Raw genomic sequence first — 116,052 nt, 5'->3', positions numbered from 1 at the left:
GGGAGGAGAAGAAAGCCAGAGAGAGAGGGGGATTTGGGGATGTGAGGTGACAGAAAGAGAGAGAGAGAGAGAGACTGATAGAGAAGGACAGACAGGAGTAATAAAGATGAGAGTGGAGGTAATCAGAAAAAAAGATGTGGGAGCGACTGTACAGGAGGGAAACAAAAGAGCAAGTTGGAAAGAGGTGGAAGGAAATTAAAGTGACAGTAAAACAGGGGCGGACAAAGAAATACAATAAAATATATAACTATTCTCATTCTACTGTCATAATAAATCACAGACCAATGCCGGGGACCGCCCCCCCCCCTTCCCTCAGGAAAACTGGGATTTCTCGCCATATATGAATTTGATTTAAAAGCTGCTGCAATAATGTTTATATATTAACAATGCGTCAAATGACTATTTATAATATAATTAAACTGAATTAAAGTTAGTTACTAGCTGGTGAATACATGGAGCATTTCTGCAGCTAAAAGAGTCACATATTCCAAAAAGCAGAGCTAAAAGGAGTGCAGATGTTCATCAGGTAGGCAAAAGCTTGACTCCAAATAAATGCTAATATTGTTCTGTGTCTGCTGGATGTGTAAATAGGTAATTGTTGTTATTATTTGCCAACAGTTAAACCATATCAAGTTTATATAATGTTGTATTTACAGCTGGTTCTGTTGCCCCTAAGTGGCCCAAAAAAAAACACACATCTGATCATCTTTTTTTCAGCATCTCCTCATACTAGTTTGAGTATGTGTGAGTGGCTATATGAGGTTATTACTGCATGCAGTGGGGCAGAAAATAATACACAACATAGAGCCGTTTTTTGGCGGTTTGGGGTACAGGAGCATTGTTAGTTTATGTTAAGTTGTAATGTTGGGGCTGTCTCATGCACTTGGTGCTCCACCTGTTTAATGCTGCTCTGCACTCTAATTTGTCGGCGGAGGCCTGCATTGATTTGCATTGTCTGATTAAGCCATAGTTTTCATTTACAGATTTTGCACTCAATTTATTAGATTTTTTTAAAGATATTTTGCAACACTGCTAGACTGTAGGCTACCATTTTAGCAACAAAACTTTTGAAAAAAAAAAAAATTGAAAGAAAGTGCTGCATCTATAAAGTTGAAAAGTACCGCGATAAAAGCGTTTCAAGGTTGTTGTAGTTAGCAGTAATGAAGATGGAATCCGTGCCTTTGTTTCAGTATGCAACAGACACACACAAACATGTAGCAGTAGCGTGTATGTTGTGGCGCTATTTATGAATAGGACATTATATATCCCCTGAAAAATCTGATGTGGACTTTTATTTTAAAGGGTACAGGTTAACACTTGTTGCAAGTTTTATTTTACATATTGTATGTACTGGTGGTAATGGAATGCGATGCAGGAAGTGTGGTAAATAACAGTGGAAACCCACTAAACACACGCACGGTAGAAATCCTGTATCATACAGAAAGAGGTAGAAAAAGAGAGAGACAGAGAGGGACAGAGAGAAAGAGAGACATGGAGACAGCCGAGAAGGAGAAAATTAAATTAAAGAGTGAACGCTGTACAAACAGGGTTGAGAGGGAAACAGAACCAAAAATAACAGGGCAGAGAAGGGAGAGAAAGAAGTAGAGGGAGTCACAAACAGAGAGAGAAAATATAGATCTCTGCGTCAGAAACAAGTGCTTCATCTGTTCGACAACCAGTAGCTTCTCCAAAGAGGCTCACACTCACCGCAAGTCTACTTCAATGCTTTAGAACCCTCTATAAAAAAAAAGAACACAATGCCTTCTGCAAACTGTTCACTTCACAGGATGCCTATTTAAGCCTGTCCCCTCAGAAAAGCTTTAAAAAAGGTCAATGCATTCTTCATCAGGGCCCATTTTCACAGTTGATTGGATAGGTCTGTGATTGTCCATTTCACATCATGCATCCCATTCATGAATTCACAAGAGCAGATTGTGCTGAATATGGCCTCCGAGAGCGACTGAGAAAAGGACAAAAGCGGCTTTTTTTTTTTTATTTCCTCTATCTTTCAAAAATCATAACCACCTTATTCACTTTTCTCCACTTAGCAGTCTCATGCTGCCAAGCATCAAGCCATCCCCAAAATGTAATTTAAGACAACAAAAACATTGGTGACAATAATAACATCTCCGGGACAGTTTGCCCTGTGAATCATCACATACGGACGGATCACACAGACAGCTACAGACACAGTTACTATCACTCACACACGCTGCCGCCAGTTCAGGTGTGTGTGTGTGTGTGTGTGATAGGCTGAGGTTATTCATAAAACAAATGGCTCCAGTCCACCTTGGAGCTTTCTATTCTTAGCAGCAGCAGCTGGGCGAGCATCTCTGCATATCAATAAGCCAGCTTATCTTTAAACATCATCTGGTGGGGTGACAGTGATGATGGCGCCATCAAGTGTGTTTGTGTCTGTTTGTAAATGTACATCTGTCTGTGTGTGTGTGTGTGTGTGTGTGTGTGTGTGTGTGTGTGTGTGTGTGTGTGTGTGTGTGTGTGTGTGTGTGTGTGTGTGTTTGAATGTCGAGGATGTCTGCCTTTGTGTGATAACCTGGTAAAGGCGTCCTGGTAAAGTCTTGCATTGCCAGACCCATCTCCACAGCGCTGCATCAGTGCTACAGTATGGTCTGGCTACACCACATTTCTATTCTGGGATAGGGGGAAAAACTGCTCTGGCTTGTTTGAATTTCTTTAAACCAATCACAACCGTCCTGATAGCGTAGACAGCGAGAGGGGAGGAACATGCTTTGTTCCTGTCAGGCTTTATCCCAGCAAAGTACATCCGTTGAGCCAGACTACGTCCTGACAAATGGTCCTTCATGCCTGATTCTGCAGAGAAATCTTCAGCCAGTCACACGGAACTGGAGATTAACACGTTACATCTTAACGGGTAACTGTTCCATTTTTATGAAGGCATAAGCTAAAATGCATTTATCTGTTTGAAAAAAGTTTTGAAAAGTATGGGAATTATAGAACGCACCTTTGCTCAGTTCATTACATTGAGGGTCTTACTTGGCCTGGTATGACCAATAGCTTTAGAAAGCGAATGTAAGCAAACTTTACATATATTGCTGAATAACTGAAACTTACAGACTCTTTTCTTCTAACAGTGCTAAGTTTTAGCATTTTCAATTATCCTCTAATTGTAGCTACAGTAGCTGCTGTTAAGAAGTTAAAGACCCACTGGTAGTTTGCCCCATTTCATTGTCTATAGGACACGAGCAGTTGGCTTTAAACCCATGCAGGCCTTGCTGCTGCATTGCATCCTAATCTATTGAGGAGACATTGAGGACCTGCTATCACTGACTGTAATGGATTGTTCCTTGTTTGATTGATGAGCATTGGTGGATGCAATGTTATCTACATTTGCCATTAATAAGTAAAATACGGCATGACATAACAAAACTAACTCAGGATGTAATGCAAGGTATAATGCCACTGTAATGAAGCTATTAAAGTGGATTCCTCCTTTAGCACTCCCTTTTCAGCAACTACATCTAAACCTGCCCTCTCATTCATAAATATATGTATAAAATCTGGTGCTTTATGATCTTCACAATCCAAGAAGGTGTTCTTTCTTTACGGCTGTGCTTTATAGAGAAAAAACGTCACCCTCTGAATATGTTTACATATACTTAATGCAAGAGGCTTATACATGCGTGATAAATGGAGCAAGTTCAAACTATAAATTTACCCCTTCTTAGTGATTTAACTAGGGCTGTACAATTAATCAACTTTTGATTTTGGCTCCTAACAATCACAAAAACAATGTAATGTAGAAAAACAATTATTTTGCACATTACTTTTGCAAGAAAACTCATTTTGTCTTGTGTTCAGAATGAATAAAAAGAAGTTCAAACGGGAAAAGTATTAAGGGAAATTTCACAGTTCCAGGTGTTTTCATTTTTAATCCTTCTTTAACAGTTTCACGGTTTATTTTTTTTAAGTTCAGTAAATGCAAAATCTTTCCGAAAGTCAATGAGTAATCATATTTAATAATGTGGATTTCAATATTGACCAAAATAATTGTGATTATGGCACAAATACAAACTGAGAGGGGAGTAATACTGCAAGATCCCACTGTCTTCTCTGGTTTGGTCAATATGAGGACTAAGAAAATTGCTACAGGCTATTAACCCCGTGACGCCTGAATTTATTCACAATTATATAAAAACAATTATTATGTGTGTTTCTGGCTCCAAGCTGATGCTAAATTAAGTTGAGTTTGTTAATTTGTCTATAGCATATAGAATAGATATAAATTTAGGTATGATGCAAATTAGCGACAACAGGCATTCATGGTAAATTTCTTTACAAAATGGTAAAATTAATAAAACACATTTTCCCATCTCCGATATGTAGATTTTTTTCATGTCACAAAGTAATTGACAAATAAATTAATCTTGACAACAGCAAGAAAGAAAACACTCTCATACTCCCTAACATTGACAGTAGTCTTTTTAGGGTTAGGGTTAGGGGTTAGGGTTAATTTTGCTTCCGTGAACTGGATGTAGTTCCCACTCTGACCGGTCCTACGAGAAACCAGTGCGTGCAAAAGGTTCCTAGGTATGTGTTGAATGTAAACAAACCGGTATTGGGGGAATACACACGCTATCTCGCCTGCAGTCGGAATGGAAGGGGTTTGATGCAAATTAGCCACAGACGGCGTTAAGGGGTTAACAAATTAGTTCATCATTTGACGCTTTACCTCTGAAGGACTAAGTGAGGTACACAAGTTTGAGGGCCAAATCAGTCTGCCGTGCAAATGAGATCACTGTTGGTACATCAGAAACTGCCGCCCAGCTTAGAAATCACACCATTTGGCAGTAAACGTGTCAAATGAATCCCTGAGACGTGCTCTGGGAGTGATTGGAAACTGAGTGGAATGAATGATGTGAGAGGCCCGGCCAACCTGTTTGGCCCAGGAGAGAAATTAGGGTGGTATTAGGTCGGCACTACTCATCTTTATTGTTTTTTTTTTTTAACTCAGAGGGTGTTACACTCAGAATAAATCTGAAATTGATATTGTTCCAGCCCTCTGTGTAAGTCATTATTGACTTTTTTTTCAGCAGAGTATACTTTTCTTTAATACTTGATTGGGGTGCATTACTTTGTCACATTGTGTTAAACACATTTTTAACTTTTCTATCATATCAGGTGTTTCCCAACTGTTTCCAGGTAGGCTATATCAGGCTTTAGGTCATTTTCTAATTTTATGGCTGAATTTAACAAATTGCTGCAAAGACTGTAAAGTTTGAGGTTTGATAGTATAAGTACAACCCTTGGCTTTCATTCACAGTAGACTCTACTCCAACAGGTGACAATGTGTGATGTGGCACGTGGGCAGAGCTGGCAACATATTGAGCACTTTCCATGAATGTCAAACACTGCATAAAATAAAACAGGATAGGCCAACGACTTTGTGCCACAGCCAGAGAAGAGGTGAACACTATGATATATCACTGTCCTCACATTCTATTGTTATAGGGATTTAATTAATCAACCTGTAGGCAGGATGCCATGCTTTTTAAAGCCTTGAGGGAGGAATCACAGCTAGGTCGCAGTAAGATTAAAATGCCTCTCGACCTCCTCCTGATTAAAGTGGCAGTCTAAACAGATGAAGGAGATGCATTGGACTTTTTAAAATTTAGATTCAGGCCACTTTTCAAACACACACACAATTAAAATTTAGTTGGCGAGTCAGTCAGAAAGCTTGAGGTGAGAACTAAAAGTTTAATGATCACTCTGGGGAGAATGCATGGGGAAACAGGCTGATTTGCACTGCACGTGTCAGGCACATGGAGCCCCAAAGTGTTTAGGGTTAAATGAATTGATTGATGATTGAAGGATGCCTCTACTGGGCGCCTCCTATTGGAGGTCTTCCAGGCACGTCCAGCTGGGAGGAGACCCCAGGATGGACCCAAAACATGCTGGAGGGATTATATATCTCATCTGGCCTAGTAACGCCTTGGGATGCCTCAGGAGGAGTCGGAAACCATAGCTGGGAAGAAGGACGTCTGGGCTACCTTACTTACCTGTTCCCGGATTAAGCAGTTGACAATGGATGGATGATTGTTAGAGTTTTATTGGGGTACATTTTTATTTCATTATGGATTTTGTGAAAAACAAGGTAGAGATGGAGTGACCCTGCCCGGAGGAAGCCCGGGGCCCCCGTCTGGAGCCAGGCCCAGACGGCGGGCTCGTCGGCGAGCGCCTGGTGGCCGGGTTTGCCACGGAGCCCGGCCGGGGACAGCCCGAACAAGCTACGTGGCTCCCATCTCTCCAGCCCATGGGCCCACTACCTGTGGGAGGAACCGCTGGGGTCGGGTGCGCTGCCACATGGGTGGCAGTGAAGGTCAGGGGCCTCGACGGACCAGACCCGGGCGGCAGACGCTGGCTCTGGGGACGTGGAATGTCACCTCTCTGTGGGGGAAGGAGCCGGAACTGGTGCGGGAGGTGGAGCGCTACCGGTTAGATCTAGTGGGGCTTACCTCTACGCACAGTCTCGGTTCTGGAACCGTACTCCTGGATAGGGTTGAACTCTTTTCTTCTCCGGAGTTGCCCAGGGTGTGAGGCGCCGGGCGGGTGTGGGGATACTCACAAGCCCCCGGCTGAGCGCCGCTACGTTGGAGTTTACCCCGGTGGATGAGAGGGTCGCCTCCCTACCCCTGCGGGTTGTGGGGGGGAAAACTCTGACTGTTGTTTGTGCATATGCACCAAACAGGAGTTCGGAGTATTCGGCCTTTTTGGAGACCTTGAGTGGAGTCCTGCATGGGGCGCCAGTGGGGGACTCCATTGTTCTGCTGGGGGACTTCAACGCACATGTGGGCAATGATGGAGACACCTGGAGAGGCGTGATTGGGAGGAACGGCCTCCCTGATCTAAACCAGAGTGGTTGTTTGTTGTTGGACTTCTGTGCTAGTCATGGATTGTCTATAACAAACACCATGTTTGAACATAGGGATGCTCATAAGTGTACCTGGTACCAGAGCACCCTAGGCCGAAGGTCAATGATCGATTTCATAATCGTTTCATCTGATCTGAGGCCGTATGTTTTGGACACTCGGGTGAAGAGAGGGGCAGAGCTGTCAACCGATCACCATCTGGTGGTGAGTTGGGTCGGGGGGAAGACTCTGGACAGACCTGGTAAGCCAAAATGTGTAACGTCTGGAGGAGGCCCCTGTCCGACAGACTTTCAACTCACACCTCCGGCAGAGCTTTTCGTGCATCCCTGTGGTGGCTGGGGGCATTGAACCCGAGTGGACAATGTTCAAAGTTTCCATTGCTGAAGCTGCGGCGAGGAGCTGTGGTCTTAGGGTCTTAGGTGCGGTATTTCATTCAATCTATCGCACCGTTGTGACGAAAACAGAGCTGAGCCAGAAAGCAAAGCTCTCGATCTACCGGTCAGTTTTCGTTCCTACCCTCACCTATGGTCATGAAGGCTGGGTCATGACCGAAAGAACGAGATCCAGGGTACAAGCGGCCGAAATGGGTTTCCTCAGGAGGGTGGCTGGCGTCTCCCTTAGAGATAGGGTGAGAAGCTCAGTCATCCGTGAGGAGCTCGGAGTAGAGCCGCTGCTCCGTCGCGTCGAAAGGAGCCAGTTGAGGTGGTTCGGGCATCTGGTAAGGATGCCCCCTGGGCGCCTCCCTAGGGAGGTGTTCCAGGCACGTCCAGCTGGGAGGAGGCCTCGCGGAAGACCCAGGACTAGGTGGAGGGATTATATCTCCAACCTGGCCTGGGAACGCCTCGGGATCCCCCAGTCGGAGCTGGTTAATGTTGCTCGGGAAAGGGAAGTTTGGGGTCCCCTGCTGGAGATGCTCCCCCCGCGACCCGACACCGGATAAGCGGACGAAGATGGATTTTGTTTTCCAAAATGAACTTTTTCAAAAGTCTGTTTTTATTTTATAAAGCTATTTCCTTATTTTATAATGACATACGAGCGCGGAGTTCATCACCTTGTAACCTTTCAGCCAATTACTGTACATGCCCTCTGCCTCTCCCCTCATCGAGCTAGCTCAACAACTGCTATCCAATTTAGCCGTTTAGCTCCTGTTAGCTAGAGCAACAACAACGTCAAAGTAAATTTGAATTGACAATAGCCTATCTGAATGTAAAAATTATGACTTTTGAAATCAATAAGGTAATCCATCCATCAGGAACAGTTTAAGGCCAGGAGGCCATAAGGGGACCGTAAAAAATAATAGGTTAGACCTTAAAGATTTAAATGTTATGTATCATTCAATTAAAACACCTAAAACTATCATATATGCTATTGTCATTTCTCCTCTGGTAACCTTTACAGAAGCCTCCTGGCTAAATGAGTCATTCTTCTTCTATTTCTACTTCCCAGTCGTTATCAACATCCTCTTCCTCCTGAGACCTCTATCACCAAGACAATCCCCCACTGAGAGTCCTAACAGCATGTAACACACAAACACACACAGGAGAGAAGAGGATTATGACCACAGGGACTTTCCTGTCCCTCCCAGCTATTGGCCAGACACACTACGATGACAGTAGCGGGATCCATTGGGTCAGTAATCGTAACAGCACAAATAACCAGAGACCGGTGCCAGCTATACAGATTAACAAGGACAAGAATAGAGGCCAACATGTGGGTTACCACCTTCACCAGTGGGGAAGTCAGTGTGTTGTTTAAGTCATTAATGGATTAAATGAGGATACAGTCACTGGAAACGAAGGTACAGACAGAAAGAGAGTAGGTCTTGGATATTTTTGACGCCAGCACAAACACACGCAGCATGCATTATGTGCATACACAAAAGTGCATACAAATACCTAGTTGCAAACTATAAATGTAAAAGCCTGACCAAATCAATGTCAATATTGGCATTTCCAGGATTAGGCCTCTACCAAAATAATGAATAAATGTGTGTGGTGTTACTTCCAAACCCCTGGATTCTCCAGACTTTATTTACAGACACAGCTCCCCCAGGATGAATTACTGGACGGATGGAACAAAATCCGGCAGAGAGGCCCAAAACATACTGCTGCTGCATCCGAATTAGTTGAAAGCACAAATACATACATGAAATGAGTGGGTTGTCTTTTTTATAAATTCAAACTGATGCTAATGGAAATTTACTCTGAATCATCAACAAAGATTAATCTTGTCTTGTGTCTGTGTCATGGCTTATAAACAAAGATTTGACTCAAAAAATGTGTCTTTTTACTTCCCTTTAATCAATATATCATATAATCCTGCTGCGACCAAAAATCGGAAGACATTTTTGACTCTTTGCTGGTTACTGAAAATTGCTTTGCGTGTCTGAATTGTCCAAAATGTTGCCTCATGTATCACCACCCTGCAGACATGGCCCACATTGGCTCTTGCAGTTCGTAAATGCCCAAAGCTGCTTAACACAAAGACTTATTTTTGCTGGTGGAAGCTGAAAAATGGTTTGAGATATGCAAATTAGTCTATAGCCTACATTTCCTTAGACAGATTGCGTGTTTGAATTATTGAGAGGGTGACATATCTTTATGTTAATTATTTATCCTTGATAAAAAGGCCTCATCATCATCATCATCATGCTGCCATGAGCCTATTATTTTAAAACTACCACTGTCGTCATCATCAAACCTTTTACCATATGCCATCATTATCATCAGCGTCGTTAACATTAATGTTAATATAATTTCATCCCCATTACAATGCTGCTTATTATCAAAAAAAGTAGCTTGACCATCATTCTGCTCCTCCTCCTCATCACCACCTGCACACCACCCATTTCCACCAATCAATAAAACAGTATCATAAGAAGGTGCAAGTGTAAACGATTATAGGACGACTGTACACGAGACATAAAAAGGATGAAAATGTAATAAACCATTTAAAACCAGTACCATCGTCATCAAAACTCCAACCACCACCATCATTATCATCATCATCATCATCATCACCACCAGTAACATCATCCTCATTATGACCAGCATCAACATCATCACCATAACTCCCAGCAAACCCATCATCAGCATTTACACATAATCATTATTATCCCTATAATAAAAGTACGGCTTTAATCTGTATAAAATACATATTATACAAATAACTACTATTGTGCATTTCAATTTCATCATCATCGTTAATCCCGCCAGACCGTTATTTCCTTCTTCAACATCACATTCTCATACATATCCTATTTGGCTTCAATTGTTTGCATTGCCTATAGCCTCTCGTGCACCCTGACCGGGTGCGCAGTCCCTCCAGACCCGGATGCGTTCACTCTCCCTGACCCTATAATTTCATTCTCCCTCCCCGGCCACCGGCATTACAGCCTGCGCGCTCCACAGCCCCGCTCGACGCGGTTCAAGGGTTATAGCCTACTCCTGCAGCTTTTTGGGGGGGGGACATGTCACGCACCGTTCTCCCGCGAGCCTCTCTGGTGGAGACTGTGCGTTGGCTAAATGCTTAATTGGAGCGGTATACTGAACAGGGACAGGGCAGGGCTCCGCGGTGTCGCACGCACCTGAGAGAGTCCCCCGGTGTAGCCTACGCATGGCTGTCCGGTTGATCCCTTCGCGATCTCTCCCTGAGCTACTCGATCACTTTCTCCCCTCTCCCGTTCACCCTCTGCCGGATCTCACCCTGACAGGCTCCGTGCTCCTTATTTACGCACGCATGCACCGATCTGTGCAAATTGCACCACCCGCTGCAATTAACGGGATTGGCAAAATCCTCGCGCTTCACATATGTGTACACTTAGCGATTGTCTCCTGACACACACACACACACACACAACACACACACACACACACACACACACACACACACACACACACACACACACACACACACACACACACACGGTTCACGTAGGGCAATACGACAATAAAACAATCACAATAAATGCATAATCAATTCAAATTAATAACAATAGTAGAATACACACGTTGTTTGTGTCTTCTCACCGACTCGGTACTCTGGAAGAAGCCCAGGTTGGGATCCGTTCATTCACTCACTCACTCACTCACTCACTCATCCCTCTGTCTGTTCATAGGTCCCTCCGTTCCGTCCCTCATTCAGAAGCTGAATAAACGGCTTCTCTCCTCTGAAGCAGCAGCGGCGGTGACAAAGCACGCGCACTTCACCCGTTGGCTCGCTTGCGCGCTCTTGCGTCCTCCCCAGTGTGTGTGTGTGTGTGTGTGTGTGTGTGTGTGTGTGTGTGTGTGTGTGTGTGTGTGTGTCTCTCTCTCTCTCCCCCCCCCTCTCTCTCTCCCCCCTCATTCTTTCCCTCACTCTCTCTCTCCCTCTCTCTGTCACACACACTCTCTCACAATCTCTCTCACTCTCTCTCCCTGGCTAGGAGCATCTCCCCCCTCTTTCTCTTGCTCGCAGAACAACAAGACAGAGAGGAGGAGAGGAAGATGTGGAACTGAGAAAGAAAAAAAATTGGAGACTGGAGGAAGATGAGCTGATGTGAGCAGGACTAGAGTGATAAGGCAGAGAGCTAGACAGCGGCTATTACTGTGTGTGTTTGTGCCCGTGCGTAAGTGTGTGTTTGGGGGGGTGTAGAGGATAAATGTGAACCAAAGGAGCATGCACTCCCAGCAGCACCACCCCTGCACTGATAAACGCAGATCATTGTAGGGAGAGAGGAGAGAAAATAACTAGTGTAAAAGTTCAGGGTTGCAACCAGAGATTGCTTACATTATCAATCTTTTTTTTTGATTAATCAATTAATTGTATACTATATTAAATGTAAAAAAAAATAATAACAGTGACAGATGTCAGATGTCATGTTAAATTGCATGTCTTGTCCAATGGTACGTCTAAACCCCAAATATATTAAATTTACAATGATATAAAACAAAGGAAAGCATCAAATACTCATTTGAGAGAATTGTTTGGAAACGGCTCACTGGTGGCCAAACTGAACAAGTTTCACCAGAGACCTAAAAATAATGCCGTTTAGATGGATTTATTTGCTTTCTAAGGAAGCAGGAGGAGGCAAAGCAGGATAGCCTGCGATAAGATGAGATAGATGGGGGGTGAGGGGGTGAGAGATGGATGAGGGAAAAAAGGGCAGTGAGAACATTGGAAAAGTGGACATAGAGAGACGAAAGAACAGAGGAGGGGTGGGAGGGATGGTAGCTGTGGAGATGGGAAAAGGAGAGGGAGGGAGGAGGAGGAGGAGGGCAGGAGTCGATGTAAATAATGAGAGAGGGGAGAGGAGAAGTTTTACATTATCCGTCTTTTCGACACAGTTGATCAGAGTTCTGTCTCAGCGTGAAGCATGGCCTCTACACCGCAAGCTAATTCATACCCGGAGGGGACATGACACACACACACACACACACACACACACACACACACACACACACACACACAGAAAGAACAATTCCAACCAAACTGTTATATTCGCTGAGAGAACACACACACAACCATGCACATCCAAACGCATTCCAACTAAATGCATAATTGCAAATTCATAGCTGGACAAGCAAGCACATTTACACACACATGGGTACAAAATGTGCATGAAAGAGCAATACACATAGGCACGTGTGCAGACATACAGATGCCAACACATCCACCGCGCCCACACACAGATTTCGATTACAGCTCCTGCTGAGAGTAAAGTCTACAAGTGAACCAAGGATTCTGTGAATGGTTGTGCATGTAATATTAAAGCATGTTATTAATGAATAACATAGCCGCCTGGATAAACCTAGCAATATTCTCTATTTTTTAAGAAATCCCATGAAAAGACCAAAAGCAAAAGTTTGTCAGTTTGCCTCTCCTTTTGAGACTTCCACAACCTATCTGTGGCACTCAGCCACAAAAGCAGTACAGCACTAGCAGGATGTACGTTGGATCAACTCATTATAAACTACAGTGCCCTTGTTTATAAAGGGACATGTCACCCAATACAACAGCGTGACTCCCTAATGTGTTTTAATAGTTTTTGGACAATGGCGGCACTCTGGAGCACAGAGGAATGAGCTATATAGCTATATCATGCTGTGGCTACACAGACAATACGTGTCCACAAAGGGAGGTAGTCAAACTGGATGGATGGGTCAACAAAACGTTGATCATTAACATGGGAGGTGGATGTTCATTTTCTGTTTCCTACCGACAGCCAATGTTGGCCGCGGTCGTTCCCTTACCTTAACCAAGACAGTGTATTGTTTGTCAGACACGATGACAAAGATCCCCTTACCTTAACGATGTAGTGATTTAAACCCAAAAAACGTTGTTTCCCTATTCTTAACCAAGTTGTTTTTGTGCCTAAACCTAACCAAACCTTAACAATAGCGGCATCAGATCGGAAAATGCCTCTATGTGTTGTTATGGAGGGCATGGACCTACAACTTATTGTATTGTATTCTCCTTGTACTGTACTCCATCTGTAAAGTGTCCTGAGATAACTCCTGTTATGATTTGATACTATAAATAAAAAGTGAATTGAATATACCAGTCTGTTATAATCCAAAAAAACTAATCGTATATCCTCATTTTACTTAGAAATTAGGTATAATTCATGTAAATGAGGTCTGTTGACCATGAATGCAAAATATAAGTGTAAAGCTAATGAGTGGAATGAAGTTGGATAAAAGGGGTAACCCAGAATTGAGTGATAAATTACTTCATGCTTTATGAAATGGTCAATTTTGTTATGCCAATAACATTTAAAATGACCCAATTTATAAGACAACACAAGGGCTAAACCACTTGACCACTTACCGGTAAATTTTTACTTTTTATTGCAACTCTGCAGAATATTCATGTGATATGGTTGACCAACTTAACTACCATTACAGTTTTTTACAATCACTTTGGCACTCATTTCAGAACCTTGACGTCATTTTTCAAAACTCTAGACACAAAACTCAAAACCAATGATCAAAATGCACATTTTTCAAAACTCTATCACTTCTTTCAATTGCTTGGATACTATACACATAAACCAAAGATCATTTGTTCATTTAACAAAGATCACCTGTTCAATAAGACATAACTTAACATCAAAGTACTACTATTTCAAAAAGCAATTCACACATTACATTTCAGATGATTGTCTATTCATTTCATTACAATCATCTTACTATCAATTGATACAACTGCTCAAAATGATAAGTAACTGTTGCATTACTCTGAATGCATAGTTGTATGGAAACAGACAAACAATATTCCATGTTTAGATCATGAACGTTTCAAGATAACGAGATTCATTGTCACCAATTAGCGTGGAGCATGAACCAATTAGACTACATGATCTATGGATGTAATATTTCATCATCCTTCTTTACTGTAATGTACTACTGTTTACTGTATCAGTCACTGTTTCTATGCTCCCATGTACCACCTTTTCAGACTATTTACAGTATTGACAGTACTGCACTGTATGGATGCAGGCCCTTGGAACTCGTTACTGATGATTGAGATATATACTTTATATATACTTTATATATACTGTAAAGTACTGTGTCTATATTATATATATATATATATATATATATATATATATATATATATATATATATATATATATATATATATATATATATATATATATATATATATATATACATATACACACACACTCGTACCACATTGTTTGCCATGCCCGAAGGTTTTTTCCAAGATGTTTGGCTAATGAAAACATCCATTGTGATGTAGATGAGAACCTGCGGCCAAAACCACAAGACAGAGTTGATGAAGATGTAGAATACAGTAATCTCTCCTTTGTTTGTTTTTACAGTACAAGCAAGTTGAGGAACACTGCATTTGATGTCTACAGTAACAGTACTACAGTCTTTTCTTTTCTATTTCCTAGCTAATTATTTTGCTTTGATTCAAATAAGCCTATGTTGTGATCGTACTTTTTCATTGATAAATTTCAGATTTTGTTCAATGATTCCACTGTGTCTGTAGTATTCTCTCTACTACTGCAGTACTTTTACAGGGATATATTTATATGTACAGTGGGGGAAATAAGTATTTGACCCCTTGCTGATTTTGCAGGTTTGCCCACTTACAAAGAATGCAAAAATCTACAATTGTAATCATATGTACATTCTAACAGTGAAAGACAGAATCCCAAAGAAAATTCCAGAAAATCACATCATATGAATTTATTAAAATTGATAACCATCTGATGAGGAAAAACAAGTATTTGACCCCCTGGACAAACGGCAAGTATTCTGGCTCCTACAAGCCAGTTAGTCTTTCTTTAAGACACAGCCCCAATCCAAACCAATTATCTACATCAAATACACCTGCCTTACCTCGTTACCTGTATAAAAGACACCTGTCAACACCCAAACAACCAGCATCCAACATCACCACCATGGGCAAGACCAAAGAGCTTTCTACGGACATCAGGGACAAGATTGTTGATCTGCACAAGGCTGGGATGGGCTACAAGAGAATCGGAAAGCAACTTGAGAGAAAAGATCAACTGTCGGTGCAGTTATCAGGAAATGGAAGAAGCACCACACCACCGCCAACCTCCCTCGGTCTGGGCCTCCACACAAGATCTTGCCTCGTGGGGTGTCCCTGATCATGCGAACGGTGAGGAATCATCCCAAAACCACAAGGGGGTAACTGATGAATCAACTGAAGGCAGCTGGGACCACAGTTACAAAAGAAACGGTTGGTAACACACTACGCCGTCATGGATTGAAATCCTGCAGCGCACGCAAGGTCCCCCTGCTCAAGAAGAAACATGTACAGGCCCGCATGAAGTTCGCCATTCACCACCTGGACGACTCAGAAGAGGCCTGGAAGAAGGTGATGTGGTCAGATGAGACCAAAATAGAACTTTTGGCCTCAACTCGTCGTGTTTGGAGGGCAAAGAACACCGAGTACAACCCAAAGAACACCATCCCCACCGTCAAGCATGGTGGTGGCAACATCATGCTTTGGGGGTGCTTTTCAGCCAAGGGGACGGGACAACTCCATCGTACTGAGGGGAGGATGGACGGGGCCATGTATCGTGGAATTCTGGACCGACATCTCCTTCCCTCAGTGAGAGAGCTGAAGATGGGTCGAGGATGGGTGTTTCAGCACGACAACGACCCTAAGCACACCGCCAAAGCAACAAAAGAGTGGCTGAAGAAGAAGCACATCAAGGTTCTGGAGTGGCCTAGCCAGTCTCCAGACCTGAATCCGATTGAAAATCTTTGGAGGGAACTTAAAATTCGAGTTGCCAGGCAACAACCTTGGAACCTGAATGATTTGGAGGCTGTCTGCAGGGAGGAGTGGGCCAACATCCCTGCCGAAATGTGCACAAACCTTGTCACCAACTATAAAAACCGTTTGACATCTGTGCTGGCCAATAATGGCTTTTTTACAAAATATTAACATGCTGTTTGTCCAGGGGGTCAAATACTTGTTTTTCCTCATCAGATGGTTATCAATTTTAATAAATTCATATGATGTGATTTTCTGGAATTTTCTTTGGGATTCTGTCTTTCACTGTTAGAATGTACATATGATTAAAATTGTAGATTTTTGCATTCTTTGTAAGTGGGCAAACCTGCAAAATCAGCAAGGGGTCAAATACTTATTTCCCCCACTGTAGTACCATAATGAAACATGTATCACCTATTTTGTACTACAATATTTAATGATTGTACGAACAATGACCCAGTGAAACTATGGGTAGCTTGTGTGTGGGGGATCTAAAGTAACGTTTCCATGGTGTTTCACCATAAATTAGTCTTTTGAACCAATGATTGTGCAAGTGCAAGATTTCTTTAAAGATATGAATGCACAATGCAATGTTTTGAACATTGGACAGCCTGTGTTACAAGTGATGACCGTTTTGAGTTTTGTGTCTAGAGTTTTGAAAAATGACATCAAGGTTCTGAAATTAGTGATTGTAAAAAACTGTAATTTGAGTGTGATGAAGAACTCCTGCAGATACAACTGGGCCACATTGCAAACCTCTCATCATATTAGTGAGGAAGCTGCCATGTTGCTTCTCTCATCCTGGTCTCCTCAAGCCCTGCGGACCGGACCACACTTGTGGTTTACTGCTAGAATATTACAGTAGGCCACTTTGCGGATTCAGATTTGCCACTTGAGTCCAGAGCACCATACAATATATGATAAACATGCACCAGCCTTTGTGAAAGTGTAAGTTCAGAGAGAGAGAGAGAGAGAGAGAGAGAGAGAGAGAGAGAGAGAGAGAGAGAGAGAGAGAGAGATCTCGGTTTTAACATTAAACGTTTGCATGATTCTGTGCCATCTGCTGCTGCTCCAACAATACAATGGCAGTGAATATTTATATTGCTTACCAGGAGATGTCAGTTATCTTGATCAGAAAAATAATAAATAATAATAATAATAATAATAATAATAATAATAATAATAATAATAATAATAATAAATAAGTCAGGACTGGTACCAATTATTTTATTTACAACACACACACATGCACACATGCGCACAGCAGCACATATATTTTGTTATTTAGTTCTTTGAGTTTGATGTTGTTTTGGTGTTATGTTCTAAGCCATATGTGCTTTAGTTCACTTGTTCATTACATTAAATGACATGTTCTTTAGCTGGCGCTTTCATCCAAAGCGACTTACAATTAAGTGAAAGGGAGAGGGAAACCGGAGCACCTGGAGAAAACCCCATGCAGACAACGGGAAGAACATGCAAACTCCAAACAGAAAGGCCCCGGGCCACCAGGATTCCAACCCAGTAGCTTCTTGCTGTGAGGACACAGTGCTTACCATTGACCATTTCTTATTGTAATTCAACCACACAATACCTATCATGTATTATATTTCATTATCCAATATTGGCCAACTACTGTTTCAAGGGCTTATTATGAGGAGTGAGCATCTCACGAGCTGGGTGATCCAGGCACAGGCCCAGCAGCGAGGAGGTCTACCATGCTCACCATCTCACCTCTGGTCCAGTCTGCAGGGCCTGAGGAGACCAGACCAGAATGAGAGAGTCTCCAGTACACTTGAACTTGTTAATTTATGTTCTTCATCACATTGACATGTATATTCTGCAGAGCAATTTAAAAAAGCCCTTATATTTTTTGCCTTTTTTTACTGGCTGATGTAAGATTAGAGTAAAAGTAGTCAATAACGCCACACATAATGCTAGAGGAATGCAGATTTTATTTAAAATGTGATTTAAAAATTATTATAATCCTATTTCTATTTTAAAACAATATCCATTCTTACTCGCTTTCTGGCTATTAATGAATGTTGCTCAATTAAATACTTTATATAACCTTAAATAATTAACTGTAGTTTAATCTGACAAGCTACAGGCAAAAGCTAAAGTACGTTCTTCTGGCAGTTATTACAGCTCTCATACTTTTATTTTGACACGTTAATGTTACTTCCTGTCCAGAGCGCATTGGTTTTAGTCAACTTTGATCTCAACACGTAAGACCAAAATTAACATTATAAACGAGATCTGTGTTCCATCAGATTTTCAGTGATTATGCACATTATACATTTTTTTTCATTTTTGGGTTTAAAACGAAAAACGGATTATACTTTAGTACTCTGACTGATAATATGGCCACTTTAATATACAGTCCATGCATTCAACTGGAAATGCCAATTTGCTTACCCCTAGGGTAAGTCATAGTTGATTTGAAAGTAAAGGTAATAGATCACTACAAATAATTGTCATTGTCAATTATTCAAAGTAATTTAACATCAAAATACTTTCAAAGTGAAAAGTGAAAATAATAATAAGTGTATGAGTATACTACAAAATAGCAGCAAAAGTCTGGCAATGTACCAGATTCTAGCTCCCAATATCTTCTATTGAGATTACTAGGACTCCACCACATACCATTCCTAACGCTGCTGAAATCTCCAAACAAGAATTTGTAAAAATGTGGAAATTGTTTCAATTAAGAATTGACATATAACATGATTATTTCACGGATTGTCATGATTTCACAATAGAATCAAAATCACGTAGTGGTAGCTCAATACGTTTGGGCATCTAGACATGGTCAAGACGATCGGCTGAAGTTCAAACCAAGGTTCAGAATGGAGAAGAAAGGTGATATAAGTGACTTTTTCACACTGCATAGTTGTTGGTGCCAGATGGGCTGGTTTGAGCATTTCAGAAACTGCCGATCTACAGAGATTTTCCCGCACAAACATCTCTAGGGTTTACAGAGAATGGTCCATATAAAGAGGAAATATCCAGTGAGCGGTAGTACTCTGAGCTAAAATCTCTTTTTGATGGTAGATGTCAGAGGAGAATGGCAAAACTGGTTCAAGCTGATAAGGCAACGGTAACTTAAAGAACTTTAAAGTAGAAAGACTACAGCAGCAGAAGAGCACACTTGATGCAACTCCTGTCAGCTATGAACAGGAAACTAAGGCTACAACTGACATGGTCTCTCCAAAATCGGACAATAGAAGACTGGAAAAATTCTGCCTCGTCTAATGACTCTCAATTTCTGCTGCAACATTCAGACGGTTGGGTCAGAATATGGAGTGAATATTAAACCATGCATCCATCCTGCACTGTATATACGGTTCAGACTGCTGCTAGTGGTGGTGGTGGTGGTGTAATGGTGTGAGGGATATTTTCTTGGCACACTTTGGGCCCCTCAGTACCAATTGAGCATTGTTTAAATGCCACAGCCTACTTGAGTATTGTTGCTGACTATGTCCATCCCTTTCTTTACTACCACAGTGTACCCATCTCCTAATGGCTACTTCCAGCAGGATAATGTGCCATGTCACAAAGCTCAAACTGGTTTCTGAAACATGACAATGAGTCCACTCTTCTCACAGTCACCAGATATCAATCCAATAGAGCACCTTTGGGATGTGGTGGAACATCATAGATATGCTGCCGATAGATATGCTGCCGACAAATCTGCAGCGACTGCGTGATGCTATCACGTCAATATGGACCAAAATATCTGAGAAATGTTTTCAGCACCTTATTGAATCTATGCCACAAATAATTGAAGCAGTTCTGAAGGCAAAAGGGGATCCATCATGTCTATATACTGTATATACACTGTATATACACCCACACACTCCACTTCAGAAAAGGCTAACTTTCTAGAGACCATATTTCATATAAATATTTTTACATTACACTTTGTCACTTCACGCTAGTAAACAAGCTCCAATTAAAGAGAACTTTTGCCTTTTAAGCTCTATTTCTACTGATGCTCATAGCTAAGCTTTGAATTGCATGAGTAAAAACAGCCTTTTATCTGATCAAACCTACACATTAGAGTACATTGCACACCTACTATAACCAATTGGTATGTGAGACTGTTGGTCCTGGCCTCAGGTTCTATGGTGTCAGGTGTAAGACAAAATGTACGTTTCTTCTCCAATTTACGCAAACAAATTATCTGGTTGTTAATCTTTCTTAATCAATTCCTTTTTCCCGAGAAATACTGAGAATTTCCACATGTTCCACAGATATATCTTATCACATATCTTAATTATCCACTTTTTTGAGGTGATGCCAATTAGTTGGTGCCAATATGACAGCAGCCTTCCAAATACACACTCAAATCCAAGTTACCTCAGCCTCGGCCGGAAAATTAAAGGTTAGGAAGTAAATCAAGGTTTCTTTTGGTAGCAAGGCTGCAGGCTGTGACACCTGAACACTTCTTAAGAGCCGTAGTTTGGAAGCTGCCTTTGGACTGACTCCCTGGGTGAGCAATACATGCTGCCTTCTGTCATGTATTCCACACTCTTTGGCAGACAAATAGTTGGCGCAGCACAAAAGTCAGTGAAAACTAGGCTAGTTCACACTGATTTGGCCCCCTTTTGCTGTTGTTCCCTACACCCGTCCCCTTTGTAATCCCTTTGTAAGAGAAAAGAGGCAAATCTCCCTAAATTTGTCCTTTATAGCCAAGATGACCGATAACATGTTGACCTTGTTAGATCGTTTTCCATATTACAGCATACACCAAGTTCACAATATGTTAAAAACAAAACACTTCCAGTTTTTTACTGCAACCACATCATTTTCACTTCTTGGAATAGCACATTCTAGTGCTTTCAGTGCCTGAAATGGGACAGTACTCACCAGTCCAGAGTACTGGCACTTCTGACTTTTGTCCAATATGAGTACCCTTCCTTCTAATTGTTATTAACAGTATAAATAATAGGCTTATATTTATACCAAAATAGGCTATATGCAATGACATATTGGGAAAATCCAAGGATTTTCTATGTTCTAGCTTAAAGGAACACGCAGACTTATTGGGAATTTAGCTTATTCACCGTAACCCCCAGAGTTAGATAAGTCGATACATACCCTTCTCATCTCCGTGCGTGCTGTAATGCTGTCTGACGGCTCCAGCGGCATCAGGCCAGCACAGAACATGCAAGTGAATGGTTCCAGCAATCCTACTGCTCCGAATAAGTGACAAAATAACGCCAACATGTTCCTATTTATGTTGTGATTTATAGAGTCACAGCGTGTACAAAAAACAACGTAACATGAGACACAGCCGTCTTCTAACTGTAAACAAACCGGGAACTATATTCTCAGGCGGAAGAATATAGTACTTGGGCGGAGTGATATGCTCGCAGCAAGCCTGTCTGAGAATATAGTTCCCGGTTTGTTTACTGTTAGAAGATGGCTGTGTCTCATGTTACGTTGTTTTTTGTACACGCCAGACTTCTACAAATCACAACATGTAAATAGGAACATGTTGGCGTTATTTTGTCACTTTTCTCACAATTGGGAGCAGTAGGCTAGTTGGAACCAGTTACCTGCAGGATCGGTGCTGGGCTAAGCTAATGCTGGAGCCGTCAGGCAGCGTTACAGCACGCACGGAGATGAAAAGGGTATGTATCGACTTGTCTTACTCTGGGGGTTACGGTGAATAAGCTAAATTCCCAATAAGTCGGCGTGTTCCTTTAATACTAGCACAGATGGATATGAGTTTGACTTAGACTATGCTTCTCTTTATTGATCCTTTTGGGATGACTCTCACAAGGAAATTAGATTTCCAGCAGCGGTTTTCAGCAGCTTACAAAAAGACTTATAGACACGTACACATATAGAAAATACAGTATAAGAATAACAATAAACTTTTAGCTAAATATTTGTATTTATTTGTATTTAAGTTTGTAGCAAGGTGCTGCTGGAAAGGAGCCAGTGTGAATAGAGTAAACTATCTTCAGTAAATAAAGGCTAATAGAGGCCAGATCCCCAAATCCCATTTCAGAATCCTCTCATGTACTCGTGAAGAAAGCTCAAATATTGGACATGATTACACAGTAGCCCACTAATCAAGCCATTCTGCTTCATCTCTAATCTTATAAAGCATTGTTGGCTCCTGATTATTATTGAGCCAGACTCATTGTGTCCGGCCACCGAGCAATTGAAAGTCATGCTTAGTATGGTCCATAGGGGAGCTGTAAAACACAACTAAATGATGAGGAGGAGGAGGATTGCCAGCAAATGAGCCTTGATAATTTGAAAGGGAAAAGATGAATGCCACTGCCACACGACACGGTTTCTCTCTCACACCAGCTAAAATATGCAAGATAATACATTCTTTCCTGCTTGTACATACACCCACAGGCATGCCCTGACATATGAAACCGCACACATGGATTCAAGAATCACAGAAACACGCATGTTCCCACTCCTGCTGCTTGACTGTTTTCTGTCCACTCAAGGTTTTTACAGTACTAATGGCCGCACATGTGCATCACAGCATCTGTCGCTGTGGAGTCCTGGCGATAGGCACGTCATCAATCACAACCAAAGTCGATTGCTAAGTGCTTAAGGGCTCTGGGGGCGATTCTTATGTGCACAAACATTTACCCATATAATTTAGATACCTTGGCTGTGTCTATCCACTGAAAACAAAAACGAACATTTTTAGCAGATTCATACATTCAAACTGGCACGGCCTGATGCTCCAACATACAAAGACACACTCAAACACACTCAAACACACACACACACTTTGTCAGCCTGCTTGGTTGTTGATGAGCCTGGAAATAGAGTTAACAAAGATGGCACTGAGCGGTTATCTGAAACTGAAAGCTAACAGCTTACAATCAGTCATCGATCGGTTCAGTACATCTTCACCACAGCATTCATAAGAATATTTCCTGTTTGAGCTTCTTCTGCCCTTTCTTGCTGTTGTGTATTTCATTAAAAGAAATCATAAAGGAGAAGTTGCTGCAAGTGAAACCAGTCACAGGGTTGAGTTCAACTTTACAGTTGCCACTATGACCATGAGAACATGTTGTGGGATTGCAAAACATGCACAGGCATTTTTGAAAGTTCCCCTAAAGAAGCCCAAATCCAACGCATTGTGTGTATTTCACGGTACACGTCTAGCACTCAGCTTCAAATTGTGAGCCAACACACACAATTTTCATTAATGCTGAAACTTGTTTACATACACTTGACAAAATAAATATATCGCCTTGAACTTTGTCTGCTCATCCACAAACAGAAAAAACACACAAAAATATTAAACAGAAACATGTATACAGGCGCAAAATATCTTACTCACATGCACAAGTATGCGTGCACCTGCGCTCTTTCTCTCTGTGTCACACACACACACACACAAACACACACACACAGTTCAATATAACCTGGGGTGTTGCAAGGAAAATGGTCCTGACGTGCAATTCACCACTTCTGTTTCCTCCGTTTCTTCTCCCCTCAAGCAATACCGACCTTTCCCTATGATTCATATGACTACACACAATCAAACACACACATATAAGCATACAGACACACACATCCTGCGTTGTTATATGCATGTCTTATGTTAACTTGGCAATTTGGGGCTTTATGCTTTTGTAAAACTTGATGGAAACGTCCAACAGCCTGCAGCAGGGACTAGACCCACAAGGATACAGTAGAAATATGTAATGGGCTTTAAGGAGCAGAAGTGGGATGACAAATACGTTGGGTTATTGGCAAACGTATTCCAATTCCTTTCCTTGTAATGATGGCCATCTATCACAGCCTTTATTCTATAATTTTTATGCAGATTTGCATTGTTATGCTAATGTTAGAGTTACTTATCCCACTGCTGTTCTGCTGACTGGGACTTGCTGGAGCCAGCAGTCAGTGTAAGTTCTCATTAGCCTTCCATGGTTTGCTAACGTAATTGTGCTGCTCCCTCAACAGTGTTCAACAGCACTATTCTAACTTTGAGAAGAAAAGTGCTATCCGGGTAGAGCAAAAGTTGTACACGGTATGAGACTGAAGTCTGATCACTAATGTATTGCACACCATTGCGTGTCTCCAAACAACTTACGTGATGGAGAGCTTTTTATCTCCACACAAAACCAAATGGGAAATCACAGTCACGCCAAAATGTTTTAGCTGCCTCTTGGTTTTTAGCGCATTCTTGTTTCTGATCAGGCTCTTAAGATTTTTTTTGCCAGCTGACTGAGTCCAACAGCTTGTTTCTATCAAAACACATCAATTAAACAGGAGCAATGACGCTATCAGCTAGCAAGCTTGACATGAACTAGTTCAGTCAGCAACCCAGATACACAATGGGGGGAGGCGGAATTTAAACTGCAAGAATGGGAAGTAGAGAGAGAGAGAGAGAGCACGGGGCAGGAATGATGAAGAAAAAGTGATTGAGGCACAGAAATGGAAGAGACACAATGAATGAATAAAAAGGGGAAATGCCGACAGTCTGTGAGTAGGTGAAATGAGAAAGAGGGAGGAGAGGATTAAGGCAATGAGAAAGACGGATCTACTAATGCAGATACCATGTATTCTCATCTGTGCAGAAAATGTGTCTTGTTTTCTACCATGTTGCGCCTCTCCATCCAATTTCCTGCCTCTCATCACTGTCCAAGTAAAACAAATAAAATCTGTAAGGAGGATGGATTACCTACTCTTCTTGTGAAGGATGGAAGAGGAAAACAGAGACTTGGAGCAAAGCTAAGAGTGTCACCTTAGTATAACTTCGTTATACTTTTTTACATTACAATACATGTCATTTAGCTGACGCTTTTATCCAAAGCGACTTATAAATGCTATATATGTCAGAGGTCACATGCCTCTGGAGCAACTATGGGTTAAGTGTCTTACTCAGGGACACATTGGTTGATGTATCGCAGGGGGAATCAAACCCAGGTCTCCCACACCAAAGGCATGTGTCATATCCACTGCACCATCACCACCACTTTTACATGTGTGTCGTGGCAGTGACAACAATTTAACTGCCGGTTTTAAATTTGGACACTAAAACAAATAATTTTGTCTTTTACGATTACATTTGCTTCTATGTAATATAATAAGATAGTGATAAAAGATTTCAGCATTATAGTAAGAGCGTCGATAATGGCTTTACTGTATCAATCTTTATTTGTATAGCACTTTTCATACAAGTCATGTAACACAAAGTGCTTTATAAAAACAAAGACAATGTCACCCCTAGCCGCCAAACACACACACACACACACACACACACACACACACACACACACGTTTGGCTGCAGGCAGAGCTTAACAGTGGTACACATATGCTGATTAGCCAACAAAAGCTAAATTAACTGCAGACAATTAAAGCAGCATTGTGATAATGACTATATTGTGATTATAGTGATTATATAGACTTAATGATCTATTATTAAGTTGCATCAAACTGTGAACAATTAAAAAACTAAACATGTGCACATCTAAATTTCAGGATGCATTGAAATGAAGGCGAAGGGTCTGAGGAACAGGACATCACACCCATACCATGAGCCACAGCCTGGGCCAGTCAAAGACTACACTACAACTATCAATGAACTATCATTAGACAACATAATGACAGGCATGTACCAGTGTGCACCTTAAAGTTCACATATGGAGTACATATGTTTCAGACCAACATGTATAGATAGCTACATCAGCTCTCAGAGCACACACATACCACTCCAAACACATGAAAACAGCCCAACCCTAATTGATAATATTAAAGGGTTGAAAGAAGGGCAGGACGAGAGCTTGTGTGTGGCTTGTAAGTTGACAAAATAGAGAAGTTTGAAGTTTCTTTCAGACTGGCTTTAAGCAACAAAAATAGAGCCGACCAACCACAATGCATTTACAAATTATATTAGCAGTCTGAAACAGGTGTAGGCTGAATCTCTTGCTTATATTGCCTACCCTTTTTAAACAACTCATGTTTGAGAAAAAAAATTATAAATAATCATTGTTTTACTTCCGTCTGTTGTAAACAAACAAGAATAAACCAATACAAAACATTAGTGTGGCCTATACAACACAGTAGCACAATCCAAATTACAACAAACACAGCTTATTCACTTATCAATATTTTTTTTTACTTTTTGCTCAAGTATTTTCATATTGTTTTAGTACATTATTTTTAAATATTTATTTTAACTTACTGAGTGTCCCACATGTTTTTAATTCCTCCTGACTGCTGTTCCATAGATTTACTCCTTTAACTGAAATACAATGGTATTTTGCATTGGTCCTCATTAAGATTTTTTTTTTTTTTTAAATATACAAGTTCCCCTTGAGTCATGTTGGCATCCTCTTATTGTAAACAACTTTTGGATACGTTATGGTAATTTATGTGCTTTTGCTTTGTACATGATTTGTAATGTTTTTAGTTAGTTAGAGCCTTTAATTCAGTGAAAAAAGTTTGTTGGTTCCCTGTAGGTGGATTTCTTTACAATTCGTATGGCTCTCTTTTGAAGCATAAAGATTGGATTGGTGTTTGTTTTATATGTATTTCCCCATACTTCCACACAGTAAGTAATGTATGGAAGCATGAGGGAACAATACAGCGTATATAATGATTTTTCATTTAAACAATCTTTTACTTTATATACTATTTCACTTGATTTTGAAATCTTGTTCTTAGTATAAGTTACATGGGGCTTCCAGTTTAATTTATTGTCTATAATCACAATCACAACCTTTCTATTTCAACTTCATTAATCATTAGTTTACTTAATAAATTTGATAAACGATTACCAAATATAATACATTTTGATTTACTTACATTTAGTGTTAATAATCAAACCATTTTTTTAGCAATACCACTTAATTTCCCACTGTATCCAAAAGTTGCATCAAATTCTCACCGGAACAAAATTAATTTGTATCATCCGCAAATAAAATCAGTTTTAAGTACTTTGGAAACCTCACAAATATCATTAATGTTTAACAGAAAAACTAATGGACCCAACATTGATCCTTGGAGAACCCCACACGTAATCTGCAGAAATTGTGATTTGCAATGATCAATTTGGACATATTGATGGCTTTTCTCCAAATAACTAATTAACCAAGAGTGAGCTACCCCTCTAATTCCATATATTTTCAGTTTCTCTAATAGAATGTCATGGTCAACAGTATCAAATGCTTTTTTAAGATCTAAAAATACCCTGACTGTGTATTCTTTATTTTCTATTGCAATAGATATTTCCTTTACAAATTATATTAATGCATGTGAGGTTGTTTTCTTAGTTCTAAACCCATATTGATTATTGCTTAGTATCTTGTGTTTTGTGACAAAGTCTTTTCATCTTGTATAAAATAATTTTGAAAACAATATTTTTGAAAACTGTGAAAGCAAAGAAACAGGCCTACAATTTGAGAGTGCATTTCTAACTCCAGTTTTATATATATATATATATATATATATATATATATATATATATATAAAATATGTTTCTAGGAAATACACCTTTTTGAAGGGACACGTTGCATATACGCTATGTACCAGGGGTTTCCCAACACACTCAATAATATCTTTTACCAAAGACATATCCATGTCATTCCAGTCAGCTGACTTCTTACTTTTAAATTATTTAACAATATCATTTTTCTTTCTTCATTTGTTCCTCTTATAATAGATTGCTTACTTACGTTACTAGATTTTCTTTCCGTACTACCTTTACTACCAGTCCTTACAATCCCTCTGGCTATATTGGGACCAACGTGTGTGTGTGTGTGTGTGTGTGTGTGTGTGTGTGTGTGTGTGTGTGTGTGTGTGTGTGTGTGTGTGTGTGTGTGTGTGTGTGTGTGTGTGTGTGTGTGTGTGTGTGTGTGTGTGTCTCCACTAAAATCAAGGCAGGGGTTGATTACTGTTTTTTAACCTTTAGCAAAGCCAGGACTGGGAAGGTAGAAGAGTTATTTTGTCTATTTTAGTCTATTTCTGTAAAGGAATAGTTCAACATTTTGGGAGACATGCTTACTCACTTTGTTGTGGAGAGATAGAAGAGAAGATTAATACCACAACGATGACTGTACGCTAAATATGAAGCTAGAGCCATAAAACAGCAATCTTCAGCTAGCTTAGTTTATAGCTTTGGGTTAGGTTTTTTTTGGCTTTAGGTTGAAATGGGAAAACAGCTAGCCTGGCTCTGTCCAAAGGTAACAAAATCCTCTTACCAGTACACCTCTAAAGCTCACTTATTAACAAGTTATATCTCATTTGTTTAATACATACAAACATCGAAGTGTAAAAATGTCAAATTGTGGTTTTACATGTGGTTATGTGCCAAACAATTTCTTTGCCAAGAGCACTGGCTTCCCTGTAATTGCTAATTTTTACACTAAATAGACAGATATCATGTTTTCATTACAGAGCATTAGAGGTGGACCTACCTTAGGACAGAGCCAGGCAAGCTGTTTCCACATCAACAGTCTTTATGCCAAGTTAAGCTAGCTGCTGCTAACGGTCGCTTTGTATTTAGCATACAGACATTAGAGTGATTTTGGCAAGAAAGTGCATCCCCCAAAAATGTCTAACTATTCCTTTAACGATTAAGGATATTCAATGGAAAAGAGCTTCTTGAAACTTTATTTGCACTGGGGGAAAGGACAGTTTTCTCAACCCAATGACAGACTTTTCACTTGTCATAGGAAGAGAAAGATTTAAACACCAGTCCTATTTCAAATGTCTTGTTGAGCTGAGCATTTTTGTATTTTTTCATATACTGGAGAGAAAGTCAGCAACCCATTTTTAGTCCCAAAATTTCAGTTTAAGGAGAGCTGGGTTGAAAGACCGGCATGCTGCACAAGGGTGGGGTGGATCGAATTAGAAAGCTGCCATATGTCGGCCTTGTGATCACAGAGTGTCTTAGTTATACAGCGAGGGAGCGGTCAGAGGATAATGAGCATGTACTGAGAGCAATGACGAAAGCACACAAGTTAAATGAGTGGGCTGCTGGAGGAGCGGATTCACTCTGATGTAGGTTAAGTTTGCTCTTTCCATGTTCCTGTCTCTCTCACCTTTTCTGCTCTTCTATTACCTTAACTCTCCCTCTGCACTCTCAGACACCTCTCTCATCTTTTGGTCGGCCTTAACTTTTGATCTGTTGCTTTTCCAGTTACTTTGTCTGCATCTCTTCCTCTCTTTATTTGTCTGGTACACACCGTCATGTACTTATCATTCTTTTTTCACACCATCTTTCTTTTTTCTAAGCTCTCATTCAAATAATTCAAAACCTGCTCTGCATCTTCCTCATGTCCGACATGGACTGAACTATGGTCTGCAGAGAGGGGGAAATCTTTGAAACGACAGTGAGTGAAGCTGCTGCGGGGGCAGCAGACAGACAGGCGGTGTCCTGGCATTAAATTGGAAGGAACGTTTTGGGAGCCGCTTGAAAACGCTGCTACATTTGCTCTCAAACAGCCACATACACACACACACACACACACACACACACACAACAAACACTGAGTGGTGGTTTAGAGACAGTGTGGGAGTGCATACGCCTCCGTTTCCCAAAATAACTGCCAGATGAGGGGCAGGGAGGCAGGGCGAGGTTGGTACAGGAAGATATAAATGGATGCTAATTGTATGGCTCCTTCAGACTTAAACACAAACACACAGGCACACACTCTCAGTCCGTGTGTCGGTGTATGTATGTGAAAATGATCCTGCTTTTTCGAAAAACTGTATTCTCTCTCTCTCTCTCTCTCTCTCTCTCTCTCTCTCTCTCTCTCTCTCTCTCTCTCTCTCTCTCTCTCTCTCTCTCTCTCTCTCTCTCTCTCTCTGCTCTTAAATGCTACACACACACACACACAGATTAAAAATTCTATGGTTCTCAAATGGCACGCGGATCCAACTAAAACGAGAACTCCCATGTATTATTTCTATAATCCCTCCAAAAATAGAGTCATTTTCTAGAGCTGCTCCATCCTTACACCAAAAGCTGACTGTGCGGACTCTGCCTGTTTGTCTGAGCTTAGAAACTCACATTAGTTCTATTTGGCTACACTGAATTAGAGGAAGCTGCATCACATCGCCTCGAATCCAGTCACAGTTTCCACTAAAACAGTTTGCTCCTCCTACTCAAGTGTCACTTACTGACTTTGCAAAGTAGACTCATGTTGTTTCTAATCTCACAAGAGGCTCTTATTGCAAGAGAAGGGTGAGAGAAGAATGAGGAGTAGAGGAGGAGAGGAGGAATAGAGGCAGCTCCAGATATAAATGGTAGATAATTACATGGTTGACCTCTCCTGCGCTGATGTGAGGAAAGTGCAAGAGAGCAAAGTAGAGAGACAATAGCATAGAGGATACACAGTGCCCCACACACCCTATATAGGCTACAATAATGATTTTGTACAAACAATAAGGGACAGACGACGTGTCTTCCACATAAACAGCAATCTGTCAAGAGCATTACTTCTGCAAGGCCAGCTTTTAAGGAAATGAGAAACATTTTCTTTCCCGTTGACGTAGATTTTTACAATGCAATTTGCATGGGCAACCCCGACATAATGAAACATTTTCCACATGTTGTAAAACATGTTATTAGACCAATCAGGCACAATTTAACATGAAACTAAACTGATGGGATTTTTCCTCTTTTTTCCCTCAAGAAAACAGACAACCTGTGACAGGAGATGAAGCATTGCGACCAAAAGAGGAACACAGCTTAGCAAACGACACAAAAGATCAGTTTGCAGTCCTGCCTCGCCACCTGCTGCTCATACAAGGTATGACAACAAACTGATCAGTTTCTAACCCTTCCAATGTCCCAGTTAGAAGGAAAAGAAAAGGACACAAGAAGATTTAACACAGTGTTGATGCCCTTCCTCCTTCTTGCTAGCAGTTTGGTAGATGCTAACACGTCTTACCCCAAATATAAATACATTTAAATGACTTTACAGGACGATTATTTTGTCATGTTCAGTAAGAGACAGTATTATCTATTATATGTGTGTTTACACTTGCATGCGTACACGCCCCACCCTTTCCTTATCATCCTCAACATCTGAAAAAAGCTAATCTCACATAACTGTTGTGTAACACAGTTTCTACCCTCCCCCTTTTGATTCACCTTTAACCTCAATTTTTATGATATCTGCAAATACTTTTCAGAGAGAAAGGGAGTCTGTGGGAAAAACGACACTCATTTAATATCAGCAGGCAACCAACATGACCCAAGCCCAAACAGGTATTTCCACGAATGTCTCCGTCTGTCAGTATGTATGTACAGTAGTATGTATGTATGTATGTATGTAAACTCAACTTTTAAGTTGACACAAACAAGAAGTCTTTAGCTCCATCTGCTAAGTGCAATTACAATTTAGAGTAGAAGTACAATTTAGAGATACTTGTACTTTACTTAAATACTTCAATTTTATGCTACTTTTTACTTCTACTCCATTACATGTATGATGTAAATATTATACTTTTTACTCCACTACATTTATTGGGCAGCTGAAACTTGCAGATTAAGTTGTTACATTCAAACAAGATGATCAGTTAATAAAATATGATGCATTCTTATATGTTAAACCACCTAACAGTATATAGCAGACTAATTAGGCCACATTAGCTTTATCCTAGCCAGCAACATTAAAATGCTGCTTACACATGAATACATCAGTAAAACTATTCCAATAATACAATATGTAATAATGTACCTCTTAAAGGAGCCACTCTGCTGCATAATAAGTCTTTCATAATAAGGACTTGTACTTGTAATGGAGCATTATAACGGTATGGTATTACTACTTTTACATAAGTATAGGATCTGAATCCCACCACTAATAGAAATGGAAATAGATGGATATACAAATATCTTGACTTCTGTCCATATTAAAAGCTTCTGCGCCTCTACACTGAATATTAAGGTAAGCCGGTGAGACAAACAAAAGCCCCAGCCCAGTCCTGCTCGCAACAGTGACGTCAGCGCGCAGCGGCGGTGCAGTGACGCTCGGCGATTGGGTGAGCGAAGAGCTAAAGTGTATTATACAGCTAAAAAGACAAGACGCCGATAACAAAAACAACAGCTGCGGCCGCATGAGGCCAACTAGGGATACACTCGCACTTTTCGGGTTCACGCTATAAAGATTTCGGGTAAGGAAACCTATTTATACTGCTACTTTTTTTTACATACTTCGTTAGCTAATTTAGCCCCGCAGCAGCTTCCGCCCTCTAGGAAGTTTCTTTTGTCCTCTTCAGTCAACAACAACAAAACAAGCGAGTCAGTGTGTTGGCCGGAGAATAAGGTGTGCTGGCTGGATTTAATAACAGTATAATAGCAAGGCGTTTATTATATCAAATATGGGTCCGTGTTGACAAAACAAGTCAGTTATCTCGCATTGTTACACCGTGAATACCTTTGGACTGGCTAATATCACGGACCGCAAAGCGTCACCCTACTGCTGGGTGTGTTATGTTAGATAGGGGCTGCATCAGCGATACAATGGATGATGCCATTTTATGATTCTTGAATAATTAGCTAATGTGCTATAAAATAAAATGGTAGCACGATTGTCATATAGACACTTGCTCGTTATCATAATACAGATACTGTATGTTGAACGAATGTTGTTTTGGTCCATTTATTTCATTTGTATGGGCAACATGTCTGTTTCCAATTCTCTCAAACAGGTCAAGTGCAGGGCAACACTAGTATTAACCAGCCATTGAAACTAATTGACAATGATTTGTGCATGCATCTACTTATGGCAATTTCCTTGTCTGCAATATACAGTATTTTGTGCTTTTGCTTATCCCCGTTTACAATTTTTCTTGAATCTTACTTCTCCAGATGTCACGATGGCTGCACACTTCACTATTTCCGACAGCGAGTCAGAGACATCGGAGGAGGTGGAGGAAGGAAAAAATAAGCAACCACCAACTGTGCAAGAGCAGCCGCTTTCTCAACGCCACTTCCTCACACTACCTGAGCTCAGAATTGCAGGTAGGTCATCTCAAAAAATTGTGGGATATTAAAGAAGTTGAGCTTTTAAAATTGGAAAAATACCCAAGCAGAAAATTTGGCACAGAGACCACAGAAGATGCCTCAGCAAAGTATGCCAAACCTGTCAAAGTACGTTTGAGCATCCTTTACATCAACCTGCTCCAGATGGGACTCAAAGTTTATCTTGCTTTATTACGGCATTTTCTTCCTGTTACTGGGAGCACACATGTTAATCCAAACATGCCCCATCTATCAGCAGCACCCTTTTGGAGAGATGGGCACACACAGAAATCGGTCAGACAGAAAACAACAGCTTATTACATCACCGCTCTAGTTGTCAGAAAGACAACATCCGATTTACGTTTTAGTTTTTTTTTTTTTCTTCCAACAGCTGCTACAACTGCTGCAATGGAGATCCTAATCTTGCACAAAAAAGGGAAAAAAAGCATCAAACTACTCAATTATCACTCTCTCCAATATTACTGTCTGTTTATCCCCCTATTTTGTCCTGCCATTTCTTGGCCTTGTCTTGTTTTTCTCACGTAGGTTTTACCTTATGAGATTGCATTGTTAGTTGAAATGTAAGCTAACTTACTTTGCATTTTGAATATATCTAACTCTATTCAATGCAGTAAAGAGATAAGTTGTTTCTTTTTATCCCATGTTTTTTTTGTTTTTTTAAAAGGTCCCATGGCATGAGGTTTTTTAACATTTAATATGAGTTCCCCCAGCCTGCCTATGGTCCCCCAGTGGCTAGAAATGGCGATAAGTGTAAACCGAGCCCTGGGTATCCGGCTCCACCTTTGAGAAAAAGTAAGCTCAGATGGGCCGATCTGGAATCTTGCTCCTTATGAGGTCATAAGGAGCAAGGTTACCTCCCCCTTCTCTGCTTGCCCGCCCAGAGAATTTGGCCCATCCATGAGAGAGAGAGACATCATGGCTTTTAAATAAGAAAAGTGGCAGTTGGTCAAGGCCACACCCCCACCCTCCTCTCTCCTCCTCAATAGCTACAGATACAGAAATGGCACATCCTAAGGCCGGTTACACTGGCTGCGTGGCGTGAGTGTGGCGTTTCTGTTGCGTGGATTTTTCTGTCCTTACACACCAAAAATGTGTCTGACGCGGCGCTGCTGCTGCTAGCGTTGTCTGGGCACATGGATGTTTCCCATTGATCAAATGAAATACCATGTTAAACATGAAATATATACTGATTTGATTACAGCAAAGACAACGTCGGCAGTATTAAGGGAAAAATAGGCTACAGAATATTTAGTTCTGTATTGACAGGTGCAATATTAGAAAAATCGATTTTGTTTTTTTTAAATTACATTTATATCAAAACCTAGACACTTTCAAAAAACATGTCATTTATTAATATGTATTTGTGTCCAAACGACATATAAACATCTTTTCCTATTCTATTCTGGAAACGCTTTCAACAGGCTTGCGTGTCGCGTGAAAAATAGGCGTCGGTTCCATTTCTAGCAGGCACGCGTTTTCTGAGACGCACGTGTCACGCCAGCAGTGTATAAACTCTAACCTGTTAACACGGGAGACGAAATATAAACTGACACGCCACGCAGCTGACACGCACGCGCGACGCATCCAGTGTGTAACCGGCCTAAGGAAAGCTCATTGTGGGACTGGCTCTAGTGGCTGTAGTTCTGCACCAAGGCTGAATTTCGGGAAAGAGACTTCAGATACAGTATAAGGGGACCACTAAGGTCTATATAAAAGACTTCAGATACATTATTAGGGGACCACTAAGGTCTATATAAAAGAGACTTCAGATACAGTATTAGGGGACCACTAAGGTCTATATAAAAGAAACTTCAGATACAGTATTAGGGGACCACTAAGGCCTATATAAAAGAGACTTCAGATACAGGATTAGGGGACAACTAAGGCCTATATAAAAGACTTCAGATACAGTATTAGGGGACAACTAAGGTCTATATAAAAGCATCCAAAGAGCACCATGTCATGGGACCTTTTAAACACGTTCCAGTGATAACTAGTGATTAATAATCCTCATTCCTTATTGCTCCCTTACCCTGTACGTTGATCTAACCCTGCACCCGTGAGGCATTACAATCCCCTCTCACCTTTGTCTCCCTTAGCGACCGGTCGAATCAGGCTGAACTCTGAGTCCCACGCTTCCACTGTCTCCAGAGACGAGGAGCTCCAGGCTAAAGGGGAAGACGAGGCTGGTACACCCACTGACGGAGCTCCATTCAGGGGACGGTCCAAGTCCGCTCCCCCTGCTTTGTGGGCAGCCAAGAAATACGGCCGGCAGCTCCGAAGGATGAGCGATGAGTTCGACAGCCTGCTAGACAAAGGGGTGAGAATGAGGGTTAGAGGACGGAATAATGGTTTCAAAGAGGTTTTCCTGGTGTAACTGATTTTTTACTTAACACTTTGTCTGTATTTTGTGCAGGAAATGAGGAGGGTGAGGAGTGCTGGGACGACCAAACAGATGCACCACTCCAAAAGCTGGTGGAGCTACCTCTTCAGTCACCAAGAGACCGAGGGAGAGAACAACCACCACGACACCCACACACACCGCACTGAATAGGGACTGGGAGAGGAAATAAAGAGTGACACAAGGTTTGAGGAATCGCTGGGAATGAGAAGAATGCAATGGGGAAGCCAAGAGAACCGTTATGTTGAGAACAACATGACCTGATCTGAGAAGGGACGGAAGAAAGGTTGGTTTAAACAAAAAGAGAGAGCCAAACACAAAGGCATGGCTAAGTGGATGGCTAGGTGTTCATCCTAGTCACGTCATTTTTATACGCCATTGGTAACAACCTTTAAATTATTTTTTTGGTATTTGTGTTGGTTGTGATGTTAACAATATTGCTGGGCAGCCCACTATGGAATGGTAAAAGTCAGTCAGGCATGAGAATGGACTGTTGGCTATCTGATCCCCCACAGATTGGATGAGAGGATAGGCCAAGAGAGGAGAGGTGATCTCTTGAAAACACAAAGAAGGATAAGCATATAAGTTGAGCAATGACCACTGAGTTAAAAGATGCTTCAGTTTTCTCTCCCATCAACACTATGCAATATACTGTAGATGGAGAGATAAATGCACTGAAATAAAAACACCGGACTATTTGAGGCCACCTTGAATGCTGTTAGAATTTCCTTCCTCGTCTTCTTGAAGAAATCCCCGATGTCGATGTACTAATGCTTGTTTTGCTCTAAATGTTTGTGCTTAAACAAAAGCTAAATGGAGACCACTGTAATTGTGTGCCAAAATAATGCGCAAGCAACAGAGACAAGAGTATAAAAGGGAAGGATTTGTTTAAAAGTATTCTCTGGCCTTTATCTAACTTGCACTACTACTACTGCTGCAAGCCAGTACCACTTAAACGGCTGTACTTGACTATCATCAACTGCTTTATATCTTAAATGTATCAAAAGAACAATCTTGTACAAGGACAATCTCCAATGATGCAGAAATACTATCTTTTGTAAGACTTCAGGGTTAGATTATATCTGAAGAGAATGACAATAAACATACATATAAAAGCACAAACCAATATGAATCTTTCTATCTTTTTAAAGACTTGGATGAGCAAAAAAAAAAAAAAAAAAACAACCTTTGGAACCTTTTATGTGTAAATATTTTATCAAATTGCCGGGGTGGGGTTTTAGCCAGAATTTTTTATTTGACAAGTTCCTATTTTACAAGGTTACCATGCTATTTAATAAGTTTGGCCAACCTAGCAATAGGCAGTGTACAATCCATGGTTGTTGTGATAAATGTCATGTGCATATTTAAAGATGTGGGTGGGGATGAATTAACTGCCGTACAAGGAGCCAACACAATAGCTTGGGCCCATTTATTTAGTACCCAGTGCATATAGACGACTGACTTAGAGTGCAGTCACAGTTAAACACAAGTGGAAGGGATACTTGACATTCTTTAGGAAAATCAGTTTCCAGCCCTGTTAGGGTTGCTAAAACGGTGAGTTTAAATGTGGGTTTTTCACTTTGGGATGTGAATAAAATGGGATCTTAAATCTGTCAAGTCTCAGGTCTAGGAGTGATGATCTGATGCTAGATTTGCTTTTTATGTATTATATTCAGGCTTTTAAGGACTACTTGGCACACACAATATGACATTTAGGGGAGATTTTCTTATCAATGATTATAAATTAAGATAAGCACTTCTACACAGCTTGGTAAATATGATTAGGCTATTTTTAGGTCGTTTATCAATATGTGATTATTGAAAATGGTAATAGGTTTGTTCTACTTGTTTCTTCCTCTACACTTGTAGGGTTGAGATGTGAATTGCAGGGGTGGGGGGCTAAGGCATGGAGCTAAGGGGCTGCATTTCTATTGTCTTACCACTCAAATGTTTCTCCACCTTTTTCAAGCATCTTTTAGTCAGAATTGTAGACAATCTGAATAGCATCCCCTTTTTTTGGAAGATTCATCAAAGTCTACCATGTTTGGTAACATGCAACCCCTAACTGTGTAAGACCAATTCACTGAAACATGTGGGTGACCCTTTAAATTGAATAAGTATCCAGTATAAAGCTACAGTTCAGACTATGCTGTTACATCTAGGAGTGTGTAATTGTGCCGTCAAAACAAAGTTAGTTAGTGTTTTACATAATAAGTCACTCCTAATAGACCTGTACCTGTACTTTGACACAATTAGTACAGTTGAATCAGCTGGCAGAGAATATGTGTTTAGAGCTTGGGGCCAAATATGAATATGGAATTTTAAGAGTACAATATTGTCATGAACTGCCTTGAATATGCTGTAACCTGTGATGTGACACCACATAACCAGTCTTGTCTGTTTACCCAATTACCGCCTTAAACTTTACAGTCACCTATTACGCTTAAGGAAAAAAAGCACAATGGTGGTGCGTTTGCTGTCACAACTGTGAGAAAATTATAATGGCTAATGCTGGAAAAGCCATTTCAGAAAAAGAAAGTCATGTTATGGTTTTGACTTGAAACATTTGTGGCAGTGAACACACCCCAGAGGAAAAAACCTGTCTGGGCACCTGGCGTTTTACAACCATCCGTGATATTACTTGAATCTGGAGATGTGTGTGGAGAAAATGTAATTCTTAATATTTCATTCTTTTTTTTTTGTTGGATTCCTTTTTTATTTTTTTCAACTTTTGTAAATTGTCTCTAGAGCTGTGAAACTTCTGGTATATGCTGTGCTGAATAAATACTTTTAAGAGTGGTTTTGAAGAGTCTCTTGCGTAATTTTTCAAATTTTTCTAATACAAAAGGACACTTTTAGAAATTTCATATTATGTTCAGTGCAAATGTATGGTAATTCATAGACAATTTAAATGGGAGAGCTAGAATACAAAAGCCATAATATTGCATTGTAAGGGTATTAGTAAAGAACAATGAGGCAACAAAAGTATATAGAACAGCAACATTTACCTATAGGTACTGCATGAAAAGCCTCTGTGTTTCATGGCATATCTGTCACAATAAACAGGAAAACTTATGGGCAAATATTACTGGAACTCTCAGATACCTCAGTACATACATTTACCTAAATCAATACGTTCACCCAGTGAATTTGTAAGGTAACTTTCTAGTGGTGGTTTCCCACCACTGCATCTATGCCAGTCAGAGCAAAAGAACAACAGCATTAAAGAGGCATCATGGAAGATAATGTGTGTTCCACTAGTGGCCTATTAAGCCACTTCTGATGAATCCCGGCAGTACTTGTGCCCACAGTCCAAAGCTGACAGTCTGTCCATGTCTGTGTCACTCAGTGTGAAGTCAAAAAGTCTGGCATTGTCCTTTATTCTGTCTGGATTTGAAGATTTGGGGAGCACTGGGACGCCCTGCTGCACAGACCAGCGCAACAGGACCTGGAGGGGAACAAAAGACCTGAAGGTTTTCCAAGTGTTTGTGCTTAAACCATTATTTATTATTGAACACAAGGAAGGTAGTAGTCACCGACTGGCCAAAAAGACCTTGAATCAAGATGCTTTGTATGTGCGTTTACCTGTGCAGGTGTGCGTTCACAGTTCTTTGCCACCTCCATCACCACAGGATCAGTGACCAGCTCTCCTTTCCCTAAGGAGGAGTACGCTTGGAAACACACTCCATACTCCTCACACACACTCCTCAGCTCCGTCTGGCACAGCCTCGGGTGAAACTCTACCTGAAGAAACAAACAAAAACACTGTCAGCATTGGCTCTTTCTAAAACTGAGTGCATTTGTGTTCCATTATGTAGATTATAGGTTATCCATCCTCCTTCACTCTCCTGCTTTCTACCTGTAGCACCGCAGGAGGAACTTTGCAGCTCTGTATCAGTTCTCTCATGTGTGCTGGTGTGTAGTTGGACACTCCTATGGCCTTCAGCTTCCCCTGGGCATGCAGCTCCTCCAGGGTGACCCAACTCTGAGCTCGGTTGCCTGGAATCAAATATTAATCAGGACCTCATCGTGACTCATCAGTGGTACTCAAGTACAACTACATTGTGGAGGAGGAAGGTGAGAAGACAGCTTGAAAACATTTGATACACCTGGCCAGAGCAAATACTTCCTTCAAATGCTTTACATTTATTTTTTACTAGGTATGAATCTTCACTGGTCTCAAGATTCAATTCGTTACAATTATCCTGTCAACTATTCGAATGGATATCACGATGCATCACCTTCTCAATATTATTATATATACTGCTACACATGGTTTTCATCGACAAATTTAAGCAGTCAGATGTATGAACTCCCCTTTTTATTGTATCTTCTCTTTAAAATAAATAAATAAATAAATAAAAATAGACACTTCCTGAATGTAGTGGAGTCTGAACACAGCAGAGAGCAGACAAAAGGCAAAAACAAAAAAAATCAGTAAGTTACATCAGTAGGCAATAATCGGTTATGGTCTGTCACCGCACTTTCACTGGAAACATAACTGCGTAATGTACATTTTTGTACAAAATAGGGGCGTTGAAATTAATCATTGCATCGCGATGTGGATTTGGACTATTGTGCATCGATGCAATGATTAATTTCAACGCCCCTGTTTTTTACAAAAATGTATATTACGCAGTTATGTTTCCGGTGAAAGTTTAGTACATGAAGGAAAACACTGACTTAATCTCTTTACCTGGGTTGCGTTGGTCAGCCACTACCAGACCCTGTGTGCCAGGCCAGTGGATCAGGTACAGGTCAATGTAACCCAAGTCCAGCTGAGCCAGGCTGCGGAGGGCTCCTTCCATGGCTCTCTCACCCTGATCCTTGGGGCCCAGCTTACTGCAGGGATAAGGGAGGAAGGGTTGATTAGAAATGTACTGTGGGCCTTTGAGATTCAAACATCACTGAACTTCATTTTTATATATTTTACTTTGCATCCATTAGGGCTGCTCCCTCTTAGTCGATTAGTCAACTAATTGGTCGTTTTGGTCTTAGTCAACTTAGATTTCTTAAGTCAATTAGTCACGTTTTATGCTTTTTTCATGCTGAATGACTTATTTCCAAGAAACTTACAAGCACATCTCTGGTAAACACAAGAATTAAAGTGGTGCTTTTGCATGACTCTGCGGAGAAACTCAGATTTACAGATCTGTCGATTAAACCAACGAGCACAGCCCTAGCATCCATGTGTGTATTTTCCCACTGTATTCAAGATGTATGTTCATAAAATTGCTGGAATAAAAGATTCTGCCCTTATGTACTATAATAAATCCCATCATACATTAAGTCACTTATTTTGCTGTGCTCTTTTGGAAGGCATACAAGCCTTACATTTATTTAACATACACTTTTATCCAAAGCGACTTACAATAAGTGCATTCAACTATGTGGATTGGATACAGCCCATATACATCACCTGGTTATGAATACATCCTCTCTGCTTAAGCCATGTTTGGGCAGGAGCTGCTTCAGGGCTCGGCCCAGGTCAGCTTCATTCCGGTAGACGGCTGCACTGTCAAAGGCCCGATAACCAGCAACCAGCGCTGCGTCCACAGCCCGGTAGACATCTTCAGAAGCCACCAACTTGTAGGTCCCCAAACCCAGGAGGGGCATCTGAACCCCCGTATTTAGGAGGACAGCAGAGGTAGTGGAGGAGGAGGAAGACATCTGATTTGAGAGGCACTTGTATTTTCTTTGTACCCTATTTGGACTTGTTGGTCTACCCAACACTGTTAAAGAGGGACATATAGAGTTGAGTAAAAAATATGAGAGATTTTCTTAAGTGGTAAATATAAATATGGGTTTATCGTGACTGGTATATTGCACTAGGTTAAGACACTGCTTTCTACAGGTTTTCTATCAGAGATGTGGACTTGAGACTTGGTGACCACGACTTGGGTCGGTTGGAGTCACTGTTTTGATGACTTGCGACTTGACCAAAAAAAAAATTACTTGAGACAAGACTTGGACCTGTGCGTTAATGACTCGAGACTTGACGCATGGTGACCTGTGCGCATTCATAAGTTTAAATGTTGGCTGTACAATATAAAATAATATAATTCAATGCTGTCCCGTTTCTGTCCATCAAGTATGCTATGCAGCGCAAACTGCAAATCATGACTGGACGACTTAAAAAGCTCCCGGTATGTGACTGTCATGATTGGATGACTGGCTGTCAGTCAAACTCCTTGCTATGGCAACACATTACATCAAAGACTCCTAATGAAGCCTCATTAGTGCATCTGTGTCACAACTAATCACTTTTGTTGACCAAGTTGAATGTTACAATGTTTGATGTTGTAGACTGGCTGTCAGTATTTCACTGTTTTCAAAGTGATGGGGAGGGAATATGAAATAAATAATTAATAATATGTTTTTGCTTTGATTACATTCATTTTGCTGAATATCAATAACTATAATACAGGTTAAAGTCATACTCTTTGTACTAGTTATACAAACTAGCCAATCATATTATTAGATGGGCTACTTATACTTTGTCTTTTATCTCTATAAAGACCAGATAATACAGGTAAGAGTGTTTTATCTTGGGTGTAAAAAAAGTGACTTGATCTAAGACTCGACTTGACCAAAGTAACTCGAGACTTACTTGGACCAAGACCAAATGACTTGAGACGTACTTGGTCACAACACTGTTGTCTATTGCCCCTGAGTACAATGTGACAGTGTGTTTGACGCATAGACATAGTTTGACAGAGAGTAAAACCGTTGTATTACACACACTTTGAAAACGCTGGGACGTCACAAAGCTCGTTACAATTTGTGGAGGTGGGACGTTACAACGTCAATGTAGCTGTAAGTGCACACCAAGTCTTAAAGACGTTATTTACTCAAATATGCGTCCCATATGAAGGTCTCAATACATGAGACCAAACTTTGACACAATTAAGCAGTGTTATACATGAGAATGTGATATCTATGATATCGCAATACCCGTTAAGACCAAGACAGAGAAACATCTAATTATACACTGTACATCCATGGTAGAAACATCACAGTTCTTACATTACAATATAGCTAGCAACGCCATTATGCCACAGTTACAGATAATTCTTGTTTTCATCTCACCTTTTGGGCCCTTTCAGCTAAATTCTTATGCAGGAGAATTGCCTAAATAGGTGACACGTGTCAATAAAAGGAAATGTCACCTTACTTTACAACTTTTACCTTTGTATCTTTGTACAGAGGAATGTTTACAACTACTCCTTCCTGCTACACGTGGTAAGCTGACAGCAGTCATGTGACATTTTGAGAGGTTTCGCCGCCGCTGATTGGAAGATCCATCTTATCAAAGTAGATCTAGCTTATCAAGCAACCGGAAGGCGGGAGAGGAGAGGAGAGGAGAGGAGAGGAGAGGAGAGGAGAGGAGAGGAGAGGAGAGGAGAGGAGAAGAGAGGCAAGAATTTGACAGCTTTTTTAAATTTTTTTCTCTTTTATAAATGCCAACTGCCTTTATTGATATAAGGCAGTAAACATTATAGCCTACTGAAATTTGTCCTATCTAGCTAGCTAAACCAAATTCAAAATTGTCTGTGATTTTGACATGTTTTGGTTGCCCTCTGAAACAGCACTCCATCAAAATGAATCCGTTTATTTTCTGTTTTGTTGCCCAACACATTTGACATAAGCCATGCCACTGCAGGCCTTCTCTTTCCCTTTCCCTGAAACTCAATTCTTCAAGGCTGGTAGTTTTATCTACAAGTTCAGACAAGATGTTAGTGATGTGCGATACCACTTAATTCCTATTCGATCCGATACCAAGTAATACCCAGGCTGGTATTACCGATACCGATACCAATACCGATACTTTTTACGTATTTTATTTGTAGTGATGTGACAAATAGCTTAAAGTAAAATAAAAAAGTAGGCTGTAGGCTTACCAATTCCAAAGTAGGCATAATGACAAGACAATAAACTACTCTCATATTATTTAAATATAAAGAAAATCTCAGAGCCACAGTGCACACAAAACTGACCGGCGGAAGGAGAAGTAGTTCCTTCCCCTAACCGGATATAATTAGACTTTTCAGGTGACAACAATTTACTTGTGATAACATAAACACTCACTCCAAATTACTGAGTTTAAATATCGATCTTTTTATATGAGAATCGATACTAGAGCAGGAGACGTTGGGATCGTAAATATCGATACTTTAGTATCGATCCGCACATCACTACAAGATGCATTTTCTCTACAGTTGTGAAACTTCTGGTATATGCGGTCTTGAATAAATCATTTTTAAGTTGTGTTTAAAGTGGAGTCTCTTGTGTAACTGCAAAATTATTCAGTAAACAGGACACTTTAAAAAAAAAAAAATCATAATTTTTCATTGCAATTTTCTGTCACAATTGATAGAAAATTTAAATGAGAAAGCATAAGCACAAATGCCATATTATTACTTTGTAAGAGTATTATTAAAGAACAGTATGAGGAAACAAAGAATATGGAACTGGTCTTAAAATGTTGGCACATTAAATACATTTTTGGTCCGTAGGAACACACCTATAAGTGCAGCATGAAAAGCCTCTCTGTGTTTCATGGCGTATCAGTCACAATAAACAGACCAACTTATGGGCCAATGTTGTCCAAAATGTTACTTGAACTCTCAGATACCTCAGTGCATACATTTACCTAAATCAATACGTTCACCCAGTGAATTTGTAAGGTAACTTTCTAGTGGTGGTTTCCCACCACTGCATCACTACCAGTCAGAGAAAAAGAACAGCAGCATTAAAGAGGCATCATGGAAGATAATGGGTATTCCACTAGTGGCCCATTAAGCCACTTCTGATGAATCCCAACAGTACTTGTGCCCACAGTCCAAAGCTGACAGTCTGTCCATGTCTGTGTCACTCAGTGTGAAGTCAAAAAGTCTGGCATTGTCCTTTATTCTGTCTGGATTTGAAGATTTGGGGAGCACTGGGACGCCCTGCTGCACAGCCCAGCGCAACAGGACCTGGAGGGGAACAAAAGACCTGAAGGTTTTCCAAGTGTTTGTGCTTAAACCATTATTTATTATTGAACACAAGGAAGGTAATAGTCACAGACTGGCCAAAAAGACCTTGAATCAAGATGCTTTGTATGTGCGTTTACCTGTGCAGGTGTGCGTTCACAGTTCTTTGCCACCTCCATCACCACAGGATCAGTGACCAGCTCTCCTTTCCCTAAGGAGGAGTACGCTTGGAAACACACTCCATACTCCTCACACACACTCCTCAGCTCCGTCTGGCACAGCCTCGGGTGAAACTCTACCTGAAGAAACAAACAAAAACACTGTCAGCATTGGCTCTTTCTAAAACTGAGTGCATTTGTGTTCCATTATGTAGATTATAGGTTATCCATCCTCCTTCACTCTCTTGCTTTCTACCTGTAGCACCGCAGGAGGAACTTTGCAGCTCTGTATCAGTTCTCTCATGTGTGCTGGTGTGTAGTTGGACACTCCTATGGCCTTCAGCTTCCCCTGGGCATGCAGCTCCTCCAGGGTGACCCAAGTCTGAGCTCGGTTGCCTGGAATCAAATATTAATCAGGACCTCATCGTGACTCATCAGTGGTACTCAAGTACAACTACATTGTGGAGGAGGAAGGTGAGAAGACAGCTTGAAAACATTTGATACACCTGGCCAGAGCAAATACTTCCTTCAAATGCTTTACATTTATTTTTTACATACAGTTATGTTGCCAGTGATATTATGGTACGTCAAGGAAAATGTCAACTTAATCTGAATTCTTTACCTGGGTTGCGTTGGTCAGCCACTACCAGACCCTGTGTGCCAGGCCAGTGGATCAGGTACAGGTCAATGTAACCCAAGTCCAGCTGAGCCAGGCTGCGGAGGGCTCCTTCCATGGCTCTCTCACCCTGATCCTTGGGGCCCAGCTTACTGCAGGGATAAGGGAGGAAGGGTTGATTAGAAATGTACTGTGGGCCTTTGAGATTCAAACATCACTGCGTTTCAGTGCCTCCATTTGGTCTCTTATAAGACACTTATGTGAGCAGGACAGAAAAGCCAGTATAGGCATGCATTTTTATATTTTACTCAGCTACAACAATCAACTAAATAAAAACATTTGAAATAAAATTTGAAGGATATTTAGTTTCATATTCCAGCTGTATTTAATATGCATGTTCATAAAATCCCTGCAACAAAGGATTCTGCTTTATATACTATAATACATCAAAGGTCACTTATTTACTCAAATGCTGTGCTCTTTTGGAAGGCATACAAGCCTTACATTTATTTAACTGACACTTTTATCCAAAGCGACTTACAGTAAGTGCATTCAACTATGTGGATTGGATACAGCCCATATACATCACCTGGTTATGAATACATCCTCTCTGCTTAAGCCATGTTTGGGCAGGAGCTGCTTCAGGGCTCGGCCCAGGTCAGCTTCATTCCGGTAGACGGCTGCACTGTCAAAGGCCCGATAACCAGCAACCAGCGCTGCGTCCACAGCCCGGTAGACATCTTCAGAAGCCACCAACTTGTAGGTCCCCAAACCCAGGAGGGGCATCTGAACCCCCGTATTTAGGAGGACAGTAGAGGTAGTGGAGGAGGAGGAAGACATCTGATCTGATAGGGACTTTTTTATTTTTTGTACCCTGTTTGGACTAGTTGATCTACCAAACACTGTAAAAGAGGGACAGAAAGAAATCAATGAGATATTTTGTGAGTAGTCAATGTTGTATATATCGGGACTGGTATTAGGTGGAGAACCGGACAGGTTACACGGATTTCTATAAGTTTTCTTTCCATGGCCCTTTCCCACCAGTTTTATTACAGAGGAAGGGTGATGTCATGTAGCAAATGAGCATCAATGATGCTAAAATTATGCAGTGTTAAGACCGTTGAAACGACAGTCGCTGTAAGTACAGTACAACGCAGTGTTAAGACGCTGGGACGTCACAATGCAACTTTACTATATTCCCATCTCACCTTTTAGGCGTTTTCAGCTGGATTTAAGGGAGAGGCATAAATAGGCAACGACCTGTCGCGTCACGTTACTTTAAAAAAAAAAAAAAAAAAAAGCCAAGAGTTAAAAAAGGGAAAACATAACATCACCTCTAACTTCTTCAGAAGAAAGTCATGTTGTTAAAAACTAGCTAGTCCTTCCTGCTCCTTCCTGCAACACCTGGTCAGCTGACAGTCATGTGACAGGTTTTCAACGTCACCGACACCGCTGATTGGACGAATATCTGGCTAATCAAAGAAGACCAAGCGAACGGAAGGCGGGAATTCGTCCTGTCCGGCGATTCAGCCATTTGATTGACGGTCACTGTTTTAACTGTTGATAACCTGCTGGAGGGTGAAGTTAGCTTGCTGGACGACCTCCCAATTCCATGCTCGTAATTTCCTCTAGGCATTACGGTAATTTGAAGAGAGCGCCAGTGAGAGAACATTTCTATGGAGAAAACCAAGAATTTCTGGCAGTTTTCACATGAGTAAAAAGGGACTTAATTGCATTACATCTGGAATTTGGTAGCTTGCTAGGTAGCTAAATCAATTCCGAATTTTCAGTGATGTTGACATGTATTCTGTATGTTGTTTGCCCTCAGAATATACAGTCCATCAATTAATAAATTATTCTGTTTATTTTCTGTTTTTTTTTCCCAAACTATATAAGGTCAGCCATGCCACTGCAGGCCTTCTCCTTCCCTTGCCCTGAAACTCGATTCTTCAAAGCAGGTAGTTTTATCTACAAGTTCAAGATCAGAGGAGGCAGCAGCTTCAGGCAAGACAGACGTTGTTCTTTACATCTTCACAGCCTCGTCTTTATACTTAATATCTATTTTTCCTCATATGGTCTCTCTTTTGGTGAAAGTAGTAAGTTAAGTAAAATATGAAAGCAAGACAAGACAGTTGACAAATCCAAGACAGGCTTAGCCTGAAGCGGAGCCAAAACAAAGAGAAGACAGTGACAGCATCCCAAAACAAAGCTTGGGATAGGGTTTAGTGAAAGTAATATTTTGTAGATTAGCTCTAATTGCACACCTTGGTAATCTTTCTCCAAATCGGAATAAGCATACGTCAACACACCAGTGGAAATTATTTCATAATCAACAGTGAAATTCAATTTTACCTGTGGCTAAGCCCGAGACCATTCAGAATGCAAGTCCACCAAGCTCCAAACATAGCTTGAGGAAAAGGAAAACTATTTTAAGACCAAACTTGAAACAGAGACTAGCTTACTATTAGAGCAACTACAGATTCGAGTAATTATTTTTCTTGAAAGTAGAGCAAAACAGCACAAGCTCAAAATCCATACGCAAAACATATACCAGCAAGAGAAAGATCAATGTTGCATCCTCTCTTGGCTCCTTCCATGCTTCCCTTCCCTTTTCCTCCTCAAGATTAATTTCTGCTAAGCATTGCAAAGTGTTCTTTATCTTCAATCTCAAAAGCAGTTGAGGAGATGAAACAATCTTTTTTCTCCATTTTAGGTTCATTCTCTAAAAACAATACAGCCTACTATAATGGCTACTGTTATACGTTCTGATGTGTGCTACCTAAGTTTGTCTCGACATTTTTGTCAAAGTTTGATCTGTCTGCCTTTATAACATCATAGAATAAGAGTCTTAACTAATCCTGGAATGCCTAAAGCCAAAGAAGCCTTTTCATTTAAACCATACCTTATATTTTTTGCACTCAAGGCTCAGCAGCATTCCAGCGATATATCTTCTCTTTGACATTTGTACTCAGTACAGTCAAAGCCTTTTAAGGCATGTACTTTACCAAAACTTGAACTGCTAATACTGTATAACAACATATTGTAATAATAATTAATATTCTTTCAAATGACATATTTCATCAGAGGAGAGAAAACTATGGGAGGGAACTGCCTTAATCAGGAACTGGAGGTAATTACGGATACTGCTCGCCTACTTAGTCATCATTCACTTCCCAACATTTGCTGTGTTCTATTGCTTGTTCTCTCTTTACGTCTCTTATTTTCTCTTGTGTTTTCAGGAAATTATCAGAACTGTTCTTGGCAACCTGGACAGTCTCCAACCCTTCTCTAGCTCCCACTTCATTGTCTTCCCTTGTATCTTTTACATCAGTTTATTTATCCATCAGTGTATTTATCTGTTATTTGTCTGTTAGCTTTCTACATATCCCCATCTCCATATCAATGCTGTATACATCTCCAGCACACTTCCAGCCTTTGATACTGTGATGCTGGATTGATAACTGAACAGGCCTACCCGGCACGGGCCCAGGGGGTCAGGGAGGGGTCCTCCTGACTCTCAAAGAGACCATAAATGACTGAAAATATACACAAAACAACCAAAGAACATACACATAAGGACTATAAAGAGACCCAAAATTACTATAAAGATTAGCAAAATGACTAAAAATAGATGTGAAACAATCCCAGAGATGCAAAGTGACTACAAAGAGACACAAAACAACCACAAAGAGATGCAAAATGACCAAAAATAAATGAAAAACATTACAAAGGGACGCAAATTGACTAACTCCTTGAGGTGTCTTCTTCCTGTCTAAACAGGGTGGGTGGTCACTTACATGTCGGTGAGATTTTGGTTGCAGTAACAGGGAATAAGACGAAGTGGGGACCCACAGACATGACGGTCACAAATAATATTCAGTGTTGAGATCACTATAGTGCATGCTTATGCATTAGTGGATGGTGCTGTAGCAGTTTTGTACATTATCTTTAAATCACTATACTGCAAAGCACAGAGCAAAGAACACAGCTCCTGATAGCTACTGATCCTCTACTTGTACCCAATTATGATGCCAGTTCACTAGAAGTTCACTGTATTTTATTAACTGTAACTACCAGATAAGAAGAGGCGAGAGGGAGCGTCTAAGGTCATGTGCAAACATGGTGAGAGGAATCTGAGAGCCTACCCGTTTACTTTTATCCTCTACCTGGAGAAAAACATGCAGAATGGTGAGGATGAACACACATGAGGAAAAAACACTCACAGCTTATTAAGTTGTATTCCCAAAATACATCCCGTACTTGCAAGGCATTACATGTAATCAGCACAAAGAAATGCAAGAAATGCTTGTACTCATCAGGAAAGAGATAAAGTTCAACAGTAACAGTGATCTATATACTGTAGTAGTTACGGTAACAGATTTGTTCTATGAAAGCAGACAGAGTCATGCAGAAGGGCTGTATTGGCTCTATTGACATGTTTACCGTTGTCACGGTATGCCGTGGATTGAAAATTGTCAGTTATTGTACATTTGCTTATCTACAGTATTGTTTTTATAAGGGAGACTTTTTGCACATACTTCCATTAAGAAAATAGTTTTAAGTTTCAATTATAATAAAGCCTTTGTACACCCCCCAAAAAACACTAGCGTTTTTATTTTCTTTTAAGGTTCATTGTAACTGATAAAAATAATAACAACTGTGTAATACGTGATACCGTGATTTTTTTTCGGAAAACTCACTTTCCAATGTGGGTTCCCAGTGGGTTTTTCTGTGTAAAAGACTGGCCGGGGGCATAAATAAAATAAAAAATAAATCTTGTTAGCAAGCACTGGCTGTGTGATAAAGAACAGAGATTGTGAATCTCAGTACAGTATTGTACACAAACAGACACACAAAATACTATTCAGGCATGTTGATGTCTCTCATGTATTTATCTTGCAGAGGAAGCAAAGCAAGCAGAGGAGAAGTTGAGCTCAGTGAGTTGTTTGGTTACTGTTCTGTCTGTACTGTTCCACAAAACATAGTAAGAGTACTGCTTAGAGTGTTACTATCAAACTGTCAAATATGGAATATGCGTAGTGTTACTGAAAGGACAGAGAGATACAGTATAGTGTACCCAATATTTTGACATCCGTTGTGTGTACTATACTATATACAGTATGTCCGGAGTTGTATGTTACAATATAACACTGCAACACAAAAACACCTTTGTTGGATTGTTTTATATTAAATGAGATGGTGTCCACCCTGTGTCATGTATCATGTACAGTACACTACTGCATGTTTTCTAGGAGAAATATGTGGCACAGCAGTTCCCCACTGTTTCTGAGCCCCAGTCAAAGCGCCATAAAAGCGATTCACCACTAGAGGAGGCCATACTAAAGCGCTTAATCAAGGACATGGAGGCTGAAGGCAAGGTTTCTGTGGTTGGGTGAGTGCTCTCTTTACTACTGTAAGTAAGTAAGTAAAGTTTATTTGTATAGCACCTTTCACAGATAAAAATCACAAAGTGCTTCACAATAAAATGAAATACAACACAAGAAGTCACAATACAAGCAAATTGAAATACAAATAGAAAACATAACAACCATAAAACCCACTCGACTAAGTAAAAGCCTGCTTGAATAGCAGAGTCAGCTGCTTTTTAAAAGATTCGACAGAATTCACACAACGTAGTGAGAAAGTAGGCCTTATCTGCAACCTTAAGCTTAATTTACATTTACAAAAATGGTCACATAGGCTCCATGTGAATGAACTTTGTGATTATGATATTAAAAGTGTGTGTGTGTGTGTGTGTGTGTGTGTGTGTGTGTGTGTGTGTGTGTGTGTGTGTGTGTGTGTGTGTGTGTGTGTGTGGCGCTATCCACAGCCTACTGTATATTTTACCAAAACCTTTATACTTAACTTATACTTAAGGTAGTTGTTGATAACCCATTCTCTCTTCAAGGGTTTGGTGAGCTCGATGGGGTTTTAAGCACAAAATCGCCCAACCGTTGACTTCAAGGCACCTTACTCTAAACCTAACCATAATCATAACCATAACCATTACCTAATCGACTTCAAGGCACCTAACCCTAACCTTAAACCTAACCATAACCATTGCCTAATCCTAGTGCCTTCCAGGCAGCGCTGCCTGGAAGGAGAAGTTGGGGTTTAAAACACTGATAAACGTTTGGTGATATGAAAATGCATACCATTAGACAATATACATTTGTGACAGTAGAAATACAACAGGCCTTATTGACTACATCATGGATTACAGTGTGCTGTGATGTATATTTATAAATATAATATAGTATATTTTCATTGCTTATTGTCTTTATCCCTCTTAAGCGTGAACAGTATGTATTGTTTTGAGGGCGGTGATGTGGATAAAGTGCCAATGAAGATGTAAAATCACTTAGATATCTATTCTGACAACTGCCCTGTTTCACACTCACACACACACACACACGCTCCACTGATTCTTGCCGTTATTAACAGACAAGAGGCGAACGGGCGCCACCTCAATCACACTGACAGTCAGATCAGTGGGGCGAAAATTGTGATTTAAAAGATGACACACACACACACACACACACACTTACACACACACCCCACCTAGTTTGTATTTAACTTACATAAACAGAATTGTCTCCTAGTTTTGAACTTGAGGAACACACTCTGTGTAAACATCCTGGAAGCAGCAGGGCCTCAAGCATCATTACCAGTTCACAGGAAATCAAGTTTCATTAAGCAATTCTTATTGAATTATATTCACCACATTGACCATTACACTTACATGTCCTTACACAAGGTGCTACACCAGTATAGCACACATTTCAGAGGCTTCCTACATAGAGTACTGCCTCATCAATGATGGCATTCATCGGAGCGTGTGAGTGTGTGTGTGTCTACATGATGCCCTGGGGAGACAGATGGTTTGTTTCTGTGTTAAACCTGCTAGAAAAATGGGAACAGAAAAGAATGAGATTGTCAGTGAGCCAATGAACAATCACACTCAGGGGCATCTAACTCCAACATTGTCTGGCAATGCGAGACTAACCAACATGTAACTCACGGCCTTCGGAGGCATGATACCCACCAATTTAAATAAAAAGCACTGACATTAACAGACAAGCATTGATATTCATTGTATCAACAGACCTTATTCTGTATATATTACATTGTATTTTCTCTGTGTATTATTATAAATGAAATGCCAGATGAATTTAGACACAAACCTTAATGGCAGAAACTGAAATTGAAGAATGATTAGGACTGTATGTATGTTATTCTTTACATTAAAGTAAAAAGGGTTCCTCATGGATTTGACTTAATAAATTGTCTAGTTTAATGTGGCAATCATCAGTAAAACAGTAATTGATCTGTTATTAATGTAAGAAAAAAACAAATTGGTTGTGTCCAACTTTCAGCAGGCTCCCTCTGTATTGTCCACATGCAGAGAGAGAGGTGAAAGAAGATCCAGGACATGCTGACAAGGTGATCAGTTCAGTCTTTTACTCATCACATGTAACTGCCTCACTGATTTGTCACTCTCCTAAAAGTCAAATAAAGAAGTCAGTCATTTCAGCCCACAGTTTGGAATTAATTGATTCCAAAAATTCGTCTTCCAATTTTAGTCTCATATTACCCTTTCATTTCCTCTCTACCACATAGATAAACACACTTGTAGCATCATTGTCTGTACTGTAGCCCGAGGCTAACATTAGCGCAGACAGGTAGGATAACAAGTGTGATTAAGGTTATGGCATTACATCAGGCACAGAGTGTACTTGTTTCTGGTGATGTGCTTCAGATTGATTAGCAACAAAGTCCCAAAATTACCCTCCGCCCAGCTCCATTCTTGTTCACAGCCTTTCATCTCATCTGATCCGGGGATTTTTGATTTTTTTTTACACCTGTCCACTCTTTTCTCCTCACATTTGTTTCACGTGGGAAAAAAATGATTTGAACTAATTATGTCAGCCCGTTGAGTTATTCATTTTCGGAGAAGCAAGTGTTCTGAGACAGTACACGCGTATCAAGCTTTCCATTCTAACAATGCAGTTTACTGTTAATGATAACCGTGGCAGATTTATGACTCAAATTCGTGCTAACCTACAGACAGAAGTATACGAACTTTCATTAGCATATGTTATCAACTCCATGAGTTGGTTGAAAACTCTGTCTCCGCCCCGGCAGGAGTTTTTAATGTTTTTGGCTAACTCATGAAAATGAGAAACTTGCAAAGAAATCTTAGATATTCATTGGAGGGCTAAATATAGCATAGCATAGGCCTAAATAATAATCATGCTAACTCAACAGTAAAGCTTACTGGATCCCAGGAGCTAGCAAATGGTCAATTCAATTAAATCTGCATTATTTTATATTCTGTTCTATTTTTCATATAATTTTAATTTCTTCTAATCCTCATCCACAGAAAGGTTCCAAGGGGTTTGACGAACCCAAGCAGAAATCAGGTGTCAACACATTCAGAGGAAGTTGGACTGCAGGTGAAGTGCATCCTGGGACAATACAGAACATGGGAGAGGAGGAGAGTGATGAGAAGGAAGAAAATGCAGACTCTTGGGCACCAGGGATTTTGACTCGATTGGCCAGGTTGGTATGACAGCACCTTCAATCTGAGCAGCCACATCAAGAGTAAACAGTATTTCATTAGCATGCTACAAGCTAAAACTGAAAAATTAACCCTACAGCAGATCATTGAATTGGCACGCAGTAAGGGTAAAGGCCCTGACACACTAACCCGATAATCAGCCATCGGACAGTCTGGTGAGGTCAGACTCTGTTTGGTATGTTCCGTGCCATCGTCAAAAGGATGGGGCCGTTGGCCTTCATTTTGGCCGACCTGACATGCTCGGTCGGAAGGCGGGCACTGCCGGCAGTCGGACCCAAATGACAAATCTGATTGGTGGAGTGCTAACCCGGAAATGAGGAGCGGGATTAGCATGACTAACGCCTCTCAAAATCTGACGAAAATCTTTTAAATTGACCTTTGTCGATCTGAAATGAAGACAGATTCAGCAACTGCACGGCCTATTTCTCGCTTAAAATGTTTTCAGAAACACGTTTCAGTGAACTATTTTAGTACAATATGAGATCTATTCTGAACAAGCCGCCATGACATACTGGCTTTGAATTTCCGGAGAAACCAGACCAACGTGACGCGTTCGTCCAATCAGCTGCCATCGGCATCGCTTTGGTGTGTTCCGAGGCACTTTTTTTTGGCCAACTCGGGGAGGCAGTCAGTCCGACGGCCTTTTCTGCCGAAGGTCGGTTGGCCGTCCGGTTGGTTGGTGTGTCACCTGCTTTAGATTCAAACCTGTGGAGTTGATTGTGATGTCTTATTCGTACATTGGATTGACTTTTACACCCACAGGAGAAACAAGAGCTAATTGGTGCTGTACATCTGAAAGAAAAAAGTTGACAAAGATGAAAACGGATTGGGGAAATCCAGCTATTATAAGCACATAAATTACAATATTCCTGTGAGATGTCTGTCGAGACAAGCTGAGAACGCCAGATGTCCTCAGGCACACAAGAGACTGACAAAAGGATCTCCACATTGACAGAGCACGCCAAACAATCTAGCAAATGTAGTCTTTTCATGGTCATAATGATGTGCAGTAGCAGCTGCATTAATCACACGTGCAGTTTGTTAACTTTCTCTGTCCCTCTTTCTTTGCAGCCATATCTTCCCCTTCTCCTTGTTCTTCAGGGACCCCTGAGGGCCGTGGTAGAGAGACAGGAGATGTTACTGGTTCCAGCAGTGGAAACTCACTGGGGTTTGTTTGGCGATCAAAAAGGTTTTCAGATTTTCTTAATTTTTCACAAATAGTATTTCGTTAACCTGTTGGTTTTCTTTTTCCTTCATGCTCCATTGATCATCTTCGATATCAGTGTCATTATATTTTTCCATTTTGCTGAGATTTCTCCTCTTTATGTTGTACCTCTTTGTTGATACCATGAGCAAATAAATACAGTTTGGTTACTTCTTTGTTTCCATTGGTTGTTTTTTTTTTTTTTTTTTGATTTTATGTTGTTTTATATTGCTCTATTATGGATGGAGACTGCTATTAGCTTGCCTCACGTTGTTTTGTTTTTTTATAGCATCACCTGTAATAACTGGATCCTCTATTTTTACTTTTATTATATAGTTCTCTTTTTTACCACGGAATCAGACTCTGCATCATCTCTGCGACTTCATCAGATTTTTCCCTTCCTCTAAATCCAACAAAACAGCAGTGTGTCTTTCATTTCTCAGTTTCCTATCTTAAATTCTGCTACATTTAACTTTCCTTTCATGATCTGTGACCCCATCTGCATTTGATTTATTTTGTTTTATTAAATTCAGTTTCCAGTTAAGAGAGCTCCTTTTCTTTGTCTACACACTGCTTTAATCCTGATTTTTCTGTTTTACTGTAATGCAGTTTTTATTTAATTTGTTATGTAACATGTGAATATAGAGAAACCAGTGCAATCCAAATGGTTACATCTTTCCTGGGTGCGCAGACAAATGAATTCACAATAACACATTCCGAGGCTTTATTCTGCTAAATGTTGTAGACAATGCCGGCTCTTTCTCAGTATTTCCACTGCCGTGTGTGTGTGTGTGTGTGTGTGTGTGTGTGTGTGTGTGTGTGTGTGTGTGTGTGTGTGTGTGTGTGTGTGTGTGTGTGTGTGTGTGTGTGTGTGTGTGTGTGTGTGTGTGTCATAAGTGCACACCTTGAGCTTCAGTGAGTATCACCTTGTGGAAACTCCACTTTCCTCCTGTCATTCTAAATTAGCTAAGTGTTCTGTGTGTGTGTGTGTGTGTGTGTGTGTGTGTGTGTGTGTGTGTGTGTTTGTTATGTCTTATAGGAAATATCAGATGAGTATATATATATATATATAGGGGTAAATGGGTCAACTGGACTGAAACATCTTAGAAACAGGAAAACTTTGCCTAATCCTTTCCTTATATTGTCATAGCGCCCAGGATAACACACACATAATCTTACACTCACATCTACTTACACACTTTGACCACACACACAATATCCTGTCAGACATAATCATGCACACACATCATACACTGCTGTACAGACACACACAAACATCATACATTTCATTCACACACAGACACACACACACACACACACACACCAAGATTAAAATAACAGGGCAGAAGTGGAAGCGGACACATTAATGATATTATAGTTATTCAAGACGCCACAGTTTCCACGGCAGCCGAGAGCGACGGGGCCACTGAGCGATACAAACATCAGTCACCCCGCTGAGTCACACTGAAGAAATGTGTGTGTGTGTGTGTGTGTGTGTGTGTGTGTGTGTGTGTTTTAACTAAGAGTCTCCAGTTTAACAAAGTTCATTTACATCTAATTCTCTCTCCTGATGAGGTGCTGTAGGCCGCTTCGATTTATAGTGTGTGTGTGTGTGTGTGTGTCTCTCTCTCTCTCTCTCTCTCTCTCTCTCTCTCTCTCTCTCTCTGGTTGGCATGGAATCAGAAGAAACACACTGCAACTTACAGTCAACACACTAATAGTTTTGTGTGTTTGTGTGTGTGTAGGTGGGGGGTTTAGGTGATGATGTCACACATTCCGTTTTCCATTGACATAACTAGATTGGGAATGTTTGGGATAGAGGGGCCATAAGATGATAATTGTGTTTTCCTTAGAAGGTGTGTGTGAGTGTGAGAATGGGAGTGAGTGTGCAGCACTGGGAGCCATAGCATCTATCCTGAATCAGTAATTACACAATTGCATTACAACCTGTTTTGATGTAGAATAGTTCTGCTATAACGTCTGAGAGGTCAAAAAAATATTATTTTCTCTCCATCTATGGTTTTTATTGTGGGGCAGAAAGAATGTGTAAAGGATAAGGTTGGTGTTCTATATTTTCTTAGTGTCAGCAAATCTTATTAAAAGTTCAAAACCAAAAATTCATTAGTACTATACATACTTTCTCAAAACTTTACCAAATATATCTTTTTACTTATTTATTTTTCAAAAAAGGCAAATTTCCTGAAACATTAGGCCACTGCAGTTTTTTTGCAAATGTTACTAAAGTGGATTTGTTGGGAACTATTTTCAGCAGTGGATTAATACACATTAGGCTCTCTTGAGTTTTTACAGCAGCAGAGTGTATGTGGAATTGACTCACACTGCAGTTTGTGTTTATTGATATGTTGGACAACAATAGAGCTCTGTGGCACAGAGGAATAAAATATATATCAACCTTTGGCTGCAAAGGCAATCTTATTAAGTGAAAGAAATTAATTGTATGTTTTGTCGTTTTAATGCGATTTGTTGACAATAGGTCTTTGTCTGTAATTCTCTTTGGTTTGGTTTTCTTAAAAAAAAAAAAAAAAAAAAGTGAACAATTCTGCCAACACAGTTACATAAATCCATCCTTTTCCCAGAGCAAATCAAGTTGATTTTTCCTTGATGCTAATGCGGGACATACCTTATTCCTGCTCATTTCTAGAAAATCATCTACAACAAGTTTATATCTTTTGGAAACAGAAATATTCTTATTGCACTTACCGATGTTTTCCCCCTAAGAAACTGAGTTTTTAGGACTTTTTTTGCAGTGGAGAAATTTTAAAGGCATCAACCAGGTCCTATTGTTTCCTGAATGAAGTACTCATTCAGCCTCCAGCTGAACTGCTGTTGTAAAGCATACAACATACAATGAAATGATGATTTTTGCATCTGGGATCCAAACAAAGTATATATTAAGTTAAAAGAAAATGTGACGTCCCGGGTTCACCTCCCGCTACTGTTTTGTGACCGTGATTTTATCATATTGCGAGGTCCTTGACTTCTTGAATAAATTCTCCTGGGCAGTTTATCAAGCTCCGTCAAAGACAAAGATGGCTTTTTAAAGTCAGGTCGTTTATTTTTATGGCCTTATATCAGTGGGCTATAGTGTCTCAGTGGGCTTTATAGACACACAACGGCAATGATTCCCAACCCAGCCCAAATTCTCTAGGGAGACATGGAAAAAAAAACTCATTGAAAAACCAAAAACACTGAAGTAACCTCAGGAGATGCAGATTCTTGCTCTTCCAGTAAGTAATACATTTGTTCCTTCACCCTGAAACCCAGTTTCTTGTGGACACCCACCACAAGAGAAAAAAGGACATCCATTTTGGGTCTTTGGCAAAACCTTTAAAGTCATCTGTGGTCTGATCTGGCAGTTGGTGACCTTTGTGACATGTCACCAAAGTGTCCAGAAACTGCTGCAAATGTCCAACAAATAATCTAAGAGTCTATTAAAAGAATGTCTTTACCCGCTGTAGTTTGGATCGGGCTGTTGCTAAGATGGTTTCCTCTGTTCAAGACGAGAAGCAGAGCCAGGCGTTCCCCACAATATACCCATCATGTGCCACACACACACACACACACACACACACACACACACAGTGGACCCAAAGCCACAATATCTTCTGACCCGACCCTGCCCTTCCTCCTGCAGCCACAAATGGAAAACCCAGACAGACTTTGTGCGTGTGTGTGAGGTCTTCCATTCAGTTTATTTATTAGTTCACTGTATCAACTGGCAGCTAAGGCCTAGAATATTATTTCTTTGTGTGATTTTGCGTGCGTGCATACAAGTGCGCTTTTCTTGTGTGTAGCCTGTGTGTGCATCTCTATGCATGCGTGTGTGGTAAAGCTGTGTGTGTTCTTACTATTGTGGTGGTGCGTTGATGGAAAACCTATCTAGTTTTCCTCTGTGTCACAGCAGCGGTCCCCCTAAAGGTTGAGAACAGACAGGGGGGAGGGGGGAGGGACAGAGAGACACTAACACACTCCAGGAGAGAAGACGTTAAAGAAAGACGCAATTTTTATATTTCTTTTAGATCATTTCACTCTATGTGGGCAGGTAGAAGGAGTGGAGAAGAAAGAGGGACCTGTGGACAAGGAAAAAAAAAAAAAAAGATTCACACACACTCAGCTGTCTAATTGTGGGTGTGTCCAGAGCTATACGTGCCTTCGCTCTTACCTGTCTTACTTATATATCCCTGCATGAGGCTCAGAACAGACACACACACTCTCACACACCTGTCAGTGGACACACCTGCTCTGCACTCCAGAAGCTGCACTCTCTGCCCTGCGTCCTCAGGTAAGACTGAGCTCCTTTTTACACCTGGAATGGAATTTAGTGCATCATGTTGGTGGAATAGACCTTTAAATCCTGTGCTTGTTCTGTGACATGTAGGCTGTGGTCCTGAGCTTGTTGCTTTCTTATAGATTTTATTTATTTATTTTTTTAAGTGAAGAGAATTCTATGCTACAAATCAGATTAAGTTGTAAATATGGGAGAAATAACACCATAACCCTTCCATATACTATGTATTTACATTCTTATTCTGCAGACATTTTACTTATGTATGTTCATGGTAATATATATATTGCCACATGCAACCACACACACAAGTGCTCATATTAGGAACATTTAGCCTGCTTGTTCTTGAAAGATGCGAAAGTTTTTCTGTAAAAGGCGGGTTTTATTTTGAAACTCATCACTACTCAGGTGGCTTTTATTTTCATGACAACAAGCATTTTTTGCAAAACCCAGCATTATTATTTAGATAATAGACTCAATATACCATTTTTCATAGAATATGCTGGAACATTACATGCTTTGAGTCCGTGGTATTTTTAGAATGTATGTTTTCCTGTCGTTAAGGCTGTCGCCATTTTACCCTAGCACAGATAATGCACAATGAGTTGTGACGCTATTTAAAAAAAAAAACTATTAAATGAAACCCTATTGGCATTGTTCATTATTGAGTAGAATTAGTAGTGGTTTCAGATTGCAAAGCAATTGATTGCACATGTGTGTAATGATGCAGATGGTCCCAATTTTATAGTTATAAAGTGTTTTTATAGGTATATTTATAGTATATAGTGTTAAATAAAATTGTCTACTGCAACTTCTAGGTCAGCACCTGGTCTGAACTGAATAGTTCAAACAATGTCAGTTAAATTTAAGAGAATCAAAGATACTTTAGGTGAAATATTTCCACCTCCCACTTTGCAAATGTCTGTATATCATGTTCAACCTTCCTTCCTGCAGTATTCAGTTTGCAGTCTTTTCAGTTCTGAAGGTAGTTTTTTTTTATTATTATTGTGAGTAGATTTGAGGGTGGGCAGTCTGTCCACTTTGTGTCATCAATTCCTTCCACGCACACATTTTAAATGATCCTTAAAGGCAGAACTTCTAACATGGTTTTGACGAGGTTTTAGTTTGTACGGGATATTTTTAAAAGATCTTTTCTAGGGTATATATTCTTTAGGCTGTATTGGTGGTCTTGAACACCAGCCCTCCCACTATCACTTCCCACAGCGGGGTGTAGCGTATTACAACCCACTTTCCTTAAAGACAAACCTTCAGGCGTGGAAACCCCACAGAAGAGGAAAAAGCCGGGCATTTCCCCTGCCCCGCCAGTTGACACGGGGTTAATGGCCTCACACACTCAGTCCTGACCCGTTAATTTGCCGGTACCAGCAACGTTAATGGCGTCCCCCAGGGCCATTCCACCATCACCATAGAGGCAATTCCCAACGCTCCAGTCAGGGGGGAAGCGGAGTTGGAAAGAGCTGCCATTTTACAGGGCAAGGGTCAGCATCACCAAATTCCCAGGAAAACATGACTTTATTGTTTATACACGTGTTACGGTGTGTGTGTGTGTGTGTGTGTGTGTGTGTGTGTGTGTGTGTGTGTGTGTGTGTGTGTGTGTGTGTGTGTGGTTGGGGGGGAGGGGGCGTGAGCATGTGCATGCATGGACACTTGCTCAAGATCATGCATGCATGTTTGCACATACAGTACATGGTTAACATGGAAAACCCAGATGCACACAGTATCCTTCACCTTTTCTCTATTTAAAAAAAGAGCCTTGTATTCATTTAGAGTTTCTGATTATGTTATCGCTGTCATGTGTGCTGCTGCTGCTGCTGCAGTACGTGTACGAGTCGGTGTGAGCAGTGTGCGTACGTGTGTCAGCAGGTAGCTGTTAAATGAGGCAGATTGAAAGGATGAAGTCTGTATTGTTTTTATTCACATTAGCTGTTGCTCAGCTGAGTGACACACAGGCAGACTTGCAGGATGGGAAAGCACCTTGATAGATAAAGGAGGGGGCTCTGGGCTTTGATTTTAGGGGAAAGTTCGTCAGGAGGGGATCACCTCAGGTTGAGTGAAAACTCAGTGTTTTGAGAAGTCTTCTTCAGTTTCCTCAGCTCAGAAAACCGACTAGATCACTTTTGACTTGTGACACTTTATAATATTCCCCAGACCAAAAGGAAACATTTGAGAAAAGCCAAAAAAGAAGTTCTTACCGACAATGCTGTTCTGTTTAGATCCTCCAGGCTGCCATCCAGATGTCGCTGTGCATGACCTCACATTTCTGCATTCTGGTCCTACCAGTGATGTCACTGCTGCTGCTCTTCTCTCCTATTGGATGGAGCTACGATGGCCTCACCCCAGGGTGTCACCTACACCGTAAGTAACACACAAAACAGCATCCATACATGTGCATATTTTCAGGAAGTTACAGGGCTTATGGGAAATGTGGTCTAGAGAACAGCAGCATCAAAAGTCCTTCTAGTTGAGAAATAACCATGATTATCAGTGCCAAGTTTCTGCAGTTTATAATACTGCAGAAACAAATACTCACACACATTCGCTCATCGCTCCATCTTTTCTCTCCTCTCCTCTCCAGCCTTCAATGTGACCATCCGCAGTGACCGTCGCGGCACATGTAAAGGCACCCACCTGGTCTACGCCTGCGTGGGCTACTGTGAGTCCAGCGCCTTCCCATCCAGATACTCTGTGTTGGTGGCCTCCAACTTCACCCACAACATCACCTCCGCTTCACGATGCTGCACCATCAGCAAGGACGCTAAGGTGAGAGGAAATGAAAAGAGGGGGGGTTGGAGTCACCTCACAGCCTCTAGTTTTGATCATGTTTGCCAGTTGTTCACGTCCTCTGGCTTTTCCTACCTCAGGTCAAAGTTCGCCTGGACTGCCCTCGAGGTCGTCACCATGACGAAATAGAGATCCTGACGGCGAAGGCGTGCCGCTGCGACATGTGCCGCAAGTCCCGCTACTGACACACCAGGACAGTATGCTGCATACCAACTGTACACCAGGATAAATACCCAAGTTAGTCAGTTAAGCAGTGCAAACTCTGGTAAATGATTGAAATACAAGCTTTTCAGTAATGCACCAGTCTATCCTTTTTCTATCTATGGCCACTTGTTTTGAATGTTGAAGAAAATCCAGTTTAACTTATTTAGCTGGAAAAAAAATCAACCAAGTTCCTGCCTGGATTAAAATGGGAAATTCACACTTTTTAATGTCTTTAAAGATTTGTGTGAGTGTATCTGCGTGTTTTTTGTGTGTGCTTGTGTAATGTGGGATGTAAGCGAGGTTTTTCTTGAAAACTTGACTGATGCACATTTGTGTTTAAAGGCTATATAAACCATTCTGTCACTCACACTTCAAACAAACCTTTTTTTTTTTTTTTTTTTTTTTTTTTTTAATAGCTTTGAGGCTTGGCAGACACTTCACTTTGGAAGCAACTGAAATAAAAAAAGAATCAACCCACCATTCATACTTAGTGACTCAGTAGCAAGTGTAAGTACACAGAGACAGTCAAGTCATCTCACTGACTTGTAAATATACTGTCAACCTTTGGAACCAACATAAAGGTCATACATACACGTAGTTTCATTCTTTGCAATAACCACTAAACACAGACAAGAGACCAAAGAATGTACAAATTTATTTATATTTATGAATTTGAATTAAAGGACATTTTGTAAATAATATCTATTGATGAAACCAAAGAGTGTTGGAAATTTCAATGAAATAAAATGAGAAAGTAAGAGAAATGCACTGTATAGTTTGTGATGAAATTGTATTCCAATAAATTTCTATTCTGTTCTGCAACGTTAAGTAATTTATGTGGATCTTTCTTCTTGTTACACACGTACGCACACAATCTTGTTTTCATTACATAAGGGGACATTGCATTTACTTACATTCATTCCTCTGTGACCTTGTCTAACCCAATAACCATGACAGCTACTGTACATGCCTAACTCCAAGCCTTACCCTAACCTTAAAGTGATGGTTCGGAGTAATTTCACCCTAGGCTGCTTTGCACCTTGACCTCGAGCCAAACAACCCCCCATAAGCCCTTTTTCCCTTGTTATAACGTTGGTCGAGTTAGCGTTCTCAGCTGGTTAGCTTAGTGCAGGCGCTAATGGATCCACGTTTGTATCTCGTAAGGTACCCCACTAATAATGCCCGGAATGGTACCAAACGTCGCAGCCAAGAGGAGTATCCATCAAGCAAGTGTTATTTAAATATACTTCTGGTGTAGTTACAAACTTTCTAATGCCTCGTTTTATAAATACAGAAACTATTTGTACTACTGTAAATGTTTTGTACCATTCTGGGCATTATTAGTGGGGTACCTTACAAGATACAAACGTGGATCCATTAGCGCCTGCACTAAGCTAACCAGCTGATAATGCTAACTTGACCAACGTTATAACAAGGGGAAAAAAAAGCTTATGGGGGGTTGTTTGGCTTGAGGTCAAGGTGCAAAGCAGCCTAGGGTGATATTACTCCGAACCATCACTTTAACCTTAAACCAAGTCTTAAGCTTTAAATCTAATGATATATGTTGTGGGGACTTGCATTTTGTCCCCGTGGGGAGCTGAGCCCCTATTGACCTCACCACCACTGTCTCTCACAGTGTGCATGTATCACGTCACCTTCAAGTAAACACATCAGGTATTATTGTAAAAAAATAAAGAGCCTCTTAGATTAATACTGGACCGGTTAAAGGCCTTGTCATGTCAATTCCAGTTGAAATGATAATTTATTGGTAAATATCCCCATACAAACAATTAACCTGGGGCCTTTGGACCCCTGATGGTCTAGGGCCCCAGGGCAGTTGCCTGCTTTGCTCGGTTGGTAATTCAGCCGTGGTATACACAAATAGAGTACAACAGTTGGAAAACAGAATATATGCAAAGCTAACTTCTATGTTTTTTTATTTTTAAATACGTATTTTAAAGGAGAACTCCGGGCAATTGTTACGTTAATCTTGATTGCTATATGTATATGAGTACTGTCGATAGCAAAAAAAAACGAGCCGAATCGGTGCTAGCAACACGGAGCTGCTGCAGCTACTGCAGAGAGCTTAGCCTGGATGACACCAGACTCTTCTCAGCTGTAACTGAGAGTGGGTCTGGGAAAGGTTCATTGACAGTTCATTTTCAAAGGGGCGTCACCAACGGACGCCACTAAAATGCCTCTGGGCTCATTGGATAGTCCTTCAACCAATCAGACCAACGATATAAATGTGATCTTGGTTTTTGGTGTGGTCCCTCCACGCCCCCTTACTTTCTCCTTGCAGGTGTTGCATATTTATTTATTTATTTATTTATTAGTTTATTTGACAGGGACAGTGTACATTAATTAACATTGCTGCAAATGCACCAGAATTAGCCAAAAGGCTATTTTTCATCCGTTGTCCCTGGACAGATCTTGTGAACTTGTTATCTTCTGCACACATGCTGAAGAATTTCCAAACAGCTGATATGTTGCAGGTTAATTCACGAGGCTCCCTACATGTGCAAGAATAGCGCGGACACGCGCTTCACACCACACACGGCGGAGAAGTTGAGAGAAAAGAAAAAGAGACTGTGTCTCTGTCCGTGTGTGCGTGCGTCCTTGAGAACTGTAACTCGTATAACTTATGTTGTCAGTTCATTATAGCATTGACCGGTATAAAATCGGCATATGTCAGACTGACCTGCCGGTCCCTGGTCTTGGTGAAGCATGGCTTCGGTAGCCGTCATGTTGAATGTAAACAAAAAGCTGCTCGCCGTCGCTGCGCTATCCTCGTCGCGTAAAGCCCGCCTCAACGGTTGTGATTGGTGTTAAACCCGCCTCAGCGGTTGTGATTGGTGCCTCAATTTTGAGGACATTGGAAATGGGTTTGAATGGGCTCTTCGCCAGACTGACCTACAGAGCAAATCTCAAATTTGCCGGAAGTTCGTCAGGGTTTACCCAGGCTACCGAGAGCTCCCACTCAGCTAAAACGGCAGTTATGGGGGCATAAGATAAAGAGTGCCTTTGTGCCTCTTAACAGACACAAAATGCAATTAAAATGTCTGTGCAACATGAACAGGGACCTTACATGACAACAAGATGCATTTAGCGACTTAGCCATTGTTTAAATTCACCTACCCTCTTAGCTGCTAGCTGCCGTCTGGGATGAGTGAGTGAGTGTGTTCAGCCAGGCTGAATAATAATCATCACGCAGCAGTTCCATGTGTATTTGTAGCATATATATCTATTTTGTGTGCTGTCGTTGGTGAATATGAGTCTCTGCAGTGGCAAATTGTGTGCTAGTTTCCTTAGCCAGGCTAGCAGCCCTGACCGGCATCCTTCTACTTCCTCCCCGCCTCCCTCGCCTGCTGAGGCGGATAACAATCCAACAAGCGCCCGCTGGTCTGGTGGAGGTCTTCCAGAAGACCGTTCAAGCCTTTGCGGCGAAAATTGTATTTTATTTCACCCTCACAAATAGGTGATTGGCACTGTAATGGTTATGACCATATTAGTGACTATGTAACTACATGGAAATGGACCAAATTATGTTTATGCCCTGTACAGTAAAATAGTGTTTTAGACGGCTAGCTGTAGTCTCGCGCTGAAGTCCCGTGGGAATTCAGTTGTAGCGTGAAAAAGGTAAATAGCAGTGTGCAGGTTGGAGGAGTGTAGTGTGTGAAAAGTGACGATCAGAGGTGTTCACAAGGGAAGAAGCTTAGAGTTTGAAAAACAAGGGTTGATTTACTGTGGAAAAGAAATGGTTCGCGTTTGTGCCTTTCCGAATTGTGTCAACAGAATGAGAAAAATACAAGAACCTAAACTTTCATCGTCTTCCTTTCCATGACCATGATATTCTGCAGTTGTGGCTAGTTGCACACTGCTATTTACCTTTTTCACACTATAACTGAATTCCCACGGGACTTCAGCGCGAGACTACAGCTAGCAGTACTCAGTACGACAGTACTCGTTTACATATAGCAATCAAGATTAATGTAAAAATTGCCCGGAGTTCTCCTTTAACAAGAGCCTTTGTATGTTCTTAAATTCAGTATTGCTAACATCATGGCAAAGAATCACAGAGCTTTTACTATGAAATGTAATGCTTTCTCTGTTATTTTTCCTTTCTTACATACAGACTCATATAAGTATACACACACATCTGCAATCTACAGAGAGACTCATTTTTAGGTCACTAGATGTCAAGTATCACACTTACTCAAATGTCTTAATTTCATCATTTTATTCAGAGTCATTCATATCAGTAATACTCTTAGTATCATTGTTTGCTGAAAGCGTGTCCTGCCCATTAGAAGGTCTCACACTCTGTGTCCTGTGTGGAGCAGACGGCACAGTGGCAGTGCAGAGCCATGGGGTAGTGGTAGAGAGGGGAGACGTTGGGCTGGCAGCCCGGCAGGCGGGCGGTCATGTGGCGGGAACGATTGTACGTACACACGCGGTGGTGTCGCTGGATGTAGGGGGGATCTGGCACAGGTTTCTGCAGTATTCACACACACAGGTGAAACAAAACACAGGGTTATTTTTTGCTTTCCATTGATAGGTATGCTCTTTGACCAGACATTGTTTTTCCGTATACCAACAAAGAATAATGGCAGTGAATGAGATCTCTACATCTAGCATCTGTCCGGTCCACACTTTGTAAGAATGCGTTGAAGACTTATATATTTGTACATTTTTGACCTTGGAATTTGTAGCTTGACCAAAAAAAACCTCAAGATTCACTTGCTGAAGCTGAGCTTTCAACTGCATCTCACTGTCTTCTGTGGAAGGAAGAATGTAGATGCAAATGAAAACTCAATTTATTAGTAAAAGCAGACCTTGGTTTTTGTTGTTGAATGAGAAAGCTCCATCTGCTGAGCAGGACTACCAGATGCTGTTGAAAGTCCTGGAAAAAAGCTGGTAAAAGCTGGTAAATAGACTTTGAGTTAAGATTTCTTTTTTTTCTTTTTTTAATCAAACTCTAATATTGACCTTCTGCCATGTGTCTGAGCCAGATCTACTGTTGCTGATTCAGAGCTTTCTCTTCTTAAGGCTTTGAATCTGACTGAGTTCCTCTAAACTTGGTTTTTCAATTAACTCAGAGGTGAAATTTGAATCCGGTCATCGGCCTTCTTATGGTTTGGGATAAGTCCTGGATCATTAAACATTTATTTGATGTCTCACAATTCACAAAAGTGTGTGTGTGTGTGTGTGTGTGTGTGTGTGTGTGTGTGTGTGCGTTACCTCCCAGGTTTGACAACGCCCCCAGCAGGCCTCTGTGGTGATGTGCAGTCCCTTGCAGCCAGGCTTCTGGGCCACAAAAGAGAACTCTCGCACCGCGCAGCCTCGGAAACCATGCAGTGCGGCTGCCCCGGCAACCAGGAGGAGGAGGAAAATGAAGGACAGGGGATGAAGATGCATGCTGGGAATGGTGAATAGAGAAAAAAAAAATGTTAATGGAGGGAATACTATTATTCAAGGGTTTATATTCATTATTCCACAGCTACACGTGACCTTGTGTACCTGGGTTGGATACAGTTTGCCTAAAAATAAAAGATGCAGTTTTTTTGTGTGTTTTTTTAATGTAAAATGGATCATGAATTGCTGAAGGTCATATTGCCTTTTCATTTAAATCTATAGGGGAAGATGATCCACAAAGGCTGACAGAAGACTGACTTTAAGAGAAGTACTTTAAGAGTTATGAGTCATTCAGCATGACTCACAACTCCCTCTAGTGTTATTTATGGCTACTGCAGCCAATAGTAGACTACAGTGACCTAGACACTGTAAAAAAAAAAAAAAAAAAAAAAAAAAGACCTGTGAGATATATATATATATATATATATATATATATATATATATATATATATATATATATATATATATCAAAGGTCATTAATAACTTAAACTAAACTTTCAAACTATAAAGAAACGACTAAACATTTTAATTCCATTTTAAGAGATAAATCTGAAGTAAAGTTACTTAATTTCACTTTCACGCATTAAAAAGCTGTTTTTCTTGTTTTAATCAGAATCAATAGTCATTTCTTTGATGCTACTGGAGACATCTGCTTAATTACTCTTCAAGCAAAGCACTTAAACCATACTAAAACAACTGGAATCACCTCAACTCAGCCAGACTGCAGAATGCTTCACTTGTATTAAGAAATATAATACTGAAATAAAAATACTTTCTGCATGAACAGAATGATGTGAATACTTTTACAGGCAATAAAACCACTAACACCACACTGTCTTCGCTGTGAGTACAGTAACTCCACAGCCTGCTAGCAACATGTACACTTTTTGTCCGTAAAGCAGTTCAAAGTATCTTAAAAAATGAATAATTAGTCAAATAAATGCTCAATACCTGCCCTTCAATACTTACTGGATGTAGAAAATAGGAAAAAAAACACTTCTCACCTTTTCAGCTGAAGATCCAGCAGAGATTTGAGCTTCTGGACTCCGGTGTCTCTCTGCCCGGACAACAACCAGTGAATGGAACCAATCTGTCCTTGTTGTTGTTTTTAGAAGGCCATTAGGGCGGACGGACTTTCTGACATCATAGCAATTACAATGAAATACCATTAGAGACCCCAAGCCAGAAATAATGGAGACTCCCTGGAAAATACTGATGCTTGCCCATGTTTTCTTAACCTCAGCCTGTATCTCTCTGTGTGAGTGTGTGTGCACTCCTTTATCCAACTTTGGTCTACTCTCAGTGATAGGAGGATTGGCAGTATTCAACTCCACACTTACTGCGACAAAGGATTGGTAACATGAATACAAAGGACTGAACGGTTTAAAATCTGAGTAATTTCAAAGTTAAGGGATTGGACATTTTTGTTAGATCCATACCATACCAGTGTTTTGCATGTGTTAGCCCATTTACTAAACGTACCTATACCTTACATTACAGCTAACCATTTTGCAAACCATGCTGCTTTAGATTTATGGCTGTATTTTTGCTACTGTTCTGGGCAGCCATTGGTTTCCATTCATTGTTCCATCCTAATGCAATGGAATATTAGGTAACTGATGCATTTTCTTTTTGCAGATTTCTTTGATTTGATTTGCAATGGACTAAGAAACTCAAGCAAGTTTCAAGTGTCTAATTGATTCTGACACCATATGGAAATGGGTAGAAATCAACGGTTGACTCTGGTACATCCAAACTGTGCAGCCTGCACTTGAAAATGGTCAGCAACAATGTAAAAAAACATTGACATATCACCTTACAAAGTTGGTATGGCTATGAATTAGTTAACTGTTGATTAATTTACACATTTAGCAGACACAAAGAAACATTAGCATTCAACTGAAGTTGTGTTTTGTTGCCAGATTATTGTAACCATTATAAATGCAATACTTACTCGTCTTTAGCTCTGCTTTGGTCTCCACCAACTCCTGAGGGAAATGTCTGGCTATTTAACTGTTCCACTAGCCAGGTGCTAACTTTACATGCTGTTTAATGCTACATGTAGGCAGGTAGTGTACTGTGGATTTATGAGAGCTTTTAGGCTAACAAAAAACCTGTCTGCCTGAGACAGGAATTGCAGATGCGGGCCAAAAAAACAACACAATATTCTAGACGCGTAGATAATGCCAAGTAAGTTCGTAACTACACAACCGACTGGTCACGTTCCTGTCTATACAGGAATATAAATTGGTGCAGCGTTATGTAACGCACACTGTGCCTGTTGATCAAAGTATCAATAAAAGGAAGTGGAATTAATATTATTGAAGAGACAAAAGATGTGACACAAAAAAAACAGCACAGACTCCCAGAGTGTTTTCTCAAAGTGAAGTTTCATTTTTATGCACATCGTTTTTTTCTCCATTCTACACCCCCCTGTAATGTTACGTACAGTAGTAAGCCTCTACATTCAAACCCCCCACACACCGCTGTGTTGGACCCCAAAATATACATCTTCTTCTTCTGCATCGTCTTAATCATCTTCTCTAAGGTTTTTCTTCAACACAACAAACACAGACCATGGGCAGACAGTGCAAATCTAGAAATTCAGTGAAATTGCTACGTAATGCAGTTGTAGGTTTCGGTAACATTATATATTCTCATTCTGTTACTGTTTCTCTGACTTATTGCCATTCTATCGTGTCTAACTCTACGTCTTTTCTTTCCTCGGTCTTTCTCCTCCTCTTTTTTTTATCTTTACTGGCTGCTTTCATCCAATCCGTTCACACCATCCCATGGATTTAAATGTGACAGTGAATGAAACCAGCGTTTAATGGCTGTCTGCGAGGCGATACCCAATCTCTCTACGAACACTCTCTCTTCTCTCGCTTCCTGTTCTGGAGCAGTTCTAGAAAGAGACAATATTACTATGGATCAAATATAAGAGAGAATTCTAGAACAGTGGGAGCTGGGGTTCCGTTTTCATCGAGTCAGCTGACCGATTGACAATAACAATCAGGAAGGTCTGTTAATTAAGCTAGCCAAAACAAATTTGAGTGTTACGAGCAAGCTCAAATTTAGTCTCTTTTCATTTGTCTTTTTTTGCCTGAATCAAAACAATGTTTGAAATCCAAACAAATGGGAGGATTTTTTTTTTTGTCTGCCCAGAGTGCCAGCCCGGTGAGGTTTGCAAGTGCAGGTTTTGAGGCGTTTACTGGCATGAGGCTGCTATTACAGCTAATCCATCAGTGCTTTTTCTGTGGCTGCTACAGAGCACGGCCCAACAAGTTTGTGCGCTTTATGCTCCAGTATTGTGCAGAAATTCTGCCTGAAAGGAAAAAACTATACAGCATTGTGGTACTTAGAGAAGAGAGGCTGTCACTGTCAATGGTTCCCAGACCAAGTTGGGGGTTGGGGTCCCGTAAGGGGTCCTGAGATGAATCAGAATAGAAATCAGTTAATTAAAAGGACAGGGAAAAGAAATGTATTTACACAAAAAGTATTTTATTTTTCCTCACATTTTTTGCGGTTTTGTATTTTTACTGATTTGTATCTTGAAGTTGAGCACCCAATTAGAACGCACACTTATTGTTTTTTAAAACACTCTTTGGTTAAACTGCTCGCAACTCATGTCCACACGAAGGCCAAGGGGTTTTGCTTGTTGGGGGTCACAAAGCCAAAAGGTTGGGAACCACTAGCATGTGTGATAATGTTGACTCAGGTTCCAATTTTTAGCTTTTTCTGGAGCTTTCAATTGTATCTCACAGTCTTCATCCCATCAGCAGATGGAGTTTTCTCAGTTGTCATTTGATGTCAAACTACTGTTTCCATGCTCAACAATGAACTCTCTTGGACAAATTTGGTCTGACTGACAAACGTGTTGGAGGTTATAACCTGGATGTTGGATGCAACATCTGCAAATGGAATTAAATGCAAAGCTGCAAGCTCTTTTGTAGAAAGAAGCAGTGGCAGATTAGGTGTGACTGCAGCCTAAATAGCATCAGAGCAAGGCAATCAAACTCAAACTTAAAAGCATTCAGAAAAACCTAGAAAACTGGTCCAGGTGCAGATTCATTATGACTCTGCTTAAAATGCTAAATCAGTCAATAACAGCTCAATAAAACTTGAAATGCCCATTCGAGAGCTGCAAGTCAAATGGATTTCAGAACCTTGTTGACTCAGGCATGATTGAAGGGAGTGTTTTTGAAAAACTGCTGGTCCGAAGGGTTTTTGAAGGTTTAGTTATGAAGCAGCCGACAGCGTCTCAAGCGTCAAAAAAACACAATCGATTTGTTTTACGATACATTCGGATTTCAAACCCTGCCCCTTCAGGAAGGAGAGAAGGAGAGAGAGAGAAAAAGAAACAAAGAGAGTCACATTTCTCTCATTATCTATCACTCTCTCTACACACATCTCCTGCTCACTGATTCCTTCACAGGATACACACCAACGTGTAAGCATGCACGCACGCACGTGCACGCACGCACACAAGCACGCACACACTCACACACACACACACAGACACACACACAACCTGACCATCATCTTCAAATAAGGTTACATTTTCCTGATCAAATAGAAAATAAATAGCATCAGTATCAGTTTTCCACAAAATGAACAAGATTATACAAAAACCAAGAAGAAAAAAACAGAATTACAAAGCAAAATCATTTCCATCAAATAAATTTACACAGAAAGTACCTTTAAGACAAAGTGAATATCAAGGACGCAACAGGAGTAAAAACAAGAGTGGGGGGGGTAAACATTTGAGTGTGACACTCACTTCCTGTTTAACCCCCTAAAAACACAGATTATCCTGAAAGAATGAAAATATTGCTAAAATATTTTTTTTTTCTGTTTTTTTTTTTTTACCCTCTTCTCTTCATCCCATAATTCTCTAGCATAATGATCAGACAAGAATAAACACATTTTCCTTAGTTCGTACCGGGAAAACAATTATCATCGTCATGGTCGCCATCTAGCAGCGTCAAATCTGCTGAGCCTTAAGGAACAGATGCTCCGGGTTCAGAAATCCAACTGGATTACTGTGTTGTTATTTTGGTCTGAAACACATGTGGTGCGCTTTATTTGTCTTCGAGTAACCTTTGTGTTGGGTGGGGTTTACTAGTCTGCTTGGATACATTTTTGGTTAGGAATTGGGGGGTTCTAAACTTCAACTTTGTCAAATGTAACCTTGGCAAATGAGTGAATTTGTAGAACTTTTAACCAGAAAATCAACAACGTGTGCCACATCATCAAAATGAAATGTACCCTGTGGAGTTTCTGAGCGGGTCCACATTATGGTTGTATTGCGCACGAGGTTTCACATGTACGCACACGGGCACACGGGAGAAGTGCCCATGCTGCCGGTAGCATGCTATTCCATGGATCGACAGTTGGTGGTGGTAATGTGCAAATAAACTTCGCAAGATGCCAACAAATGCAGGGAAGAAGAAGATTGCTAGCAAGTAACCATGGATGTAAACAATGCACAAAATAAAATATAAATAAATCGGCTTAACAAACGTTTTATGAGGAAGGAAATGCATTTGGCGCATTTGTCAAGCCTGAAGTATACACACAATGTGTTTTGGTGAGTACCACTGAATGTAAACACAACATTGTTTGCAAGAAAGCTCCACAGGGCATCTTTAAACACACACCAAAAAAACATAATCTTTAAAGATGGAATGTTTTGGGAATTTGTTTTAATGAAATACCCCTTTAAATTACACCCACCGCACCACAAACAACCAAAATTTCAAAATAAAAGAAAACCAGCCACTGCCAATCCAGTTCTTTCCTCCCCTCTTTAAGGTCTGTTAAAAGGGGAATCCTGCTGAATTTCAGCACTCACATTATGGCCTCGTACAGTTAACATGTGATGTGAATTCAGAATTGGAGCCGGCCTTCCCCTTTATGGTATCTGCTACACTAGTGTTTCTCCAATAATACACTACAGAAATATCCAGAGACATATGTATATATATAAAAACATTATCATCATCATCATCATCATCAGTAGTACTTAGAGTAGAGTAGAGTAGTAGTAGTAGTAGAGTAACAAGTAAGAAGAAGGAACAGTATTGTACTTAATATCATTATCATCATCTTCATCAGTGGTTATTTAATGTTGAGGGACTTTAGGCCCGTCCTTTGGTGGAACCCGACAGAATGAGAGAGGAGTTAGCGCCAGAACCATCTGTGTGTGTCTGTGTATGTGTGTGTGAGTCTGTATGTATGTTGAGTGTGTATGAAATATTTTGGTGCGTCAATCAAGTGTTGGTATGTAAGATTTGTTTGACCTGGATACTCTGGTACTCTCTGTAGCTCTGTCTTCTTATATTTACAGTAAATATGTACCTGCGTCTGTGTGTGTGTGTGTGTGTGTGTGTGTGTGTGTGTGTGTGTGTGTGTGTGTGTGTGTGTGTGTGTGTGTGTGTGTGTGTGTGTGTGTGTGTGTGTGTGTGTGTGTGTGTGTGTGTGTGTGTGTGTGTGTGTGCGTGTGTGCGCACGCGTGAGGGTTTGTGTGGCAATGGTTTTGGGACATTTGTGTGAAATTGCTTCTTTTGTTAATTAATGTATTGTGCTATCCACGCATGAAATAAGCATCTCTGACCAAAAGATAAATACGACGCCACAGTACAGACTCTGACTCGGTTGGTTAAATGTCAAGGCAAGTTAGACACATGTTAAACTTGGTTAGTGTTGCACCAAAAGAGAATTTTCATCTCTTATTTAAAGGCTGATTTGAAGCAGGCCAGCTACCAGTTTTGGATACTGACCTGCAGTTTGATAAACCAGCCACTAATTAAAATGACAGTCTGGACTTTTGGACAATATTCATCTTCTGATCTGCAACATAATGTGTGTACAGCAAAAAGTGAACCAGTTTCACACAAGTCTGTCAGAAAAAAAAAAGGTGCAGTCTTTACCTCGGATCACTGAGTTTGTGCGCTTTTTCACAAAAAAGCCACGCCCTCGATGATACAAGATAAAAAGAACAGTGGATTTCGTACCTTTTCTCTCCCAACACTTTCACCATCAACCTCATGTCTTTTCCCTGTCCCCTAACCTCCGTGCTATCCAATCTCTGTGGAGCAGCACCTAGGTGGCGCTCTCCCCGGCCCCAGAGGAGGAAGAAGAGGCCCCGCTGATCTTGGGCTCGGGCTGGTCAGAGTGAGCCGTCTGCGGGGAAGAAGGGGTCGGTGGGTCCCCTCTCTCGCCTCGCTCCTGGAGGTTGCGCTGGTTCCTGGCGGCCTCGGTGACCATCTGCATCCGGCGGTCCTGGTGCTCCTCCAGGCCTCGCCAGAGATCTGCACGCTCCCTCTCTCGCTTCATTTCCCTGGAGAGGCGGGTTGAAGGGAAAAAGAAAAAAGAGAGGGATGAAGAGGGATGGAGAGAAATGAAACAAGAAATGAACTGAAATGTTTCAGACATGCCAAAGTACTCTGGGACCTGAGAGTAAAAATCCTAAGGGGATCTTTGGTGAATACTTAAATATAAGGAGGATTGTCTCAAAGACAACTTGAGCAATTGTTAACAGGAAGGCATTCAGCGTAAACAAACAACAATCCCTGGAGATATGTTGGAGTGTGTTGGATTTACCATCACACTTTCTCCTGAAATATCCTTTATAGCACAGTAATTGTACTGTGTAGACCACCAACTGCAAACTGCAGTCATGTGTTCTTGAATCATTTATTGGTTGTTCGTGATTGTGTGATGTTAATGAAGTACTCTTAATAGACAATTTAAATCTTAATTAGTTAGACAAAAAACACAAAAATGAAAAGACGCCACAAATAGGTTTCAGTTGGCACAAATGATTTAAAAAATGTGCAACAAGGGTTATGGTTGGCATGTCAGATTATAATCTCACATTAATTGCAAGAAAGTTGTCAAAGGCCCAGTATAGAAATAAAATTGAGATATATACTAGTGCTGTCAAACGATTAAAATATTTAATCGCGATTAATTGCATTAATGTCATAGTTAACTTGCAATTAATCGCATATTTTGATCTGTTCTAAATGTCCCTTGATTTCTTGTTGACCCATTATTTCTTCTCATTTTAATGCTCTTATCAACATGGAAAAGTGGATCGGCTTGCTTTGTGCTTTTGTCGCCTGGCTTTGACGAGGGGGGCGGAGAATTCGCATCAGCTGTGTGCTCGGCCATCAAGTGGTATTTCAGATTGGACGTGCTGCGATGATAGCTCAGTTCACAACGACAAAACACACAGATCACTTTGGTCTTGTCAATGGAACTTTCCATTCAGAATCTTATTGACATCCATTTCGGCGTCTCGCGCTCGCCATACACTCAAAACGTAACGTTAGCCTACTACTCTTTGGCCGGCTCGCAAGCCCAAACAAGTGTGTGCGGTGTGCTGGTTGTTTTGTTTCCGGTCTAGCTAGATCCGGTGTGGTGTTGTAGTTTTTCTAACGTTACTAGTTGTTGCAACAGCATGTGAAAAACTACAAAGTATACTAGGCCAAAAATAACGTTAATCTCGCAATAAAAAAAATGTACGCCGATAAAATGGATTTGCGTTAACGTCATTAATAACGCGTTTAACTGACAGCACTAATATATACATTTCATACTGTATATTGCTAAGAAAGACTTTAGTATGTTATTAGTTATTTGAGAATAAAATAAGGGATTAATCCAATTTATGACATAATTTATGAGCAATTGATGACCTTATGGGACCTTTAAGCAGGTCTAAATGAATTAAATTAGGCATATCTAAATGTTAAAGTTATTCCCCAGAAGCACAATAGAAAACAGACTTTACCTTGGCTGAATGACATCCTATGGCATTTAATGAAGACAAGAGATGCAAACTTGAAAACATCTATTAAATCAGGTTTAGCAATTGATGGGTTAATATATAAGGGTCTTAGAAACAGCTGATTTCTTTCTTGACGTCATTTAACAGGCAAAAAGAAACTATAAGAGCAGTTTTACGGGGACACTAATGGTACCTGCACATCATAAAGGTCCAATGTGGAGGGATTTCTCCCATCTAGCATTGAGATCATGTATCGCAATCAACTCTCTCGCACCACGCAGTTCAAAGTACGTATTACAGCTACGGTAGCCTTCATGCTTCAAAAAGCCGGTTTCTTGCTCTTTTCAATATCCTTTTTCTTTTTCTGGGCGAAGAAGAAGAAGACTCCTGTTCCTTAAATTTGGATTTTGAATATGGTCCTCCATGTTTCCTTCTTGAAACTTGCCGGGGCCTGGAAGCTACGATACCCATTAGCAGCATTAGCAGCACCTGTTTATTATGTGACAGCGAAAACGCGAAAGGCGGAGCAGTAACGTATTTCAAGACGGCGCATGAATATGGAGCGTCTACCCCAGTTCATGCAAATGCAAATGTAAAATTTCAAGCCAAAAGTAATACTTGGAATTGATGGTGGAGGTAAATATTAATGAAAAAGGACAAGTCTGTGAACGGGCAACACAGATTTTGATAATGAACAACTAAACACATTACACACTGGACCTTTAATCAAACAAGACAGACCATGTAAATAAATCAGCTTTAGAGTTGTTGGTAAGCTTTGGTCTGAGCCAGGCTAGCTCTTTCTGCCTGCCCTAATGCTAAAGTTAACCACGCCCTGACTCCAACTCCGTGCTTATCTCACACACATGAGATTGATATTGATATCTCACTCTCGTAAAGAAAGCAAAAATGTCTAACTACTCCTTTAAGTATTGTTTCCCAATAGTATCCACTATCTTGAGTTCAAAACTGGGTAATGAACGAGTGGAATCATGATGTGATCCATGTTGAAAAGATGACCTAAGTGATACATACTTACAATGTGAAATAAAATGTGATGGATAATGGAACAAATGCCTTCTATTTCTTTCTCTTGTTTTCACTGTTGTATCCAGTGACACAAATACAAGCACACACACACACACACACACACAAAGAGAGTGAGTCATACTCACTTCTGTTTCTCCACTTTGTAGGAGGCAGTGAGATCATCAAACAACTTGCTGTTCATCTCCATGAAGGTCTTCAGCACATTGTAGATCAGAGACACAATGGTCCTGAAGAGACAGAGGAAGAGGATAATGAACATTATGGGTTAGGAGATAGAGGTTAGAAAAGCCTGTGTTTTGGAGAGATTAACCCATTGGCAACCATATGTGTTGCCTGTGTCTCTGGTAGATACTACTCTGGTACTATCTGTAATGCAAACATTTTAGCATACACTGTTAGATGATACTGTAGGAGGCTTGTACATTTTTGTCAGTGTTGGGAAATTAGAGTTTGTATCAGCTGTGAAGCTAAATGCTATGTAACATTCTTACATATTAGCAGTAGTGGAGAGTAATTAAGTACATTTACTTAAAGGTCCCATGTTGTAAAAAGTGAGATTTCCATGTCTTTTTTTTATTATAAAGCCGGTCAAAGTGCTATATAAATACTGTGAAAATATAAAAAATGCTCAATCCATAGAGAAATGCACACTGCCCATATTCAGAGACGGTGCCTTTAAACGAGTCATCAGGACTTCTGTAGGGTTGTGATGTCACAACTATACCAAATATAGAAAGAAGGTGCTTCTACAGTGCCGTTACAATCGTTCCCCGGCTGCACACCCTGAAAGACCCGGGAAGAACCAGAAACGCTGACCAATCAGAGCAGACTGTACTTTTTCGGGAGGGGGCCTTAAACAGAGTTTTTTAGACAGAGGGTGAATACAGGTATATTCAGACAGACAGTATAAGAAAAAATAATGTGTTTTTTGAACATTAAAGCATGTAAACATGTTCAATAGTAGAAACCCAAAATTATGAACCTGAAAACGAGCATGATATGGGACCTTTCAGTATTATTTTGAGGTACTTGCACTTTACATGAGTGTGTTCATTTTGTGTTACTTTTACATTTCAGAAGGAAATAATGTACTTAATACTTCACAACATTTATTCAACAACTATAGTAACAAGTTAATTTGTAGATAAAGATTTTATAGCTAAGTTAATACAATATGATGCACTGTTCTTGGTTAAACAGCACAAGAGCATGTCAAGTAGATAAAATAGGTCCCCCATTGACCAGCTGAGCAACATCTAAATGCTGCTTACATGTGAATGCAGTAATAATAATCACACATTAAAATGTTATAACACTTTGAAACAGAGCACTGTGCATAACGAGTACTTATATATGTAAGTCAAAATGTGAATGCAAGACTTTTACTTACAATGCCGTATTTTTTACATGGTAGTATTATTTATTTTACTTAAACAAAAAGCATCTGAACACTTCATCCCCCATCCAAACCATAATACTGCTTGAGGTTACACCCATATAGACCCTAGGTATCAAAAGCTTTGAGTTATGAGTTGTATTAATTTAGGTGTGTTTGTGTGAGCCACTGACTGGTTCCAGTGCTCCTTGGAGACTCTGTAGAGGGTGGCGAATACCAGCGGCAGGATGACTTGACAGTTCTCCTCTATCAGACTGAGGATGTATTCGTTGTTCCAGAAGTAAAGAGCCCGCTCCGCTACCTAAAACAAACACACAGACAGAAGAGTTGACTTTAATTTATCAAAGTTGTGACAGGATTCTTATTATCAGACGGATGTTTGTGCCCACAGTTTGAAGTTATCCAAGTAACGGATCTTCAGTGGATTGTTTTTTTCTATAGTGATATGATAAATCTGTAGGCAATTAGGACACTGTTATCAGGCGTTTTACCCCCCAAACTGTTTCATTTTGGGTCTATTTTCAAATATTCGCTGCTTTTAGATAATACTTTTGAACATTTCAGTGCGGTATCAATGTAGGAAGATGTGGTGTTTACCTGGAAGTGAGGGCTGGAGATACAGGCTGCAATCTGTTTGAAGAGTGGCTCCTGGACCCGGATGAACTGGGACGGCTCGATCACATCCAGGATCTCCTCAATTTCCCCCAGGAACATCACCTGAATATGCAGGCACCCAGACACCACATTTTTAAAATCAATACAGAAAAGGCATCTCACGACTCCCAGAAGTGGATTGAAATATGTTAAGTTTGGAGAAATACTTTACAATACATCCTACAGTCCTACAATAAATGCTGCTGTCTCACCTCTTTCTGGGTGCAGGTTTTTGGCCAGTACTTGAGCAGCCCTCTGATGATCTGCAGAGAAATTATGAAGCACATTAATATGAATAAACACTGCAGCCATTAGCTCAGCAGGGTAGCTGTCTGCCGCCCATAAGTGCCATCCCTATTAACTCATATTCATACTCTGGCTCGTTTTTCACTGTATTGAGGCTGGTGAATGAAGAAGTAGTTTATAGCAAGTGCTCTAATTCAACCTTAGACCAGTTGAGTTTAGATTGGTGAACTACTCACAAGGACTAACAATAATTGCAATGTTTGAAGGTTATATGACTGGTAACCTCCATTTATTACTACTTGAGTCTTATTCCGTAGCTTTGTCCATCATTTCTATGATAACACTGTACACACTAAAGTAAACCCCTCATTGCACAGGAAAAGGATGCGGTACGGTAGGTAAAAGTTGAATCAGGGAGATGTTTACAACAGACAGTTTGGGTAAAACGTTTATTGTTCGACCTTTGTTTTCCAAGTTTTTTACCTTCAAATAACTTGAGATAATCTGAGGGAATCATTAAAAGCCATGATAATGGATTTTTTTGACACTTGGGGGATATCAGAACAAGCTGTAAACACAACACTGACATATTATCACCTTAAAATGTTTACATACTCCAGCATACATGCAAGCAAACAGTTGCTTACTATCATGCAGACACAGAGCAACACTCATTAGGAGTCATATTTCTGGTTGCCTGGAGAATGCAAGTGCAATATTCACTCTCCTTATTAGCTCTGTTTTGGTCTCCACCAGCTGCTGAGGGAAATATGTGGCTCTTTAGCTGCTAAATGCTCCACTATGTTCACCAGGGGCCATGCCATTGGTCCCACTTTTGTTTATTTAACTTAGTTCACAGAAGAGCTGTTAAAGTTATATCACCCGAAAGTCTTTCTTTAGGAGTCATACAAAGTCATACGTTATGATTTATATGTTATCTGTTAAATTGAGCAATAGAGTCCGAAAAGTAGTAAGGCCGGCAGTTACTAAACTCTAACTGAGTGTGTATTATTGGTCCAATACGACATCTTTCGAACTACAGCGGTTTCGGAATAATGGGCCACTGGGCAGTCATCGTTCACCACCTAGTTGCTAATTTGTCTGTCTGCTGTTTGGTGATGAGCAGATAGTGTACAGTGGGCTTATCAGAACTTTTAGACTAAAACAGATGCCTGCTGCTGCTTGAAAGATTGATAAAACAATAAAGTTGCAGGCCATTAAACCCAAAACGCGCTGAAAGATGCTAAAACACTTTGTAAATCTACAGACTGGGATAATTCTCTGTGGTACATGTGGTCATTTGAGCCATTGTTTACAGAAAAATACTGATTTGTGCAGCTTTAAACCTATACGATTCTTTCTTGCCACATCTGACTTCTTTATAGTGAGTGATGTTACCCTGGTTCAATATCACAGCAATTATCTTGGTTAACAGAAATTAAATTCGATTAGCAAGTGTGTTGTAGTAAGTACAGTAATGTAATGAAACACAGTCTTACATATTCAGTCACTGTAGCATCTTTTTCCATAAACTGCACCACACAGTAGGCCAGCTGTAAGGACAGAGGAGAAGTGGTTAGAACACACACACACACACACACACACACACACACACACACACACACACACACACACACACACACACACACACACACACACACACACACACACACACACAAACCCACACACATTCCCTGAAGCTGTCAAAAAGACAAGGGGGATCTTAGCACTTATCCCTTAGGATTACACACTGCTAAAGATCGGAAAGACAAGTTTTCCAAGGAGAGATGTGTGTCACACGTGTGTGTGTGTGTGTGTGTGTGTGTGTGTGTCTGTCTACTTCTACATCAGCTTATGTCTCCTCTTATGTGATCTGCAACCATTTCCTATAATTCAGTAATTCAGTGTGTGTGTGAGTGTGTGTGTGTGTGTGTTTTGCGGTTGCCCCCTCCACCCAGGCCGGTTGCTGTGGCAAGTGGACACCGTGGCGACGGAGACTGTGTGTGCGTGTGTTTACTTCGGAAGGAGTGATGTCACACACACAAAGTCCCTTAAGGGCGATGTGAGATAGAGTTTAGACCTCTTGTCTCTGCCTCTCTGTCTTTCCTCTTCTGTCATATTTATACCTTTGCCGTGTTCAAAGGATTACTGTAACTGGTCTATTTTACGACTTTTAGATAAGTAAGTTCAAGTGTCAGCAATATAAAAGTATGCTGGATTGTCCAATTATATATTTACAGACAGTAGAGGTTGTGTACTGCCAGATTATTGATGGTTGTTCTCTGACAATCTTTTTGTAGGACAATCACTTTTTATTTTCTTTGTTTTGTTTTTTGTTTCTGTCTTTGTCTCATTTCTGACCTGTAGCTCCATTGTCTGTCTCTCTGCCTGTCTGGCTTTCACATCTTCAATGGCTTTCATCTTTTTTACCCGTCCAATCCCTTTTTCCTTCTGACGGTGCACCTTTCTTGTTCTTCTCCTCTCGCTTCATCCCTAACTTTACTGTCCCTCACTCGCACCACAACATGGTTACAGAAGCAGAGGTAAAGAGGGAGCGGAGGCTAAAAAAAAAAAAAAAAAAAAAAAAAAAAAAAAAAAAAAAAAAAAAAAGTGATCTGTGACAGCAGGAATGTCAAGTTTGAAATGAAAGAAAAAGTAGGGGAAAAAAAGGGGATTAAAATAAAGGTGCTGATCGGTCAAACTATTTAAAGTATTAGCGAGGCATTAGAGAAGCTGTTTGGGGTAAATGTGATGTTGGATTCTGTTGTCAGGTTGGGCTTTGTGGGTGCAGGAGGCCGTTGTTAGGCTAAGGATTATGGACATTGTAGTGTTTTTAAGGCTGAGATTTTAACAATATTGATTTGAGCTCTAATGTTTCTAATGATTCTTGTCTGTAAAGTTGTTACGACCTGCATGTCAAAAAGTAGCCTTTCCATGCTTTTAACACTTCTTTCAATGACTCTGTCAGGTATAAACAACATACAGTAAGTCAGCCTGTTCTGTGAATCAGGCGGACCTATTCACAGTGTCAGTTTTCAAGTCGAGAACATGCTGTTAAGTTTGTTATCGACTCAAAACTTGTTAATTGGAACCATGATGTGTAACCATGTTTGTGGCTACACGATGTAACTCTAACCGCTGTTACTACAATTCAGTGACATGAATATAAATGAGAAAACCCTTCATAGGCTACGGGAAGGATGATTCAAACATGTTTCACAGTGTTGAGAAACCTTTAAGATGGATAAAAGGTGCTGCTGTGATATTATGTATTGATATTTAGATCCAGAACGGAGTCACTCCCGCGCAGCCACACCTACTAAGCACAAAACTGCTGTCCACTGGCATCATGTATCCCCCGTGACCCCTGTCAAACCCAGTGTGTGTTTGAGTTTGTGAATAATGTATGTGTGTGAACCACAGGGAGAGAGACCGGGAGGAGAAATGTAGGGCACGGTGATGCTGAGACTCAGAATACACACACACACACACACACACACACACACACACACACACAGACACACACCTCTGTACAAACTGTACCTTCTGCATAATTAAAATAATGTGTGGCAGGAACAAAATGCACACACAAACACACACAATAGACTGGCTGCCATCTGTGTTGTCAAATATTATAATAACCCAAACACACATTTACACACACTCAAACACCAAAGGCAGGCACTCACGCACGCACGCACGCACGCACGCACGCACGCACGCACGCACGCACACACACACACACACACACACACACACACACACACACACACACACACACACACACACACACACACACACACACACACACACACACACACACACACACACACACACACACACACTAATTCAAAGGTGAGCGCATCTCTCTGCGTTATTGTCTGTGACCTAACTCTGCCTCCTAGTGGTACATTTGACACATTGCAGGAACCCTTTACTACTACTAGACCATTCATGTATTGTTGATTTATCAGGGTAAGAAAAAGACCTGAATTTCTTCTTACTAGAGATGCCAATAGTTGGAGGAATAAGGGCTCTAAAACCTAAAAACTACAGTTTGAGTTTAGTAGACTAGATATGGTTTCAGTGGCATTTATACCCTGGTAACCACAAAATATAATTAAGACTCAGAGTTTTGTTGCTTTTCTTTGCTTGAAAATGGTATCCAGGACACAAAATATCAGCTGAACGGTACAACAGACGATCACATAAACATCTGTTTCCTGCATGCGGATTTAGACACGGCATCAAACTATACCAACACATTTTGGTACAGTGTAACTGCATTTGTGGTATTGAAATGAAACACTACTAAATGAGTGTCAAACGAAAAATAAATGAGTGTTGTACGTTTTTAAAGCAGAAAGGTATCAAAAGAAACGTGGGCTAATAAGGCATTAATAATTTATCTAATAATTAATTTGATCAAAATTGCCGTATGGACAATCTAAATCGCAGGAGGCACAATATTTGCTAAAAGCAAAATTTGTGTAAAAATACCATTCTGAATTATTGTGGTGCTGCAGAGATGGCCCAGCCTACAAATGGTATCATGCAGACTTAAGAAAAAAAAGAGAAGAAAAAATCTTTCTTTGGTACAGATCATCGCAAAAAAAAAGTCACAACCCTTTTCCATAAAAATGAGAATAATGATGCAAAAAAATGAGAATTTCCTCCAATATCGTGAATCCTATGGCAATTGCAGTATCAGTAATTTATTTACTTATTTAAACATTTTAATTAGAGGATGAACCCTTTGAGATGCACCATCTCGTTTTCAAGGGCTAATCGCAATTAGATATTTTGCCAAATCGTTCAGCCCTAGTGGTGATACTAGCCGTTACGAAATAGTCCAAAATACAAACAAAGACATTTAAATACCGGAGTATGCAGGAAAAGGTCACTGACCTGTGCGTGGAAGATGGAAAGGGACTTTGCCGTGTGTAGCGGGATGAGAACCCGAACCAGGAACTGTTTGTGTTCAGCCTTCAGCGGCAGGGCGAAGCCATTTATGATGCTAAAGGAGAGGAAAAGACAGGACAGTTACAGTTAAATACTTTCATCATGTAGCACTCTTTTCTTTTTATCACGTTTGCTTTCTTCCTGGCAAAAACAACAAGGTGATGTTTTTGTTATTTTATCTCTGCATTTACACAAAAACATCACATATTACTCATAAAATCTACTACTAACATCTGTGTAGGCATGTGCATTCGTCTGTGTGGTGGAGTTTATTCTTGTACTGTGTCCGTTTCCAAGTGACTGGACAAATGCGTGGTCTGCTGTTCGCTGCTGCACTGACTGACATAGCGGTAGTTCAGCATGCAGAAGGAAGAGTATGAGCAGTGGACGAGTGGGAACTAAACTTGTGAAGTATGACTCTTATTTAGCAGCTCTTTATTTATCGGTTTGTCTCTGTATCAGTCAGTGTGTCTGCCTGTCTGCCTTCATTTTCTACTAGCATCTTTGTTTAATAGAACATTTTTTTAATATCTCCCTCCTGCTGTTCCTCTCATCTTTCTTCCTGCCTCCTGTCTTCTTTCTCTCCCGCTTTCTTTCTGTACAATGCATCCTTGCTCGCCCATCTCTCTCTCCCTCTCTCCGTGTGTGGGAGGAGCTATAAATACCCCTGTTACCACCAACATGAATACAAACCTCTCTCTCCTCTCCTGCTCTCCCTCCTTTCTCCACTTCTGACTCACCGTTCACTCACTCATCCTCTCTCCATCCCTCATTCCTCCATTCCTCCCTCTCTTCTCACCTTGAATTCATCATATCCTCTAACTCCCCTCTCTTTTCTCTATATTAACCCATAGCTCTCAAACCTCAAAAGTCATCGTCCATTTTTGATTTCACGCATTTTTTTTTTTTTTTTTTTTTTATCAGGTGAAATGGTGGTCATGGGTTGGAAGAAAGGTTTCAGATTTTGTATGAAGCTCTTTATACCCTTCAGGTTGGGAAAAACTAAATCAAAAAATGTTGCGCTAAAAATATTCAAGCACTTAACCAGCATTCAGACAAATCACTCCAGTCTCTCTAAATCTTCTGAATCCATCCCTCTTTTCAACTCTCTTGATTTTTGATTTATGTTTAGACAGTAGCTCAAGTTCTTGCATGGACAAAGTACAGAGTGTGGACCGGTAGCTGGAAAGGTGCCTGTTCGCCTCCTTTGCACTGCCAAGGTGTCCTTGAGCAAGGCGCTGAAGCGCCAAACCCCCAACTACTTGGGGCGCTATCCTGTGAGGCAGCCCCCTCGCTTTGACATCTCCCTATACATAATGAGTGTATTTGAGCCTGTGTGTGTAAATATATATAACATGGTGAAAAGAAATGTTCTTTAGTAAAGTAGAACTTTGTTTTGTAACATCAATAAAGAGTATTGATAGGCCCTTCTGTCTTATCAGTGTCAAATAATGAAAGACAAAGGCAGAGCTAGATTCCAGCCCAGAATGCCCTTGAGATAATACTGAGTTGTTTGTTTGCTTGATTTCTCATCTTCCATCGTCATTTGTTTATTCTCTGTCCCCTTCCATGTGTCCGTGTCTCAATCCTTCTATCAACATGTCTGTTTATGTAACACAAGTACGTCAATATAACAATATAACAATATCATTGCTAGTTTCTCCGTCTCAAACTTGAGTAAGGAGAGATAAAGCTCTGCAGAATGTCTACATCTCACATGGGAGACACGTTGCTCTGCTTTCTTTATAAGAAAGAAACTGTAACTCCCCTCTCCTTTTATGTATGTTAGCATAACAAGGCCGTATATATATATATATATATATATATATATATATATATATAAATATAATGATATAATATTCCTATAACATCATTCTATAACATCGTTCTGCATACAGAAGGAGTTGGGCAAACAAACTATAATAATAATAATATCACCAATCTTTCATCTTTCATTTTCTCTCTCCCTTCCTTTCTCTTTATTGCTGTCATCTATCCATTCTTGTTTCCATCGATTTGTGTACGAGCTCAGGCAAAGAGCAAGACATGATTATCAGTTTGGCTTCCTTCCTTGCTCTCTCATTCCCATCTTCCTCATTTTTCTCTTACTGGCCTCAGAGACAAAACAACACACCTCTGAGTCATTTCTCATTTACGTATTTAACCCTCCTCTTGTTTTGTCTCTTCTTCCTGCCCCCCAGCTTTACTCATTTGCCTCCTGCCTTTTAACTCATTTCTTATTCTGTCGGGCTTTGCAGCCACAGTTGGGTTTACCTGATAAGAAAGAGGGAAGAATGCTAATAAATCAAAAATAAATGCATACTGTTTTTTGTGTTGAGCAGTTGCAGTATTGGTTATGCTTTGTCGCCATTTTTCGTAGTTGCTTAATTCACTGGGTTACCAGCTGTCTCATGAATAGGCACAGCTGGCCAAGTACAGTATGTGTGTATATAAGTGTGTGTGTGTTAACACTCAGCTCCAAATGCATTCATTAAGCCACGATATACTACAAAGTATGCCAGCAGAGCAGCAGAGTATGCTCCAAAGTGTCTGCATGATTGTGAATACGAACCTGCCGAGGATTTCCAGAAGCTCCGCGACTCCGTTGAAGTGCTCAGTTTCATATATGAACCTGAATATCAGATACAACCGATACAAAACACACACACACACACACACACACACACACACACACACACACAGAGTGACACGTAATGATGCATCGGTAGGTCAAGCAAAAAGTAAAAGCAACTTAAAGAAAGACTGCAATTCTTGAAATAGTAAAACATTGTTAACTTCCTGTAAAATTACAAATGCATATAATTCCCTGGCATTCTTGCCTTTTCTAAGGAATAGATTCATATCATGATGCACTGTGTCTGGAATACAACTCTGTCACCTATGTGATGATGTCATTTGAGAGAGACATGAAGTGCAATAACTGCTGTCAAAAAGATACTGAAACCAGTTAACTGAGACAGAAATAGAGCATGTTGCAGTACTGCAGCTCTACAATTCAGTCACACTTGGTAAAGGGTTAAGATGAAACATGATTGTACATCACAGCACTCTTGTTGGTCAAAGCTGTTTAAGCAATTATTTGAGGAGATTTGTGTCGCAACTCTCAGGATAGATGTGAGTGTTAGGACTGTTTGTGCACGCCGTGTGCCTGTTTGTGTGCATGTGTGGCAGAATACTACTTTATCTGAGCCAGAAAAATACTTCATTATAATAATATAATATTATTATATATATAATATATATAATAATAATATTATTATAATAAAAAGTTAGATGACATGTACCAACCCAATCCCATTTTCCTCTGTGTTGCTGCCCCATTGACATATTGTGCAGACCATAATTACAGTGTACGAGCAGCTGTGTGGGAAAACTGTTAACGTCAGCCTCTTAGGTGTAGTTCAGAATCAGCAAAAGAACTACAGAAGCATTAACAAATTGGTGACCAAACGGGTGCAAAGCCATCACCACTGGCACTCATATATATAAAAAAATATTATTATCACTAGTACTGATGCATTATAATTAAAAAGGAGATGTAAACTTGTTTTATCTGGTTTCACTTGTTAAATAACCACTTCAAATAACCAAAGAGGTTTTCCATCCCATACAATTTTTTTTCCTGTTTTGTGTTTTAAAATCATGACGTACCAAGCTAAAACAATGCACTACAAAGGTCATTAGCACAGCTTTTTGCCCTGCTGATGGTCTTCGTTGGCTAATTATTGATTTATTGAATGCTATAAATAGCAGTCTTAAATCCTGTGCATTGGATTGTTGAAAGGCAGCCTGTACCTGAGGAAGATGTTGTTGATCTGTTTGCGGATGTAGGCTCGGAGGCCCAGTAGTTTTCCATAGACACGGTGTAGGATGGTCTTTAGGTACTCCCTCTCCCTGGGGTCCTCGCTGTCAAACAGCTCCAGGAGCTACGCACACGCACACGCACACGCACACGCACACGCACACGCACACAGATAATAGATATAGAAGAGGATTACAGACACAAATACAGTACGTTTGTATTATGGTTCTTGTGGGGACCTTTTCTGACTGCATTCACTTTTTAACTGTTTAACTATTCTTAAACATAAATCGCTAAACATCTGACTGTCAAAATAATCTTATTTGTTGTATTTTCTTTCTCTAGTGAAAATATTTCATCATGGTGGTATTTTTACCTAGCCTGACAAGCCAGAGCCACATCAAGATGTAGGGTCTGGGAACTCACCATTGACGGAGCTCGATCCGAGGGGCGGGATAAACGGTTGTCTTTCAAATTCCCTCTGCACGTAATAGGATAGCACTACAACCAGGCAGAGCAACGAAGAAGGTAGCGAAGCTAGCTGATAGATTAAACTTTTGCCGTATCCGGTCGGCAAAACTCCGAACACATCTTCCTTTTTTTAAGAATGATTTCTCTGCCGTTCTTTGTTCTTTTATCAAAGAAAAGCTGAACTCCAAGTCTTCCAGAAGTCCGCTGTTCCCAGCAGCAGCAGCCATAAGCCCCGCCCACCGACTCTATACACAATGTGATTGGCCTGACCAAAATTTGGTTTTTGCAGCTTGAAAGTCAACGGAGAGTGCCTAGACCCCCCCTGGCTGCCAAATAAATTTGCTGCCACTAGGGGGAGTCTAGATTTCTAGGCTAATTTTTACCACCCACCAAGCAAAATGAATATTACATTAACTGTATTTTTTCCTGATCAATTTCTAAAATAAAGCAGGACATTAGACATAAAAATGTAACTGTCTTTTGGTAAATTTTTATTTATATGTGCCCCAACTTAGATATAAAAATTTGAAAGCACTCCAGCAGGGATTTTACTAGGTTCTGCGATGGCTGCTGTTTTAGAGGAGCGCTTCATTTATTTATACCTTTTCATTTATCAGGATTTTAGAAACATTTTAGATTTGGATTTCACAAGAGAGAGAGAGAGAGAGAAAGAAAGAGAGACAGAGAGAGAAAGAGAGAGAAAGAGAGAGAGAGAGAGAGAGAGAGAGAGAGAGAGAGAGAGAGAGAGAGAGAGAGAGAGAGAGAGAGAGAGAGAAGATTACCTGCAGGACAAACTTCTGGTCGACGTAACGTTTGGCCATGGAGGGCTGGAAGTCCGGGCTCTCCAGGAAACGCAGAAAGAACTCGTACACCAGCTAACAGAGGCACAAACAGCTAGCAATTAGACGTCATTTAGTGTCTGTGTTTATCTCCTTATGGAATAGTTTGACATTTTGGGAATTATTAATGTTCTTGCCGAGAGTTAGATGAGAAGACTTACTATACCACTCTCATGTGTGTACACTATACACTGTACTGCTTAACTATGTAGCTGAAGCCAGCTGCTGGTTAGCTTAGTTTAATTAAAAACATTTTTTAATGCTAAGTTAAGCTAACAGGGTGAGGTTCATATTGACCGGACAGATATGAGAGTGGTGTCAATCTTCTCATCTAACTCTTAGCAAGAAAGTGTATTTTTCAAAATGGCACACAATGTTATTGTTTTTGTTTTTTGAAGCTGCTCCAGGTAACATAGCATGATAATCGCTCAAAATGGCAGCAAGAGGGGACTCTTTCGAAAAATCTGAGCTTAAGCACCGAGAAATCTTAAAAGGGGACATAAAATAGCTTCACCTGCTGACTGTATGTTTAAGTTTAGACCAAAAGATCCCAAGCCAGAAAGGGAAAAAAAGATGTTGCTTTATGAGACAGTTTGGATTTCCCAACGTTACGTTTTGATTCATCTCTTCCTGAAGGTGCAGAAGTGACTGAACACCACAACCAACTGTCCTCTGGGCAAACATCAAAAGTGTATTCAGGAGATGTAACATTCTTCTTTGCTTGAGCTCCATTTTGTAATTCGGGCTTATAAAACAGGAACATTTGGGCCTTAAATCTAAAACTGCAGATTTAACTGATCAGCTGAACGCTGTATTAAAAGCATTGAACACCTGGTGGGAGTTGTGTGCATTATGGCATCGTCAGCCCTCCAAAATATATTATATAATATATAGAAGGGCCCATTTTTTAACGGCATTAACTGGCATTGCATTGTGTTTCACTTAAAAACCAAGCATCACAACAATTCCCAAACTTGTTTTTGGCGGAAAAAGCCAAAGTCAACATATTTTGCTGAATATATCTTTTCTAAGAGAAACTGTCTTTTACCCCTGCAGGGGAAAATGCACGACATTACGTAAATCGTCAGGATATGGTTATAATTTTACCACAACGTGAATTTGTGTGCTGTATATATGAGTAACCTGCAGATGCGGCCAGGAGGCTTCGAGTGTTGGCTCATCTTCCTCAGGATCAAACTCTGGATTCTCACTTGGTGGGAGAGTCCGGAAGATATTTACCGAGATCTGGAAAAACGCAAACAAGGAGGAGGAGGAGGGAAGGAGAGCAATGGCAACAGGAGGAGGAGTGTGAGGAAGAATATGGGAAGAGGAAAAGAGATGAAATGGATGAGAGGAGGGATGTGAATAGAGGAAGGGGATAAGGGGAGATGAGGGAAAAGCAGATCAGATGGAAAAGGGAAGGGAAAGGGGAAGTGAAAAGGGAAGGAGGTGGAGAGGTAGAAAGGCAGATTAAAAAGAGCCCCTAGCCATACAGAACATTCCTGTTCATGATATGGATATCCTTGCCATAAACTCAGGATTGAGAGAAAACTGAGGGATGCAATAGCTGTATTTTCCCAAAACTATGGTCTATGAGTCTCTGATAAACCAACAACTCTGAAAAAAACATCCTTTGACTCATTTCTAGACCTCATCCTGCCAATATTTTAACATGATGCGCGTCACAGATGTGCATCACCAAATTAGCTCTCAGGATAGATCCGGGATGAATAGCTGGTGTTATAAAACGATGTCAATTATCATTCAAATTTAAATTTTTCATGAGTCCTTTATCAAAGGGACAATTAGGTGGGTTTCCATCCACTAAATCGTGTTTGATGCTGTTCACTGACTGTGTTTGAGAAGAACAACTGGTAAGTTATGTAACCTGATTGCTCGCAAACTCATGATTTATTCAACAAATGCATATCCACTGGCCATTTAGTGCATAAACTACAGTACAAAAAGCAAGTGTGGTAAATCCCAACGCCCCAATTCAGCATTCTTCTGTTCTTTCCTTCTCTCCAAATGTCTGCTTGCATTAGTAAAAGTTCTAATTGCAGGAGGATATAGGCTCATTTTACATTACCATGTAAACCTCACTTGGATATTTAAAAAAGGGTACAAATCGTTGAGAGATAACTACAATTAGACTAAAATTCCACAATATTTCCACGTTTGGGAAACATCATCTGGCTCTCTAACTTTTCTTTCTTGGCCTCCCTCTTCCTCCTGTATAACATGTATTCTGTTGCACTGCACTCGGGCTCTAACCTTTGCACTTATTAGCAACTTATATCAAAGAATGTAAGCTTTCTTTTACCTTATGGCCACACATTAAAGCCTTTGCCCACTTCCCTTTCATCTTCCCTCCATCTCTGTCCTATCAGCATTTTCACATCCTCTGGGTATAGTGACTCCATAACATAAGCTATATCCTCTGCTCACTTTACCTTCTTTCCTTTTCCTTTCCCCCTCTCTATATCCTCTGGGACCTCTGGTGCTTTTTTTCATATTTTCCACCACACTCTCTTTCCTCTCCATCCTTCTATTTCTCTCCATCTGTGCGGCCTATTGCTACTTAGCACCCTGTGCAAATGTTCTATCTCTCCCTTCCGTTCTCCTCTCCTCAACACTTTTGGTCATAGCCTCTGGTGACCTGTGGAAATGCTTTTCTGGCTTTTAACATTTCATTTGCACATCCACATTGACCACATTGACCAGATTAGTTTTTTTTTTTTTCATCTAGATATTTAGCATTTACTCATCTGTCTTCCATTTCTCTCTTTTCATCTATCCATTCAATAGTCCATTATTTCCACCCCTATTCTCCCCTACCTACCATCTTTATAGCCTCTGGGTACAGAGGTTCTATGAGGACTCCTCTGCTAGTGGCCACGCTCTCCACCAGCTCGTTGAGCGCCGCACGTTTGATCTCCTTCCCCTTCAGGTCGGCCACGCAGTCCAGGAAATCAAACAGCACGCAGCACTGCTGCAGCTTCTTACAGAACAGGTCGTGTAACTCTGCCACCGGGGCGTCTGGAGGATTGAGAGGCGGGAAGGAAGGACGAAAGAAAGAGAGAAAGACACATGTTAGACAAATAGGTTAAAGGACACAAAAAGGCCAATGCAGCTGAGCCAAATCCGACGGCGTCCCTGAAAGGCGCATTGGGTTTGGTAGTGACAAAGTGGGAATGTTGGAGTTTACAGAGCTGTATTCTACAGGCTAGATCTTCATTCAAAGGTAATGAGGGAAGGAGAGCAGACGATTACTCCACAAACACATTTGTACACACCCACACACACACACACAGAGGCTTGCATCCACGCACACGCACACACGCACACACACACACACACACCTTCCTCCAGAGGGCTGTGTTGTATTTCAGTCCCATTACCCGTCAGATTCATTCTCCAGATCTGTCACAATGAAGCAACCTGCTGCCGGCCGCCAGATTAAAACCTTGTGTCTCCAAATAAAAAATAACACCACTTTTCACAGATGTAGAGAAAGTGGCTGATACACGTGGATTACTGAACACATGCATTGAGTTTCAAATTGATTCCACGGGCCTGAGGGGGTGTGAAACTAAAAAAGTTAAAAGAAAATAAAGAAAACAGCACAGTAGAGAGTTACAGGCTTTGACAGCAGCCAAATGGGAATGCTTGGTTCTTTTTTCTGAGTAACCAGATGATTGATGACTCAATAGCTAAATTTAGCAGTGAAATATCCAATCTTAAGATTCCTATATAGGTGTGTGAGATTTGGTCTGAACAATAATACATTGATTTACATTGAGATACAGTATCTCACAAAAGTGAGTACACCCCTCACATTTTAGTAAATATTTCATTTTATCTTTTAATTATATCTTTTAAGAAATGACACTTTGCTACGTGTAAAGTATTAAGTTTACAGCTTGTATAACAGTGTAAATGTGCTGTCCCCTCAAAATAACTCAACATACAGCCATTAATGTCTAAACCGCTGGCAACAAAAGTCAGTACACCCCTATGTTAAATTCCCATAGAGGCAGCAGATTTTTATTTTTAAAGGCCAGTATTTTCATTAATACACCTGCAACATTTTATGCAATCCAATACAAGAGCGTTACTAACTACACTCAAACAATGACCATATCGTAAAATGACCAATGACTCCCTTCTGACACAGTGTCAACAAAACACATTACAAAACTTTACTTGATTGTATTAAATCATAAAGGTGTGCTGAGTAAACTGCTTACTCGGTGTACTTACAGTCTTGAACAAATCTCCCTCAGGTCAGAGGAAAACAATGCGGCTTTAAAAATGGCTGGTAAGCAGTCTAGACTAACTGTGCAATTAGAAAGAGGATGATCCAAGAGTCACACACACACACACACACACACACACACACACACACACACACACACACACACACACACACACACACACACACACACACACACACACACACACACACACACACACACACACACACACACAGCAGGAGCGGATTAGATTTAACCCTTCTTAACCCCCAGGTGGGAGAAACAGGAGGGGTAAAGAGGGGCTGCCTGAAGCTCTTCCAGCCCCAGAACCCCTCACCTCTTGTGGACACACCATGACCATCTGCTCCCTTTGGCACAAAGCTGCACAACAATAGACGAGGGCTGCCCTTTGCTCGATGTGTCGAAGCACAAGACACACGCTCTTTTGAGACCATTAAAAACAGCCTTTTAGTCTATATCAATTACACCCAACTCTGCCTTCCATAGTTTAGATGGCGATGAGACAGAGTAGCCGTATTTGTACAGCATTTATTTTTAGTCTAATACTAGGGCTGCACAATATGAAGAAAATATGCGATAACGTAGTTGAATATCGCGATAACAATGTTACTTGCGGTTGCAGTTTTCTACTGATATTTTCTTTCAACAAACATAAGAGTGTCTATCGCAATATGTTGCAGCCTTTCACGATGTGTATATTGCGCCAGTTGATATTGTGATGACAATAAAAAAACAATATATTGTGCAGCCCTATCTAATACATAACACGATTACTAAGTTGCTGTTTCATAAAGTCCCAGTTTGGTGATATGGAAATACCTACACGACTTAAATGCAAGAATATTATCCTATTTGATCTGACTGGCAAATTTATGTATTTGGGGTTAAATTTAGTTTATATTTACCACACTACAACAAGATTGTACAACAATTTTCTCTGAACTTTTCCTTGTTATATGCTGACGATTGTGTGTTGTCTGTGTGTATAAAGGCTCAGAATACCGGGACTGTCCTGCTTCTTGTTTTTTGTCCATTCAACATTTAAGACGTGACCTGAATGTACTTTTTCTGTTACTTTTCATTAACATTCCTTTTTTTGCCCAATTTACATCTAGTGGCGACATGTAAGAGACTGCCCACTGAGCTGTACTGAGCGGCCAATTTGTACTTGAATTGCAGCCATTTCTTAGTGACTGGACAAACGTGACAGACAAGTTCACACAGTTTTCAGACTATTTGTCACGAAAAACAAGTGTGAAAAGTTGGGTGAACTCTTTCTTCTGACTTTGCTTCCAGAATGAAGTCTAAATCTGCAAGGCGACCACCTGGGTATTATGTGGTTCTTGGCTGGTTTGAGATAGCTCCATCCTCCGATCCTATCCCTCTTCTACCTCGCTCCCTCTACCATCCTTTCCTTTCTTTCTCCACCTCTCTATTTCCCTTTCCCTTCCTAATTTGATTGATTCCTGATTTCTCATGGACCCCCTTTTTTGCTGTCCAATCCCTCCCTCCCGTTCTCCCTCTGTAGACTGTGAAGGTGAAATCTAATCCATTTTTTATGGAGAGTAATTGTATAAAGATGTGCCGTGCTGGGACTGAGAAGAAAAAAAAGAGAGAACAGAGCGAGGTGAAAAGACGAAGAAAAAAAAAAGCATGTATGTAGAGAGTGAAATAAGAGGTGAGAAAAAGAGAGGGAAGTTGAAGGGAATGAAGAGACTTGGTGGGTCACGTGAGAGCAAGTGTGGGAGAGAGCAAAGAAAAAGAAAATGAAAGCGAGGAAAAGTGTCAGGAGATGACGGGCACAGACAGAGCCAAAGTACATATTTTAAGGCAAATGGGCTAAAACTGTTTCTTGGTTGTCGGTGTTTGCTAAATTATCCACCCGTATTACCCCACTGTCTATCATCATGCCTGGAACAGGTAGAAAATGCTTACATTTGGAAGAAACATTTCCAAAAACACAAACTCAGTGAGTGATGGTGTTGAGACAGTGGAGAAACCACCTAATGGCTGTGCTATTATTAGGTCAACGCAGGTTGCTCCAGAGCCATTTATTCAATGAAGCTTTAAATATCATGTCAGTGCAGTGATTAGAATATTTACTAAGATTGTAATCACAGCAAGTGAGTTTCTGACAATCCAATTTGGTATTATGAATGGGTAACAAACAAGCCTATCTGTGACTATAAAATCCAAAACATTAAATGCATGTAGTTAAATTTGACTTCATGTATTTAATCTTTATTAACTCAGAAAGTCAACATGGCACAGCATTACCAAAGTTAGCCTACATTACCGCAATTATAAATGTAGCACGTCAAAGCAATCAGTAAGAAAAGCAATAACACTGGTACTTTTTTTTCATAAAAAGTAAGCTATCAGTGCTAAAAATGAAGCCAATGCAGAAGTGCCAAAAACTGCAGATCATCGAGTGGCCACTTGAGGCTGGCTCCAAAAGGGAGTTGATCCCCATAGACCCCCATGTTAAAAATACCCAACTTTACAGCAGAATTAAACATGTTCACAGCCTGGTACAAAAAAATGGGTTTTGGTCTCTACAGCTGAGTTTCCTCTTCAGAACAACTGTAACTCACCAGTTAAAATTATATTCAGGCATAAAGTTCTGCATAGGGCGTTCCACTTTGAGTGACGTGCATATTTTCTACAGTCCATGGTGCTAATACAAAGTGCTTCAAGCTTTGTACAACTCTTCTCTTAATTCTCTGTTCTTCTATTCATGTGACTGTGCAGATAAAGGATCCTTTCAAAATGCACATTCACAAAAGAATGATACATTTACCAGTTTTCGGCTTTTCTACATCCCTTTAGTCATTATCTGACAAATTTACAGTGCAGCTCTACTTTTTTTTTCTTTTTAAAGCCAAGGAGGTAATGTTTTGGGTTCGGTTTGTCTGTTTGTTTGCCTGTCAGCAGAATTATGGAAAAACGGACTGGCCCAATTTTCATGAAACTTTGTCAAAGGATGTAGCATGGGTCAAGGAAGAACCTATTACATTTTGGAGTGGATCCAAATCATGGGGCAGAGACACATAATTTTTTACTTTTGTTAATATTACAAGATAGGGCATTTGGCCTTGAGTGCCCTTAGTTATATGGATGTAATGTGAAAGAGGTCACTCATAAGCCTCTTTTACACATAGTTCCTGGTAAATTACTGGGATAACCTTCCAGGCGCCGCTAGTGATTTTTACTATTCGCAAATACAGCCACATTCAGGAACATTTCCGCCTTGCACCTTTTCACACTTGCCATGGCAATGATGTGGGAAGGGACAGAAAACTGTGCTTATCCGGGCAATGTTCCTGCTTGCATTCACACCACAGCCATACCAGCAAAGTCCCTGGAATGTTACTAGGTCCTGAGGTGGTGGGCAATTGGTGGGACAGATTTCCCTTCATATCGATCCCTGCTCCCATTCACACATGACCACCATCAGGAAATGTCCCTGCACATTTCAGGGAAAGACTGCATGTGTGAAAGGGGCTATAGTGACAAACACGCAGGTAATTATCACCAGACTCTGCATTTCTTTCAACTTCAGAAGGTGATCATATGTCAATGTTGTGTTCACAGCTTAGTATAGTATACTTTATAGTTAGTTTTAATTTATCATTTATAGAAGTTGAAATTACATTGAAAAATAGAAATTTAGCAATTTGTTGTGCAGGTGTAAATTCTAGAGAGGCGCATTGAAAAGTGTACCAAAGTGTGTTTCACTCACTGAAGGCCAAACACACAAAAGAGCTCTTAGCTGACAGCAAAAGTCCATCCTGCTTCATGCTTTTTTGTAAAGCCAAGTATCATGCACATACAATGTCTCAACAATGGCTCCTAAGCCAGTTCTGTAGCTGTCTAAGAAGAGTAAAAAAAAGAAAAAGTCGTTGGGCCATGAGGAAAATAATGTGCGAAACCTCTGGAGAGGCAACTCAATGAGAGATTCCCTCTCCACTGATGGCTGGGGGTGTAGGTGGTAAAAAAGCAATTACAAGAAAAATGAAGAGAAGGTTTAAACAATAACAGAAATACAGAGTCCAACTGTTCAATTGAGACATACAGTTCTACGACAAGACCAAAAATAAATACGACAAAGGACTCCAAGTCCAAAGGGAGACAGGCAGAGAGAGCTCAAATACAATACGCAGTCTAGAAAGCTACTGGGTCACTTTAAGTTTTGCAGATACTGAGGACTGATGTGTGATATTATCGGCCATTAAATAAGGAAACATTAAATTGCCAGAGATTTTAGTGGAGTTTAATGTCTGCCTCAGTTGTGCCCATTCTGCCTCTCTGTCCCTCATTTCAGCCACATCCCCATTTCCCCAGGCCCCTGCATCTTATCATATTAAGCTTTATTGAACAAGATGAACTATCTCAGATGAATTATCCTTACTCAGACCCACTCCGCCCCATGCCCATTGGTTAAGACACCTAAAAAATCTTTAAAAACTGGTCACAAATATAAAGTTGTTGCTTTTTTAAAGTGTAATTAATTCCCCAAAACAGTTGGGCACTGTAGTTTTTAGGAAACGATACTTAAACAGGAGTAAATAATGCATTTGTTGGGGACTATTTTCAGTGGCGGATTAAAACACATTTGGTATTGGCAGTAGGGCCGCCACCTCTTACTCGATTAGTCAACTAATCGGTCGTTTTGGTCTTAGTCGACTAAGATTTCTTTAGTCGATTAGTCATTTTTTATGCTTATTCATGCTTAATTACTCATTTCCAAGAAACTTATGAGCACATTTATGGTAAACACAAGATTTAAAGTGGTGCTTTTGCAGGATTAATTAAAGAAATTAATTAAAAAAGCTCTGTCAATTAAATCAACTAATCGATTAGTTGACAAAATTGTATAATTGTTAGTCGACTAAGAATTTCTTTAGTCGAGGACAGCCCTAATTGGCAGCAGCTGGACAGAGTGTGTGGGATTTATTCAAAATAAACTACAGTGGCCAAGTTCATTGTAATGACTGAACATGTCACCCAGTACAACAATGTGACTCATTGATGTGTTTTAATTGTTTTTGGCCAACAATGGAATCTAGTAAAAAGATCGATCAATTGGCCACAATATTTGTTCGTACGATCGTATATTTTTGTCCTTTTCACAGAATCTGTTGACAGTAAGGAAATGAAGGCATATCTCCAGACGTGTCCTTTAAATACACAGAGGAGGAAAAGGCTGATGAAAAAAAGACGACGCGAAACACAGAGAGGGGGAAAAGACGGGATGTGACGTAGACAAGATGGTGAGCACGAGAGGAGGGAGAGGGGTGGGTGGGTTTGGTGAAAGGAGCAGTAACATAAGTATGAGCGGTGCCAAGCACCCTGCAACAGCATAAAAAAAAAACACATACACAGCTGCACAAATCTAAATATAGTCCTGCTGGAGAGAGAGACAGAGAAGAGAGGAGGCAGAATCTGGGGAGGAAAACAGGAGGAAGGAGAGGGGAGCTATATAGGGTTAAAAGATGACATCATCCCCTTCGTCCTCCTCCTGCTTCTCTTTCATCTTTCCATCACTCGGGTACCTCCCTTCTCTCTCTCTCTCTCTCTCTTTCTCTCTTCACTCCCTCCATTAACCTCCAATCTCTCCAAGGTTTTTTTTCTCTCTCTCAAACAAGCTCTTTAAGTCAAGTCTTTAAATAACAGTTATTGTGTGTGTGTGTGTGTGTGTGTGTGTGTGTGTGTGTGTGTGTGTGTGTGTGTGTGTGTGTGTGTGTGTGTGTGTGTGTGTGTGTGACAGAGAGAAAGACAGAAAGAGAGGAGTTTTTTTCAATTGGTTGTTTTAGCCACCATCCAAGCCGCCTCTGCACCTCACACACACACACACACACACACACACACACACACACACACACACACACACACACACACACACACACACACAATGCACAGATACAGTGACGCAGAGAGGAAGAGAGGATGGGGAGGGAGGGGAAGAAAGAGATAGAGGCAGATAAAGAAATAAAGCAAGAGAAAGACACAGGTATAAATAGTAGAAGGGAGCTACAGCAGCTATCAGAGGTGAGACACCATGCAGAAGTCAGGTTGGTATATATATCACCTTAAGGGGTTTAAGTGACGCTTTAAGTCTATCTCTAAGTAATCTAATCCTCCTTATAACACATCCACTATATCACAAACTGCCTAGGAAACATGTACAACGCATCATCCGGTTTATCAACAGCCTGATTAGAAAGGGAAAATGAAGAGTTGTGATGTTATCACGTGTGACTGACTACATCCCCCTCCCGTCTCCCCTCCTCAGATGTTCAAGAAGACTGAAGAGTAAACAGCAATTAACCTTCCGAGAACGAACAGGACAAACCATCCCGCTGCTTTAAATTAGAGCAGGAAATACTTGGAAGTTGTCACTTGGTGATGGTAGTGAGAATAGGTAATGAGACAGGCTGGGTACTAGAATATAATGTGTAAATAGAGTTGTATGCACAGTCTGTTTATGGTAATCAAGCCAGAACTGCTGATACTAATAGGATGAGCACATTTTTAACATACATGTGTTCTCTGCTGAGGATGTTGTTTTATTCCTCTGACTTAGCCTGTCTGAGATCTCACCAAATATGAACAGATTGTCATGACATTTGGTGGACAGATTGGTCTTAGGCCAGGGAACAATTCATTACATTTTGACTTTTATCTAGATCTAGAATTTCTACTACACTTACTAAATTAAAAATAGAGACTGGATTGCAAATTCTATGGAAAGTTTTCAGGGTCAAAAACTCAATCTCACCTAAAATCCCAATGATGGGTGTTTTTGTGGGTTGATGGAAGTGTGTGCTCTGTGGCTCTTTTCTTTTCTAAGGTGTCACGCGTAGTGACGACCACACAGAGAATTATAACCAACTCTGCAGCTCATTATTTTGGTTTTACAGCTAACACCTTTACTGTTTTGATATCAGTGTTCTCAGCAAACTTGCTTCCAGCTGAACGACTCTGTTTTTCAGTTAAAAAAAGCTAAAAACTGTATACGCTACCTGCCCAGCACCAAACAGCAGACAGACAAAGTTAGCAAGTTGCTGGTTTACACAGTAGAGCCTTTAGCAGCCAAGTTATTATATACAGTAAGCTGTCAGTGCTAATACAAAGTGCTTAAAGCCTTTCATTCTTCTCTTTCCTGTTCTTCATACAGTATGCCTGTGCAGATAAATCATCTTTTAAAATAAGTGCACATCCATAAAGAATAATTAATCAGTCTCTCGTAGGGACAAACTTATAGGAATTAGCCCTGATATTTACCTCAGTGTACGCTTCCTAGCCAGCGCTAAACGGCTATCAAACAAAGTTAGCGACTGGCTGGTGAACATAGTGGAGCATTTAGCTGCTAAATAGCCAGATATTTTTCTCAGGAGTTTGTTGAGACAAACAGAGCTAAAAGGACAGTGAATATTACACTGACTTACATTCGCTGTGTGGACAACAACACAACTCCAAATGAATGCTAATGCTCTGTGTCTGTTGGATGTGTAAAAAAAGCAACTCGTTGCTAACATGTTATAGCTATAACAACCACGATAACATGTTAATGTAGTAGGCCCTATTTACAGCCTGTTCTACTGCCCCAAAGTGGCCAAATCAATCAGTTAATGTAACTTAAACTCATGTCCACTTACTAGCTTTTTCACTTACTACCTATCAATGGTACATCAGTCTTAAGTCAGCAAATTGAAGTTGGTATAGCATATATAGGGAGAACTAAACTAATTTCAAATTTCTAATGAAAAATGTGGAATGTGTTTGAAAGCTGAAAAACGACCTTGAGCTGCATTAGGGTTATTTTTTGTTAAAGATTATTTTGTCGAAGATGGAGACTGATTTGCGAATTCTATGGGGTGCTTGCAGGGTCCAAATCAATTTCACCTAAAATTAAAAGAATGATGTCCTTGGATTCTGTGTTGATGGAAGTTTGTGCTTACTGGCAAACTTCTGTGATTAGATTTTCCATCTATTTTTTAGGCTGAAACACAATAGGAAAGATTATAAAACAGGACAATTATAATGACAGTCCAGAGAATTTGTGATCCTCCCTATTAAGGAGCTACACAAACAGAAAATTACCTTCTGAAAAATATCAATGATTGAAGTGAAACTCATTACTGATTAACAATGAAAGTGGCAGCCACTGTATTGGGAGACATTTTCTTAAAAGCATTGCATTTAAATGGCAGTGGATTTCAAAACAAAGTCTTTATATGCTGTATTCAAGGGACGCATAGGCAGAAACGTCCCATTCACTCTTTAACAAAGGCAATGAGAGAGGGCTAAGTCATGGCAAAAGATTAAGCGGTGCGCTAAGCCCATCTTTAAATAATCCAATGATACTAATAATACACATTTCCACCACACACAGCATAGTGAAGCGAGACCAGCTGGGTGTTACATTCTGTGGGTAATGTCTGTATGCTCTGCTGTCTGTAATATTTTGTGGCTTACTCTCCCTATAACCTGAATCACTATCAATAAATATATTTAAATACATTGGTATAAATTAAAAGACTTTTTTCAAGTGTCTCTGGGCTACTGGACCTCTTTTATCTCAAATTCTGCTTGACCATAGAGTGACTTTCAGGGATTTTGGATATTGAAATTCTCCTCCAAAAGCAATATTTGCTGTGTGAGATGTACACACAAATTGGAGACAGTTAGTAAACAAATATGGGAGACGGTTATCCCAGCTGGAGACATCCTCAACATTTGATCAGCAGCTTTGTAACCGTCACGTGTTAAATAATAATGTGTTGGTTTGTTTTGCAGCGTCTCCATCATGCTTTCTACACCGCTGCAATGAAAAAAAAGGGTTTTTTAAACGTGATTGTGATTTATTGCAAATCTTCCTTCATAATTTCCTTCAATAATGAATCACAACATGTCACCTCTGCATGTCCAGTATTTAATTCTCTTTGTTGACTTAACTTTGCACTGCCTCAGAACCCCAACAGCGTATTTGATAGTAAACACCCATCAAGGTGAAACTTGGGGTTTCTCAATCAGAGCATTTATTTGCCCGAGCATCAGCGGATTCCTTTAAGAATCAACTCTTCGCTTCGGCAACACAGCAGCAGTTGTGGTTATTGCATCGCTAGCCATTTCATTACATCGTCTCCCCTGCAATATCCTCTGCTTTCTATTCTTTTTTATCTCGCCGTCTCTCCTCCCACAGTTCCTCCTCCACCTGTCAGCTTAATGTTCAGTCATTTCCTCTCTCCTTATCCACTCCATTTCTTTCGTCACCCCCATCACTTTCTCCCCTACTCTCTCTGATAATTGATCTGAGACCGTCATAGAGCAAAAACTACTTCATGCCTTCTGTAACTCAATACCAGACCCATCCAGCTGGCCTCTCCCTTACAAACACACGCACACACACACACACACACACACACACACACACACAAAAAGGAAAACACACGTGAACATATCCTCTCATTCAGGGTAACATTTGACCTAAATCATGTGAGGCTATGTTACATGTTGCATAGGCAATGTCATTTTTGACAAGTGCAGTGTCACATTGTGGCCCGAAGAAAAAACAGAAATGACATCTAAGCAGGACAATACACCCGAAAGTTGTGTGCTATTTGTTAGCTTGCAGCTACTTGTGGCGATTAGTGCCAAGGGAATCAGTATTTCTTTTGTTGCAACATACAGTATACTGCAATAGTTTTCTCTCAATGACAATTGATCTCTTGACAATATTACAGTGTTTTAAGTGAGGCGGTTTCTGCTGATACAGCTTTGTTTGGTCAGCTCGACATTCCTTCATATATTTTAAATTCTGATGTGACCAGAGTAAAGTGAAAATGTAATGGGAATCATTTTTCAAATTCAAAGAAATTGTCTTATTTAATTAAATAACGATTTAGGAAAGAATGTGTGCAGTTTTCAGACATCAGCGCAACCTTGTTTGTTTTCACTTCAAACACAAGTTGGACATTTAAAAGCTTACTTTACTTCTTTTTTTTTTATATGGCTGGTACAGCATATCCTTAAAATTATACTCTTCCCTGATTCTGTTATATTTCACGAGAAGATCTTTAAGATTTCATAAAGGGCAAGTCTGATAGCATGTTTTCCTTCTAATCCCTTCATTGTTAGTAGTGAAAATGGCCCATTTTTCAGTAGATTATGAAACACAAGCGGCAGTGTATTTTTGTTCTTTCGCAGACAGCAGTGGGAGCATTTTAAATGCATTTCCTATCATTCCATAGAAACAGAAGGCTTGCAAAAGCCCACTTTGACCTGGTAAACAGCATCCAGCCCACTGGATGATAGCATCATCAGACAAATGTTTACATGCACAAAGATTGACTACCTGCTGGTCTGCAATAGGGATCTTTCTCTTTCTGATTTGAAAAGAGCACATAAACTGATGCTTCACATTACTACTTTACCTAAAACGCCTAACAACATTGAATTATTTCTGTTATCTCACTCTGATTCAACTCACCATCTGTTACTCTGTGCAACAGAGCCTGATTCAATTACATTGTCTGTAGTGCGCGTCTTATATCTGCAGGGTGTTTCCTGGCTTTTAGTGATGTTTTAATGCTAACGCCAACCAGCAGGATGGATTTTGTGCAGGTACGGGAGATTTAACACTCTCTAAGCTCACCCAACATCATTAAGGGCCTTACATAGTTATTTGGAGCTGCTCAGCAGCCCTTTAAAAAGCCACTTCTGCTGGCAGCCACTGACTGAAACAGTCAAGGACAGAAACCATCATGCATGTTTATTTTGCCACATGGATATGTCGTTTGCATGGTTAAAACAGCAATCAGCTGTTGTTACTTTGCACACTGAAGGGTGTTTGCATGAAATTATCTATCTATCAATCAATTACTTGATGCGAGTGCTTTTCTATTAATGTTTTTTTTTGGGGGGGGGTTTTCTGTTTAGCTGTTTTCAGGATTCAGCATCCAGATAAGCAGACTGGAGCTGAGCGTGTTGATTCATTTTCAAAACAGCAATTAGGCCTGCTGCTCTCCTGCTTTCACACTGGTGTGGGAGATAATAATAAACAACTAGGTATCAATTTTTGATGAGAAGAAATCCTACACCACAGTCGACTGTAAGAAACAGCTGTGGTAAAAGATTTGGAGTATTTGATTTTTTTTTGCTTCATCTGCTGCTGTTTTCCAGATCAGATGATGCGCCTGACGAAATGAAGTTTTTTTCTTTTAAGTAGGACAACAAAACTAGAACCTCTCGTGACATAAGATTCACATAAATAGTTTTGGTATGATCATCTTGTGACTTCCAAATACAGATACCCTCATTTTAAATTCAGAAAATGAGGCCCATTGATATCAGGCATACCATGACCTTTCTAATGCATTGGGTGACCTATCATGTCAGCTTAAGTCTATGCCATTTACTGCAGTCAAAAATGCAATGTGAGCATGGTTAAACTGTTCGGCAGCAAAGGCTGGCAGAATGTGCCGCCGGGCCGAGATGAGCAGAAAGTCTGTTTTGTGTGTTTTCTGTCTGAGCTTCTGCTGAGTTAGTTGCTGGCAGCAACACTGTTCCCAAAGATCTCAAGATAGACCAGAAAGTGTCCCATGATCTCCCTGCATACATACAAGCTTTACACAAACACAGGCCTAAATGAATACTGGTGCCTCTTTAAGATTTTATCCTCACTGGGCTCAGAATAGAATCACTGACCTACTGCGACCACAAATGACAACCCTATTCCTAACCTACATGGTGATTTGCCATCCAGATCACATTTCTATTAGTAATTACATTTCTACGCACAAAAGATTATATGTCTACCTGCAGTGAATGTGTTTGTACTTACAGTGACGTGATTGCATTTCTACTTACTATTTCTATACACAGTGATGATGCATGAATGTCTACGGTAACAATGTTTCTACCTGTCATATATTAGATATTTCTGCCTGTGGTGATGATGTTTCTGCCCTTGCTAATGACATGTTTTATCCCTCAGGTGGATACTTTTTCACAGATACACTGTGTAGAGTGTATTTTCACCTGGATGACTCATACTTACTGTAAGTCATATGAAAATGCAAGGACTGGCAAAGCAGATCACATTCTGATTGCAGAAGTGTATATATAACCTATATTCAGATGTCTTTTTCATTATAGACTACAGATAAGACCAGCAGAGTTAGAGGTGTAAAAGTCTACAAATTAACTATACAGAGGGATTATACATACAGAGGGATTTGAAGCCGAGCATATCTCAAGGTCCAAAGCAAGGAATCTAGAGCTGCCTTGTTGGTTACAGGATCCTCTGTTATTGATAGACAGAGACAGTTGGTTCCAAAAAAATCATCCTGAACCGCATTTGTGCTAATTGTCTTTGGTGTGCTAACAAGACATACAGTACGTAGTATTCATAAGTTTGTGTATCTGCTGAGTAGATGCTGGGCAGGAATGTGACCTTGGTCTGGTTAGCCTGCCAGCGACAGCACAACATCCGTGACCAGGAAGCCTGACAGTGTCTGTAGCCCCAGAGGAAAGCATCCCAGCTGGGGAGGAGCACTGAGAGCGGCAGTGTAACTGAAGACATGGAGGAGGACAATCGGGAGAATGCCAAGGGTCAACTCAATAATCAACTCGGATCAATCTGAAACAAACAACATCTTTTATGATAAGCTATGAGGCATAATAGATTTTACATCAGGTTGGCAAAGTCCCTCCACTTCCAGTGGACCACCATGGGACATTATTTCGGAACAAAATATGTACCCTAGTGAATGGCGAGAGACAAATAATTGTTTGATCCCATTTGAATTTTGATGAAATACATATATGATGTTCGTCAATTTAAAAGATAATTTTGCAAGTCAAGAAAGAAAGAGACTGAGAAAATATGTAATTAGAAAGAGTACTCACCCCAAAATCACATAAGTGACATCTAGCTGAAGCTATGATGCCTGCTGTGTGTTTCGGACCCAGATGTAACGTTACTTACAGGAGCTACGGGTCTTACTCGGTCAAAAGATGCTGTTTCAAACACATCAGGTAAGATAAAGTTGCATGTGTTGTGGGACATAGCTAAGCTAGCTAGCGAGCAAGGCTGGCTAGCTAGCGAGCAAGTCGAGCAGCGAGCAAGGTGAGATACGAAGTTCACTGAGCGGTTTCACAACCTACGACAAACTGAGACTTTCTTGACTTGCAAAATGATCTTTTAAATTGGCAAACATAATATGGCTCAATTCAAACTGCATCAAAAAAGTATTTGTCTCTCCCCGTTCACTACGATGCATATTTTTAACGCAATAAGGGCCCAGGGGTTGCCCCTTCTTTACTAGACAGAATCCTCAAGTATTTTAGATAAGAGGAAAGGAATGCTCTCACTGTGTCTGAAAACATGTTTGCTACTCATCTGGTGGTGGTTCGGTAACTGTGACAGCAGATAAATATTTTAATTTGCCTAGGTCCGAGAGAAACAATAAGTTTATGGAGACTTGGTGTCTCCATGTGACTTAATCATCATCTCATTTGGGGCCCTGTCTGAAAATCTTCAGCAGTAGTAACAGTAAAGCTCCATTTAGACATTTAGAACATTTAGACAAAAAAAAAAGAAGATGAGAAACCACTTGAAATGGAGCGACTGCTAATAGCGTTAAGGAAATAATCAATCTCTTGAGAACACAAATGCCTGCCGAAAGATTAGGCAGGGTTGGTTTTTTACCAGAAGGGTTTTGTGCTTTTATGAAATAGACCTCGAAGGAAAAACTCACCCTAAATTCCATGTTTGAAACAAGTATATTCATTGGTATTGACATAAACTGTCTGTCCACTGCAGTAGAGTGGAACCACTTTAAAGCCCAGCACTGGTCCAAGAACACAGTGTACAGACGGGGTTGAAAAGCCTGTGCATTTGCTTCTCTGTGGCCAAACATGAATACAATGCACAGTAAAGGGGATTACAGTGACCCTGTATGCTTCAACCTTCGTCTGTGGATTAATTAGCTGCCTTGACCATCCCCGCTGTTCTTTAATTGGTCAGTTCAGTGTTACAGCTGCATTTAGCAGAGGAATTGACCAATGAATAGACTTTGTTTTTGTACCTCCAAACTTCTATAAACCTGCCTCATGTACTCGCACTACAAAAACATCTCCTTTGCTTTGTCTTGTTGTTCCAATTAGAAAGCAGTTATTTTTGAAGGCTGTATTTCACACACTACTGATGACTGATCTGCAAAGATGCAAGCTGTGTCTGCATTGCATTCTGATCAATTGAGGCTACTAGCGATGGGGAAACAAGTGTCTTGTACATCTGGCAACAGCTAGATACTGAAATCATCACAATACCATACCGCATACATAACTCCCTTTATTTTCTGTAGTAAGTTTTTCAGGTTCAAAACTTTTTAAGTTTTAAAAGGGGGCAATATGTTTCACACACTACTGATGACAGATCTGTAAACACGCAAGCTTTGACTGCATTGCATTCTGATCGAATGAGGATTTATTCCCGTTTTGACTGTTGAAATCAAAAATATTGAGGCTTCTGCTCTTTCTGAAACTGAGATCTTAAACTTGATGTTCACTGTTGGTCATTTCAAACATTCCTTGCTGTCAAACCATTGTAGCTGTGTACTTTTCTTTTGGCTAGTTGTCTATAATACAGCATCAAACAACAAAAATGACCCATAAGAAGGCGACGGCCGTTCATCACTAGAAGCTTTCAGGGTGTTACCCTTCAATGCTGCTTACCAGCTTTTCCTGTTACTTCTTCTTCATAGTTATATGCCTTTTAGGTTTCTTTCGGTGAGCAAGAGTGAAGCTTTGCTCAGGGCTTAAAGGGAAAGAGATGTGCCGTTGTTAACAGGAGGTGTAGTGCAAATTAACAATGGGAATGTGACTCCCTGGAGGGCAAAACACCCACAAGTCTGTCTACACTTGGCCTACATTCTGGCCGTGACAGACTTCCACTACCACCAGGCTTTTCTCCTGTGCCGGTGCCGCAAGATCTTACTATCACTTCCTCCTGGGGATCCAGGAACAGTGCCGCAGCGGTGCAGCAGCCATGCGATAACTGGGACTTCTATGAAGGCAACAGCACATATGCACAGAGAGGTCTGAACCGAACCGGTGCTGTAAAGATGCAACAAAAACCCTCCATCATCATGCCTGAGAAGTCAAAGCTGGTGAAATGAGGTGCAAAAACACAAGCACGCACCTCGCACCAACTTTAAGAGCAGGAAGGTCTTTTCTTCATTGTGGGTTAATGCCAAGAGATTGCAGGCTACGTGAAAGTGGAAGTAACCTTATAAAAAGGGGTCAGAGGCATATATTAAGACTTACAATATACGGCACACACAGGTTAAAAAGTAAGAGACAGAAGACACGGCAAGGTGAGGAAGAGGCGTAGATAAATAGATACAGATCGACCAGCGCTTAAGAAAGCAAATATAGAAAAGGGGATGAAACGTGAAGGGATATGTCTTAAGAAAATGTACAAAACTATTGATTTGGACATCTTTGACATGTAGTGTCTAAACACAAAGTCTAGGAAGAAAATATCTTTTATGGGTTAAAGTGACTGTGGTAAATGCTAAAACATAGCATAACAGTAGCAGGTGAATAGAAGAGCTTTAATGTTAGTGAACTGACTCAGTTACACAACATCGAGCTTAAGTTTGCTAACATGAGCTAACATTAGCCACGAGAAAACACTGGTCATACCAGACCAAGTAAGGCTGATGCAGCATAACATCTGGGTATACTGAATAAGGGTGTGTTTTATCTCTTATGAATCGAAACCTTTTGTGTTTAAGAAAAAGAACGTGTAATTTTCTTCATTCAGAAATGAAATAGTGTGGCTTTAAAGTATAAACTTGAATGGATCATCTTTCTCCATCTTTAGGTCATTTTATCAGCAATGAGTACCTTTTCCGTTCTTTTTTGCCCACTACACATGCTGATGTTTACCGTAGGGCTGCTGCTAATGATTTTTTTCATTATGGACTCTTCAATGCTTAACCCAGAGTGCCCAGAGTCCATGGTGACATTTTATCTGTGTCTTTTTTTGTTGTCAAATAACCATCCAGAAAGCCCTAAGATATTCAATTTATAACTATTAAACAGACAACCACCAAATCCTCACATTTGAGAAGCTGAAACCAGAACACGTTTGGCATTTTTGCTTAATGAATTGCCCAAAATCGAATTACCGGTTACAACATCCTACTATTTTGGTCTGTATTACACCAAACCCCAATGTAGGCAGCATTACAGTATTTCTGAAAATGAATTCTGAGAACATATTGAACAAGCATACAAAGATCAAAGTGGTCTCTGTGTAGTAACAGCAGCTCTGGGATTAGACCTATGGCAACAACAGACCTGCAAAATAGTGCAGGGATGTCATACCATTCTGCATGTCAAGATCTTTACATAGCCACAATATGGACAAGTACGTTTTGTATTCTATGTTTTTTTGTTTGAGGTTTATCTAATCTAGGCGATTAATGCACCAGTGGTCTGTCAAAGGGAAAGGCCTCATAAAGAGGAGATGCTTCTCCCATTTCCCCATCAACTAATCACGGAGACAAGCTGATGTTTGATGATATTGCATTTTAACGAGCGTGTAAGTGGTACACATCAAGCTCAGTGACTCTGCATACATGAACGCTTAGACAAACACATCCTGAGCCACAGTTTAAAGCATATTTTCTTCAAAAAACACACTTTCACAATCAAGTAGACGACAACGCAAAATTGTAATCGAGTTGATGTTTGTTACTAAAAAATTAGGACGATAGGAAGAAATATTAACCATTTCTTACCTATGTGGTAGCCCTCCTACAATGTAATTTTTTTTATATCACTTTCGATTTTCATCTGCTTCAGCAGCAATTCAATCCCAGTATAATCTAAATATAAGAAGGGGCAGAATAGACCTCTGAAATTATTGAATTAATCGATAAGACGAGTGACAGAAAATGTATATGAAACTTTTGTGAAAATCAATTAACCTTTGGAATCCTTTTTCAAACAAGAAATCACTGATATCTTCTCCAGCGCCAAGGATTTACAGCTTTTCTTTGTTGTAAATCCCTGTAAACTGGGTCTATTTGGGGTTTGGCTGTTGGTCGGACAAAACAAGACATCTGAAGACGTTGTGGACTTTGGGAAACTGCGATGGACATTTTTCACTCTTTTCTGTAATTTAATTGACAAATAATTAATTATTAATGAAGATAATGGTTAGTTGGAGCCCTAAAACTGAATATTCCAACAACAAATGAATCCCAAACCAGACTGGCTCCCACCAGATCATCAGATCATAATTGAAAGCCATTGCTATCCCCTCTGTCAGTTAGAAAGGACATGCACAGAGAGGACAACATGTATCAGTCGACATATACTGTACCAATAGTAAATGCATCAATAGCCCCTCTGCACAGAACTGATCAAAGGGTGTCTTGTAGTCAGAAGATGACATTCAGTTGGAGGTGTGAAGAATGAAGATTTATATAAAGTGAACACAGTGTGTCTATGGTGGCCTTGTTGAGCCCTTCATCCCCTATGGTAGGCCTAGCCCTAGAATACACTGACCCATGGCTGCTGAAACAGCGTCTCACCTTTGAGCAGGGGCAGCGGGGTGAGCTCCACCTGGGAGCTCTGGTAGCGGAACTGGGACGAGCTGTGGGACCTCCTCTGCCGGGCTCTGCGCATCGACCTCCGCGGGAAGCCATCCACCTTCTCCGCGGACGGCACCGAGAAGCTGGTAGTCGGCGAGGACGGGCTGGTCGGAGGCAGCTTGGTCGTCTCCATGATGGCTGTGGATGGCGGTGGTGGGGCGTGCGCGCGTGCCTCTGCGTGTGTGTGAGTGCGTAAAAGGAGGCGCTTGAGAGGATGTGTGTGACTGGAGGTGAGAATAGAGGTAAGGATGGAAGAGTTTGTGTTTTCCTGAATCACAGGTGGATTATCAATTGATCAGAATGAATAGAGGAAGAGGAGGAAAGAGGGAGGGAGGAGGAGAGGGGGGAGAGATACAGGGGGGGGGGGGGAGAAGGTGCAGAGGCGGAGGAGAGGTGAGGAGAGATATCTTGTGGATGTCCAGTCCCGTGCTGCGCGCCTCGCTGTCTCTATCAGAGCCGGACTGGAAATGGCAGCAACAGCATCAGCAGCATCCCTGATTCTTCTGTATTTCACGCACAGATGCTAAATCGCTTGTGTATCATCCCCGTGGAGGAGTAGCCTGTGCAGCTACCAGATGATGCTCAGACAGGCGCGTCTCCCCTCTCGCTCTCTCTCTCTCTCTCACACACACACACACACACACACACACACACACACGCACTCACCCTCACACACACACACACGCCTCTCTGCTGCTGTATTGGCGTCACACACAGACTGTCATCGGCCTAAATTTGGATATGTATTTCTTGAATTAATTACAGAGATCCTTATGTAAAGAAATCACTGTGATCAGGCACCTCCCGTTCTGCTCATATCCAGCTCAAAAACAAACAAACAAACAAACGGACCCCAGGTCAGTTTATAGCTTTTTTTTCTCCTCGATGATGCTCCTTATCAATAAAATCAGTGATCGGTCCTGGCGGTGGATAATATCATAAAATCATCAATCTGGGCCCACCTCGGCTGCCGCATCACTGTTGTCCTTCTCGCTCGTTTTTAACGGATCCTCTTTCGACAGTTCAAACGGCCGCACCTGCTTGGATTTTTTTTTTTCTCTCTCTCTCAGAAGTGGATAATGTTGTTCTCGTCGCGGTGTACACCCCTCCACAAAGCCTCCTCCTCCTCCTGCCGTCCTCCAACCGTATCAGGGCGGGGAAACAAACGCTCCCTCAGCGCGCCGACATGTGCAGGTCCTCCGCCAGCCTGAGCCCCGCTGCGGCGCTCCGTCTCTACCTCCGCGGTGAGAGAGAGGGGAAAAAAAAGAAAACACGTCAATAACAGAAAGCAGCCCGCTCCTCCTGGAAAGTGGAAAGCTGGAGTGAAAAGACTGAAGGCCTGTGTTATACAATAGCACCCCCGTCTATGCCTGTCAGACTGACGCGTTTTGCTCCTGTCCCCCTTCTCGGTTCCCGTTATCCGGTCGTCCTACAGCGCCTCAGCGAGCTGCGTCAAGAAGCACGCGGTGAGTCAGGAATGCACCGGAAATTAGGCGCCCTGACTTTCAAAATAAAATAATAGCGAAAATAAAAATTGTAAAAGATGGTTTATAGAAATTGACTAATGGCTGGATTACTGGGGCAAAAATTAGCAACTGGGTCCAAAATAACTTGCTATGCACGACATATCTTGTTCCTACGGTGGAATATTTTGTCGCAAAAGGTAAAAAAGGTATTTTTATACAGGACCCTTTCAAGACAGGGCCCCAAGGTCAGGTAAATAAGACTCATGTAAAGGCTGTTATTATGCCAGATGATATTTTTGCTTTAGTAACTCCCGTATTTCAAATGGAATTAATAAACCTAGACTACCAGTTGTAGAGTGAACTTGGGGCTTTTCAGGGCCCCTGGTAGGGGGGGTCACTGGCAGTTGCCTATATTGCGGCAATCCAGGATTACATGGGCCTAATAAAAAGGAAATATTACATCAAAAGGTTTACTTTAAGCCTGAATTACAGATATGATCTGCCCATTGACACCTGTTCATGCTATTTGTGGGAAAACAACTCAAGTTGTAAACTTATTTCCACCAACAGTGAATTTAAAAAAGGTACAATGTAGGCAAACAACATAAGTAAGCACTGTAAGGTTAAAGTAGCCTATCCCCAGATAGGTTGGTAAGCCTGCAGTGTGAGGCTTACTTACATCACAAGATTTCTTAAAGGTCCCATGGCATGAAAATTTCACTTTATGAGTTTTTTTTAACATTACTATGTGTTCCCCCAGCCTGCCTATGGTCCCCCAGTGGCTAGAAATGGTGATAGGTGTAAACCGAGCCCTGGGTATCCTGCTCTGCCTTTGAGAAAATGAAAGCTCAGATGGGCCGATCTGGAATTTTGCTACTTATGAGGTCATAAGGAGCAAGGTTATCTCCCCTTTCTCTGCTTTGCCCGCCCAGAGAATTTGGCCCATCCATGAGAGAGAGAGAGAGACATCATGGCTTTCAAACGAGCAAAGTGGCAGTTGGTCAAGGCCACCCCCCTCCTCCTCAATAGCTACAGACACAGAAATGGCACATCGGGAAAGCTCATTGTGGGACTGGCTCTAGTGGCTGTATTTCTGCACCAAGGCTGAATTTTTGGAAAGAGACTTCAGATACAGCATTAGGGGACCACTAAGGTCTATATAAAAGCATCCAAAGAGCACCATGTCATGGGACCTTTAAGAACTGAAGGAAAACACATATCTTTTGAAGTGAGCCGCTGGCTTGCATTTAGACATCAAAAAAAGGAAGAAGAAAGTCTCACACTCAGAACTCCAGTGCAATCTTTTTTCATCTTAAAAGGCCAGAGGTCAGCGTTTCAGCCCCGAAAGACCACAAGATGTATGAAAAATGCTGATCTCTTCAAACTCAAAAGATTGCATTGGAGTTCCTTGACGCAGACTCTGCATCTAATTGCATTCAAGCAACAAAGTTCAACAAAACAGCTGAACCAGTGGGCCTGTATTTGAAGGGTCAAGTAATGACAGCAAATTATTTGTTGCAGGATCTCTTAATTATCTCACCAAACAATACACATACGGTACATACATTACACTGAACCCTGAACAAATGATGCCCTCAGTATTGACCAAGAAGGGGTCAAAGTCATCTGACAAGAGCCAGTGGACATCAGCGGAGAAAGATCAAGGAGGCCATTTGTTACATTTTCCACATATTGAATCTGCATTCATTTGCCCAAATGTCTCTCTATTTTAAGGTCTGTGCACATATTTCTGCAGCCTCCCCTTATAAAATAATTTCATATCAGTTACTCTTTAGATACTCACTATTGCTCACAATGCCCAATATTTCTCCCGGTATTCTCCCCAGATGTACAAAATATTGTTTAATGCATATATAGCCAGCCCCAGAGTTATTTCAACCCTGGGCATGACCAGAGATCAATATGGTTATCATTTTCTCCACAGTCCTGCTAAGATCAGAACACCCTGATTATTTAACTTCCTGAAGTGGTGAACACACCTGGATATTACATGCATAACATATTCTATTCAAAAACAAGAAGCCACGCAGTAAAGGTTTCAGTGCCACACATATTACAAGGGAGGTGCATTAACAAAGGTTTTATTTTGAAAGCTGTAACCGGATGCTGACTTATGTCACTCTGACAGTCTTGCCACTGGTTCCTCAGCCCAAAGGTGGTGCAAGGAGAGAGAGGAGTGAGGCTCCTCAATGCGGATGACGCTATAGGATGGATTTATTTATTTATTTGCCTTTATTTATGTGGCCTGGCTTTGCCTCTTAAACCCGGTTCATTTTAAACAGATGCGTCATTAGTGCCTCGCGCTCCTCTGCTGTCACTGCATCACCTCTGCCAAACCTCTGGCTGCGGTCTCATCCGGTTTGGAAGTATTCGCTTCGATTCTCCATCAGCGCACCGCTCGTCAGTGTTTCTGTCTGACTCCCCGCCTCCCCCATTCCTCCCCTCCCTTTCCCCATTTTTCTCGCTTCTTATTTGAGGTGAGCGTGCGCGCGCGCGTGCGTGCGTGTGTGTTGATTGCGCGTGTACGCGGGGTTGTAGTTGGCTTTGAA

The 116,052-nt window shown here is 40.6% G+C and overlaps 7 protein-coding genes across 12 annotated transcripts; 3 read left to right on the top strand and 4 right to left on the bottom strand.

The window, feature by feature from the left end:
• The first annotated feature begins 32,125 nt into the window (after positions 1-32,125).
• badb (BCL2 associated agonist of cell death b) lies at positions 32,126-38,368 on the top strand. Its single transcript, XM_028564182.1, has 4 exons — positions 32,126-32,289; positions 32,987-33,139; positions 35,260-35,480; positions 35,577-38,368. Exons 2-4 carry the CDS (start codon positions 32,995-32,997, stop codon positions 35,712-35,714), a joined length of 504 nt encoding a protein of 167 aa, XP_028419983.1. The 5' UTR covers positions 32,126-32,289; positions 32,987-32,994; the 3' UTR covers positions 35,715-38,368.
• Positions 36,792-42,837, bottom strand: LOC114545718 (glyoxal reductase). Its single transcript, XM_028564181.1, has 6 exons — positions 42,651-42,837; positions 40,981-41,293; positions 40,258-40,403; positions 39,421-39,560; positions 39,147-39,305; positions 36,792-39,009 (listed from the first exon to the last, which is right to left on the bottom strand). Exons 2-6 carry the CDS (start codon positions 41,229-41,231, stop codon positions 38,830-38,832), a joined length of 876 nt encoding a protein of 291 aa, XP_028419982.1. The 5' UTR covers positions 41,232-41,293; positions 42,651-42,837; the 3' UTR covers positions 36,792-38,829.
• Positions 42,838-43,975: 1,138 nt separating this feature from the next.
• On the bottom strand, positions 43,976-46,741 carry LOC114545667 (glyoxal reductase). 2 transcript variants are annotated; one of them, XM_028564098.1, is made up of 6 exons: positions 46,645-46,741; positions 45,900-46,212; positions 45,317-45,462; positions 44,951-45,090; positions 44,677-44,835; positions 43,976-44,539 (listed from the first exon to the last, which is right to left on the bottom strand). In XM_028564098.1, the coding sequence occupies exons 2-6, from the start codon at positions 46,148-46,150 to the stop codon at positions 44,360-44,362; spliced, it is 876 nt and encodes a 291-aa protein (XP_028419899.1). In that variant the 5' UTR covers positions 46,151-46,212; positions 46,645-46,741; the 3' UTR covers positions 43,976-44,359. The 2 variants fall into 2 exon arrangements, with proteins under 2 accessions (XP_028419899.1, XP_028419898.1); XM_028564097.1 differs by having other exon boundaries at positions 46,519-46,731.
• A 48-nt stretch (positions 46,742-46,789) lies between these two features.
• majin (membrane anchored junction protein) lies at positions 46,790-55,268 on the top strand. 5 transcript variants are annotated; one of them, XM_028564100.1, is made up of 10 exons: positions 46,790-46,950; positions 47,212-47,314; positions 48,395-48,440; positions 48,550-48,625; positions 49,388-49,498; positions 50,213-50,247; positions 50,563-50,702; positions 52,690-52,753; positions 53,694-53,872; positions 54,963-55,268. In XM_028564100.1, the coding sequence occupies exons 1-10, from the start codon at positions 46,923-46,925 to the stop codon at positions 55,000-55,002; spliced, it is 822 nt and encodes a 273-aa protein (XP_028419901.1). In that variant the 5' UTR covers positions 46,790-46,922; the 3' UTR covers positions 55,003-55,268. The 5 variants fall into 5 exon arrangements, with proteins under 5 accessions (XP_028419901.1, XP_028419900.1, XP_028419902.1 ...); XM_028564099.1 differs by having other exon boundaries at positions 52,687-52,753; XM_028564101.1 differs by having other exon boundaries at positions 46,791-46,950; positions 47,207-47,314; positions 52,687-52,753.
• A 5,932-nt stretch (positions 55,269-61,200) lies between these two features.
• gpha2 (glycoprotein hormone subunit alpha 2) lies at positions 61,201-62,388 on the top strand. Its single transcript, XM_028563691.1, has 4 exons — positions 61,201-61,254; positions 61,636-61,777; positions 61,998-62,182; positions 62,284-62,388. The coding sequence occupies exons 1-4, from the start codon at positions 61,201-61,203 to the stop codon at positions 62,386-62,388; spliced, it is 486 nt and encodes a 161-aa protein (XP_028419492.1).
• A 4,325-nt stretch (positions 62,389-66,713) lies between these two features.
• LOC114545418 (glycoprotein hormone beta-5-like) lies at positions 66,714-67,825 on the bottom strand. The gene is made up of 2 exons (XM_028563690.1): positions 67,649-67,825; positions 66,714-66,902 (listed from the first exon to the last, which is right to left on the bottom strand). Exons 1-2 carry the CDS (start codon positions 67,823-67,825, stop codon positions 66,714-66,716), a joined length of 366 nt encoding a protein of 121 aa, XP_028419491.1.
• A 6,497-nt stretch (positions 67,826-74,322) lies between these two features.
• ppp2r5b (protein phosphatase 2, regulatory subunit B', beta) lies at positions 74,323-112,435 on the bottom strand. The gene is made up of 13 exons (XM_028563984.1): positions 111,957-112,435; positions 92,904-93,100; positions 91,205-91,306; positions 90,005-90,097; positions 88,745-88,875; positions 87,501-87,560; positions 84,875-84,983; positions 81,466-81,519; positions 79,933-79,983; positions 79,664-79,783; positions 79,240-79,367; positions 77,796-77,897; positions 74,323-75,165 (listed from the first exon to the last, which is right to left on the bottom strand). Exons 1-13 carry the CDS (start codon positions 112,147-112,149, stop codon positions 74,928-74,930), a joined length of 1,578 nt encoding a protein of 525 aa, XP_028419785.1. The 5' UTR covers positions 112,150-112,435; the 3' UTR covers positions 74,323-74,927.
• Positions 112,436-116,052: the final 3,617 nt, after the last annotated feature.

This window comes from Perca flavescens, chromosome 19 (assembly GCF_004354835.1).
Source record: "Perca flavescens isolate YP-PL-M2 chromosome 19, PFLA_1.0, whole genome shotgun sequence".
Taxonomy (NCBI): Eukaryota; Metazoa; Chordata; class Actinopteri; order Perciformes; family Percidae; genus Perca; species Perca flavescens.
The sequence above is the reverse complement of the archived record's forward strand: the minus strand, read 5'-3'. Positions and strand labels throughout refer to the sequence as shown.

Excerpts from the sequence above, each read along its gene's own strand:
- badb (XM_028564182.1), top strand. The coding sequence starts at position 32,995 with ATGGCTGCACACTTCACTATTTCCGACAGCGAGTCAGAGACATCGGAG. Across the intron at positions 33,140-35,259 it reads ACCTGAGCTCAGAATTGCAG|CGACCGGTCGAATCAGGCTG; the intron begins GTAGGTCATCTC and ends TGTCTCCCTTAG. Across the intron at positions 35,481-35,576 it reads ACAGCCTGCTAGACAAAGGG|GAAATGAGGAGGGTGAGGAG; the intron begins GTGAGAATGAGG and ends TATTTTGTGCAG.
- LOC114545718 (XM_028564181.1), bottom strand. The coding sequence starts at position 41,231 with ATGTCTTCCTCCTCCTCCACTACCTCTGCTGTCCTCCTAAATACGGGG. Across the intron at positions 39,561-40,257 it reads GGCTGACCAACGCAACCCAG|GCAACCGAGCTCAGAGTTGG; the intron begins GTAAAGAGATTA and ends ATTTGATTCCAG. Across the intron at positions 39,010-39,146 it reads GTGAACGCACACCTGCACAG|GTCCTGTTGCGCTGGTCTGT; the intron begins GTAAACGCACAT and ends GTTCCCCTCCAG.
- LOC114545667 (XM_028564098.1), bottom strand. The coding sequence starts at position 46,150 with ATGTCTTCCTCCTCCTCCACTACCTCTACTGTCCTCCTAAATACGGGG. Across the intron at positions 45,463-45,899 it reads GAGGATGTATTCATAACCAG|TAAGCTGGGCCCCAAGGATC; the intron begins GTGATGTATATG and ends TTATCCCTGCAG. Across the intron at positions 44,836-44,950 it reads TTCCTCCTGCGGTGCTACAG|GTAGAGTTTCACCCGAGGCT; the intron begins GTAGAAAGCAAG and ends TTGTTTCTTCAG.
- majin (XM_028564099.1), top strand. The coding sequence starts at position 46,923 with ATGCTCGTAATTTCCTCTAGGCATTACG. Across the intron at positions 46,951-47,211 it reads AATTTCCTCTAGGCATTACG|CCATGCCACTGCAGGCCTTC; the intron begins GTAATTTGAAGA and ends ATATAAGGTCAG. Across the intron at positions 50,703-52,686 it reads GGCAAGGTTTCTGTGGTTGG|CAGGCTCCCTCTGTATTGTC; the intron begins GTGAGTGCTCTC and ends TCCAACTTTCAG.
- gpha2 (XM_028563691.1), top strand. The coding sequence starts at position 61,201 with ATGTTATCGCTGTCATGTGTGCTGCTGCTGCTGCTGCAGTACGTGTAC. Across the intron at positions 61,255-61,635 it reads TGCAGTACGTGTACGAGTCG|ATCCTCCAGGCTGCCATCCA; the intron begins GTGTGAGCAGTG and ends TGTTCTGTTTAG. Across the intron at positions 61,778-61,997 it reads CCCAGGGTGTCACCTACACC|CCTTCAATGTGACCATCCGC; the intron begins GTAAGTAACACA and ends TCTCCTCTCCAG.
- LOC114545418 (XM_028563690.1), bottom strand. The coding sequence starts at position 67,825 with ATGCATCTTCATCCCCTGTCCTTCATTTTCCTCCTCCTCCTGGTTGCC. Across the intron at positions 66,903-67,648 it reads GGCGTTGTCAAACCTGGGAG|AAACCTGTGCCAGATCCCCC; the intron begins GTAACGCACACA and ends TGAATACTGCAG.
- ppp2r5b (XM_028563984.1), bottom strand. The coding sequence starts at position 112,149 with ATGGAGACGACCAAGCTGCCTCCGACCAGCCCGTCCTCGCCGACTACC. Across the intron at positions 90,098-91,204 it reads CCTCCTGGCCGCATCTGCAG|CTGGTGTACGAGTTCTTTCT; the intron begins GTTACTCATATA and ends TGCCTCTGTTAG. Across the intron at positions 88,876-90,004 it reads ACCAGAAGTTTGTCCTGCAG|CTCCTGGAGCTGTTTGACAG; the intron begins GTAATCTTCTCT and ends GCGTGTGCGTAG.